The sequence below is a fragment of the Macrosteles quadrilineatus genome, unplaced genomic scaffold (genome assembly GCF_028750875.1).
Source record: "Macrosteles quadrilineatus isolate MER2022 unplaced genomic scaffold, UCM_ALF_1.0 Scaffold_2__2_contigs__length_208266976, whole genome shotgun sequence".
Taxonomy (NCBI): Eukaryota; Metazoa; Arthropoda; class Insecta; order Hemiptera; family Cicadellidae; genus Macrosteles; species Macrosteles quadrilineatus.
The window spans coordinates 144,311,513-144,443,202 of NW_026542595.1; the positions used below are offsets into that span (position 1 = coordinate 144,311,513).

General features: G+C 32.3%; 1 protein-coding gene across 2 annotated transcripts; it reads left to right on the plus strand.

The window, feature by feature from the left end:
• The first annotated feature begins 12,573 nt into the window (after nucleotides 1–12,573).
• Nucleotides 12,574–53,075, plus strand: LOC128986717 (tachykinin-like peptides receptor 86C). 2 transcript variants are annotated; one of them, XM_054407211.1, is made up of 10 exons: nucleotides 12,574–12,729; nucleotides 24,044–24,182; nucleotides 31,209–31,428; nucleotides 36,476–36,689; nucleotides 41,374–41,508; nucleotides 43,101–43,181; nucleotides 44,450–44,600; nucleotides 46,586–46,782; nucleotides 49,191–49,334; nucleotides 52,693–53,075. In XM_054407211.1, the coding sequence occupies exons 2-10, from the start codon at nucleotides 24,078–24,080 to the stop codon at nucleotides 52,901–52,903; spliced, it is 1,458 nt and encodes a 485-aa protein (XP_054263186.1). In that variant the 5' UTR covers nucleotides 12,574–12,729; nucleotides 24,044–24,077; the 3' UTR covers nucleotides 52,904–53,075. The 2 variants fall into 2 exon arrangements, with proteins under 2 accessions (XP_054263186.1, XP_054263187.1); XM_054407212.1 differs by having other exon boundaries at nucleotides 49,191–49,321; nucleotides 52,693–52,952.
• The last annotated feature ends 78,615 nt before the right edge of the window (nucleotides 53,076–131,690 follow it).

Consider the following 131,690-nt stretch of genomic DNA (forward strand, 5'->3'; position numbering starts at 1 on the left):
CAAGTCTGGTATTACATTTTTGAAAATTAAATATACCATTGTTATAGGTAAAGTTAAATTTTATTTATATAAAGCAATATTGTTTTTAATTGTCAGAGGTGAGTATGGAATATGTTACTTCACCAATAACATACAATCTTACAAAAACTATGTATTTTACTTTTAAAACATTGTACCCAAACAATCTTAATAACTTCTAATGATATTGGCTAGTGCATTATGATTAGACTAACTTAAGTTATACCCAAGTTACAGTGAGTGTAAATATGCTGTAAAATCAACGTCATAATAGACAAAAGTGGAGTGCAATTTACGTCAACGAAACATTGAGTGTAAAGTAAATGTGGTGTAATGTTTGCGCTACTGTGATGCGAGTGTGCACTATGATTTAGCGTCCACATCACAGAGTTATGTGTCAAATGAAAGTTGTAATGTCCTCAACAGTGGACAGTGAGAGTAAAATGTGATTTAGTGTCATCGTCACTGTCACTGGTGTAAAATGAACGCAGCGATGTCTGCATTATTTTGACTGCGAATGTAAACTAGATGCAACGTCATGGGGATGTTAAACTGTCTGCAAAAGTACCTACGGAAATCGGTTAATGTGTGAAAAATGTGGGGTAATCATTGATTGTAAAATTATTGCGGTAAAATATTTAGAGAAATGACCACCAAGTGGTGGAACCCTGGTGTGAGATCTATAAAATCGTACATTTTAAGTCACACTTCACGAAAGTCACCTCATATTACAATTTTACGTCTTGTTTACTGTTTGTTTAGTTTGGAATATGCGTTAGGACCAAATTTCATTATTGTGGAAACATTTTTTAGTGGATTAGCACAAAATTATTTTTGATTGTTAAACTATTTTATGCTCCTCTAGGTTCAAATAAGGCTTTATGGTACATCTCTGAATAAGTTACTTGAAAATTAAGTTTTGTAAGTATATGCTCGTTGTTTTTACTTCAATACATAGTCTCATTTACATATCAATATTATCATGTGTTATACGCTTTCCCAAAATACTTTCTACTACTCTCTTCGCAGCAAACATAAGTACTCATTTATTACTAATATATTGTGATTGAGAATTTTAATTAAAGCATTTGATTTTGTCACTATGTACAAAACAATTAAAATAATTAGTTTCTCTGACAGTTTTATTTGATCCTTTACATTATTACAATGTAGTTCTAAAAGGTTATGAAGTCTGTATATAGTTTTTCATTTATATGTGTATTAAGACAGGACGAGTACTATAAAAGCTTAAGATAAGTAAAGATAGAACCTTGGCCAGTAATAGTAATTGTGTTGTCAAACGATGGTTTATTGCATTGTACTGCAGATAAATGGTAAATGGAGAGTCACAAATACTCGTAATTTATTAATACAAATTTCAGTTAATGTTTTAACATTTTACGTGTTCTGAAAAAAAATTTTAACAATTAAAAAACATAATTATATAGATTATTTTAGTACTCACAGTAGTCACTTATTATATAGTAGATAATTTAGCTGGATAATGCGTCAATTTTTAGCCTAGTTAGGCTTGTAAAAATCTATCTTTTACTTTTATACAATTTAAAATTTTTGTTTGTATGGTTGTCTTAATTTTAAATGAGAAGTTTAGTTGAAAAATGAAAAGACAGCATGTACTCAGGAATGCCATTATTGTTACTGCAATTTTTCTCCAGTATTTATAAATCAAAACTACATCATCCTCAACCAATACAATGGATTGGACCCGTGTACTTGTATATCGTATATCTGTATGTAGTGTAGTTTCACTATGGCTCCATCATGGTTTCAGGTTACACAAAATTTAGGTAAAGTAATTCTCTTTATTTTTTATTCTCATCTCTATGCGAAATACTGTGAATACTACAGAACTTAGTCGTTAATCTGTTAATCATCATAGGTTTTAGATTGGTCTTATCTCACATATAAAGTTTAACCTGTCATGTCACTTTTAATATTAATTGTTAATTAATCAATGTGAGTGTTTAAGGTTATTACCGATTAATCAATTGCGAAGACTGGTTAGCCGAGTACTGTAGTTACAGTGCTCGACTTCACATCTGGATGTCACTCGTTAGAATCAAACGAGACTGATTGTGAATCCCACTGACACAAAAACCAATTTTAGGTATTAAAAAGACCGGGATTTGGACCGTTACTTTACTAAAGCACGTAAAAACTCAATTTAATGGTAAAGCAAAAACACGAAACAAAACACTGGGATTCGACCATATAGATCATTAACTATTTGATTAGTAGTATCCCAAAAACATATTCTTGTTGCTTAAAATATCAGACAACATTATTGGTAAACTCCGTGTAATAAGAATAAACCAAAATCTATGAAGAAGAGTACTGAAACAAGAAGTAGTGCTATTCCTCAAGCCCAAAACATCTGCCCTCTCCGCTACAATACTTGTATTCTCGTTACTTTCGATTTGAACAATGTTTCATGTTGTATTCGGAAAATATATACAATTTTATTCAGATAAACATATAATTCTGTGTATAAGTTTGTAAAATTAAATACTTGAGAAGGGATAACTATAAATACTGATAATTGTGAGACAAAATTATTTTGAAAATATACCAAATTCATCCGTATAATGATTAATCTTTAAGTTGTTTCTAATTGGAATAGGTGATTGTTTTATCATACAACATTTGATACGCATTAACCAAGTCCACGTTTTCCTCAACTAACTTTTCTCATACAAAAAAGGAAATAAAAACATCTTGCTGCTGATTTATGAAAATAATAATGACCATTAAATATTTAATTTCAGTTTTTGTATTACCACCTTAAATTATGATCTAGCCGTACAGTACGCACAACCCTTAAACAACTGAAACGGTTTAAATAAGCTGTACAAGTAAAATTAAACAATTGACCAGGCTTATTAATGCTAACGTCATTCATGAGTACAATACTTTACTTAAGAGCAAGTAAAATCATGAAAACACAATGACACTTGTATTTTATTGCAAATACTTACGTGTGCCAATACAATACATTTATCTTCGTCCCAACAACAAAGGGTCCATTGTTGTAAGACGTCTGAACAATCGCTACCACAGAGTACCTACAGCTGTTATTCTTATTGATTAACTGAAACTGAACATGACAGGCAAAGTTTCATGGAAAGTGAAAAGCAAAACTTAAAAACTGTACGTTTTAAGCACAAATTTATCTTGAAATAGTATTATATACTTTTAAATTTTAAAATACTCAACGCATTACAACACAGATTCAATTGTTTTAATTCAATGTCATTGCAAAAAAGGTAATAGACTCAAAGGTAATACAACTATGTATGTTAACGTTACTCAAAATCAAACATCCAAATTGTAGTCAGCAACTTCCAGTAGTTTACGTGAGTCAATTGTATATTCATATTGCATTTTCCTTCATTGGTAGCGACCTACCTTGCAAATATTCAGGTTGATCTTTGCATATTTCAGTATTTTATGGTAGAATTGTCGTTCCTGTAGCGTCAAAAAACAGTAATATAATCTTTATACAGGGTGTCCCACTAGAGGGTTGCTATTTTTAGTTAATATACCAGACGCATTAAACACACACAAGTTTGAAACTCTGCGGTAATAATAAACACATATGTACAACAAAAATGCATCTAATTTTTGCGTCTCATTTGATTCTTATTTATCAGAACATCATGGTGATGCATAAAATAAAAACAAAATTAAGAAATAAAGTGGTAAAAAATGTGTACAAAGCTATATATTGTTATCAGGCTCAATGGAGAGATTTGAATGGATTTAATTTATTTGATTGGGTGGTGGTAAATCCAATGTCAACTACTTAATTTTCGTCAATTCAAGTATACTTGAAAAGAATCTAGAATAAATGTTTAGTGGTTTCCAAATGACTTAAAACGCAACACTATTTTGAACTTCAGCCATTTTTTTTTTATATATTTTATTGTAATATTGTTGATAGGTTGAAATCAAGTGGGACTTGAAGGTGGATTAAAAATAAGTGTATCTTGCTGCTGTGGAGTTTCAAGTTTGTAGCAACCATTGACTATACACGTAATAATGACTACTTAATACTACATACTCTACATGACTTTAAAGTCTATAAAGTTTTTGTCATATTTATGTATTGGTTTGACCGTTGGTATGAATAAATAAATAAATAAATTACTTCCCATGTAGAGTAAAACTTTGAAGCAAAAAAAAAAAAAAACGTGGTGCAATCCCTTGAGATTGTCTACCAACTAATGCCACTATTCTGTGTCAAGTGATAAATCAATCAGCTGTTTGTAATGATACTGCATTGATTTTGATTAATAGTTATCCCAACTTGCTGTCACCCACGGGCTCACCCCGTTTGACTTCACAAGTATTAATAAAACTATTGATTGGTTATGTTAAGCTGAAATAAACCAAACAGAATACAGTAATGTTGTACAAACAAATAATCACACCTGATTTTAATAAGGTAATAAATAGCAAGAATAACATACAAATAAGTACAGCTGAGGTATTAACATTAGGTATATGGAAAGTTCTCTTTAGAAAGGAATTACGACCTTAAAGAGCAATTTATAAAATAATGGAGTTTTGCGCAAGGTTTCTCGTCATGACGAACATTTTATGTATATGGTTTATGGTGGTATGACTTGTAGTTTTCTCAAAAGTGCATGGGTACTTTGGGATTTATATATGGATACACTATTTTCTTGGCTTCAAATGTTTACATACTGTAATGGGAAGTCTTTTCTGTGTATAGTCAATGTAGCAACTCATAGTGGTAAATGCGTCTGGTATATCAATAAAAAACAGCCTCTTCCTGGGACACCCTATACAACATGAATATGTAGTAAGTTACGTTACCACTCTACATTAACCCACAGGTATTACCAATGACTTATGTACGAAAGACTACACTCAACCGTGGCAAGTTCTGTGTAAACTTGGTCTCCATGGCAACACTGAGCATGACGTCACAAGTAAATACACGTGCGAAGTATAAAATATGCTTTGGTTACTGATAAACTTAAGATTCTAAAGCTTTCTAGCATTTAAAATTTCACTGTTAAAATTGAAAATTTCCGTTTAGAATTTCAGTGACTGCCTACATTTTCATGAAACTTTTAATTTGTTAATACACTTTAATGGTTTAACCAATCACAAGGTGTATTTAGACCTATGCAATAAATGAACCAATCGAAAAATACTTACCCAAATGTTCATGTCTTGTGTCAGTCATCCTGTATCCAACAGTGAGTGTAAACATGTAGTGCAAGACCCATTAAACTGATATAGTATATACGGTGTTAAAGTCCATATAACTGGGATAGGATTACTAGGTGTACAATACAGATGTCTGCTTGCAATATTGAGAGGAGCAAGCATATTAAACAAATCATATTTAGTAATGTGCTACCATAGACTAATTTTGAAAAGTGTTTTCGAGTAGGGAAACACCCTGTTGTCCGATTTTTACCATTTCAGATTTATACCTCCTTATAGTTGGTTTCTATGTCCGTGCTAAATTCCGTGCTGATTGCTTTAGCCGTTCACGAGGAGTATTTGTAAAAAAAAAGTGAGAGTGTAGTATAAGAGCTTCACTCGCTTCACTTACTCCGCTCAATAATGGACAGTAATGTTAAATATGGTGTAAAGACTAGGCCATTGAGACACAGTGTAAGATGTGGTATAAATCCCACGTAACTGAGAGTTGGCCATTGTTAAGATTGTCCCGTGAGACGAACGCGTGTTACGTCACAACAAGTGTTGCCAAGGCAACATTATTCATGCGAGACTTGCCCAGCTTACGTATGATTATTCACAATTAAGACACTGTCACAGCTTCATACATATCTGAAATCTACGTCTCACATTGATGCTCATTTGGAAGTTTTAAACTCAGTTTCGTACTTTATCTTGGTCTCTATGTAATCAATCATATCAAGACCATTTACAGTTTCTTGCCCATGGAGATGGCCATGAAAAAGTATTGACACATGTTTAAGAGGTATTATTTTTACCTAGGAAGGGCTTTGAGAAATATGGGGTACATGAGTGAGAGGTTATGTTCGTTCGGTCAAACGAAACGACTAAAGTTTCAGGTTTTTTGTTCTTCTTCTTTTTTTTCAGTCAGCTCAGCTCGGCCGGCACTGCCAGTCTGCTGTGCATACAAACAAACAGTTCAAACATGGTCTACGAACCATGAAAAACAAAGAGGACCAAATATGAGCAATCCAAAAAGAATTCCGTAGATTATAAAGCAATATTTATGTCACTACATTTTAGATTTTTTAGTGTGCTGCCAACTACTTTGTTTGAAGTTAAAGTACCTGCCACAAACCGCCGTAGAAATATAGTATATCAAGAAAACTTTGTTCAAAAAAAGAAAAAGAAAAAAATGTAAACTATTTGTTTGTTCGCCTTATATTGTATCAATTGGACCTCACCGACAAGTTTTTTAAACTTGGCGAGGCCAAGCTGTTGTAATTTCCATAATAAATATATTTGAATTTATTTGAATTTGAATTAAAGTAATTCAAACAGTTGTATCGTCATAATTACAAGTATTAATAATGTTTTAATTAGTTTTAAAATATCCTGGCAGAGAAATCACACCAAAATAGTATTTACTTATGTGCTTCAGCACAATTAACTAAAGTTTTTAAAAATGTGAAAAGGCTTTAATGGTAGTTAATATTTTAAAACATAAGATATAATTACAACGCAAACTAATAGGCATACACGAATGCATTATTAGCAAGCCAGAGTAAAAACGAAGGTATACAAGCATATTACAAAATTTGCCCACATTATCCCTTATGTTACAAAAAGCACTCCATTATATTTCCATTAGAGGACAGATAGAAGGCTCACGGTGACAAGACCATATTTTCTCGCAGTACAAAAACCCGGCTCTGGCGCTCCGTCTAAAATATCATCTTTGCTCAGTCCAACCTTTGCATAGGATGAAACGACATTATGTATATTTCAGGATAAGGAATAATGTAAATATTTCATACATTCTCCTTTTCTATGAACCATTCACACATGTTTCTTTGTATTCATACCAGCTTCGCGATTTAAGGGGGTTTTGCAATAAAACAAAAAATTGAAACGTTTTTTGTGGAAAATAATGCTAACTATTTCAGTCACTATAAAAATACAATACAGGAAAGGTTAGTGTGAAATTTCCAGCTACATTTAAACTAAGCAGCTTAAAAGCTTAAATTTGTAGATAATTATGACAATCGTATTATTTAACTAAGTTTTATAATTTGTTGTTATAAATTAGCTCTACTTCATATATGAATTTCCAGGGTTTTAGAAAAAAAAAATTAACTATTTTAATTGTTCCACAGATGTGCTGTTCTTAAATACTTTTTATTTCCTACAAATACATTTTGAAACCAGGCAATATTGAAAGAACACCATATTGGAAATATAAAATGTATTAGACAGTATATACACCCGTGAAATACAAAATAAACTATATCATAAATCTGACACAAACTTTCTCCCATTAGCTTGCCAGCAATCTTAATGAGTAAGTGACGAGAGTAACTATAACTATGATATTTAATACCGTAGGTAAAATGACGAAAGTTGCATTAAACTTTGAATCGTATTTTTTTACATGAATGGGGGTTGCACTATTTTGCTTAGAACTATAAGAGCCATAACAGACAAATTTAAATCAGAATCGGTAAACAAAAATCCATTTTCCGTTTTTTTGTGGGTTTTATGGGAAAACAACGTAAGTTACAATAAATTTTGTACCTTAATTTTTACAGCAGTGGGGGGTTGCACTATGATGTTAAGAATTATAAGGACATCGAATAGACTACTAATTTTAATCAAAACGGCTTTTTTGAAAATGCGATTTTCTCTTATTTAATGGTTTTTAATGGGAAAATAACACAATTTACAATAACTTTTGGACAGTTATTTTTACAGGAATGGGAGTTCTACTATTTTGTTTTGAATTTAAAGGGCTAAACATACTAAATCTTTATCAAAATCGTTCGGGAATTTTTTTTTTTTTGAGAAATCAGATTTTTCATTATTTTATCGGTTGTTATGGGGAAATCACCGTTAAAAATAATAATAAAAAATGACTGAAGATACCATAGATAAGTACATAATTACAAGTAAATTAAGTAATTACAAACTTAATCAAAATCGGACTATATTTGTAGTCTGTAGCTCTGTACACATCCACACATACTTTGAAACACACACGCAGATATCACTTTGATACCCATATTTTTGGGTCCAGAGGGTCCTAAAACGGACATGTCTGCTCAAAATTCAAACTCGAAAATTTTGATGAAAACAATACTCTCTCCATATACAATGTATAGGGGAAGAATGTAAAAATAATTAAAATTAAGGTCGAAGTTCAAAAATGTAGGTAAGTATACGAGAAGAATATTCAACTTTGTTTTATCTTCCAGTAAAGGAACTGCAGCTGGTCAAAACAGATGGGTTGCCTGCCCCTAGATCGACACCTAATGAAGTTGCATTAAAAAATTAGATTTTCATTAGAAAACAATCTACTAAAATTTTAATTCACTTCTTTGTTAAGTCAAACTTTGCCAAATACGAAATAGAACACGGAAGGTGTTTGAAAAAGATAAGGTAAAATATTGATTCAAATATGTCAGGACATAAATCAAAGGCTGACACGTTACAAGGTAAGCTTAAATTTAGCTAGAACACTTCTCTCCAACCTCCTCAGTCGAACTAAAGCTCTGTAATACCTTTGAAACGATCAACTATCATATTGGAATGTTAGCAAGTTATAACGAAATATAAACAGCATTAAGCTTCCAAATAGACGTATGTATAAGTTTATAATACAGCTGTAAATTTTATTTCTAAGTTGGTTTTAGCGATTACAGTAGAGAAGTATTTGAAAATATTTGAAAAAGTTAAAATTGTATCATGCACGCTTTGTGTACACTGGACTTTGAAATTATTTATAATAATGTTAAACAAGTGGAAAGATAAAATTATGTTTTAGAAGGTTTCAACACTATAGGATAAAGGTTTTTATGATTGTATAATGTATAATATTGAAAGTCCATACTTAAGTAGGGAATAGAGGTTACGAAAAGATTACGAGTTAATGTGCAAATGTTACACAAGATTTTTGTTAATATTCAAACATAGAACCACGAAATAGTTTATAACAATAACATATTTTAGTTTACCATGTGATTTTTATATGAGAAAGCTGGTCCATATTATTGTACCATGATTATAAAACAATATATTTGAAATACAAGTTTTAACTAGGATGCATTAATTACAACAAGAGGTCCTCCAATGGTCGTAAATTCGACCAAAAATATGTAATGCACAGACTTCTCGATATGCTGATCTGTATATAAAACATGTGATTGGAGTTTATTCCATTTGTTTTCATTTTCTGTTTATATTTTGTTATATCGTCACCAGCATGGCAACCCATAATGCCCATGTAATTTTTAAAATTTGAAATTCATTTTTGTGCTTTTTTTGGGCCTATTTATACCTATTTATAAAGGGATTCTGCACATCTACAGAAAAATATCTTTCTAACACGTGTACGTGTGGATTTTCCCTGCGATGCACACGAGTTGAGGAAAAATGTTTTCGAGAAACGTGCTTGCCTAGTAATAAATAAAAAAAATATGTATTACTAGTAACAGTTTGATACTACTTTTACAACCATCTAACCTTATAATTAATTACTACATTTATAACTAAGTAATAAAACGGCAAAAGAACATAAATGTGATCACAGAGGATTTGAGTGTAAAAAGAAGAAAGAACTAAGTGCTCTGTTTTACTGGATATCATCAGCATGGTTAAACACACACGGTTCGTACTAAGCACTCTTGCTTTACAGTGACATTCAAATATTGTTACAGTTTCACTTTACACATTATGCTCCTTAAAAAAGTAATAATCGGCGGTTAAGTATCAATTAATAGTGTTTAATTACGTATAGTTAAACATTTGTGATGTTCGTTCCTATTAACACCTTCTTAATCATTGGTTCTTTTATGTTCGGCCAAAACCATAGTTTCAATTGTAGTCTTTTTTACATATGAAAATGTGTGTAATAACATGATTATAGCCAATATAACAAGAACTAGGAAATTTCCCGCTTTTTATGGTCACTAAACTTAATTTGTATGTACGAATTTATGATACTAATATGATACTAATAATCGTGAATAATATATGTATACGAGTAATAACCATAAAAAATACACACAATGAATTGTATAAACTATTTTAAGTTTTTAGACATACCAATTAAACAGTATAAATTATTTATTTTCTTTTGAGGTTTTTTGTCAGATAAAAAATACATGATTAATACGTGATTGTTTAGTAATGCATTGGCGTAGGTTTTTTGCATCAATAGTCAAGTATCTCCTAATGCCCTCCCACTATTTCAATTATCGATCAGGGACAGTAAAGGAATTTTAATGGAAAAGCCAGACTCCGTAATGTTAATCACTTACAGACTTCTAGGAACACTGATTTGATTAAAATAAAATTTGTTTTATAGACATTTACACCACAATACTTGTATAACTTAAACATAAATGAAATCAAAACTTAATAACCAAAATAATTGAAACTTATTTGAGATAGTTGAATATCACTTTAAAAATCACATATAACTAAAAACAATAACGATGATGAGTATTCTCAATATTTTCTTGTATACAGTATAGTGATGGCGTGGTATTTGTTAACCAGAGCTGTCTAAACAAGTAAACATTTTGCGAAATATCACAATAGTTAATTATTTTGATCCGACCACATTACGCCCAAACAATTAATTAAACCTTATAATCTTTTAAATTGATTTTTACTACGATATAGTAGTAAGATTTTTGTATAAAAAGGGGCCCAGTGATAATATTCAAAGTCTTTCTCTTCGTTGTATTGCCTTACACTTTAAAATATGAGTACATAATTAATAGATTATATTCGCTAACAGAGACATACATGAATTAATTCAAGTATTTTCCATATATACTATGTTGCGTTCCTCTCAAATCTTGCAAGTCAAATGGCATGAAAAATAATGTGGGTGTTAGAAAAAATACATTTATCTACGTTATTGTATTATTTTTACTAATATTTAATACAATACTGTCTTACACACCATAGTTCGCGCGAATTCATATATGTGTATTTAATATGTCTTTGAAATGTAACTTGTAGCATCGAGAAACATAAAACGTGATTTAATACGTAGCAAAACAAATTCACGATCAGAAAGAAATACTTATTTTAGAGTGTTTCTTCTACAGCTTGACATATGGTGCCATAAACTTTACACATGTGACTGTGAAACGAAGATGAACTCCCTCTTTAACTTCTGATAGAAAGTGGCAAAATGTATGCCATCTGATGTTGGTTTTATTTTTTTATTTTTGAAACGTTATAAAACCGTTGATGGAGTTTTTGGTTAACTAACTGCTAAATATTGGTCGGTGATACGTCCTTTTTCATGATACAGTGTGTCAAAAGGTATACAACCAATTAACGCAATCCATTTAATACTTAAAATAATGAAATTAGCTACTCTAATAACTTAAACATTTGAAGAAGACAGTTAACAACTAATATACAGCTAAACTTTATTTTTTTTTTTAGCTAAAAGTCAAATTGCATGAGTTTTTGAAAATGAATTACGGTATTAGTGAAATTACGTTTTACATCAGAGATCTAACTATTGAGTCACGTAGTTTTATTTAAAGTGGAACAGCTTTTACAAACGTTGTTAAATCAAATAAGAGTAACTTATTGGCACGTAAATAGGTCACATTTTTGCATCAAATTGTAAAATTGTCCTTTTTCATCAGTTACAAAGGCAAACAACTACTTGTTGTGCTGACGAATCTTTCGAATTTGTAAAAAGATTTAATTACATTGTTAAAGAATGAAACTTTTTTCTATACTTAGTTATACTACACTTTATGTTCAATTTGTATCAAATACATGTCTGTGGGTGATTAAATGACGGCAAAATATATTTAAAAAAATTCTAACGTAGAAATTATATTCTTTCTGCCTCTAGGGAAATTTATGAATAAATAACTGTAGCGAGCCTTAGACGTTCAGTTTGTTTATCACAAGAACATTAATCGCCTGAGAATACTTTTCCAAATATTTACCAAAACTATATGGTTCTGTAACTGATTGAATGACAAGAAACTTACGTCCGTCATTTTACAAATGGGTATAAAATTATACTTATCTTAAATACACTAACGTAAACTCACAAGCAAATTCTAACCACAAACAAAACTCGAGTTTACACGTTTGCATTCACAAGGGTGCGGTTAATAAATCCTTATAATCCCATAGTCCAATGTAGTGGGCCGTGTTACTGTAGCCATTCTGGGAATGTGCGGGAAGGGATGACGCGCCGGACGGTAGGAACGCTGGGGTTGGCGGGTTGGCGGGAAGTGGGAAGATACGCTAGTCTGTGCGGCGGGGCGCGCATGGATGGACGCAACAACGTACAATTCAGTGCGATGGGGCGCTTCTAGTGAAACAGTCTTAACAAGTGAAAAACGTTGCGATGGAAAAATGACATTTTATATATTTTTAGCTGTTTTTGTTTCAGTTTTTCACAGTGTTTAGAAATGTTTAAGTGATCGATGTTCTCGATGAGTTTTAAAGTGATTATATCTCGTTTGAGTAAGTAATGCAGCTGTTAAATATATATATTTGTACCAATTTCGTTCCTAATAGACATTTTTCATCGATAAAACTTTTGTTGAATATAGGTAATATTAAGCACATTTTACTACAGTTTTAGCCGTATTTGTTTTCTGGGGCTGTCTTAAGTGCGCAGTTTTGTGACCATTTCACTCCTTGATGAGTTTCAAAGTGATTGGCAAAATTCTCCTTTCAGTTAGTAAAATAATGTGTCTTATTTAATTCGATATTGAGAAAATTACATGTTTTAGTAAATACAATTTAGTTTTTTGTTAAATATTTTGACTGCATTTTAAAACATGCAAAACCAACAATGTGATAACACGGACATTTTTATATTACAAAAAGTTTTTCAATGCCAAAGATAGCAGTAAAATTAAATATATATATTTTTTTTAACTCTATTTGAATGAAAAGAAAATGTATTGATTAGAACATTACATTTGATGTATTTTTAATGTACATGTTATTTTATTGTGTTAGAAAAAATGGCCAAGCAAAAATGTTTTTATTTCTTTTTAAAATTGTAAATTCTGATACGGATATTTTTACTAAATTAATTTAAATATGTTTTAGCAAACATTCAGGAAAAAAACTAGGTATTGTATTTGGAAACAGATTTTCATTAATTAAATATAATACGTTACAAGAAACAATTTTTTGACACTTTCACTTCTGCACAACGTGTAAATGAAAGATTTCCCACGCTAAAACATTAAAATTAAATCCTACTCTTTTTGTAGTTTTAATTTTTTACTATGCGGACGTATGTGGGATCCTCTGTAGCCTAAAGTCTTTAAATATTATAAGGATTAGTTGTTTTTTGGCAGCCATGTGGGGCGTGGCTGAAGCTGAAGGTCAATGATATGGGAACTTTATAAAGTTCATACAGTTTTACATTCTTCCTATTATTGTTTTTGTGGAAAATACATACTCGTGTTTTAATTGGTAGACAGGAATATTCTGTGGCTAAGTTGTCAGTAAAAAAATACACACTCTTAAAAATAATTTCATAAAAACTCCTAATCGCATTGTTAATCACACTAATGTTTGTTTTACTTATATAAATTAACCAAGAAGAACAAAAAATTAAATTGTTCTATGTGTTTAAGCTTTATAAACTACTGTAATAATGAAACCCATTTCTATTAACGTAATTTAAAATAGTAAAAGTTAAAATAGCACAGAAGTAAAAAATAATATTTTGTAAATAGATATTGTTTGATATGAACGAATTGATTTATCTAGTGCATTTCCAGAAGGCTTCATCTACATATTCTCGGTAGTACGTATAGTAAACGAAAGGTTTATAAAACGAATAAAACAAATATGATATGTATGGAAATTAAATTTGTACAAAAACGAGTAATGGCATGGATGGAGAGAATATGTAGAGGAACATATATATTCATAGGACAATATACGAAGAGATGCAAAGGTTATTTTGTCTAATCAATAAGCACACAAATATTTACAAATGTATCATATTGGGAGTTGGAATAACAACCTAAACCAATATCCGGTTCTTGGTACTTAATTAGTAAAATGATTTTATATGTATGTTAAGTCTTGCTGCCAAAATACTCTTGTTACAAATAAGTGCCTGCCACAAACCACCTTAGAACTAATTTCATATTTTTTTGCATTAAAAAAAACTTAAGGAAACAAATCTGTAAACTTTGTTTGTCATTTTTTGAATTTATTGGTCCCCGCCAAAAAAACTTTTAAACTCGGCGGGGCCATGCTTGTAATGAAATATCTTAAATAAATATATTTTAATTTTAATTTGAACGTATGCTTACTGTAAAATACGCTTTTTTATACCGTTCAAATTTCCGCACTTTATGTGATGCAGCTCTGTTAAAAAAATACTAAACCAAAATAACTATTGTGCTGTATAAACAAACAATCTATGAAAATAATTAGACATCCTACTTGATAGTTGAAATATTTATGAAATGAAATGAACAGAAAACGATAAAACATGTCTCTGTTTTATTGAGATGAACTTAGGACCTCGCTGGCTATTGTACTAAATTGTAAAATTTTACAAAACATGTTAAAGATAATCTTTTTTTAATTATCTTCATAAAAATAAGATGATTAACCTAAACCTATATCATAGTAAGATCTTATATAGTAAACTCAAAAAGAGCTAACTGTTTGAAACCTAACTTAATCGAAACACAAGATTAGTACAGGTTTCCATTGCTGCTTATGTCTTTGAACTATATTAAGTAGTGATGAATCGACTATAATTTTTTTCATATATTTTATTAAAAAGCTGTAATGAATACTTAGGGCTAATCAATGTGTACAACTAAAATTAAAATTACTTTAAGATCGTATAAATTTCCGGTAAAATTGTAAATGTTAAAATGCTTTATAATTATATTGGTTTAACGTCCGCACTAGTGAGTACTACGACTATCCGCAGTACTATCCTGATAGTTAGACTATTCGTAAATACCATTGACTTTATATCTATAAAGTCAATGTTAATACCAAGGCAAAAATGTGGTTCGGATTCCATTCTAAAATGTAAGTCCTAATAATTAACAGCTGTTTCTAAGGAATATGTTGGCCTTAGTCACTAACAAGACTGAAAGATCGCGCCACTCATCCTACACTCATCCCCATTCATACTTGGCTTAAAATACCTACTTTGTATGGTCACCATTTTATTGAAAAGTATAAAAAATGAAGTACTTGCATTAATTTTATAAACATACTAACAAAGACAATGGTTTTCTTACGATCCTAGTTTTTATTTTAAGGCGACAAACATAAACTTAAACATAAACATAAACATAAAATAACAAATTAGACTGATCTTAGTTTCAAAAAGGTAAACCATATCTAGACCACTTACAAGAAGGAACTTGAAAACCAAACAAAATATAATAACTACAGTTGACATAATAACTAAAGTACTGTATTAAATTATGTTAACACTTAGCACGAGCCCGGAATTGTTTTTTCACATCACTTCAGGCTAGACCCAGGGGTTGCAACATTATCACAAAGATAAAATCCGTTGGTGATTTGGTGGGATTTGAACTCATGACCTCAGGGACCAAAGTCCCGCGCTCTAACCACGAGACCAGCTCGTTCCCGCAGATGTCACACATTTAATCACGCCACAATCGAAAGGACACATCAGCTCGCTCCCCACTTTTAACCTAATAATAAACTATGAAGTGAAAGCCTTTTTAAATTTGTATATATACACTAAATTAAATAAAACAAGTTTAATAAAAAGGTATCAAAGCGTATTTTTTATGAGGGCTACACAATTAATACCTGCATATTAACACCAACATTTTGTCACATTAAAAGTAAACAATTATCAGTTAGTTTACCAAAACATCAAAATTTTTAAACATAGTTTTTTCTCACCATAGCTTTAGTAAAATAGTTTAACTTTCTTTATATAAAAAGTATTTATTGACTTCGACATAAACTCAACTGTTATAAAGCTTATCATATGAATTATACAATTACAAAACCTTTCAATCATCATTGGTTACAGTTGCAACCAAAGAGTGCAACAGTAGCTCGTATCAGAAAGCAAAAGCGATGTTTTGAAGTGAGACCAAGCTGAGTTTTAAGATCCATACTGAGACGAGAGACTAAAGGAAATATGGACGATATTTTTATCATGGGACATAAAGTAAACATTGACTTTCAAAACTAAACAAATGAAAAAGAGCTCTAAACGAGTAATAAGAATATATACAGCATAATTTATCATTATTTGAGTTTATAGTTGGATGGCAACAACAAACAATACATATTATTAAGTTTCCTCTGTTGTGTGGTTTCAATAAATTGAATATGTTTATATTTTACTAACCATAACGATCAAAGTTCAACTATAGGAAAAAGTAGTGGTTTTGGTCCCAGCCATTAAAATTAGATTTCAAATCATCAAATTACGTTTCGAATGCAATTGATCACGAGCTACCGCGAACCCGAGAGAGAGACAAAATAATTACATCCCTGGAATGTTCAGGCATCCATTTTGAACTGTGTAAAGTTTAAATACTGTTATATAATAATATAATTTATCTGTACATAACATTTTACATTTTGTTGTACTTAATCCATGCCGTATACAATCCCTTTGATTTAATTATGCGGTATTATGAATTGAATGTTTATGATTAATGACATTTCAAAAAAAGGCTGAGAACTTATAATTACCCTCATAATACTTACAAGGTTATTATGAAGCTAATCATATTCAAAATGGGTACTAATTAGTCATTTTCTTTGATAAACCGTCATGTATAATCACTTACTTTATGTTAGGAGTCACTTAAAAGCTACAGTTACCACAACTTCTATTTTTTTCACATTATGCCTAGAAATAAAACCATCTATCGCACACACGTACAGTGTAATTAGGAAAGTAGTTAATGTTATCTTTAAAAGGGGTGGACACTTCATTTTGTACAAGGTTTTTGGGGTGATTTAAGCGGATAAATATGCTAATCTAGGGTTGATCTAGTTTAATTTAGCTAATTTAGTTTAGTTTCCCTAATTTAGTTTAGTTTCCCTAATTTAGAGGTAAAATCAAGTAATAAATTATTTAAGTTTATTATAAAAATACGATATTTTCTAAACGCAGGGAACAACTATAACAAACATCTGTTTTGTGTGTAAATCTCCAACGAAAAAATAAAGTTTTTTCTTCATAGAACTTCTTCCCAAGGGGAACTTCTTCAGGCTGTAAAGGACATCAAATTGCATTCCAGAGGAAGTAGTCAAAGTTAAAATACACACATTTAATCACATCACAAACGAAAGTACGAAAACAAGTAAATATCATTATTACAAAAACCATTTTCTTTTTAATTGTTACCTTATACGCTAGGCCAATCTGTAACTTAAACACTGAAATATATTCTGTTCAAAAACTTATTATTAATTGAAATTTGTTAAATCGAAGAAAGAACACGACACTAATAATTGTTCATTAAGATAACTCGTTTATCACATCACAAGTATAAGTTTTTCATTTAGGTCACAATTTGATGTAAAAAGTTTTGTTTCTTCCCATTGTCTGGCTTTACTTCCAACCCCCTTTTCCATGCTTTGCATATAATGCTGAAACATAAATTGTAACTTTTATCTAGAGCAATGCTGTCTCAAGTTATATTGTGAATATTCACAATTTGTATACATTAGAGTTTTATTGTGCCTTAAACTTATTGAATAAGTCAGCGTGGTTGCTCTGCACCAGACGTGGCTCGCTGACACTCCAGTTGAATATTGAATGATGTATCACGTTACGTTTACTCAAAACCCCTCCTTCAATATTTAAGGAAAACTCACGTGGGCGGATTATTCAGGATATAAATGATATTTTTTTAGGGGGTTTGTCAAGGGATGGTTGAAAAATTAGTTATATCCACATATATTTCAATATTTGGCATGTTTGTTGTCAAGGTTTTGGAAATTTAACAGTTGGAACGAAATAATTGAAAAAAAAATAGTTGGTCTATACCTCCGGCCTCCTTAATTACAAGTATCTTAGCGAATAGCATTTACTTAAATATCATCTTCAGTTTTCTTTCAGCACAACAACATAATTTAATTATGATCTGTGCTACAAACTATGAGCATTTTATATAAATCAAATAAAATAGTAGGTTTACTACACAATCTATACGTTACATCAATAATGTAGTTTACTAGTACTGTAGTAAATATTATCTGTACCGGTAGTCCGATTTCACAATAATTTTTGTCACAAACTATTTTAGCACGATAAATATCACGTATTAGTTATTTTAAACTATTTTCTCAATAACATCTAATCAATCTTCACAAAGTGTTCTGGGAGTTCTGAAGCTCTGTAGGGAACGCCACTGAGAGCAGATGTTATACATCTTGGATCAGTTTCGAATCCAATTAAATTACATCTGGTTTCTCTAGTTCGATAGTCTTCTTGGTCTGTTTTTGCATTTAGTTTTTTCAATCAGCTAAGTTTATTTGTTTCTTATTGATTGGTACAAATGTCAAAGTGTGTTTTGCAAATATTACGAAAAATACTGAAAATAATGAAAATGTTTGATATTAAATATTGTTTTATATATATAATATTCACATGTATATTCAATGATAATATAAAAAAGTATAGGAGATATTTACAGAAAATTAAGTAATGTACGTTACCGTATTCCAAATTCTATGGATAAATCACCAATAAAACATTACAATTAATTGTCTTATATCAAACCTTACATTTCTGTTCCTATCAACGTTTTCTTCCAAAGTCTTACTTGTGTTACTAAGTACAAATAGAAATTGGAAAATCATTGTTAAAAATATAAAACATCCTGAATTTTACCAAATTTGTTAGGTTTATTTGCACCAACGAGTTTTATTTTTTTGTTCTGTTTTCCAATGTCAAGTTAAATGCCTCTAAAGTTCGCACACATATTCTTATAACATGCACGGCAGGCTTTGAAGAATTCTTTCTATCTCAAAGCAATAAAAAACCTTCTCTCTAAAGAGTTTCTAATGACTACCATCGGAACTTCAGTTTGTTTGTGGCCCTATTTGAGAGAGTGTATTTTTTAAAGTTACTGTGAATATATAAATGAATCTGTATCACAAATAACAAGTTGAAAATTTTCTAAAACCACAACAATCAGGGATTGCATATTTTCCACACCAAGGTTAAAAAAATCTGCATAATAGTTTGTTACAGCCTCTCTAAAAAATATGCCTTTCCTGAACATACAGATCAATTTAAAGCTGTTGGACTCATAACTGAATTCACTCTGCGTGCACACGGTAGAGTATTAATTTTTCGTTCCGCTAAAACCTTAAAAGGTGTCACACTTTTGCGAAGAAAGTAGGACAACGAATATCGAGTTTCCCTTTTTCTCTGTTCTTTCCTTTTAGAGGTACAAGCTGAAGCTCTTATTGAAAATAGCTCTATAAAAGAAGAGTTAAATTTATAAACGCTAAATCTGTTATCCCACTTATTAATAAAAATGGTTTGTTAATGCTATGTCACATTTTTATTGTGTAAATGCTTAATAAAAATCAGTACTTAGCCACTACGAAGGTAGTCTTAAAAGTCACTTAGATATTTTGGTAACCAGTTCGAACTTTTGACCTTATAGATTGAACTGCTCAAACTATTTGCTTATTAATAGTTATAACTAGCTTCAAAGTTTTGGCTTAACTATTCTATTGTTGGTTTATAATCATAAATCGTTTATATTGTTACCAGTGCATAACCTTTGTAAAGCAAGTTTTTAAAAACGTCATAAATGTGTATATGTGTATAATAAAAAAGTATTATAAACGATAATCATAAATTTTGCTCGTGAGTTTAAATACGATATAACTTAGGTGCCTGTTTTAACTTCTTTACGTACGTGCAATATTAAATACCATCCTTTAACTTTTATGATTTAATTACTTCAAAACTAAATTATTGTAAAACCTTAATTTATTAGAATTTATTCATGGTTTTTGGTAGCGTTTTATTATTACTTACTTTAATAAGTTTTAAGTGGGCTACATTTTTTATTAAAAAAAGCTTAATTTACATCATACATGCACATGAATCAAAATTTATTATTGGTGCGACGAGAACAAGTGCAAAGCTAACCATAATTTTTGTCTTTTGATCTGGCATGTATTAAACTATCCAGATCTAGTAAGTACAACCACAAAAGGGCCAATGAAGATAAGGCATACTTAAAAACGGTTAACTTAAATTTAAAATTTACAGTATGAAAAAGGTCTTTTAATTATTCCTTATATAAATAAATAAAATATACACAGTTAGTCTGGAAAAAATAGTTCATATGACGTTTAGGAAAGATTAAACTTTCATATGAATTTTTATGTTATTTCCTAAAGCAATAAACTCTGCAGAAATTTCAAGGAATCGCTGGACCACAATGTTGTTTGTGTTGTGTTGGAGACACACACACACATACACACATATTAAATCATCTACCCACTAACATGTATTTGGCATTGTTGGGATTTTACCTTCTATAGAGAGTGGCGGTCACAGACCTATACATATTACTCAGTCGAGTACATTGTGAGCTTTCGCCGCATGAAACTCCAAATCCAGATATTCGGATCATCAAATAAATACGAATATGTGCTTGCGTTTATTCAAGTTTTATGAACACGAGCACTCTATTGAATTCTTGAAATTTATAAAATATTGTTAGATAATATATTTGGTCTGATGATGGGAACAAAGATTGACGAAATAAATTGCCTTCTCTGCAATAATTATTATATATACAGGATGAATCATACCACCCGTCCACAACGGTTTGAACCAACAAGCGATAATAAAATGAATTTTTTATTGAAAATCCACCATTAAAATCTTTTAATGGTTTACAATTTAAAAAGCCACTTTAGGCACTTTTCTTTCAATGTAGGGGCCATTAAAAAGTACAAATATATATCCGAAAAGTAATTTTAAAAATTAAAAACACGTCTAAAATCTAAAAATTTTTAAATTTTTTTTAAATAGGGCGTTTTTTGTAGGTGAAGGAGTACGAAAAACGCCGAAGAGTGTCTTGTAGAAAATTTAAATCCTAACCATGAAAATTCTCTCAAATCTTTGCTCTTACCGTTATCGAGCCATAGCCATAAAAAACGTGTTTATCTAAAAAAGATTTAAGTGAATTTTCTTTTTTTTGGGGGTGGGGGGGGGGGTTGTAATTTGAAAATGTAACTTTTTAGGATTTTCTGGGTGGCTTGGGACCAAGATGGACCTCCACAAAAAAATGCAAATCCTAGCTATTCTAAAAGTGGGTAAACATTTGTATACCTGATCGTTAAATTATGTGCACGGGTGGTCTGATTCACCCTGTATAATCATTGACTATACACAAAGAAGACTCTCCATCCAATTAAACAAATAGAAGCCAAAAAACTTGGTGCAATCTGTTGATATAGATTAACAACTCATGGCAATTTTCTATGTCAAGTGATAAATCAATCAGTTGCTGGCATGGATTTTAATTATTAATATTTAACCCAATATACTAGTACCCTCTGGTTAGATGGTACTAAACCATCTATTTTTATTTCTTTCTTTTTCTTTTTATTTAATTTTCTTCTTCTATTTTATTGGATTCACATTTTTACATTAGAAGATAAGTCTACTCTGTGTATGTTTAGTCAATGATATAATAAAGAGTTGTTTGACACAGCAATTATATTTTTAACGAATAAATAATGAAAAAGTTATATTTTGCTACGTAATACTTATGGATGTGAGGGCTATTTGATTATATCATGACCATGTTTACATTCTTAGTGAGTGTGTTTCCAGCCTAGTACTTATCGTCTCGGACTTTGGGTTGGGTAACGAGCTGGTCATCAGTGGTAGAGTGCGGGACTTCGGTCCCCGTGGCCCCCGGTTCAAATCCCGCCAATCACCAATTGAATTTTTTCCATGTGATAATAACCCGAACATCTAGGACTTGCCTGAAGTAATGTGTAGAACAGTTCCGGGCTGGAACCTAGCCCACTATAGGATGTGAAAGTGGGACATTAAAAAATCGGTTATTTGGGACGAGAGGAACGAGCTCAATCCCGGGCATATAAATAAAAATGGAGACGTTAAAACCAATTTTATCTAAACGTGTTCCCCTACACACGTGTGTGTCCCTAAACGTGTGTTGTGTGTTTAACAAGATCTTCTTCCATAAAAATGCCACTAGCGTGGATAAAAACAATCAATACAAACAGATAAAGGATTGATTTTAAAATTTATATAGCTTTCATAAAGACGTTCATAGTTTATCCGACATTATAAGATGTAGCATATATCGAAGTATACAAAGTAGTATTTAGAGCATGTAACTGTGTATCACCACACAACGATATTGAACCAATTTACTCGTTGAGGTACTAAAGCTACAACGATTAATTAGGTCAACATGTTATACGCTATCTTAGTTACCTTAGGTGATATTTAAGGATCGTTATAGAATATATGGAACATACCCTTGGATGCTGGTTGATTGAATTGTTGATCGAAGCTATCCATGTCAATAACCTATTAGAACATTTTGCACCATTCCAAGGAGATTCCCTATTGAAAATGCTAAATATGTTAATATTATTCTTTTTGGTTCTGAATAAGGTTTTCTAGTTTGTTCTTGTTGGTCGACATTTTAAATTTGCAGTTTTATGTATTTTGGTGGTATTCTTAAAATAACGGTTGTAAAAATTTATCTATCTCAGATTCTATTAGCTAGAATTTCATGATCGAAGTGTCATTTTTAGGGGTTTTAGTCTTCTAAAAAGTGTTGTAAAATTATGTTAGCATCTATTTAGAATAAAATGTTACTAAGAGAAAATAACAAAAACTATTTTTTATTTATATAAATAATTTGGATTTAATTTATAATTGTGTCACATGGATAATTCTACCTAACTTTTATTATGCTAATAAGGAATATTGGGTAAAAATGTCAACCGTGTGCCACAAGTGATCATTGAGATGTATCATTTTAGTATTGAAAAACCCGTAAAATCCATACTTCCGGGAACCGGGGGCTGGCTAGCGTTATCAGGCAACCTGGATAGGCAGTTTCCATTGGGACGGAGGCATGCAGTGCCCCCTATACTCTTTAGTCGTATACAAATTAAAATAATAAATACTTATTTTGGTTTTCAAACAGCCCCTTAGTGTTAAAAACCCCTGTGTTTCTTCAGAAACATTTTTATTCTCAATAACCTAACTAAAGAAACATCAGATTTGAGGTTGCACTACCTTTGTTAACTTGGGTGACGTAAGTTACGAATTAGTAATATCGTGCTCTCTAGTGTACGACTGCATTACACATATGCATGCCGTTTCGGCCTATTTTCCCAGTCTATCTTCAGAGCAGCGAAAGGGTTACTGGTCATCTGAAACGAAGCCGAAACATCAGTACAACATGTCGTGATGTATTACTATTTTTGTCTGAATACCAGAACAATGTTATTTTATTATTGACTACATCTAGCTATTATTGTCGCGAAAATTTATATATTAAAAGAACTTTAAAAGCAAAGTGTTTTATACCCATCATGACTTTGTGTATAACAGGAATTGAACCCTGACCCCTCTCCCACCGAAGCTAAACACTCTAACTACAAGGCTAGCAACACAACAACTCACACTCAAACTCTTTACGCTCTCCTCTCTCCTCTCTTCTCTCTTCTCTTTTTCAAATTGTGTTTAATTTTTAATACCCATTGGATGAATACTAATGTTGCGTATTTTGCCATGTTTTAGAGAGCCGACATCGTTAGGATGGGTGGCTGGCAGAATGGGAGACATTGACTTTGCCAAGCTCTACAACTGCACGGCTCTGCTGCTGGACAAAGACCCGTTCGTCAACGTATCTTCCGTGTGGGCTCTGAACCGCACTCAGGTACTGTATGAATATATAGTGTAATATATATATTATTTATATATGTAACAATTACTGTCGGTATTATCAAAACCGTCTCCTGACCTTCAGTCAACTTGGGACTGGCCTGGGCCTCAAAACTCTGAAACACCCTCGACGCAGCTTTACTAAAAACATTTTTTTTTTATTTATGAAGAACCAAGCGGTTTATATGGTGGAAGAGCGAGCTGGTGTAGTAGTTAGAGCGCGGGAATTCGGTCTGTGAGGTCCCGGGTTCAAATCCTGCCAAATCACCAACGGATTTTATCTAGCGATAATGCCGCAACCCGTCTATTCTGAAGTAATGCGAAAAACAATCCCGGGCTCGTGCCTAGCGTCCTAGGAAAAAACAACAACAACAAAAAAACTGTTTATATGGTAGTATGGATTTTTATTACCTCTATATTTAATTTAATCTCTGTATAAATTGTTAAAAGATCAAAGAATTATAAGGAAAAGACAAAGTATCTCGTATTCTCAAGATAGAGCAAACTCTGAATAGCAATCTGACAGTTGGTGAGGTAAAATACTTTAGAGAACGACAACTTTAATACTTAGGAGTAAAATTTTCTCAAGATACAATGAAAAAGTAGAAGAAGAAAGCAGACTTTAGCAGCAAGGATAAGTTTCTTCTCTGTATAAAAATTGCTAAGCTCCAAACAACTTTCAAAAACAACAAAACAAAAACGTACCATCCAATTATACTACCAGTTCTCCTTAATAGAAAGGAAAATTTAGACCATAGCAAAAATTCTGAGAAACGATTTATATTATAGTTTTTGGAGGAATATATTTTAAGGAAAATAAATGGAAAATACCTGAGAAAGCTGAGTTTCCTGGAAACTGAGGACCGGGTAGACTGGAGGCAAATTGTTGTGGAGGCCAAAAACCTACTTCTGTTTAAATTACCACAGTGGTAAGATAAATATATTGTTGTCTCATGATCAAACTCACCATTGCTTAGTACTGACAATCTGTGACTTGAAACAATCACAGAATTTTCTGGAAAAGCCATAAGGGTGAGGGGTGCAATAACACCTAATTTAACCTTGAATTTGCACATAGACCTCAGCCTGTGCGTGGAACATATCCAGCCTAGTAAGGGGTGAGCCGGTAGATAAGAGAGAAATGTACTGGTGGGCAACATGATCTAAACCCATGACATGGATCTTCAGTCTGTCACAGTAACTTTTTGGTTGCTTTTTACTGGTCATGTAAAACAAGTTGTGATACAAGAACTTTCAATAATTTGAAATACAATGTAACTCACCTTGCCACTGATTACATTCTTCTTTAAATAACAACTTTTACACATTTGTTAGCAGAATCCAATCCACAATGACATCGATTTTGGACTCAATTTGGATGCCATTTATTATTGGACTGACAATTGATCATGCTACCTAATAAAATTATCCTTAACTATATCAATCTACTATGACATAACAGTAACAGTTGTAACGTGTAAGTAATTCACTACATGTCAAGAATTTGCCCTTTGTTAACAATATAATTTCCTTAATGCCTTAGGAAGGTATATGGTATGCTTTAATTACAGTGCAATAGGATATTTGCAAGTCCAGAAAAAGATTATTTTAATGACATCTTGTGTTTCCAATCGTTTTATGACGCAAAAATAAATTAGCTTAAAACATTGAAACTACTTGCACTTTCTGGTTAGGTTTTGTTATGATAAAAAAAACAGTCAAACAAAGTGTAGATTGATTACTTTACAGTTGAAGAAAGTAGCTGTCGAAAAATGTATAAATTGTAATGGATTTTTGCAAGTAATTCAATTATTATGAACTAATTATAACAAAAAAGCAACGAAGGTTATTAGAGAAAGGAAAATTTGAATTTGAAGTTAGATAGATATATTTAAGATAATATATTTAATATACAACTTAAATATCCAAAAGAAGATATATATAAAGTCATAAATTGACTATATTTAATTTTTGTAACCTTTCTTCAAGAAAAACATATATGTAACCTCAAGTAATATAGGTGCGTGATGGTAAACAGACCGTCCACAGTTTTGGGCGTATCCAAAACAGATTTACGAGACGGAGATAAGTTTGGGTCCAACTCTAATGCTACGTTTAGTCCTATACTTTACGTCATTTATCTTCGTTCCTTGATTAAAGCTTCAAACCAATACTTTTTGCAGACAGAGCTTCGCAAATGAAAACGTTACAAATAGGTAAAAAGTTACTTAACCAAACAATATTACAAGTCGGTTTACAGTAGTTAGTTTGTAACCATGTATGATGTTTCAATAATTTAAGGTCACATGACGATTAATTTGTTTGGATTCGTCTTTTACAGAGGCGTCTCAGAATTTTAACAGGAATTGAACGTTGAATCTAATCATCAAATCAAGAGTATTATATTCCCCGTATTTGTATTCAAAAGTATGATCATTTTTGTCATTACGAAAAATTACATCTCAAGAATATCAGAAAAAAAATTCCTTGAAAACTATTAATTTACTTTCTTCAATGAGTCAAAATGAACGAAATTTCTTATTATAAAGGAGTATTAAAAAACTCAGATAGCTTGTTTGCAATGAAGAAACTGTTTTAGCTTGTGCTAAATTGCTAAATATTTTTCGAAGGTTATTCGTGAATAAATCATTGTCAAACTAATATTGTCCAACCAATGCATTATTCTGGGTTAGCCTGAAGAAAACTTAGGAAATGGACCCTTTTGTCAAAACAATACAAGTTTACATGTCTACGATTGTTTTAAGAGACATTTCTTGTAAGTGACATGATTCTGGAACAATAAAAATAAGTTACGATTGCATTGTAGTGCCTGAAGTAATTTTACTCAATGCGAGGTCCTATCTAAAAAAGCCATCGATAGGGGTTCAGTCTTAAATCATTCAGTAAACTAAAAAAGTCGCTGTCTTGAAGCAGGTTTTAATTTTTTGTTGAATTAATAAAGGTATTAAAAAGGTACACCAAGAAAATATTTTAAATTCGTTTTAAACTTATTTCCCACCAAGACTTATAGTACGAGTATAATATATGTTCGCACCTTTGTCCGTCTTCAGCCTTAAAAACAGTAGTCTTGATATTACAAATTTTGGATATTAAGACCAATTCTCAAATGTTTTCCAATGTGAACTCGTCGACGTGTGTTAATTCATTGATGAAGACTTTTATCCTGTTTCATGTTGATGTTGGTAACTTGGTTGGTTGATGTTGGTTTCTTGTTGATTTTGGTTGATGTGTAACTTAATGTTGGGTTTGAGAATTGGTTCTTACAATCTGAAACTTGTAATCCTCAGACTACTGTTTGTTAGACTGAACACGGATAAAGGTACGTAACCTATTATATTTATCTCATATCATTGAGCGGAGCGAGCGTAGCGAGCGAAGCTCTTATACGTCGACTTTTATGCATTTCGTAATACGCAAACTCCTCCTAGACGGCTGAATCAATCGTTTTCAAATTTTGCATGGCGATAAAGACCATATCGGTGAGTGCCAACATCTATATGGCGTAAAAAAAGTCTCTCAGGAATCCGCCCCACTGGGTCTCAAAGTTTCACTGTAATCCTTATGGAAGCAGTATTTGACAAATAAACAAAGACATATGATCAGCTGTTGACTTTTGAATGCAGTAGATAAATAAATAGCTGATAGGATTATTCCACAGATATTAGAACATAAACGGTGGTATGGATCATAAATATAATCAAATGACGACACTAGCTTGAGGTCCGTGACGTAGGAAGTGGTGAAGGAAGTAGTAAAAGTGAGCAGTCTGGAGTGTGGAAACTGTTTAAGACGATTAGATTTAGGTTGGTATCTGCATTCCTAAAAATCTATGGGAAGGGAGGAAAACGGGTCCGTGACGTAGGAAGTGGTGAAGGAAGTAGTCAAGGCGAGCTGTCCGGAGTGTGGGAACTGTTTATGACGATTAGATTAAGGTTTCTGCATTCCTAAAATTCTAAGGGAAGGGAGGAAAACGGGTCCGCGACGTAGGAAGTGGTGAAGGAAGTAGTCAAGGTGAGGTGTCCGGAATGTGGAAACTGTTTATGACGATTAGATTTAGGTATCTGCTATCCTAAAATTCTATCGGAAGGGAGGAAAACGGGTCCGCGACGTAGGAGGTGGTGATGGAAGTAGCCAAGGCGAGCTGTCCGGATTGTGGGATCTGTTTATGACAATTAGATTAAGGTATCTGCAATCTTAAAATGCTATTGGAAGGGAAGGAAACAGGTCCGCGATGTACGAAGTGGTGAAGGAAGTAGTCAAGGCGAGCTGTCCGGAGTGTGGGATCTGTTTATGACCAATAGATTGAAGTATTTGCATTCCAATAATGCTAAGGGAAGGGAGGTAAACAGGTCCGTGACGTAGGAAGTGATAAAGGAAGCAGTAAAGGCGAGTTTTTCGGAGTGTGAAATCATAATTATGATTATAATCAATGACGACACTAGCTTGAGGTCCGTGACGTATAAAGTGGTGAAGGAAGTATTAAAGGTGAGCAGTCTGGAGTGTGGGAACTGTTTATGACGATTAGATTAAGGTATCTGCATTCCTAAAATTCTATAGGAAGGAAGGAAAACAGGTCCGCGACGTAGGAAGTGGTGAAGGAAGTAGTAAAGGCGAGCAGTCTGGAGTGTGGAAACTGTTTATGACGATTACATTAAGGTATCTGCATTCCTAAAATGCTATGGGAAGGGAGGAAAACAGGTCCGCGACGTAGGAAGTGGTGAACGAAGTAGTCAAGACGAGAAGTCCGGAGTATGGGAACTGTTTATGACAATTAGACTAAGGTATCTGCAATCCTAAAATGCTATGGGAATGGAGGAAAACAGGTCCACGACGTAGGAAGTGGTGAAGGAAGTAGTAAAGGCGAGCAGACTGGAGTATGGAAACTGTTTATGACGATAAGATTAAGGTATCTGCATTCCTATAATGCTATGGGAAGGGAGGAAAACAGGTCCGCGACGTAGAAAGTGGTGAAGGAAGTAGTAAAGGCTAGCAGTCTGGAGTGTGGAAACTGTTTATGCAATTAGATTAAGGTATCTGTATTCATAAAATGCTATGGGAAGGGAGGAAAACAGGTCCGTGACGTAGGAAGTGGTGAAGGAAGTAGTAAAGGCAAGCAGTCTGGAGTGTGGAAACTGTTTATGACGATTAGATTAAGGTATCTGCATTCCTAAAATTCTATGGGAAGGGGGGAAAACAGGTCCGCGACGTAGAAAGTGGTGAAGGAAGTAGTAAAGGCGAGCAGTCTGGAGTGTGGAAACTGTTTATGACGATTAGATTAAGGTATTAGCATTCCTAAAATGCTATGGGAAGGGAGGAAAACAGGTCCGCGACGTAGGAAGTGGTGAAGGAAGTAGTCAAGGCGAGATGTCCGGAGTGTGGGAACTGTTTATGACAATTAGATTAAGGTATCTGCATTCCTAAAATTCTATGGGAAGGGGGGAAAACAGGTCCGCGACGTAGAAAGTGGTGAAGGAAGTAGTAAAGGCGAGCAGTCTGGAGTGTGGAAACTGTTTATGACGATTAGATTAAGGTATCAGCATTCCTAAAATGCTATGGGAAGGAAGGAAAACAGGTCCGCGACGTAGGAAGTGGTGAAGGAAGTAGTCAAGGCGAGATGTCCGGAGTGTGGGAACTGTTTATGACAATTAGATAAAGGTATCTACAATCCTAATATGCTAGGGGAAGGGAGGAAAACAGGTCCGCGACGTAGGAAGTGGCAAAGGAAGTAGTAAAGGCTAGCTGCTTGGGGTGTGGGATATGTTTGTGACGATTAGATTAAGGTATCTGCAATCCTAAAATGCAATTGGAAGGGAAGGAAACAGGTCCGTGACGTAGGAAGTGGCGAAGGAAGTAGTAAAGGCGAGCTGCTCGGGGTGTGGGATCTGTTTGTGACCATTAGATTGAGATATTTGCAATCCTAAAATGCTAGGGGAAGGGAGGAAAACAGGTCCGTGACGTAGGAAGAGGTGAAGGAAGTAGTCATGGCGAGCTGTCCGGAGCGTGGGAACTGGAAACCGTTTGCAGCAGTTTTAATGTATCTGCAATGCTGAAATGCTATGAGAAGGGATGGAAGCATGCTCACGACATGGGAAATGGTGAAAGAAGTAGTAAAGGCTAGCAGTACGGAGTGTGAGAATGTTTGTGGCAATTAGATTAAGGTATCTTAAAATACTAAAATGCTATGGAAAGTGATGAATACAGGTCCACGACATAGGAAGTGGCTTAAGAAGTAGTAAAGTATGAACATCAGTATAGTGTGAGATTCGTCTGTGGCAGTTAGATTAATATATCTTCAATACTAAAATGAAAATGCTATGAAAAGGGAAGGAAACAGGAAAACAGGCCCAACGACGTAGGAAGTGGTAAAGGCTGGCAGTGCAGAGTGGGGGAACCGTTTGGGCAGTTAGATAAATGAATATGTAATACTTAAATGCTATGAGAAAGGAAGGAAACAGGTCTGTGACGTAGTAAATGGTAGTAAGGCTAGCAGTGCAGAGTGTGGGAACAGTCTTTGGCAATTACATCAATGTATCTGCAATCCTAAAATGCTATGGGAAGAGAGGAAACAGGTCCACGACGTAGGGTGTGGTGAAGGAAGTAGTAAAGGTGAGCAGTGTCGAGTTTGGGAATGGATTAATGTATCTGCAATGCTAAAATGCTACATGAAGAGCCTGTAGACTGTATGTTAAAATGATTACGAAGCACGAATCGATACATATTTTCGTTACATGCAATCGTTTACAATCTAAATTTACAAACTGAGTTGACAACAGCTGATTTTTACTAAATAGAGGCTAAAAACGATTTTTACTCTCTAAATAAAAAAAATGCTACTTTAGTTAGACCCGCAACGCATGCATTAAAAACTACTGTTTTTACTGCAGTATGACAAAAACAATATAATATGAACCCTTGATGACTCCGCTCAATTTTGTGGATGCCTCTGCGAACGCCACCTAGTATATTTTTCTCATATTATCTAATTTTTCTGTTCCTGTAGGTTTTGAGTGTGTTGGGCCCTGTTTTCGACGACCAAGACGACACCCTCACCTCTGGACGACGAAGTGGACTCAAGGACTTCCTCACTGACTGTGTCTACCCTCCTCTGCAGCGCCCCACCGACCTCCTCTGGTGGCAGAAGGTGGTCTGGTCCTCGGTGTTTGCAATCATGCTTCTGGTCGCTACTGGAGGCAACTCTATCGTTATGTGGATTGTCCTAGGTAAGTACCAGTCGTAAATGCTAATTAATTGTATGGTTATAGTGCTCACCTTCAAATCTGAAGGTCACTGGTTCGATTCCAAGCGAGATAGTTTTCAGACCTAGATGTCATTTGGGCAATGAATAAATGATATACTACAAAAAGGTTGACGTTAGATATAAACAAGACAAGCGGTTGGAACGTTCCCTTTCAAACATAAAAATGCCATTGACGTAGAAAACGCACAAAGTAAAATAAAATAAATTCTTCTTTATTAGAAGCTGGATTTTTGGTGATTATGAGTTTATTATTAAAGGGTTATTGGGGACAGTTTCCATAAAATATGTTTTTCGATTGTAGTCTACGGATTGCATCGAATATTGAAATATGTATAAAAACTGCTTCTGTTAGTTCACTGGTCGCATCAGTGGACGCTGTTAGTGGATGCGACCAGTGAACTCCTAGCAGTGGCCAATGTTAGAAGTGGGGAATGACCAAACAATTTGGCGATTTTGCAGACCTTTTTTTGAAAATTCGTAAAAATTCAACCGTAGGCCTACAAGTAAACCTAGCCAACCCCATATTCATTTTGTTCGGAAAGAACAGGAGAATCTAGAAATAGTAATAATTAGGGCCTATAATAATGATTTAGACGGTGTATTTTTTCGGTAAAGTGAAAAATATAAAAAAATTCGATTTTTTTTAAAATTTCAAAAGCGGCCTTGCTATTTTTTTCTACGGATTTTTTATGGGAAATTCATTATGTTATATAAGCTACGTTTTGTACGTGGATGCGACCAGTGAACTCCTAGCAGTGGCCAATGTTAGAAGTGGGGAATGACCAAACAATTTGGCGATTTTGCAGACCTTTTTTTGAAAATTCGTAAAAATTCAACCGTAGGCCTACAAGTAAACCTAGCCAACCCCATATTCATTTTGTTCGGAAAGAACAGGAGAATCTAGAAATAGTAATAATTAGGGCCTATAATAATGATTTAGACGGTGTATTTTTTCGGTAAAGTGAAAAATATAAAAAAATTCGATTTTTTTTTTAATTTCAAAAGCGGCCTTGCTATTTTTTTCTACGGATTTTTTATGGGAAATTCATTATGTTATATAGGCTACGTTTTGTAGACAATCCAATTCCCTACATAGAAATATACAGGCCCTAACATGTTAGGAAAATATATTTTTTTTACCTATAAGTTTTTAGGGCGAAATATAATATCAAACAGAGAACAGAAAAAATTGAAAACCGTACAGTGTTAGTTTGTGTTGTAAAAATTTATATAGTATATATGTGTATACTAATAATGATATAGGCCTATACAATATACATGTTTGTAAAGCTAATGAAGTACCTACGGTAAGAAATCAAAAAAGTCAAAGTTTAGGCCTATGGTAAAAATATTTTTTTATTTATAAATAAAATACCCTAATGTTTTTGTATTTTAAGTTGATTTTGTGAGAAAAAAAATTCATTGTAATTTAGTATAAAACTTTTGTACCATATATGTTTTTACTTCAACCAACATAAACATATTGTAGTGTATTCAATTACCTACATATTAAAAATGTATAACACGTTGGGTAACAATTTTTGTTTTTAGGTGCTAGGGGTATAATAATATAAATAAACGGGAGACCGCAAAATACAACGGCATGAAAAATACAACCTTTTATACACACAATTTTTTACACACTAGGCCTATTCAATAAATATTCATGCATAATAAAATGCATGAAGGTAACTGTTATATAGGCCCTACACATACACATTTCTCTAAAAATACGAAATAATAACGAATTTAGTAATCAATTGCGGATAAAACGAGAGCGAAAACTCACCGGCAACAACACGCAATGACGAATACAAGGCACTTTGTGTATGAGACCTTGACAGTAGTGACACACTTTCGTCGTCTTAGTGAGATAAAACGTAAATAACCCTGAGCGCATGGCTGCCACTATCACAAGCTACATTTCTTCCTCTTCAAAATGACAAATTATATGACTAGTAATAATAACTTGGGCCTACACTGTATGTAATTCGTATTTTTCATACCGTCACCTTGTGACGGTTGGCCATTTGTTATAAAATTCGAAAACAGCTGTTTTCATAAAATCGTACCGGTTGTCCAATCAATATTTAGCTCTAAAATATCACTACCACAATGAAGATAAAATCAATGGCTATCCAGTGGTACCACCCGCAACATCCCAAGACGAAAATTACCTGAGCAGGGTAATGCCGGTTCCCAAGTGTCGGCTTCAAAAGATTTCTAATCGTCGTGTCATTGTTATATACTGCTACAGGGTTTGTTTATATGTAATAAAATGAAAGTTCAGAATGTGATCTTTCGATTGGCTCATCTGAGTTTATTATACAGTGGGACCTCGATGAGAAGACCCTCGATAACAAGTCACCCTTAATAACAAGTGTCATTTTAAAATCCCCTTCAATTTATTTTACCTCAAATCACATGTTATTGCAAACCTCAATAAGGAGTCAACCTTGATAACAAGTCTCATTATTTAATCACCTTGAGAGTCTTGTTATCAAGGTTCTACTGTAAGTGTTTTTTTTTTTACCGTTATAATAATTTTGGCTCATACCGTTACCCGGGGACGGTGGCCATTCTTAAGCATCAACGGCAAACCGTCACCCGGTGACGGTTGGCCACTGCTAGGGTTAAGACAACTTGTTTCAACTTGGCGTAAATCCTCTTCAGGCGTTGAAGTATGTCATAATTGCTTCATCGTAAGGTAAAACAGACACATCAGACCCGAACATTAACACCACGGACATTAAAATGATTAAATTACAGAAAATAAGGTGTTGGGAAATGAGGACACGACTGAATGCATAGGCCTATCGAGTAAAGACTGGAAGAAAAGGTTTTGACAAAATTTCGGTGTTTGGAATCTGACCATTTCCTCTGGCAAGAAAGTACTTAAAACATAACAAGATTGGTCCACAAATCCAGCCAGAGCTGAAAAACTAAGGCACTAAGAACTGTATAGTATAAAAAAAGAAATCTCAATGGTTGGTTAATTAAAAATTGTAATAGAATTAGGGTTCGTTGAATATTTCTGGTAACTCAAAGATATTATACTTCCAATTTCAAACGTAAACTAGTTTGTTTATATTAATCTTTGCTGATGATCCCTGAACTCCACTTCACGGTTGCTTCATCCCTAACTTCGCACAAGGGATGTTTTCCCACGCAGACTTTATGTCAAATGTTTATAAGGTAACAATATTTTTAGAAGTAGAAACAATATAATAAGCTTTATAATTTATAGATGTTAAACAAAACTATAACTAATCATTACATTGTATTAGAAAAAATAGGGGGTTTAAATCTACGATTGTGCAGTATTAGGTTGTAGGAAAAATCAAGAATGCATTGGAGTTTTTATTTTTATAAGTTAATTCGTGGAACTTTTATTGTATAAAGCAATTGTACACAGATTGCGCATGTAAAACACTGGCAATGGTTCTTTTGTAGGTTGCTGTAACAATATGTAAACACGATGAATGGGTTTCGGGGTTTTCCTGTGTGGATTGAAACAATATATCTAGTTTAGTTCGCTCTCAACGATCTCAATATCAATGATCCAACAAAATATAATACGTCCACACATTTTCATGTTTGATTTGTTATATTAATTAGTTTGAATCTGTTAGATTATTTATTATATTCATTTGTGTATACTAGTGGTCAAAAACACGAACAAACTAATATGTAATGTACAGCCTTCTATAATTTCACCCCACGTTGAAAATAAAACATTAAATTGGTATATCTTCTATTTGTTTAGATTCTTTCTTTACATTTCTTCACTATCATTGCAACCCATAAGGCCCATGTTAATTTATAAAAATTTTGAATTCATTTTTATGCTTATTTTGTAAGCCTATTTTAATTTCTAAAGGGATTCTGCACATCTACAGACTTATTTCTAACAGCATGCGTAGATTTTCCTTGCGATTCACACGAGCTGAGAAAAAAGGTGTTAAAGAAACATGCTTGCTTATAAATATACTGTAGATTGAACCATAAGGCAACAAATGCGAAGACATGATTTAATATAAAGAAAATATCATAGACCAAACGAAAAACTTTAATAGCGTGAACGTGTATGTTATCTTAGAGACATATAACATATACTCGAAGCTACATAGCCAGTGAGTATCAAGTTATTAACACAGGATGTTTGTGGGCGGACGATGTAATGGAGGAAGTCTGTAGGCGATCCGAGCCGGAATCCGAGTCTATAATTTTCGATGGTTTGGAATAAGACTAACTGAAGTGCTTTTAGTTTCAACGAATTAATTGGGGCTAAACGTTAATGGGATACACATCCCCATTGAAGTTGAATATTTTATAACTATTCTTGAATAAACTAGTAAACATTTCACCTACATGAAAACAAACTAGTATTCAGGAGGAATAAATTTAGCGTTTTATAGTGATTGAACGTTTTACTGATGTGGTATATTAAGTCAATTCTAAAGGATTGATTAAATGATTTTGGTTAGTCACGTGAATTATATTAAATTGATTTTACGATCCTCAAGGGGTTGTTGTGAATCTAAATTATCTTAGTATCTATTCTTCTGTAATTTACAAATAATATTTTGATTTACTTAAGAAGTTTTAGTATTCTAGTTTGGTAGTTAGAAGAGACGAAACGGAATGCATACATTTGATATTTATTACTTGAAAAAATTTTAATGAAGAAATTGACATTGTCAGATGTTTGGTGTTATTTAAAATTACATTTTTTAAGGATCGGTGGTCACTTTTAATAATGCAATTCCCTATATCTTCCTCAAAAGTCCGTGGACCATTTCAAGCAAAGAAATGGGCGAGCCAGTATAGTGCAAATAATTAACTATAGAGATAAATTCAAAGTGGTGACAACAGGACTTGAATCCACGTTATTTCTGCCTTAGTTATCTAAGTCTGCTGTGCTCCTTACTGAGTTCTGGACCCTCATAAAGACAATTTTTAAGTTCGTGAGAAACACTATATACTTAATGTGTAATTCCGTTTTTTAGCTCATCGCCGCATGAGGACTGTCACTAACTACTTCCTCGTCAACCTGAGTGTGTCGGATCTGATGATGGCTCTTCTCAACTGCATCTTCAACTTCATCTTCATGCTGAACTCTCACTGGCCTTTCGGATCTTTCTACTGCACCGTCAACAACTTCGTTGCCAACGTCACGGTGGCAGCCTCTGTCTTTACGTTGGTGGCCATCTCTATAGACAGGTAGGCCCTACAGATTATTTTGTTTACCATCGGTGTTTATGAGAACGAAATTTAATTTGATTATTAGAGAAATCTTACAAAAGTTTCGGAACTGTATTGCTCTGAGGATATGCACAGTAATATTGAATTCAATTCTGTGTGGAAATCAGTATTACAAGGTTTCATAAATCTTTGGTAGAGAGTTCCCAAGACAAAAAAAAACGTTCTTCGAGTGCTTGCTTCTTGAGATACCTGATGTATCATACATGAAACAAGGTAGACGATATAAATATAATTTTAATTTATTGGCTGTAAAAAATGAAAAAAATATAAATAATTTCTATACAAATGATAGAATACTTTACTGTCCTTGCAAACCTGATTTTTTATAGCACTAAAACCGTTTCGGAGATTTTTAATCGTCGGTTGCGTAGTCATACACTAAACTCAATGACTGTATTAATTTTTTTACGAAAATTCTTCATCTTCATTGCGTCAACGGTTAATACATATACATCACAAGACACGACACGAAAACATTAAAGCACGTGCACAGCTAAAAAACTGACGACCTTACGATCAACTGCTTGATTAAACAAGGAATCTTAAATTGAATGAGAAGTAGCTTACCTAAACCAAACTCTGAAATGATAGCTTGATAAATAATAATCAAGCTGAAATATAATTAAAAAATAGTACTGTATCTTCGAATAAAATAAAACACACCAGAATATTTTGGTGTGATTCAAAATAGACATGGGAACATATAAACAGCAAAGAATCGTATTTTTATCTCCTGGTTACAATCCAAGATGTTGTAGCCACTTTCTGATGGTAACATTAATTCTGTAGAGACTTTTAACTTTGTTTTGAGAACTCGAGCTAGGAACGTCACGTCCGAGCGGAAGTGAACAGTGACGTGTTTGCTGTCCGTGTTTTGTATTGGCTTGTTACTTCCTGTCCGTTGAACTTCTGACAGAGCAAGTAAACATTAGCTAGAGGCCTTTTAAGATTGTCTTCAACATTTCCTATTGTACAGGACTTGTTGGATAAAGTTTTCTGGTTTTAGGGCAACAATAGGGGTTTTATTAGGTACAGGTTTATTAAAAATTATTCGTGATTTGTTTTCAACTTCCTTCAATAGTCGGTTGAAAAAATAATTTACAAAGACTGATACAATGTAAGTGTATTAAGGAAATCATGGTAGGCCTTATTGCTTAAATTTATTCCCTGCATTTTCCAACCCTAAACAATAGCACACCAAGAAGTCGGTTCCAAATAAATGATTCTGTCTTATATTTCGGAGTTGTTTATTAAATCAACTGTCTGAAATGTTGGAGGCTGCCAGAAACAAAAGAAACAATTTACTTATCAAAATAAATATTTTGTTTAATTAGTCTAAAAAATCTTGGTTTCTCAAAAATAAACAACATTATCATGATATGGCAACACAGAGGTTAAAATGTTTTGAATGTGAAACACTTTAGTTAATATTTTATTATAAAAGTATATTTTTAAATACAGAAAATAATCCAAACAGGAAAAAATATATTCAGTCTCATGTTCATTCCACTTTTTAATTTATCTCTTTGATACAAAATCTTACAAATATCAGTTTATTTTTTTAAGGTACAAGTGAATACAACAGTTAAGTAATATGATGTACCTAACAAAGTTATAAACCTTGAAATGGTTTCTTTCGAAGTGGATACGTTTCTTGTTTCCTGGGCCATTGGGTTCTTAGTGCTAGTAATTCCCTCCGTTGTATTCTAGGATAGTTTTCCAAATGACCTTAACTTTACGGTATAAAACATCAAAAGGAAGTTCGATGTGCTTTTTACAAAAACTGTAAAAGGCTTACTTACGTCTCTAAACTTCCTAGTTATCAAGTTCAGTAAAATTAATGTTGTTTTCTTTTGTGGACAATATTTTTATAATGACTTACGCATTTTGGGCAGAAAGGGCGTTTAAAATACTGTAATTAGCTTATTTATTTACTAAGAATTCTTTAAAATTATTAAAAATTCAGAAAACTTAAAATATAAGTAAGGATTGTTTGTTAAATGTTGATTGAGTAATATACAACTCTACACAAGTTTATGATTATTTTTTAAGTAGTTTTATAAATACAGCAAATGTGTTTAGCCCTCTATCTAAAAATGGAAACGAATATGTTATTAAGAAGCTGCACGCTTAAAATTTGGAGGAATTTAAAACCTTAATAATTCTTGTTGTTTGTTGCACGATAGAAGTTAAATAATTACACAATTCGTTTACCACTATATATGAATTATTAGTAAGCTCGAAACCTTATAAAACCCAAAGTGTTTTCAATATACTTTACAAAATTTGCTAGTAAGTGAAAGTTTCTGTGACCGAGGGAGATATATTCAATGTAGTCCATCCCGCTTGTCCCTGGTATCCTCTGGGGACGAGATATGAGGAAGGTCTACCCTTGCCTTCCTTTCCCTCTTGGTTGATTTAACACTCAACAAAATACGATAGAGATAAGAAAATAACTGTATTTCATATTCAGACCATAGGTGTTTAAAATATGTATAGCATATTCGACAAACGCCTGAACGCTTACAATAATAATGTACATACTGAAATTGTCTCAAATTGTGTTTATTGACGTATACAAATTCCAAGCGAGAAGTGATATCACAAACACATTTAGCCAAAACCATAACATTGATAAAGTCATTTGAATGTGGAATCTTCAAGACTGACTGTGTGTTTGTATAATCATTATAAAATTAAATTTCAATCTATAATTAAGTCCTTAAGTGATTTAATCCACATTGAAAGACATTATCTTACATTTTAAAAATCACTACCTATAAGACCCATTTGAACAACATTTAAAATGAGATAACTGACCACATATTTTATTTTCCTCGTCTGTATTTAATATTTGTGTTCAAGCAGTGCTCATTTACCACCTATAAAAAGAACAGATTAGTTTTAAGACCAATAAAGGGTAGCCAATTTTTTTTATATATAAATGAAATTACATTTGTTTGTTGATAAATAATGTTGTGTCTTGAATCTTGAAATTATACTGCAATAAATTATTCGGATTTTCAGATCTAATTACTCAGATACACATTTCATTGTTGTTGTACCACTATAATTTATATAATATTAATATTAAATATTATGCTAATATTATATTAATATTATATACTGCAATATACTGCATTATACTGCAATAAATTAATCGGATTTTCAGATCTAATTACTCAGATACACATTTCATTGTTGTTGTACCACTATAATTTATAGAATATTAATATTAATATTATGCTAATATTAAAACTGTTATTTCCTTGGCCAATCACAAACAAAATGGTCAGTTAGTCAAACCCGTAATTCCTGGGTTAACTTTGGCGTTCACAAAAGGCTGAGGTCCAATTGATTACTCAAAGCTTTGTTGGAATCTATAAATAATTGAGGGTTTTCCAATCCAAATAATGAAAAGTCAAACCTCGGTAGCTTAACGACATATTGTTTAATGTACATGCCGATGGTTTAGGCTAGGTGATCGCTGTTTTCCTGTCAGCGTGTGTTGAAGATTATAAAATTACTTTAGTCGTCTTGTCAAACGGTAAAGTGAAATGATATAAATGAAATGTAATAATATTTTATTTCCCATAAATTATAGACATATAAGTACATTGTATTTTTTTTATATAATACAGCAAACATTACTAACTAGATAACAAAACAAAAATTATATGCTGTAGAAATAAAGCGAAAAAGTGCAAAAAAAATACCTTCTATAACAATGGAAAATGGAAAAAGTCTACATAGGCAGGGCCTGTGCGACGTGCGTAGACTCGAGTTGCGAAAAGGTTAATTTAGATGGGAGGTAAAAAATGAATAGGGAAACAAAAAATAATTCGTTGGGCAATCTTGTTGCATTGCTTTGACATAGAAAAGCAATCTTGAATCGAAATTACTAATCGAGCCAAATCGTCTTTCAAGTCTATATAATATTTATTTACTCAATTTATGTATGAAAAAACTTAACTATTTTTCAGTTGTCAACATATATGGGAAATTTCATATACCTATTTTAAATAAAGTTTGGGAATATTTTACAACTTGATGTCAGTATCATTAGCGCTATCCAAAAATGTTAAAAACCATTTTAACTTTGACTATGGATCTTGGGTATATCCCAATATGACATTATCAAAATTGGAAACGCCGCAGCCCCGGTCTATCAAATCAGCTGCTTCACCAACAGCTCATAGCGGAGCGTCTGCTCAATTTTTAAGTTTACACGTTTGCTATTACAGTTATCACCATGGCAATTAGGCTGGCCGTGCGACGTTGCCACACACCAACGCCTCAGAGAAGGCTAGGTACTGTGGTATGTAATACCATTGTGTATCAGTTTTACGAAACAATAATGTAATTAATTGTGTAAGCCGATAAAAGTGTGTGCTGTAGTCCAAAAAAGTTGGTATTTATGACAGAAATCAGCAATTGGAACAGAGGGCATCCACGAGACGTCTCCAGTCCTGTGTTTCTCCGTCCAGTCTCGAAGCTCCCGCCAGGTCTTTCCCTAGCTATTCATAACCAAAGCTAATGGTTATAATATAATATAATAATATAATATAATATAATAATTGGTTATAATACCAAATAAATGGTAATATATAGTGGTTTTAATACTCCAATTATATACCCCTAGATACATGGCCATAGTACGTCCTCTCCAGCACAGAATGTCCAGGTGTACAGCTAGGGCCGCAATAGCAGTGATATGGATAGCCAGCGCACTCTTGGCGTTCCCTTGCCTCCTTTACTCCAGTACCATGGTCAAGAGGTAAGTTTGTATCTAAAATTATAATAAAATGTATCGGTTGATCTTCGGAAGACGACCGTGTTGTTCAACCAACAATAGTCGTTCAACTAAAACAACCGTTCGAATGTATTGCCATATTTGGGTACAATCATAGATAATATAACCGTGGTACAATTCAACTGGACATTTTGTATGCGTTATAGCAAACTATCCTCGGTGTAAGGTAAACTTCTTCAGCAGGATCGCGCAATACTGTTAACTGCTTCGAATATAATTGATTGCTGCAATGCTTAGAAAAAGTTCACTAGTAATAATTTCCGAGGTCGTCTCGCAAAGACTATGATTCGAAATTTTACATAGACTGTGGAAACCTATCTTCTATTTTTAAAAACCTAATAGTTTTATTCTGTCAAAATTTTGATCTCTGCTTAAAAGAGGGTTATTCTAAAAAACATACAAACATTTTATGTTTATGATATCTTTTAAAACATATGTTACATATACACTGTATAAAGCTAGTGATCAATCCCAATTTGGTTATATTAGATTTGAGAAACACAATAGCGCTATCCGAAGTCAATAGTTATATGCTTCAGGTGTTCACTATCTAGGATCTTATGTTAAACAGGCCATATCGTCTTTGTACGGGAGATGGAGCTTATCTTTACCTTCGACTGGTCTATAACAATAGACAACGCTATGCTCTTGGCTTTACTAGAAATAAACTTCACCATTTATTACCCATGTAAGATAATACAAATAATACATAATATCTCACTGTGTATATGTAAAGACTATGTTTATAGTCAAATTTGATATTAACAACAACGTTCTTTATAGTGCTCTTTCCTAAATGAAATGAAAATAATTGATTTAAACCGGCAGGGCCACATGCTCCAGTCCGCAAATAGCATTTATACAATCCGTTTAGTGCAATCTCTTACGAAATGACACTGGCGTCAAATGAAAAATAACGTATATAAAACGTAAAATAATGTGTATAAAAATAAAATGAAATTGATAAGGGTTAAGGATAAAATTATCCTTGTAACATTAAAAACTGCTTTGTTAATCCTTCTACCAACATTAATTGGTTTCAAATTATTTTAGAGAATTTCAATCTATTTTGGTGGACCTATTGCAACACACAGTACAGGCTTTGTTGAAATACAACAAAAATCAGGTAGCAATTTAAATGCCAAACTTACTACCTGGAAAATTAACTTGAAGATGTAGAAAGAAAACAGTAAGAGCGGATTCAATTTCTACATATGTTTCCTACAATTTGTCAAAATTTATTACATTATCTTACTTGTCTTGTATGTTAGTAGTATAAGATTGTATAATGGATTATATGGTTCCTCAATACAATATCTCATTACATCAATACATCAATACAATGGTTCCTCAATATCTCAATACATTTGAAGTTTCCTCAATACAATATCTCTCAAGTAAAAAAATAAAAACAATTAAATAGTCCATAACGATGCTATAATTTTAACAGACTAAAATAATTAACCATTCACACCTTATATATACCTCATATTGTTGTTGTTGTTGTTATTGTTGTGTTGTTGCTTCATATTGTTTACCTTGATATTCATTTACAGATACAGGAACGGCCAGACAAGGACTGTCTGCTATATGATGTGGCCTGATGGAAGATACCCGTTTTCTATGGCTGAATATGTGTAAGTTGTAGGCATAGAGATATGTTATTTTTTTACTGAAATTCATGTGTTAAATTAAATGTTATCTAATTTCTTGTCTATTATTAAATTCCACAGGGGAATTTGACACACTTAAAACTACTAACTAACAAACTAACTACTAACTAACTTTAATAAGATGAACAAGACTTACGAGAAACCCTGGCTTTTAATTAGAAGAAATTTAACCTCTATACTGTGGTGATAGGGGGAGAGAGAGAGTGGGACTTTAACACATGGGAGGTTGGGAAAACTCAACCCGCATTGAAATAAATTAAAACATTTGATTAGAGATTTGTGATGGTAACCAATCGGTTTTATTACTATTTATTATGGGTGTACTAAAGTCGTTTAACAATAAAGGTTTCATTTTAAATATTAAGATTGTTTAATAATAATAGCTATTTTTTTATTAAGAGCGCAACGCCAGTGCTCGTAAAACACATGTGATTTTTCCTATCACCATAATTAACTTATAATAAGACACAAATTAACTTTTTAGATGTGTGTAAAATATAATTAAGGATGTACGGTTACGCCCTGATTCTGACAATGATAGTTTTTTCCCACGCAAAACGTTGGAAACCCCTGGAAAAGCGGAAAAAACGAGATATTCGCGGAAATATGTCATAAGGGTACTCAAATTAACCGGTAAAGCGAGCCAAACAAGAATATGAAGAATGTGCATCAAGAAGATCCGATAAACATTAACGGAGATAAAAGCTTTGGTTAGGTTGGGTTGTTACGTTAGGTTAGATTAGGTTGGCTTAGGTTAGGTTATCCATAACATTGGTATTGTTAGTAACCTAACCCAACCTAACCTAACCATAAGTAACCAAACCCAACCTAACCCAACCTAACCCAACCCAACCGAATTTAACCTATCCTAACCCAACGTAACATATAACAACCGCTTTTCCGGTCGTAACTTAGTTTTTTTTTTCGTATTCCGATGCTTTTCCAGCCATATCTCAGTTGACATCTTTCGGACCTTAAAACTTCTTGCATATTCTTGTTCAGCTCTTTTTATTACCATTTGATTGGAGTAGCCACATGACCATTTTCGGCGTAAATATATTTTTTAACATTTCCGTGGCTTTCCGACGTTTTGCGCGGAAAACTATCATTTTCAGAATCAGAGCGTTATTTCTTACATTTTTAAAAAAGAAAATTTTTTTCCCAGGGTGCACTAAGAAGGTAAGAATTACCAAAAATCCACCCGTGACAGCTATCAAAATATGCTTCCACAGGTACAACCTGGTGTTCCTGAGTCTCACATACCTAGTTCCTGTGGTAGCGATGGCGGTGTGCTACACCCTCATGGGCAGAGAACTCTGGGGTAGCAAGTCCATCGGCGAGCAAACCCAGAGGCAGCTAGATGCCATCAAGTCCAAAAGAAAGGTTGGCTATTGCTTTAGGTATCTCATTCGAAAAATAAACTTTTCGTTAAATATGTCAAATGGATCCTTATAAACATTTTGTCAACCATTTTTTACAACACTGGATGAAACAGGGCACTAACCATTGGGTCCATTGTTTGTTGCAAAAATATAAAGGTCAATAACTATTTTTATAAGCATAATTTCCTTGAATATCCATAAGCCTGATAGCCAACGCAACAGTTATAGTCTGTATGATGGAACATGTCTCCTGTCTACCTGGAGCTGTTCCGGATCTTAAACCTACTTCATGCAAAATATAGCAATTGGATAGTTGGATAGTCAGTTTCGTAAATTATTGAATCATAAACTTACAACTTTATATACAGTAATTGCGTTTGTTAACATACGAATGTAAATAGTATCCACAGGAGTAGTGCAATATGTCAAATTTACACTGATAATTTTGCGATCGGAATTAAATAAATATGTGTAATATTGAAAAATATTGAGCGTAATGCAATATCATTATACTTTCTTTAATTTTAAAATGTTTTATTTTCGATGTATTTATTCTGGTGCTTTTAACGTTAGTAATCAACTTTCGTTGTATTAGGGAAAAAACTATCCTTAATTTTAATCATGATGGAAATATCCGCGACAATCCCTCAAATAAGATAAACTCACTAATTTTTACAAAACATGAACTTGAAATGAAGTAAATAAAAACACAGTTTTCCTCAATATTACCAATAAATATCATTGTATATTCTTATGAAAATAACATTTCCTTCAAATATATATTGAGCCCATCATCCTCATGTCTCTCTTATCAAGGAACGTTTGATATTTATAAATACGATTCCTCCTGTAAAATTGAATTTAAAGATGAAAGACCCAAAAGTCTTATCACTTCAAGGATTATAAGTCTCACAGAAGTGCCTGAATATGCAGAGTCAGCCTTGCTCTCTACAAGAAATTCTTGACAAAAGAAGCATTTGAGTTGAATACTTTTCTGTTTCCGATCCTTGAATACCAAGCAGTATGGAAACTGATAACGAAAACATGACTGTCGAAAACAGCACATTCAGTTGTGGCGTGCAGAATTTGTAAAACATCACTTGTTTACTTGAAAACCCACAATTCTGAACCAATTTTCTACTTACACCAGATGGGTTTTAAGTTCGTATTCGTGTTTGTGATGTTAGTCTATATTTCTTTATATAATATAGTTAAACACTTTTCGCTCATATATAATGTTTTAACGTTGAAGTTTGGTACGAAATTGTTTTTCTAAATAGTTTTAATTTTATTTAGACCTATTTCACAATGTTTACAATATAACTATATATGGGACGTGTTTAATCCATCTTTATGAATGGCCTTTTTACCAAACAATTGTTATTAGTTAATAAAACGTTGTTAATAATGAACGAATTTACTTACAAGAGAGAAAATATCAACGTATTTGACCATAAATAAAGCCGTTGAACATAAGAGCAAACATAAGAGTTTATCTTGATTGAGTGTTATGTTTTGTTTTACTTTGTTTATATATTTTCTGCATGTTTGTATGAAGTACATTACTGACATATACATTACCTCAATCTAAGGCATATATTTCCATGTAGTTTCTTCATCTTAATGAATCAAGTTTGTCGAAATTTATTTTTTTTAGCTTCGTATTTGTAATGTTGTGAGCCATTAGTTATTTGCTTTTTGTTGACGTTAAGTTTAAAATATTGTATTTTACCGTATAAAACTATCCAACTATAACAATGACTTATCCTTTTGTTTCAAGGCCAAACAGAAAAGCAACACTTGTAAAATCTACACAATGATAAGAAGAGAAATATTTAGGCAACATCGGTGCACTATAAAAGTTACCAACGAGAAGTACACATAAACAGTCTGCAGTAAAAATATTCAGGGGATCTTAAGTCTACACACTTTTACTCTATCTATAACTCTTCATAACTTTAATTTCTTCATTTTCTCCTCTCTCAGGTAGTAAGGATGTTCATCATCGTAGTGACCATCTTCGCCCTGTGCTGGCTGCCCTACCACGGCTACTTCATCTACGCCTATCACAATAACTCCGTGGCGGCCAGCAAGTATGTACAGCACATCTACTTGTTCTTCTACTGGCTGGCTATGAGTAACGCCATGGTCAACCCTCTCATCTACTACTGGATGAACAACAGGTAAGAAATCTCCACTAGGTGAGCAAGAGCTACTCTAGTGGTAGATTGGGGGCTTTGGTGTCGAGGTCCCGGGTTCAAATCCTGCCAGTCACCAATGGATTTTATCCGTGTGATGATGCCGCAACCCACTAGGACTAGCCTTAAGTAATGTGCAAAACGGTGCTTGGGTAGAACTAGGATGTGAAGGTGAAACATAAAAAAATAAATAACGTAATATCCAAAGTCATTGATTGAATTTAATTCACAATTTCTTGTTATAATCGATGAATGTAAAAGTTAAACAATGGTATATCTTATAAACAGAGTCTTAATTTACTATTTTTTACTAAATACCTGTTTAACAACTGAGACGATACGATACTTTTCATACATGGTTTACTTTTATACGTTAGCTGTTTTCCTTATTGTTTGCTGAATACAAACAGCTGTTACCATTACTATTTGAATGCAGCTTGTATTACTCCATCAACTCAATAATAATATACTTCTGTAGTTGATGAAATGTGTTTCATTAAATCGGTCCAAAATCTACGAAGGGATACATGGTAGTTAAATTTGAATGTGACATTATAATAAACCAAATTTTCTTATAGTGCCACAACTCTTGTATTGAAAACAATAACTTTTCGAAGAAGTGTTTTGTTACTTAAAGTAAAATTCTAGCACAAGATTAAACTTGGCACTTAGTCATCGATCGCAAATATCTCAGAAGTTTGAGAAGTGAATTCCAGACAATGACTTCCAGTTCCATTATGTCATGGCCTTCAGCAGTTTTAAAGTTTGTTTATGGCTCTGTTAAATATTTAATGCATTAATTTCTAGCTTCAAATGAGGATGGAGAAATTCTAACCAGGGTAAATTAAATAAACAGTCCCAGATAAAAAATAGCCAAAATAAAATATAATAATGTTTATAATAATCGAGGGATTTTACTCTTGTAATCAAAGGAAAACAATCTGTATCTTTAAAAGCTTCTAGATCTCGGTTTCAACGTATACATAATGAATGCACGTAGCCTAAGCAGATTACATCAACCCACTCGCCTCTCTTATGTGTTATAAATTTTACTATAATATATTACTATTATAATTTAGGTACTGTAATATTTCTTTCGTACCTGTAACTATCTAATACAGTAAACAACAATAAACATTTTTATTTAAAATATTTTTTTTGTGTCTATGCCAATGACAATTCACGCAGGAGCATAACAAACGCTTCATTCGTAAAAAAATATTATTGTAATTTTTAATAATCACAATATTAAAATGTGGATAATATTGATAGGTAGGCTACTTTACATCTTTTACTTCTAGGTAATCCCTGTGTTAAGATCACAATCACTCGATTGCATATTATTAAAGTTTTTGCAGCGTTAATGTATGCATTTACATACAACTTAAAATCTACTTTTCTGTTACCGTTATAGCCACCATTATTATATTATATTATATTAACCGAAACTTGGAGTTTGTTCAGACGTTAAGACGTTTATAACGTAATATTTACGTGTTTAGCGTTTTACATCGCTTTTAAGGTAATTGGATAAGCCAGGATACATCTTGGGGTACCGAACCCATCCCCCTGTACTTAAAGCTACGGTGTAGCTAAGATATAAAATGTTGAACGTTGCAAAAGTTTGTAATTCAATCATACAAAACACACTCAATTTATTTGAACCAAATTTCTTTTTATAACTGGTTTTGTTCCTGTAATCTATGGTTGGGTTAGATTTTGTACAGTATATTTAATAAACCGTATTATCCTCACTCTATTGCGAATCACGGGTAGAACCAGTATTATTAGCAATTAAGGATGGACCGATGCATCTAGGTGTAGATATATACCTAACTTCGGAAAAATAAAAAAATAACCAACCAGTTAACATGTGCGCATAAACGAAATATAAATGATAAATCAAATGAAAATCAAGTGCGAAACGCACGGTGGCTCAAATACTGATTATTTCACTTAAACAAGAAATTTGAGTATAAGATCGTAATATTAATTAACTAATATTTTCCATAATAGTGAGCCAGAGCCCGAGATTTATCACAGTAATTTTTACGATTAAAGGTTGATTCACACATATCAGTCCAGTCACAGTTCCGTTACAGTCCAGTTACATACAATCCAGTCACAGTTGCATCCGCAATTTTTCAGTCAAACTGTCAGTCATTTGGTTTCAGTTACTCTTCCGTTAAAGAATTTCAATTTCATTAAATAATTTTTTGTTAACTGTGACGTGCCTGAAGTGACTGGACTGTGACGTGCCGTAACTGATTGTTGAAGGCCGGTCTCAACTACAAACCATAAAAATTAACTCACATTGTACTTAAGTTTATCACTACCTATTTTACAGGAATAAAACTAACTTTTTACCTATATTCTATCCATGTTCTGTACAGGTTCCGCGTATACTTCCGCCAGATCATCTGCCAGTGCTTCTGCTTCAGGCCCAGTCTGAAGCACGAGCTGGAACTGCCCACAGTGAAGCACGGAGGCAGCCAGAGCGACGTAGTGGGTCGGTCAAGATCTGGTAAGGGTCGCTGGTAATTATCTGCTTCACTTGTATACTTGCTCGGTATACTCGTCGCATGCAAAAGTATAATGCAATATCATGAGATGAAGCTTGAATTTATCGGAATCTCTTGGTAAAATGGACAAAAAATAATGTTTTTAGCGAATATAAGCTATTACCGTAGTACTCATGGTAAGACCTGGACCCGGGACCGATTTACTTTTCCGTTTTGAGGTCCCTAGAGACCAAAAACACCATCCGTTCAAATTCATATATATATATATATATATATATATATATATATATATATATATATATATATTATATATATATGTGTCCGTCATATATATTTATATATGTGTCCGTTAGCGCGATAACTCTAGCAAAAATCATCCGATTTTGATGAAATTTGGTACAAACGTGTAAATCTACGTTTATTCGAGCGAGTTCGCGAACCAGCATGATCGGACCATGGGAACAGGGGATGATGGGAAGTTTTATGGGGTAAAAATTGGTTTTTACCATTTTCGACCCAAAAAACTTAGCAATTTCTTTCTAAACCATTTTGTAGAGCTAAAAAAAATAATTTAGTGTATTGAAGCGTTATTATGCGCCTAATGGTTCAGAGAAAATTCAAAAATCTGTAAATTTAAATTTCGCATGTTATTCTTATGGATAAAGTAAACTGTTGTAGTTTTTGCTTGTTTATGAGCATATTTTGATTAAATTTAGAAAATGCATTCATTTCATACTAAACCATTAAATACAAAAATAAAAAAAACTAACAAAAAAACACCTTTTTACCCTCCTTGTTGCAGCAAACCTAAGTACTCGTGAAACTAATGTATTTAAATAGGGAATAAATGTGACATTTTTAAGGAGACATTTAAGTTTAAATCTAATCAGGCAAATGGAAATTCGCTTAGTCTGCAGGTTTGCTGTGGAGGGGGTATTTGTTACTTGTGCTGCAGTCGGAACGGTCCGTTGTAGTTTAAATCAAGTGCAGCTGTTTTGTGGAGTTCGAACACATCTTCAGGTCATAATCTTTATGGTAGGCTACAAAGGCCCAAGAAAACTAACTAGCCTTGGATGCAAAGGGAGTGGCTAATTAAACAACTCGATAATCTCCCGGGAACCGAGATTAAAGTCAAAATCATCCACGATTCAAATTATGGGTCTGTAGGTTCTGTATGGTATCTTAAATAGATTCCATTTTTTTAGTAATTCCCTACTATGTGAAACGACTGTAGTTTATTTAATTGATCTACACAACTAACTCATATACTCTAACATTTTTTGCAGAACATTCTTTTTGAATAAGAAACTACAATGCTGTATTGTTATAGTACAACCGATCTTCCGACACTAACATAAACTTTAATTTGTTATATTTATAGTTATAACATGATATTCCCGTACGTTATCAATTTTAAGCTATTGTGTTTTGTTGCTAAATCATGGAGATACTGGCTTTCTACAAATAGCAAAATTCCATAATCGGTCTTGATTCTTAAAAAATACATTTTAACTACCGGTATGTCATAATTTTCCATTTAATAAAAATTGCAACTCGGGAGTGGTTGCGTTTTTAAGTTATAAAAGATAAGGGAATCATGGAAGGAATAATGCAGGATCCTTTTGTTTGTCAATAAGATTAGACTTTTTCAGTTTTGGCCATGGCTGTTTATTAATTATACGCCGTATGATCAAGGAACACATGGTTTTTACGATAATTAAAAAGGCTTAACACATGTTTTAAAATGTTATTGTGTGCTGTAGTCAGCCTCTCAAAAGCGCATGTCATTTATGAGAATAAAAATTAATACTGTATAATAATGTGTGGATTGTGAACACAGTCATTGATTCAAAAAGAAATTGCGACTTATCACTCTTTCATATTCGTAATTATAACATTTTATACCACCAAAAAGAGTATCCGGATTTAAAGTCATGTTACTTGTAAAGTAATGTAAAGTATGTTAAAACTCACAAAAAAGCCTGTATTGTTAATATTTAACTTGCACTACTTGTTAAAAACTTAAGCTCTCATGCTTACTTTTTCATTCTGCTTAAGCTTTACTGTTGCTGGAAAATTCAATAGCAGCTTATCACAAATGTGCAGGCATCCAGGTTATATTACTCGGATGTTTCACAGTATATTATCCACAGTTTCCTACTTACGACGTGGTATTATTAGGAAAATCGTATGGAGAAATATGGTTATGGATGTTGCATTTGCTGTCAAGCTTAATTGTTCACAGACTATACCGTTTACGGTTATATGTATATCGCTTACGTTATATCTATATATTAATAGGCAAGTATGTTTCTTTTAAAAACAATTTTCTCAGCTCGTGTGCATCGAATTAAAAACCTACGCATACTGTTATATATACTTTCCTCTAGGGCGTAGAATCCCTTTAAATTAAAATAGGCAAAAAGTAAGCAAAAGAAATTAGTTAAAAATGTAAAAAAATACATGGGCCTTATGGGTTGCCAATCTGGTGATGAAATAACAACGAAATATAAACATAAAATCCAAACAAATGGAAGAAATTCCAATCAAATGTTTTCGTAAATTTTCAGAGTGGCGAAAATAGAGAAATACATTACATATTTTCGTTGAGTTTTTTTTTTAGTAAATTTGTCTAATGATAACATATCGTCATAGCATGTACAAACGAATTAAATTGTGTTTTAGGAACTGCTAGTGTCGTTAGGTTATGATTTAACACTTTATATATTTTGTTGTCTAAGAGACAAACTTTTCGTTTATCACAGAAAGATACCTAAAGTCTGCAATATCCTCTCGGCCGTTTTACTTCAAACTTTTCGCCTCCTACTAGCGTCAGTAACTTTTACACCCAAGTCATGATTTCCAAATGCCATTTTATATTGACATAAAAAATATAAGATCACTGATACTGAACAAGAGTGAATTAGATTGAGAAATAGCAATATAGAGGTGAATATAAATACAGTAAAGAAACATATATACTATACATGGTTTGTTTCTTAATCAATTTCGCCCTTATCAATGTAGTTATACCTTCATGTACTTCCCAAATCTTTGATGACAATTGGAAATTATGTCTTGGGTAAAAATAGCTACTGAAGATAGTTGGAAAGGTGGTGGGTCAAAAGACAGTTTCGATCCAACAACCGATATGTTGTTGAATGTTGGTTTTAGGAAATTACTGCGACTATATATAATAATTGCCGAAAATACTGGCTGATGTTAAGGATGGACTGCTTCAACCAATCCGTTAGTATTTCCGCTTGGTTCACAACATGTTTATACCAAGATTAGACTGCCTACCACCAATCCTTGACCTTGAGATTACCTTCTTGACATTGTTACCGTTGTTGTTGACTGATTGCCTTTGCAGGTCGTCTACAGAGATCCATGTCTACACAATGGCGACGGACCACTCAGGAGATGCGTCTCCGACACCTGGGAGCGAAGTCTCATCTGATCCTGCATACAACCATGTTGCGCACCCCAGTCTGCCCAGATCCCCGTGCAAATGGCAACTCAGTCTGCAGTTAGCACGGGCCCAGCCTGCCGCCCCTCCTAGAGCGACCAGTTTCAAGTACTAGTTTATAGGCGGCAGCACCTACAGTACTCGACCGTGCCGAATATAGGTCAAATGTGTCGTAGATTTAGGAAATTAGTGGAGATATGGTGAAGCTTTTGATTTCGTCTTGGGACTTTATTCGATGAACTGTTTCAGATGGAATAGTACGTGAACAGGAGGAATGTAAAAGATGTTGTGTTACTTTAATTGATTTCATTCGGGTGACCCAAATTTATTAAACCAATATAATTGAATTGTGTTTGCGCCTTTCGGCAATTCTTAACGTAAAAATGTTAAGAAAGCGAAGTTTCAAAGTGTTACGCTTTATTAGTAACACGAGGAAAGAATAAGCAACTTTTTACAACAATCCATTTTAATATCCCCTGGAGTCCTTTTTAGGTAAAATAGGCTTCGTCTGTTGTCCAAATCATGGTTAAAAACCTGTCCTCTCTTGATGCGTATCATGCTTTGAAAATGTTGAACATTGCAACTAGGCAAAAGAAATACTTTCTCTGTGTAAACTTCTATTCGGACTATAGACGAAAGTAATTTGCCTATTTTGTCTACTTTTAATGTGGAAATCGGAGTTTTCAATTGTTGAGTCCGCTCATGCATTTTACTAAGACAATTAGAAAAAAGAAAATTTTACATTATTTTACCTCGTATTTTCCACCCAACGTTTTAATTCAATGTATATTCGCTTTTAAACGTAATAGTTTAGCTAGTCTACTTGCAGTCTTTTGTTATTAGCGGACCAATAATAACTATGTACAACTCTACAATCCCAAGATTTTTACAATGTTTACATCACACAGTTGTTATTTTTATACCTGAACAGTAATAATGGGTGTTGTTTTATTAATTATTATTATGTACATGTATTATTAAGTAAACAATTTTATTTGTTATTTGACGTAAATAATGATTTTATATACATCAACTAATAGGTAGGCATACATAGAAGATTATAAAGGGTCATTCAAGTTTAAAAGGCTTGATTAATTTAACTGTAAACAATTTGAAAACTTTTATGCTGTTTGATTAATAACATCGAAAATTATAAATGCTCAACAGTGCTGCCTTTTCTTACCTGGAAAATGTAAATCGAGGCGTTGAATCAAATTATGATGAATCTTATTTCTTTGGTGGTTAAATATTCTTTTAGACTTATAGTTCACTATCATTTAAAAAATCTCATTTATAAGCTAATTTAAAATTCGGTATTGTTAAGAGATGTTTTATGTTAACAGTATAATAGGTTTATTTCAAACACAATGCTTACAGTGAAAACTATTGCAATTTAGTTGCATCGTGTTTTGAACTATCTCAAACACAATGAACCCCTATTACTATTTATATTTTTTTAATTATTATGAATTCAGAGATTCATGACAATCTAAAAATCAAAACAACCATCGTTTTATCAAATATTAAAAATATTTTGTTATTATTCAATAAGTCGATTAAATTGGTATTTACTGATTTTTAATGTATCCATGTAAAATAAACTAGGGTTTTGAAGCAAGTGTTATTTGGTTAGATATATTGTTTACTTGGTGAATTAGTAATTTTATTATATACTACATTCCACGAAAAGGTCGTTTTTATTCAGATGGTCATGGTGTATTATTATTGTTAGTATTAGCTAGATGGTCTGTCAAAATATTATTGTTTTTTATCCCAAATGATATGTTTTGTTCAGATACTAAAAACCTTGTTATATGAACTAAAAAAAAAAAAATTAAAATTGTGTCTCCCGAATATTGTTGTGTTGTTGATCCACAAGTTTGACACTACAATCCGACCACTGCAGAAGTTAAACAAAATAAAAATTAGTTGTATTCTAAAAAGTATGTATATTTTAAAGCTTAAAGAGCATAGATCAAATATGTTTATTGTTTATAATAATTCATTTTAGAATTACGAGTAGGCCTACTACTAATTGAATAATTATAAACATAGGGTACAATTTAAATGACACTACCTAAGTTTTCCCAAATACTTCAATTCTGTTTATAAAGCCCTATTTGTTACGTGTTGTTGATACTTTTTAATGCATTTTTATTTATAAGGTATAACACTATTGATACAAATCCGAACAAAACATGGTGTAACATCTCAAAACTTAAACCTATCAAACTTTAAAATTAGTTATATCTCGCATCAGAACGGTACAAAAAAGTAAAATTATAAAATATTGTCTAGTTACGTAGTTCCTTAAAGCAATCTTTAGCTTAATATTTTGGCTATCCTGGTTTAATCTAACGAATAACCTTGAGATCGGAGGCTGTATTATGGGCAAAGACTTTAATTGAATTATTTTGCAACAATGTAAATCTATATTTGCTGACTGTGATATTGTAAAAACGTAAGTATTTAATGTTAAACGTAGTTTTCTTAGAGCGTCTTCCTCGGTATGTGGATAACTTAAACCTGTTGAATGGTCAAACATTCTAATGTGGGAGGAGAGGATTATTATTATATTTTAGTTAGATATTATATAGTTATATACTATATTTTACATAAAGAATATAGCTTCCACCACAAAATAATCTTAGTTCATGTTTAGTTAGTTTTTTACTGCGCATTAACAAGCTGCCCAATAATTGTCTTCCTTTGGAAATAGAAAGTGTTGATTTTAATTTGAGGGGGTACAGATACTTACTAATATTGTTAAAAATTTAAATTTTATCTTAAGAAATATTTGGTAATGTCAATAAAATAGTATTATATTTCTTGAGTAATGTTTAATCCTTCCTATCACAATCCCACTTGCCAAAAAATAAATGAAACAATAAACCCTGAATTATTTTAGTACTCGTTAGTATTTTTATTTTGTGTAATCTAGAGATGAATGATTTTGTGAGTACAGGTAAAATAGCATTTGGTAAAAAATTGTCTTTTAAAAACATCCTTTGGCTTTTGGCTTATCGTGATACTAAGACCAATTCAGTGGTTCTACTGTTTTCTTTGGATTTATTTATTTATAGTTTGTTATATTATTTAATTGGACTTTTCCAACGTGTCTTGTGTTTTAAACTACACAACGATTCTGGAGGTGGATAAACTCTTCCCGTTATCAAATGAAAATATACTAATCCTACATTAAATTACTTTAAGTTTATATGTAAGGTTGTAAGTATAGCAATATATCAGCAGTTGTTCGTTTCAGCGGGTTTATATTTCTCAAACGTTGCTTCATTATTTACTTCATCTTTTTATTGCTGTATATATGTTGTAAATAGTTCTTTTTTCAGCAAAAAGTTTTTGTGACTCGCCACCTTTGAGGGTCAATTTAGCTTAACGTAGCATTAGTATATTTCACTTGATGACGGGAGGAGTTTATCCACATCCAGAAACGTAGTGTAGTTTAAAACGCAAGACACATTGGAAAAGTCCAATAAAAAATATAACATATTAAAAACCAACGTCATAATGCATTTTTAAAACTCTGGATTTCTATTCATACAAATATGTGAATTTCTGTTGCTTTATGTATTTCACCATTATACGTTCAACTAATTTTGTTTGGCCTATTAATTAAATTGATTTAGCAATTGTAGTAGACCAGGACCCGGACTTTTACGACTTTACAAAGACAATATTGACTGTCGATTTCTACAAAACAATCACGTTTCTCTAAACGAAGCAATTAGTAGAAGCAATAATGCCAAGCTGCAATTAAGTGGGGACAATTTGTAAGTTCAAAATTGATGTCTCTTGCTTACTCAAGCCTCTCAGTCTTTCAGTTCATCAAACACAGTTCTCCCTCTCAAAGAGTTGTTCTTTTGTGAGGAGTCATTACTGTTTCACAAAAAGTAAAATGACTCAAACATCTATAGTTTGTTTAAAAGATCTTGATAGATTCATGAAAGCTAAGTTTATTTCTACTTTTGTTTGGCAACGACGAACTTTGATACAGATCCTGTGAAAGCTACATTATTAACATTTCCATTCATATTAATGAATATGAATACCTTTTTACTGGCCATATTTTCCCAAACTATACTATACTATACAAACTATAATATAAAGTTCATTTCACTGGTATTGAATTTATGACATTTAAAAGATTATTGTGCACTTTGGTGCATTATGGTTAGTTTATAACACAAATTATTCACAACGGAAGTATCTTCACATTACTACGCCTGTAAACAGTACGCAAAATACAGTAGTTAATTTATGCTTCATTCAATCCCACTCACTAAATCAGCTGATTTCACTGTTGGAGCTTCTATAAAACACTAACATCAGGTACGGAAATGACATAACCTAAAAAAGCAAACAAAACCTACGAGTAAATGCCAATTTACATACAACTCAAACACATTAACTTTTTACTAAAAAGGTAATGTGTTTGTTTTAATAAGTAAATTATGGTGATAGGAAACTCATGTTTATTAAAAGGACAGCAATTGTGGCTCTCGAAATGCCGTAAGTGGCAATGACGTACTTTGCGCTCCAGCTACTAATATAACAGTAATAATACAGGAACCCACCTAAAGCTGGGGAAAACACAACATAAAAACCACATAGAGAACTTAACAGTTCTAAAAAAGATGCATTAGCAGTAAAACAAAAAAGTATCTATCCCGAAATTCTGTGAATATTCCTTGTAGATTCCTTATTTTGTACTATATGTAAAAAAGGGCTTCTTAAAAAAGAAAACAAGAAAACATTACCATAAATAACTAAACAAAGTAATTTAAATAGGAAAAAATACAACAGTATACACATTTTGAAATATAAATTCAAATTATCCATTTAGCTTAGAAATCCATCCGATCTTTATGTTATGTTATTTGTAAAGGTATTTAAAAGTTGATACATTTTATATTGTAACGAGGGTTGTTTGTGTCAAGGGTTGCTAGGGATATTCGATACCCAAAGGAGATTTTCAGTTCGTCCTTGTGCAGCTTGTTAGTCTTTGAGAAACAAGAAACTCGAGTCCCGAAATTGACCATTGATCACAGAACATGTCTTTTGACCTCGTAAAATTTTGTGCCGGGAATTTTCAGGTTGATTACTAACAATGCATAAAATAATATAGCATTAAAGTTTGTTAGTGTTGTAATGACAAAATATGGAACGTTGACACGTTTAAAAATAAGTTCAAATTTATATCTTCAACAATTATTAAAATCGTATATGAGTTGTTTATTGAAAATGGTTATTTTGGAACTTATGAGTTGTTTTGACGGACTATAACCACGAACTATATTTCTGTTGCCGTAGACAAAACATACCCACAAACATGTTTTAAAACACATTTCTGTAAAATAAATGATATTTTTTAAATTTTGTCTGGGTTAATTTGATTGGCATATATCCAGTAACAAGCAAACTAGAACAGTTTTCATTTCCTCTATAAAAATAACATGGGAATTTTAAATGTATTAGTTTTCCTTGAATTTTCTCCACAACCTTTAACTGTACAACGCCTCTTCAATATACTAAATATTTTTCTTTTTTCCTCTACAAGATGCTCTTGATGAAAAATTGGCATTTGTACATTTTTAGGTACATATTTGAAAAACTAGTGTTTTCTAACGTGTCAAACCCCACATTAGGCTACCCCGTTTCTATGGCTTGATCGTGCTGGAACGAATGGTGTTTTTGTCCACTCGGGACATGAAAATATAAATGTTAAAATAAAAAAAAAAATAAATACGGTTATAGCTACTACCCTTTATGAGGGAAATTCGCTAAAAAGATAATACGATGTAATTTTGTGTCAATGTATTTAGATTAGGTAATTTTTAATTCATATCATAATTAACGAAGGAAAATGTCAAGCATAATGTCAAATAAATTACTTGAGAGGAACATTTAAATGTCACTCTGTTCAATAAAAAGGAAATAATCTTACTGTGATCGTAACAAATACAGGGATTGAATAACTTTTGATGAAAATAACAAAATTACTGTTATTCTTTATAAAAATTACAGTAAAACTGTATTCTACTTTAAATATGAAAATTGAGTGAATATGCAGCTATATTTATGTTACTACTTTCATAACTGTTTGGGTTCATTCGATCTTTAAGGAGCATCACAGGTGATTTGTTTTTTCTAATTCATAACTTAAAATCACTTTGTTTGGATAAAAAATGAAATTTTAAAACATATTGACATAGAAAGAACAATATGCACATGTATATTGTCGTTACACATGGACGATGATTTATAGTGCATTCCCTTGCAACTAACTAATAAAATAAGACCAGAAAAAGGTTTAAACTCATGCATAATGTTCTTAATGGCCCTTATAAATGTTTCGAATTACTTTGTGTTATCTTGTTCAAAATATTTGAAACCTGATATTTAATGAATGTAATTCTGGAACTTATCGATATCGAGTAGCATATTCTACTTCAGATAAGTTATTCCCGAATCCATTTTTTGCACTGTAACAGTTCTACATAGCCTTTTACATATTATATAAAGCTTTGTCATGTTTATGGGTACTGATGAGAGTAAGGCCTTTTAAATAAAATACTTATAAAAGTGCATAAGCATTTTGTGGAAATGTTTTAATTTAAATCCATTTATTGCTTTATTTTGTTGTCCATTTAACATTTACAAACACTAATTTCGTTAGACATTTATAGGAAATAATTGATCATACTAAAGGTCTTTCCAGAAAATTAACACTATTACTTCATATAACCTCTTGATCAGCATTGTACGTATTATCAAGTTAGCTAAAAAACTAAAAATTCATCTAATAACACTTGTATTTACACTTATACTCTTGACTCATAAGACGGCAAGTGGTGATATACGATTGGAAGCTCAACAGACCGAATAGGGCAATAGGAGATTGGAGTGTCCAATCGAAATCCATCACCACTTGCCATCTATTATATAGACCATTAGACCTTTTTTTTTGTTTTCAAATTATAAATATTTTCTCGCGCCTAGTTAGTCATAGATATATAAACAAAGCGTTATCCTTGCTACTATAAATTGCGTATAAAATCCGTGTTTTAAACACAATATTACTCTATGGTATACATTGATGTACAATATTGCATGGGCTGTAAGTACTATTTAGGATGATAATTTCTTTAAAGAGGTACACAAAATTACACTAATAACATAAGCATTACAAAAACTCATTGAAATACACGCAGAATATGAGTTTTAGGGTATGAAGATATAATGCAATAATATTAAGAATAAAAATGAGGTGTAGGAGGAGAGACGGGAAGACGCGAAGAGACCACGGCGCCGCACCGGTCGCGTCCCTAAACTGCCTCTTTTTGCTCAACCGACTGCTCCCCCAGCTATTTGTGCTCGCAATACCACGTAATACACACAAGATTTTCTTACAACCACAATTAACAATCATAGCACACGGATGAACTTTTTAGTTGTATATAAAATGTCATTTAGATTTAGGTTATGTTTGACTTTTTAGGTAATGTTATTTGCTTTGTCAAACGGTTGTTACTGTACCTGATCCGCGGGTGTTATTAATGTAATAATCAACAGTGAAATCAGCTGATTAGCGAGCGGGAACGATCCATTCCCACTCGAGAGCGTAAACGAGCTATTTTGTGTGCTGTTTACAGCTGTGGCAATGCGATAATATCCATGCAGTGGTAGGAAAAAGAAATAACCTGATAGCATTCATACAATGTGCGGCAGCCAGTATCGCTTTGTTACAGAAGGACGAGGGTGCGCTCTTTCCACCTACCCCAACCACCCTCCACCAATATTATAATACCCCCGCCGCAGCAAACCTGCCGACTAAGCGAATTTCCATTCGTCTGAATTGATTTTCAGTTAAATATATTTTAATAACATTAGGTTTAACGAGTACCTAGGTTTGCTGCTACAAGGAAACTAATAAATTGTCTTTTTGAGTAAAATAATGATAGCTTAGTACAAAATAAATAAATTTGCTAAGTTTGATCAAAATATATCCAGCAAACTACAACATTTGACAATATTCTCCATAAGAATAACATGGGAATTTTAAATTTACATTTTTTTTATTTTCTCCGTTACTAACAACCGAACAAAAATACTTTTACATACTAAATTATTTGTTTTTTTAAGCTCTTTAAAAAGGTCTAAAGAGAAATTAAAGAAATTTAGTGTTTTGAGAGTCAAAAGTGAGAAAAACCAATTTTTACCCCATAAAACCCACCGTAAAGCCCCGTTCCCATGGTCCGATCATGCTGGTTCGCGAACTCATTCAAGTTTATCCCGCTTTACACCTTTAAACAAAATTTCATCAAAATCGGACCAAAATTACTCAAGTTATCGCGTTCACGGACGTATATATATATATATATATATATATAAATTTGAACGAATGGTGTTTTTGGCCTCTGGGGGACATCAAAATGAAAAAGTAAATCGGTCCCGAGTCTAAATCTTACCGTGCCACCTACGGTAATAGCTACTTCCCTATAGGGAAATTCGCTAAAATGTTTATATTTTATTACCTATTATATATTTTATAATTTATTACCTATTATATTGCCCTCCCAGTTACTCACCATGGATGTTTTAAAATTATATAACTACAAAACATGTTTTATCTAATACAATTTATCGAATCACAAATCGCATGCATTGTTGTAAAGCAAACACTGTTAAACAGAATTGGATATCAACACAGTCAACAAACCTAATGAGAACAACCATTAACATCCTGCATGGTTGAACAGAAGTGGTTATTAAACTTGGTAAACTTTCTCAGTTTAGTTTTAATGTGGGTAACAATTAAGTGGTAATTTCGTCATGAACCTACGAGGATATTTTTTTTAAATTTTAGAACGTAAAGGCTGAAATGTTTAAAATGATTTATTCCAACACACGATTCACATACAATATCCTTTTATACTTATACCAGAACTAATACCTCATACTAAATAACCCTAATTTTAAATTATGGATTATTATGGATTTTTTTAAGGATTGTGTTTCTGGTATTTATTTTTAAACTATTGATATGCTATAATATTTTTTACGAGTAAGATATTTAAAATTCATGTTTATTTTTTCAAGTGTTAATGGTTGATATACCCTTTTCACTAGAGTTATAACACTACATATTTGTCATTTTATAATTTCTTCTGTAGACAGAAGCCTCTCGAGATATTTGAAAGAAAATTCGTATAGGATAACTGAAACCAATAAGATTGAACAAACGTCTGATTTGTTTTTCTACAAAACCCACACTAGAAAATGAATTCTTTGTGGCATCCCTTCTATCTGCTTGTAACGTCAAAGAGATTCTAAAACATTCAATAAAGTTGTCTAATTGTTTTTACTAACTGAAAATAGATTCATAGTTATTATTTTTATAGAGATACAAAGAGTGTATTTTATTGCATCACTGTAAGATGGATAATAGTTATAAATTATTTAAACTTTACTGACATGAGGCTATTTATGGTTTACTCTATTGAATTATTTGACTTGTATTAAAATAAGTCTGTTGTTGTCATGGAGAGTGTGGTTTTCAGTAATTTTTTAAAGCAATACAAGTCATCTACGTTTGGATGGTAGTGGTAGTGTGCACCGGAAGTAGTTCCTACCAGTCAACCGTTTACTTTACATAACATACGAGACCTATTCCTTCAAACAAACTCATTTTACGTATTAAGTATTATTTACGTATTATTTAAGTATTAAGAGGCAACCCACTATCAACCATTGTAAAGATCCCCTTGTAGTACCTAAAGAGTATTTTATGATTTTATTTAAAACAATCATATTTTAACTGGAAAATTTAAAGTAAATAATAATAAACTTTACTTTGCTGGATAAAAGTGATATCAACAATCTTCATTTGTACAATTTTAATGTATTTTTCAAGGCTTAAGATGTAGAAAAAGCGAAAGTCAAGAATCAAAAATTGAACTCGGGTTGGATTCCATCTCTATCAACGTTTAAGCCATCGATTGGTTGTAAGGCGAGAACAATAAGTCTTTGTGTCTCCAATTGAGCAAATCACAGTGATGTAACCCCGCTTGAGAACAACACTTTTATAACTAATAGTTATACTTCTGAACAATTGGGACACTAAAGCCCGTTTTTTTTTGTATTTTCTGGTATTCATATAAAAAAATTTGCTTATAAACAATATTAAAACACGGTTTACGAAGAGATTAAATTTTGTCTTATTGTACCATTCTCAACCTGGTTTTTGGGGGTTCTCTTTTGCTAAGTTGTATTTTACAGTATTCTTTTCATTTATTTGTCTTAGCACCCCTGGAGAAGCAGTAGCTTAAATGGATTTTTATACTCGGCATCATTTATTAGAAAAAATCTGAAAAACAACTGCAATGAAATAGTCAATTATGCATGCAAGCGTATTCGATCACATTCATTCATAAAATTTTATTTGGAGGATGAATATGGATAGTCAATCTTAAAAATATAATCAAGACACACACGGTGATCTTTAATTATTAATTTTTGTTAATTGTCATGAATATTTGTTCTTCAGAGATATGAGGATATTTACAAGTTATTTTAAATAACATGTGCTCTAGGTTTTGATGACATTGCAATGTTCAAAGCAACACTTTTAATATCAGTGCTGATGAGAAAAGTTTTCATCAGCTTTGGAACCACTGGTGTTTCAAAGCCGTCTAAACATAACTAAAACTTTAACTCTCAGAGCAAGGCTTAGCATACAGAACAATCATGACGTTTACAGTCTACAGGTGTAGTTTGTACAGAACGACATATATTTGTGCCAGCAAATTATTGGTGATTAAAATTATTGTATTTTGTTCATTAAAGTCAATGAATTCACTAGTCCAGTTTAATAGTTGCATTATCAATGTTGAAATTATTACTAATAAAGAATTTGTGTATATCACTGAGACATTTCTCTTAGAAATATAATGGCTTAATCAACTGAGTAGGCATTGATTACGTTATTCCCTTGTAATTATCAGGCCAAAAGAGACGTAGTCATCGTGGTGGGAGTTGAAAGACTAGACCTAGTTCTGAGGAAGTGCGACAAGTATTCCTAGGCTAGTGTCCGAAGAAGAAAGGAGATTTTAGTGTGCTCGTCTATGGGTCAAACCCATAGAATACAAACATCCACACAAGGAAACAATACTCAAAAATATCAATATAAAAATACTTGGCTTAAAATGTTATTCATGGTATTTTACTGAACTATCGTTAAACGTCCTAGCTATCGTGTCACTTATAAAATCTTCCTAAGTGATATTTTCTGATATTCAGTGAGTAATATTCAAAAGGGATAAATATATAGCATCACTAAACATATTTGAATATGTATTAAAAACCTAGGGTGTAATAAGGAAGTATACATTATGGCTAGATACCTATTTTCATGATGATCTTTTACAAAGTTGTATACAATCTATTGAGTTTGTTTACGAAGAGATAAAATGTCGTCTTATTGTAACATACTGAACTTCGTTTTTGGGGGTTTTCATTCCCGGAAACTCTTTGAAGCGTTGATGTCAACTTAATGTTTCTCTGTTACCAACTTGAATTTTACAGTGTTCTTTTTATTTATTTGTCAACGTTATAATTGACGACATTTTCTGTCGACGTTCTATAGTAAGTGCTCGACGATATTTTATACAGTTAAATTTGATGTCGCAGTTTGTGACAGATGCAAATCTAACAACTTTAGTCTTAACAATTTGTATTCAATTCAAACTGACAATAAGCTGATTTAATTTACCGTCTGACACTTTTTAATACTTCTTTTTTTATAGCATGATGCATTGTGTCCATTTGATTAATGGCATAGTTTCTTTCTTGATATTCACTACTTATTTTAGCATTCTATCAATCTGTTGCAAACGCTTTATTATTCGGTGCGATATAAGTTATGATTCGAAACGCTTAAAAAATCATCGAACAAGCTAAATTTCTAACAAGTAATTACTCTTAGTTTTCTTATTTAATGTTAAACATGCATTTATTGTTGACTTACGTTAGCTGTGTGTTGTCACTTTTCTCATTCTTATGTGGTCAAATTTTGAAAACCTAATAGAGTAAAATAAATTCTCACAATAATAATAAAACATTAAGGAGAACAAATAATAGAAGACTAAGTGTATTAAATCGAAATAAACATAATCTATTAATTCTTACACACAGAGTACGATGTAATTGTTGTTATATATTATGTTGTATTTTATAAACCTTCAAAGAATATAATTGGGCTAAGTACCTGTCTAGGCATATGTGACATATAACTATATGGCTAATACAGGGCTATACAGGGTGAATAACAAGTCAAGACCCCCCCATCTAATATTTTTCCAAGTAAAAATACAGAGATATCCTTTTGGTGGTCGTGCAATCTTGGCAGGAAGTTTCATTTTATGATTTTGAAATTTTTGAGTGTCCCCCCAAAAGGGGGGATTTGGGGGGCAACTCAAATATTTTAAATTTGAACCCCCTGCATATGAGACCTCATTTTGAAGAGTTTACAAAAACTTAAAGAATGGTGAAAACTAGAGGTCGCTATCTCTTCTCTATCTAAAATGGTAGCCCATCAAATGTTGTAGAAAATCAATGGTAAAATTGGGTTGTAATGGTAATATTGGCTACCATTTTGGATAGAGAAGAGATAGCGAACTCTGGTTTTCACCATTCTTCCATTCTTTAGGCTTTTGTAAACACTTCAAAATAAGGTGTCACTTGATGGGGGTTTACATTGAAAAAAATTTAGTTGCCCCCAAATCCCCCTTTTGGGGGGGGGGAGGGCACTCAAAACCTGTAAATGTAAATTCCCATTTAGTAACACTTCGTTTTGCAGTGTTTACAAAAACTCAAAGAATGGTGAAAACCAGAGTTCACTATATCTTCTCTATCCAAAATGGTAGCCAATATTACCATTACACAACCCAATTTTACCATTGATTTTCCACAACATTTGATGGGCTACCATTTTAGATAGAGAAGAGATAGCGACCTCTAGTTTTCACCATTCTTTAAGTTTTTGTAAATCCTTCAAAATGAGGTGTCATTTGTATGGGGTTTACATTTAAACTATTTGAGTTGCCCCCCAAATTCCCCCCCCCTGGGGGGGATACTCAAAAATTTCAAAATCATAAAAATGAAACTTCCTGCTAAGATTGCACGACCACCAAAAGGATATCTCTATATATTAATTTGGAAAAATATTAGATGGGGGGGTCTTGACTTTTTATTCACCCTGTATGGCTAATTTTCATGTCAAATTCGCATTTGGTGTAGGTTTGATACTAACTGGACTTTACTAGTTAAGTTAATATAGTGACTCAATGGGGAAAGTTAAATCACATTGTCACATGTTCCACCCTGGAGACGAGACTAACTCTCAGTACTGGCCGAGCTCTGTATGAATAAGTCAATACTTTATGTGGCTTTTAACTCATTCCATTCAAGTCTTTTACATATTTTTATGTTTATTATTTCTTAACTTACGTTTAAACTAGTTTACCCCTTACACTATTCGATGTATTTGATTATATCACTGTAAATACTTTTTAGCACGCAGTTGTCTTGATAATAAAATTAATTATAATTACCGCTTACAATACATGTGTATTTGAAAACCTTAGCTAGGCGATATATGTGTGACATATCTATTCCTAGAAAAGTGTTTTATGGTATACATTTTGATCCTTTTTACGTCCCTGAATCTTACTGGATTGAATGAATTCCAAATACATCATATTTCTTTGAGTGAATCATAGATTTTAAATTAAAAAGATATCAAAGCTTATAAAGCACTGTCTGCAAATAAGGATACTACGTGCAATATAAGTGGATATTGTGATAGGTGACAATAATAAAAAGTCATAAGCTATTCTTATGTAATTCTTTTATTGGAAAATATTATTTAACTCATTTTACTCATCTGAATATTATTATCCCTTTCGGGTACAGTTTCGCAGAAACCCTGCGATATATTTTCGGGTGAAATATGAGTTCAATATTTATCGTATCGGATATATTAGTTAAATGTACATATCGATTGTATGTTTTTTAAGAGTGACATTTTGTGCTGCGGTGGTTAGGTTAGTTTAGTCCAGTTTCGCTTGGATTTGTTTTGATAGTAACAAACAAGGTAACAATTAATTATAAAAACTCATAGTTTATTTATTGTGTAAGTTGTTAAGGAGATAAATTTACGAAGATATTCATTCATTCTCATTTGTAGTCATTTCATAACATAAGTGATACTCACTTTTTTCACCAGTTTCATAAAAAAACTGAACTAAACCAATCGAAACTAAACACCGCAGACAAGCAATGTAGACCTATCGGGTGGTGGGCAGTAGGCTATTGTACTTGAAAATTTAAATATCCATGACTGAAAAATCAATATTTACTAGAACAATCAATTTTCATGTCGATTAAAATATTTAAATCGATATTTATACTGAACTAATAGTTCTTCCTGTTTAACATCGTAGGTTCTCTGTGGAACTGTACTCTACATTTAACACAATCTCCTCATAATCAACTAACGAAACACTGAACTTTTGCGTTAGCTTCCTACTAAATAGTTTTATACATTTAACCAAAATTATTATTTGTATTTTCGCGTACACTGCAAAATTGCAAGTGCAAAGTAATATTATAAAACAATATTAGCGAAGATACCAAATCTTGGTAACAAACTATTGCTTGACCCGACGTTGGTAGTTACTGCATTGCAACACGTAGTAACTTTTGATAATAACATTTAAGCCACCTACTTTGAATAAATGTTTAACTACAGTATTTCCAACCTTATACTGCGAAAAAGGCTCTTTATGATATTAATAAATCAAATTATAGTAGTAAATAAAGTACAACTGAGCACCATGAATATTATATTTTTAGTAGAAGTTACAAGTTTCTATAAATTATTTGTATAATCTAAATTATATTCATTTGTATACAAATAAACAATGTAAACAAAAGTTAAGTATTTAATGTTATTTAAAGTTTGATAATGTACTTATGTCCGAAACATGTAACTTATACTAAAAATATAATACTCAGGGAGCTCAGTTGTACTTTATTTACTTCTATAATTTAATATATCAGCAGCCCTATTACGTGAAAACCTAAATTAAAAAATTATAAATGAAAGTTGAACGAGCTATTATATGTAAACAATTTAAACTCAATCAAGTTAGAACCATAAAATTAAATAAAAACAAGGTATCTATTACATAATGTTAACTATAGTGTAACAAGAACAGCCTGGCCACTATAAGCGCAAGTTAAAAATATTTAAATTACCAAAATAATGATATAATAATTTATTTTGGTACCATTAAACCCTTGATGTGGTAAATTCTTAAAATGAAATGCAATTTTCAATGCTCGCCACACTGCCTGAATGTTTGATACAAAATTATATTTAATCAGAAATGTTGTGATCGTAAGAATCCGTTATAGCCTCTCATAATGCATATTATTAATGACAAAATTAACTATGAAAAGGTGACCAGCCATCATTAGTCATATTTCTGTTTATTTTAAATTATTGTCTCAGTAAACCTGTTTTTTACATTCAAACAATACCACACACAAACAATCAAATACATTTTTTCTAAAAAAAATTCGTTAGGCCTAATGTGATGGAAATACTAAAGATAACCGAGTCAATTAAAAAAAATCTAGTTTGTAGTGATGCTTGAAGTCTTTGATATGATGCATTTTATATTGTTATTAAACCAAACTCCCTGTCATTAGTGAATGACAAAGCCAACAAAGTGTTGTTTATGATGTAAAGTTTCAAGCGGATTTTCCTATGACATAATGAGGCTTGTAACTAATACTTCTAAAGATGAAACACACTTTTAAGTTGGTTCTGAAAATATTCTTTGATCGTATTGGCTGCATCTGGTTACTTTTATTCATTTCACAATCAAAGACCTAAAATGGGAAAAGTGTATAATCAATCGTGTACAACCATTTGGTTGGGTTCTAGTTTAAAATCAACTTGTTTGAGAGATATTTTGGATTTGGTTTTCATCAAGATTACGACCTTTTGTTACTAGAAAATCGTAATAGTAGATATTGAGAAAAAACAAGGAAACATAGGAACAAGGAAAGGAAACAACACGACTTGTGTAAAAATGAACCAACGATGTGAAAACACACAACAAATGTTGCAAAAAATGGTAAATGCAACTTAAATATTTAGACGTAACTTTAATATGACGTTTTGATTAAAGTGTTTAAACGTAAGGACCTATTGCAATAGATAAATTTATGAAATTGGTATGAATAAAAAGTTTTTATTTTATGAAAATTTGGGTCTTTATTTTTTTTGTATAAAAAATATCTATTTGATTAATTTTCTGTGAGAAAAAAAAACTGCTTAAGACAATCACTAAATCACGTTAGAATAAATAAAGAAATCACTTATAGTTGGTAGTTTTTTTTTTTCAAACAACATGATATATAAATTGATTTTGTGTGGTTGATTTTTATGTTTTTACCTTAATTTAATAGACTCAAACTTTACCTCATGGATCATTTTTTACATTTGCTGCATTTTGTACCTTCTTACTTGACGTCCATTGTTGGTAGTGTTTTTTCACCATGTGTTCTTTAAGATTTTTTTATGTGTTTTTGATTTTTTGATTGTTGGACAATAGTATCATCGGAAACCTTAGATTTGTTTTTAGCTGGTTTCATTTAAATGATACTTTTTTTTTTTTTTTTTTTTTTTTTTTTTTTAAGGGAGAGGAGGTAAAAATGCTTTTACGCACACAGGTAGCCAGCCTGTAGTGTGAGACTCCTGAATCTATCGCAGACTACTCACTAAAAAACCCCCTCTACTCTGTTGGACACAGACCTGGAATTGTTTGTCACATTACTTCAAGTCAGGCCAACATGTTACCTAAGCCCTCAGGGCTCTCACCGTTTATGGCATTTGGATACTTTAAGACCTACACCGCATCCCGGTCAAGGTCGAGCTTCTTGGCGCGGAGAATACCCTGGATGTAATGTGACACACAGGTCCAATTGTCCTCACCCTCCGTCATCATCGGTATGACCGTGTCCACCGACAGCAGTCCTACTAACTGTTGAGCCTCCAGGCGGGGCCTTTCCCAACGCTGGCAGTGGAAAAATGTATGTTCCACGTCATCGGGAATGCCTGGGCAGTATATGCAATCGGGTGACACGGCTTTGCCCATCCTGAACAGGTACGACCGGAAAAAGCCGTGACCCGTCAGAAATTGGGTGAGGTAGAAGTCCACCTCTCCGCACCGCCGATTAACCCAAGGTTGGACTTGCTTTATCAGTCGCCTGGTCCAGCGTCCCCGAGTCTCCTGTTCCCAGCTCTCTTGCCACAGCTGGTAGGTGCGGGTGCGTTCCTCTGTTCGTGCCTGGTCCTCCCCACGGCGCTGATAAATTGCTTTTCTCTCCGCCGCCAAAAGTTTGACGGGGATGACTCCAGCAACCACCAGGACGGCGGGTTCGGACACTGTTCGGTAGGCGGATGCAACTCTTAGTGCTGCCTGACGCTGCACTCGGGCAAGCCGCATCCTATATACCTCCTTATTTAGAGCGTCTGCCCACACCTCAGCACCGTACAAGAGTACGGACTGGACAGAAGACATTAACAGCCTTCTACGGCTGGACCGAGGCCCTCCGACATTGGCCATCAACCGGCTAAGAGAGGAGACCACCCTAGCGGCCTTGTCCGCCGTACGGAAAATCTGATCCCGCCAGCTAAGCTTGCTGTCCACCATAATCCCAAGGTACTTGGCAGAACGAACGGTCTGGACTTCAACGGCCCCTACCCTCAACGGCACGATGGTGTCAATCCGTTTTTTTGTTAATATCACGATCTCAGTTTTGCTCAAAGCAAGCGAGAGACCGTGGTCTGTCATCCATGCGTTTATAGTACGCATAACTCGGTTCAGCTTTAGCTGAGCCAGCTCAACGCTACGTGCAGCTATCAAAACTGCAACGTCGTCCGCGTACCCAACCAAAACAGTTTCCTCAGGCATTTCAGACCTCAGGAGGCTGTCATACGCGACATTCCAGAGGTCCGGGCCGAGTATGGAACCTTGGGCAGCACCGGAAGTGACACTCATCGTCCGTGGGCCCTCTGTAGTGTCATACAAGAGGAGGCGGAACCGGAGATAATCCTCTATGATACGCATGAGGTATGCCGGGACGTGAAAGGTGTTCTCCAGAGCATCCAGCATATCGCACCACCTCGCCGAATTAAATGCGTTTCGCACATCGAGAGTGACGAGCAGCACAACCCTTCGAGAGTAGTGGTTAAAATCCTCAGCTCTCATCACGGCTTGCTTCACCTCTTCAACAGCGTCAACCGTAGATCGCCCCATCCTAAATCCATACTGCCGAGGGGACAGGTCCCCCGCAGCGACTACGGCTGAATTCAGTCGGGAACGTATCAACTTCTCGAGGACTTTTCCAGCCGTATCCAACATACACAGAGGTCTGTAAGAGGATGGCAGGTCTGGATCTCCCTTCCCCTTCCCAACAAGCACAAGCCTAGCTGTTTTCCAGCACGAAGGGAAAACTCCTTCGACTAGGCAGGCATTGTACATGCGTAAAAGGATCAAGGGGTTAATAGTCAAAACCTTTTTGAGAACTTCGCCGGGTACCCCATCGGGTCCAGGAGCCTTATTGTTCTTCAGGGATAGGACGGCCGCCTCCACCTCTCCAAGACTGAAAAGTGGTACGTCATCCACCCTTCCGAAATCCCGCAGTGGGCGCAACGTGTGAGCCGGGAAAAGGGACTCGACTATCCTCTCCATAGTGGCCCCATCCATGACGGAAGGTGGAGAGCGGGTGCCAAGTTTCTTGGTTACCAGTTTGTAACCCAAGCCCCACGGATTGGAATCGATATCGTCCCTTAATGTCTCCCAGCAACTACGTTTACTCCGGTTGATGGCTCGACGAAGAGACCTCCTAGCCACTCTGTAAGCATCCGACTTACGACGTCTGTCTACAGGTTCTCTGGCCCTGGTAGCAAGTCTTCTGGCTCTCAATGCTGACCGACGCAATTCCGCAATCTCGGCAGTCCACCAGTACACAGGTCGCTTATTGCACCGGGATCTTCCGCGAGGCATAGACTCATCGCAAGCGGAGACGATTAGTCCCATCATGGATGTAACTAACACCTCTGCATGAGCCACACTAGTTGCGGGGGGAACCACCGGTGTTCCTCGTAAGATGGCTTCATTGAATTTTGCCACGTCCAATTTTTTAATATTCCATCGAACGGGCACTTGACGAAACGCGGCTACTTGTCTCTGATGACCATCCAGGACATCAAAAATAATGTACTGGTGGTCACTGCCCGTGTAATCCTCCAGAACTCTCCAGGCTCTGATCCTTGGCAAAAGGGACTCAGATGCAAGGGTTATGTCTGGGATCGTTCCCCGCATCCCGGGGCGCCGGAAAGTTGGCGTGTTTCCCTCGTTGACGACAACGAGTCCGGCTCTGGCAGCAAAGTCCAGAATGTACTTGCCCCGGGAATTGGTGAGGGTCATTCCCCACTCGACAGCCCTAGCATTAAAATCCCCACCCACGACGACGTGTCCTGTGGTATTGCGCACGCTCTCTTCCAGGCGGTCTATCTTCTCACGAAATTCACGGATGGCCTCGTTGGGAGTGAGGTAGACACTAAAGTAAGTGACATCCCGGCACCGAACCCAAACGAAACCTCGGCCCTTCGCGTGACCCCGTACTTGTACTTTCGCTGCATTACGCGCCCAGAATGCAGCAGTACCAAGACTATCAGGGAACCAAAAAGATGGGTCCCTATCACGGTACTGGTACTGTTCGCTGACTAAGAGCGCGTCGACATCGTGTTCTAGGGCAAGCTGACATAGAAGTGCGTCAGCCGACCTGGATCGCTCAAGATTGCACTGAAGGATTCTTATCTTCGTGAAAGGACTTTCGCTTGCTGTAGTGCAGATTTGAATACACTACACTGTCCAGACCCAGCTATATGCTTCAAGTGTTTGTCAGCGAGCCCATTTTCTTTGCAAAGGAAACAGGACTCGACTTGGCAGTCCTTACGGACGTGGCCGACCTCCCCGCACCGAAGGCAGTTCTTGCTTCGGTCGGGTCCCTTGCAGTTTCGGGAGGAATGGCCGAAACAGAGGCATTTAAAACACCTCTTCACTTCCACTCTCCGTCTGAGCCTGCAGTTGACCCAGCCGACTCTCAGATGCTGGAGTCCCAGCACTTTCGTGGCATGTGCGTCTGCCATTTCGGCGACCGCCATCCGCTGCTGACTCCTGTTCGGTTTTGTGAGCCACACCTTAAATAAAGCCGTTTGCCCGCCAAGCTCGGGGACAGCTTTCTTCAGGGCCTCAACAACATCAACCTCCGTCGACACACAATCAATGTCTCGAACCTCGACTGATGTCTTTGGTTCAAGAGCACGGACGGTGCCCTGGCCTTCAACAGCTGCCTTCAGTTCGGCAGTAAAGGCTGCTTTGTCTTTCGACTTACCCAGTTCAAGGAGAACGTCCCCGTCCCGGGTTCGTCTAATCGACCGTACAACCGTATCGGTCTGCTCTGGCTTAGCCTTGGCCTTAATTGCACCCAAGACCTCGGCGAAAGATCTCCCCCCTGAGGGCTTGACCAGGATTGCCTCCGTCCTGGGCTTTTTTGGCCGGGACTTTTTCGGAGCAGAGACCGAGCCGGGCCCAGTTTGGGCCACGCCGGTCGGCTGTGCCTTCACTGCCACATTCTTTATAGAGGCGACCTCCGCCCGCCTCAACTGCCTCTTCTCCTTTCGGGAACGACGTTTTTCCCACGCAGCCCCAGGTGTCTCTACGACTGACCCCTTTCGGGAACTTCCCTGAAGGGGGGTCGTAGGTAGCTGTGGTTGTTGGCTCTTTGCAGGAGCTGCAGCTATGTCCGAAAAGGATCTGGGCACAGCAGACAATAGATCAGTCTGAGTTGCCTTGGCCTTTACCGTGGTCCTTTTGGTTTGGACGCCTTCTTCTCTTTTTTGAGGACTGTCCGATGTGGAAGGCCTTTTACGTTTCTTAGAAGGCAGTGTTCTTTCGTCAGACAGAGACACAACCTTCTCGGCAATCTTCTCCATGGCTGCCTTACTCACCACCCGGCAGGCAAAAACGAAGCCAAGGTCATCCTCCAGTTTGGCCATGCCGTTTTTGACCACTTGATTTACGGCTTTCTGGGTCCGGAAGGTGTCCAGCATAGCCTTGATCGTAGCTTCCATGTCTTGGAGCCGGGTTTCAATGTCACTCTCTGCGTCAAGATATTCCTGACGCAGAAGCACCATCTCAGAGCCTTCCGACCTCAGCGGTGCTTTGAATGGCTCCTCCGGCATCCCTACAGCAGAACTGGCAGAGTGGGGGAGAGTTGCTGGCAACACCAGCTCGACACCTACATCTCCGACGCTTTCCGCACCGTTCCCAGCTCCACTTTCCGAAGGAGCTCCTAAATGGGGGAACTCCTTGGTGCATTTGAAGGTGGCAGGTGGGGGAGATGTTCTCACGTTTTTCGGTGGTGGCGACCGCTGCACCTTGGAGCTACGGACAAAAGCGTTCCGCTCCACTTCCAACGTCTTTTCTGGCTCATTTGAGCTCTTAATCAAAAATGTGTTATGAGGGGTTTTATTTAAATCCATCGTGTTTATTCCAGCGCATCGTGCGGCAAGGAGCGGCCCGGAATCAGTCAGGAACGGGTATACCCTCGGGGACAAAGACCCCTACCCCAGTTCCCCGGGGCCTGACCTCCGTTTGCCCAGCACCGGATACCTGACGTGCCGGGGGTCGCCCGTCACAATGCAGAGCCCGACCTCTACATCCATGCCGCACTCCCTGACCAAGGACCGAAGTGGCTGGCTTCTCACGACCCACTAAGAATACCCATCGGCAGTGCAGAGCACACATCAACCCCTGCAACACAACAGGGGCACTCCCAGGGACTCCCAGTGAGTTCGTCGGTCACCCTTTTAGTCGCCTCTTACGACAAGCCCGAGAAGGCTGCGGTGCTATTCTAACCCGGTACCGCACGGGAGATTTAAATGATACTGCTAGCATTAACAGTAATGATAATATCGATATCTAGTATTCTTAGGGCTGTAAATTGTATATAATAACAAAGTAATAGTACATTGTAGGCTAATATCAAATGAGATTCTTAAATATTGGGATTGAATCAAAACTGAAACTGTAATAGAACATAAAAATTGGTTTTGAATGTCACAACGACTAACTTGAATTACTTAATTAATACGTGATGTGCCCTTTAAACTACAAATTTATTTCCTATAAGTGTAATTTATTGTATCCATACTTTTCTGATTAGGTCAGGTATATTTCTCGGAATTCACGTAGTAATACATTACTTTAGAAGGAGTTAGCTTAATGCAATTTCTTGCTTGACAGATAAAACTGTCTAGTCAGAGATGATGATATTTAAATGCTCAAACTATGTGATGTTGATTAGAAGACCAAAGCTATTATTAGGCCAACATCAAGGCTATTCACTAACTAAAGTGTAGTTTGGTTGAATTTATAAACATAACTGTTATCAGTATATGAATAACGTCCAACTAGGAAGTCTGGCGATTCGTTTTGAAATCGTATGTACTTCATCATACTTGACATTAATTGGATGTAAGAATTCAATATTTAAGCTAAGTATTGATAAAAGAATCAAAAATTTATAGAGGAATTAAATATAAATATAATATTCAAATATTTAATTAAATACAATGAACTCCAATACATTTTAAATGTGGATTTAACCTTTAACTAGCAAAGTGTGTTAAAGAAATACGAAACGATACGCAAACACTCTTTCAATATCGCAACAATATATTAGATTGCATATCATCTTACTTTTACCCTTAACTTCCGTTTATTGTGGTACAGAATACTTACACACTCAACCAGTTGAAGTTAGATATCTTGTCAAACTAATTCATATTTGTGTCTTAAAGTAATTAACTAACAAAAGTTTAAGTGCCTGTAGTTGTAAAAAGGAATGACGAAAAACATAAAAAATAGGTAGGTTAAATATCATAGACTGGCTTAAAAATATTTCTTACGTTTAGAAGATTTTGGGCTCTTCTCTAGGTAATATTACTTCAATTTGCCCACCCACCACACATATGGCTTAAAATATTTGTACAATAAAATAGTTCATGGACTAAGTTAAGTGACAGTAAAATATAAAATTGTTATTCTTCTTGAAAAAATAACAATAAGTAATTGACAAAAACGTGGGTCAAAATTTAGTTATTGAGTTTATCAAGATTAAGGTAATAGAAACAACTTCACATTTTGTTTTTAGATAGAGTTATTTTTGAATATTTCCTTGTAATATTGGGGAAAATAGTTTGACTATATTAAGAAAATCTTATATGATCATTTACAACAGATAATGACTACAAGTAGTAGTTACGAACTGTATACACTTAATAATACTGTAACGTGCAAATATTAAAAGTGTCTTCATTTGATATGAGTGTGTTAATGTATGTCAAAAATGTGTTGTGTTTTTTTAACTAATAATTATTGCGAAAATATTTTAAATGTAGTAGAAAAATCCTAAATAAAACGTCATTCATCCCGTTTGTTGGTTTAAAGTTTCTTCAATATAAGCTAGACAGTTCTTAAAAAAAATTTAAGTACCTGTCACCTGGAAAGAGGATATTCCTGAACCTCATATGATAACAAAGCCAATCAAGTCTGAAATAATTGAACTGTCAGTCCTGGAAGTAAAGGTGAATAAAAACGTAACAATTTCAATATTTAGCATTTGACATCCCACGCACCACTCTGGTAAACCAATATTTGAACGGAGAAGACTAATAACGATATTAGGTCTCAGTTATAGGAATGAAACGGCTTGTCTAAATTTAACCACAAAATTTAATATTGTCTTCGGAAGAGTTTAGTATTTCCAATATTTCCAAGAATATCACACTCAAACATATTGTGTCATTTTGTGATGATTTGTGTATGTACTACTAAAAGTTTAGGAATAGACAGGAAACGAATCTTAGCTTTATAATAACTCGTAGAAAATCTTCACTTTAGGATTTAGTACGTTTTGATTTTAGTAGTTAAATATTAATGTAAAACATTTATGATATCAACTCGGTGGATGAGTTTATAGTAGATTAGTGTTTGCCTCATAGCCAGAAGGTCACCAGTTCGATTCAGAGATAAGTCAGTAGCTTTTTGATAGGAACAGGTCTCAGCTATTCCTGATCGTTTGGCTATTTATGATCCTGACTAGAAAAACAGATCTTAGTAAGTAATTAAGCTAAACAGATAATGTCACTCCATTCTACACTCACCTTGCTATAATAAAAGCTTAAAATAAATATTTAGGTGTGCGTCGCTGTCTCAACAATTTGAAATTGATAATATATCAATAGATTGAATCATAATGTTATCAATTTCAAATTGTTGAGACAGCGACGCACAACATATCAATATATATATATACAATATCAATATATTGTTAAAAGACTTAAAATATAATTTAGCAAAAATAAAAAAAATAAACATTTTTATGGTACAAACATATAACATCAGTTCTGTGTAAATTACAAAAAAACAAATACAGTATTGCTAAAATAATTAAGGCAAGGTTTAGAAACATTTAGTGCTATTTTAACCTAAAGTAGCGTTGCTCATAAAATATTCTAAACGAGTTTATTATTATTTTTATAACACCACATTAAACTATTCTTATAATCATTTTACCACTAAAATTTTCAGAGTTTTGCAAACGTGTAGGAGCATGAAAGGGGTATAGCGATTATAAAATTAAATTTGCGTTGGTAAATGGTTAACGAATTATGAACAACAATAACGTATGTTCTTTTAAACTATATTAGTGCACGGTTTTACAAAACAAAAATATCAAGTCAATACATCCATACATGCCATACAAGTTAATATTGCTTAAAATACTCGTCACTACGTCAAATTGTAAAAATTAAATGATGAAACAATTATATGATTAAACTTCGTATTTGATGTAAACAAACGGAACTGAACCACGACTTAGCTTAAATATATATTTTGTTAGCATTGAAAACTTTTCATCAATTTTCACAAGAAAAAGTTTATCCATTCATATGTTTTTAAATGCCAATGCATAAAATGTATTGTATTTTCAATTACAAAGCTTTATAACTGCCAATGACTGAAAATTAAAAAATATAAATTTTATGGAAATTATGTACTTAACCATAATTCATATGCTGCGCTTGGTGTTGATTTGAATGTCCATACGAGAGAATCTTAAAAATTTTATATCACTTTGGTAATAAAACTTTATGATTATACAGAGAAGTGATGATAATAGGTTTGATTTTAGTGTTAATTATCCATGCAATATCTAAATGACATGTGCTCTATGTAAACTAAATGCAGTGGTTAAACAAATGTTAACACAGTCAACTTTACTGCTAATGTGTTGAATTTGCTTACATACAAATTGTATGCCATACAAGAAACCTCTCACACATCCGGCGTTTTCAAGGAGGTCGTATTTAAAGTTGTAGGCTACTAACAATGGTGCATAGTAACACACAGCGAAGCAACAGTCGCATACTAAGTTCTTTAGCTTACTTTAACTTATCTCTGTACATTTTTCAAAATCTCAACTGTGTCAAGTAAAACATTGAAACCAAAGAATTTACTTTCCCACATAATATCTGTTCTCTGTAGGCAATTACTCAGTTTAACGTAACAATATTGTCAACTTGTCAGTTGCAGCTTAACCCTCCATTAGTCAACTAACAGCCATTTGTACAAACGTTATTTGTTGGCTTTGCAAAGAATATTTAGCTGAATAATCGACGCACAAATGTGCACTATGTTTTAGAATAACATCTTACCTCTTAAAAAAAATCTTTGAGCGTAAACTAGGAGGGATGTTGTAGTTATAGTTAACTACTTAGAGCAAAGTAACTTAGATGTATGGTTTTAGGAAGTAAATATAAAGTCTCAAAATACAGGGTAAGGAAATGAAAGCGTCCCAATTCTCAGTGTTAATCCTCAGACACAATGTTTTCTAAAATGACATAGTTTGAATGATTTTATAAGCACATCTGTTTATTTATTGTTGCTTTACTTATAATGTGACGACGAAAGAAAATCGGGGTGCTTTCACTGCCTCACCCTATGTTTAGACTGTGAAACCAATATATTTGGAAACTTAATATTTGCTTACTGAAAAGATCATTGAAAAGCAAGAGGGTATCTCACGATAAACCCGTCAATTTAGTTGAACTACTCATGCTTTTCTTTTAAACATAACTACAAAACCAGACGAATAGTTGATTAGAGTAATAATTTACTTTTTCAATAAATCCATTTTCTTAAAAATAAAGGAAATGGTAATAAAACTTCATATCTTGCTGATTAGACATGTTTAGAGTATCCGATACGTAGCTCGCCAAGTTGGCACCAGTTACCTACCGAGTATCAAACAACGGGTTGGAAATTAAATCTTAAGTAAATGATTTAAACATGATCTAAACAATGAAAAATGGTATTAACAGTTTAAATGTAGGAATTTTCTTCTGACCATATTTTCAAGTTATTTATTTTTAATAATTGAAATTTCACAAGAGATAAAGTTAGAATTGTTGATCTTAAAAATATTCTTACACATTTAATCATTATCCTACACATTTTTATACAAATACAACCTTTAAGATAGAATGAACTATTCCAAAGGCATAGGCTAAAGCATTAATATTTTTACTGCATAAATAATAAAGTTCTTTTACCAAATTTATATAACATGAATGTAATACTCAAATATCAGATGAAAATGTCCTTTGATGTGTCGGACAAAAGGACCCTTTGTCGCCTCGTCGTTTTATACTTTTCATAGCTACGAGTGTAACATATGGTTAATTATTTAATCAAATACACTTTCCTCATCCTGGATTGTTTAGAGTAACAGAAGTTTTTGTAATATAGAAATATTTTGTACATTTGTAATACTTTCGAAAAAGTGTAGGCTACACCAGTTGCAGAATTATTATATACTTTTAGTACAATATCATTAACATTACCATAAGTTAATTGAGTATGTATAGCCTCTACCAAAAACCCAAAACACTTTCACTGATGTTTAAGTAAAATTTATTAAGATAACATAAAACCAGGTATACGAGTGCATAGACATTAACGACGAATAATAATAAAAAATATATAGGTCAGTTTAATGTCATTTAATTAGTATGAATGCATTTTAATACTAAGTATAAATACGTACAACTTGAAAAAATTGAACCAAAATAAAAAAGAAAGGAATAAAAATATAACCCACTGTATTTACATCCAACAGTATGCATTAATGTATGGGACAATTCGCGCAAATCGGTATTTGGCCTAAATACAGAGTTGTATCAACACGTATACAAGCTTTGATTGATATTTTTGTCAATTTCCATTTGGACAATAGGCGTTAAAACATATTAAATAAAGATTTAATATGACACGTAAATACATGTTTGACCCAAATATGTCTCCGTCCTTAGTCTACCGAGCAGATAAATCGGTCTGCAAAGTCGTTTCCAAAAACATTTAAAGCCATCGAACAAAATAAATTATCAGCTAATAATGCATCTGAGCAGGTCCTGAGTTGAAGCGCAAGACTATCAATATCACTTGCATTGTCAGGTCAGCTGTCAGTTGTCATACTGTAGCTTGTCACAACGTGGTCAGAATACAATAGAACAGAGATGTTAATGTTTTTAGATGTCTGTCACTGGATTGTCTTTGGGATTAAAGACGCATCAGGGATCCCATACAGCAATAATTTCAACAACATATATTTACACTTCTTATGTTACAGATATAGTTATACTTTATTATATAACTCATGAGAAAGATTTGCCTTGGTAATGTCATTTAACCACATAATTCCCTCTCATAATCAAGTATTGGACAAGGATGACAAGTATTAAGAGTAAATATGACAGGGAAAATCATATTATCAAAAATTAAAAAGGTTCAAAACAACTTACATTTGTAATCCTACTTTTTATTTGTAATTATTAATATGATTTTGTTTATGTGAAAGCATCCCAGTGGAAATTTAACTATAGCATAACATTTCAATGTCGATGTAAATGTTAGTTAATTCTTCATCTTATTTTATTATGTTTAAATAGTTTTTGTACAGGTTAACACATTAAATATAACGCTATTAAATGAGCTTCCAGAATATATTTTTCTGGAATATGACAAAAGTAAATAGATAGTTGTGGTAAGATAACATCAAAGAAAATCTAAAATACCACAAACTTTTGCATACAATTAAAAATTGTATTTAGTATGATTTTTCGGTCGAGTATGGTAAAACTGTGGTAAAAGCTAACTTTAGAAAGCATGATGAAACAAAATTTAAGCCTATCTTAGTCATGAGCATTTCTAAAATTGCACCAGAGACGTAAGTCTACTTTACCCAAGATGTGTGGAGTACCTGCTAGGTGAAGTTTGTTGTTGACTAGGTTGGTAGAGTCAAAGTTACAGAATTTTCTTTGTTTAGTTTTTAGTAGTATTTAAGCTTAATTGCTTTAAACCTTTCCTAGGGACATACCAGAAAATCCTACTTTCTGATCAATACTTATTCAGAATAATAATAAATATTGTAATACGTGTCTGTGATTATAAAAATACAAAGAAACAATTATTATGGATTACATAACAATGCCACAATTAAAATAATAATATTATTAATTCATACAAACTGTCAGCTTATAGAGTGTAAATGTAAGTGTGGCGTCACATAAGACAATGATCAACATTTGTAATCATAATTTTTATGTTACAATTATTGCTGTCATTTATTATAATTAGACGTACTAGGTCATAGGTACGTTTTTACGTAGGTATAGGTTTCATTTTTTATACTTTTTACAAATAAAATATTATTAATAAAAAAAAACCAGTTATAACTTCGTGTCCTCCTAATTGGGATTGATAACTATTTAACTTAATGAAAAAAAAAACGGATTGCGGCATTGAGTTCAGTATAAAAAAATAGTTCAAAATGATGGGTCACAACACCACCTTCATTTTTAAATTAATTGATCACATTTCAAAATGGTGGATCCAAGATGGCGGCCGAAAACATTACATCTGTCATAACCAAGTGAAAATAGGTCGACAATGAATGGTGGTGTATACTTATCGTTATCTAGCACTATTTTGAGATTATGGTCTTAGTTTGTAGATGCACAATGTTAAAATGGGCTAAAAATAAAGTGTTAAAAAGTCCTCATAACTTTAGAACGGATCAAGATTTTTAAAAACTAATTGCGGCATTGTAATCAGCGTAAAACTTTATTTTAAAATAATGGGTCACAACCCTACCTTTACATTTGAAAAAAAAACTTTGTATCCAATATGGCGGATCCAAGATGGCGGCCAAAAATGTATACCCAGTAAAAATGAAGTACTTACTACTCTACAATGATCTGATGTGGTCCGGAGTTAATATCTTAAGAAATGTAGAAAAAGTAGGGGGGAACTCATTTAAAACTTAAACTGTATGTATTTAGCTCTATAGTATAATAATTGCTTGAGCCAAAATTTAACTATACAAGCAATATGCAATATCAGGGAAATGTCATAGCTTCGCACACAAGTTCACGGCAAGTTGGGTAGTTTCAACTGTCAGCCTTATGTGATTTATGTTATCTTATTGTTCATCGCTTATCCAACTTGTAAGGTTTTTAATATAATCCTCATCTTCATACTACAGGTATCATGGGACTTAATTTTGTACAAGCGGATGAATCACGCCTTCAGTAAACTTTTGTGCCTTATATTGACAAATATTATCCATATTTACTTAGAATAAGGTAAGGTGAAATGGTGTTCCTAATTACCAATTTGTACAGTATATTAATTTGTTTGTCATTACTGTTTGAATTTCGGGAAAGGTAATTCAAAATACCACTGATTATATTTCATAGAAAACAGCTTTTATTCTGTTGCGGATTCAAAAACATTTATAGTCCTTAAATAGTAAAATGTTATGTTTATCACTTCACAAATCATTAAAAGCTCGACTGGCGTTTCTTATTGTAATGAGCTAAAATAAGTAAATGGAACAGACTAAAAAAGACGAATGTACGTGAAAAATAATCAATGTAAATTTTTTCACTGAAAGAATTCGCAGAAAATAAACGTATCTACAGATCCCTTTATAAAAATTGCGTTTCCGTTATTGCTTTTATCACAATGTTCTTTAAATATCCGTCATTCCCTACTTATAATACAAAATTATTTTGACCCGACCAGGGTAAAACTCAATGTTATATTTTATCTAAGCTATTCCTTTTATTACTATTTAGCTTACTTCACTTTATTTTCTTCAATTACAAACTTATGTTTAAATCTCATACTTACGTTAACAGACATAAATGGTATTCCCATGTGCTATCTAAACACTGCTAAAGTTAATTGGTTGTTACCACAGTTAGTTAACAAACCTAATAATATTAACGATGAAAATCCTGCATGGTTGGATGGAGGTAATTACATTTACTTTAGGAATTTATAGATTGTTGTTCTAGTATTAAGTAAAAAGTGTTTGACTGTTGGTGTTATGAGGCGTTCCGTTTTCAACAGATGGACTTTTTTATTCAATACTAAGTAGATTATATCATATACTATTTCGCAGGTGAAATATTACCATGTTTTTTTATTACATTGATCGCATTTTAATTTAATACATATATAAATACAGTTGAGAAATTAAAAGACAAAAAAATATAGAATAACCAATAAGATTGGACAAACGTCTGATTTGTGATCCCTAAAATCCTACAATATAAAACGAATGCTCCGTGGCTTTCGGTTGGATATTCTATCCGCTTGCAACATTAAAGCTGCGCTGACTAAACTGCTTCATTAGAAAAATACTAAGCATGGTATTTATTGCTTTTAGTATCATCGATGAATAACTCATAACTAAACAAAGTACTTAATCCGATATCATAATTATATTCTTATAGGATTGCTGGTTAGAAAGGAAGCCTTACTTTCGTTTTGGATGTGTGTTTTATATACATTTAGCTTTAATTCGTTTACGTCAACTAAGTGCCCCAGTCTTGTAGCAAACTACGACTTTCTCATATCCATATGCACTCATTTATCTTCATTTAGCATATGCTATACTTGTATTGGGCCATGACAGTAGTAGCATCCAATTGTACAATGCCACTCCTCTTCCGGTAAAATTGGAATCAAACCACTCCAAATTTAAAAGATGCCTAGATAAACAACTAATCGATTCTCCTGTTGTAACATCCAAGTTTTTAAACAAGAGGAACTGTAATCTAGTAACCCCTTAAATGTATTATCTTTGTTAGTCTAGCTTTAGAACTCCTAAAAAATTGTATTTTTGATTTAGTATTTTTATGACAATGGTAATGCAATTTCTTGTTAAATTTGCCTAAATAATTATTTGATTTGTAAAGGGTGTTACAAATGTGAAATAAATGTGTATAATATCAAATTGCCGAAACAAGTGTCTCAATAAGGTCTAATATAAGTAGTGTTGTTGAGTTCACTTAAGGGTGTTCTATTTTGACATATAGATTTAATATTAGTAAATCAAGGTGTAAAATAAAGAATATACTACTTGAGAGCGATTCAAGTATTACCCAAAAATGAAATCTAAAAGGTTATCAATACTTTTTATAATGAGGATGTTAAAACTAGATAAAGGTATACGTTACTACAATATCATACCAATATGTATGAAAATATCTTTGACTTACATACACGATTACAAGATATTTAATATTCGCGCATCATCATAACAAAATCGTTGGCAAATTCTTTTAATTATTTCAATAACATGCCTATGGTTTTGATGACATTGCAATGTTGAAAGTAACACTTTTAATATCAAAGCTGATGAAAAAAGTTTTCATCAGCTTTGGAAACACTGGTGTTTCAAAGCCGTCTAAACATAACGAAAACGTTACCTCTCGGAGCAAGTTTTGGCTTACACAACAATCGTACAATACTGACGTTAACAGTCTGCAGGTGTTGTTTGTATCAGTACAAAATCACGAACTGTTTATAAATATACTTGTGTACAATTTTGTATTTACTTGGACTAGTTTGCTTCTAAATGGTGTAAAATTATAGTTTTCATGAAAAATATAATATATAGATTTAGGTATTTTCCTTATTTGTTATATAGTTAGACCAATAATTTTAATAAAAACTTTTTGAATCTTTGATTATAGTTGCTTGAATAATGGTCGAAAAACATTCCAGGTATTATACAATTTGAGTATCATAATATGTGCTAACATATTTCTATAATAAGTATAACATCTAAACTAACTAAATTACAGAGTTAATGAAGTGCATGACTAAGTTGCACGCAACTAAATTTGATATTGCATGTAGTCTTTATTAGCGTTGTAATTGGTACTAGTTATAATAAACTAGCATATTATCAGTCCTTTGTACAGGGTTGGTTGGGTTGGCGTTAAAGTGTAAAATGCTTATTGCAGTTATACTCGTGTTTTGCGTTTGCAATGGGAGAGGACACGGTTTAAGACAATTTGGTTCTTTTAATTTACGGTATGCTATATAGTATATCACATCTACCATAGCCATGATGTTCTGCCACTGCACCTAAACAATAAAAAATGTAAATTCTCATTTTCACAGCTTTTTGTTGCTAGTATGTTTAAATTAGATGTAGTCTTAAATGAAAAAAAAAATAATAGTGCTGAAAAATGTTGGTAAGCCTTAATAACTTTTTAATGCTATTTAATATCATAGAACCAACTTGTGTATTTGAAACAGCTGCTGACAAAATTGTTTTATTCCTTTTAAATATGAATACTCATAAGGTTAACATAGGAAACTCTAGAGCCACTGAGGCGGAGCCCACAAGGACTTTTAAATATGGATGCATCTATATGTTAATCGGGAATGTGTGCTATCATCACACAAAATTTAAGCCCAATCAGACCAGTATTTTTTGCGTTTACTTGTCACAAACATATATCCATCTATCGATCCATCCACGTTATTTCACGTTATTTTATTGATATTGAAAAACAAATTAAATTATATGTGAGTACACAACAACTTTAACTCATGGAGAGGAAGAAATAAATGAGAAGAGTATGGAATCACAATTAACCTAGTTGTATATCTTAAAAAATAACATTTACAATTGCGATTTGTTTTTGATATTGACATGTTTTCGAAAAACAAATCCCTACTATTGGTTGTTTACAATTGTTAGAAAATTACAAAAAAATATAATTGAATTTGGGACACAGTTATTGAAAGAAATGAAATCGTAGTTTATCAAGATAACACACAACATATGAATATAATACTAAAATATTACCGGATGAATCTCTTTGATGCTGGAATATAATACGGCTCTTTGTAATTCATATTAGTCTAGCTATTTATTACTACAACTTCATACTTAAAATACTTAGTAAAATACTTTGGTTAATTTCATTTTGCAAAAATCCATCCAAGGCACTAAGAGGTGTAAACTTATAAGATGCACCTAAGCATGCTAAGCAAAATTCATTTAAACAAATAAATCAAAAAGATAGATTTCCCTCTATTGTTTTGAGCTACAAGTCATTACTTAGGTTTTCGAAAATACATTTAAATATCAATTAGTGTAAACAAATTAAACATATCCTTTGTAAAGCCATACAAAACACGTCAGTACCAATATGTCTTGTATTGTTAGGTCTGTCAGTTGTCAAATTGCAGCTTGACACAATGAGGATTTAAGAGTACAATGGACCAGAAATGTAAATGATGTAGATGTCTATCAACGGATTGTTTTAGGAAGTAATGAGACATCAGCGATCCATTCAAGTAGCGGAGACTCCAGTAATTTACTGTTTTTTACCTTCAAAAACAAAATGGACAAACATCACAAAACAATTTGCTTCAAAAATATATTAATTCCTTTCCTTTTGCTTAAATCTTCATCGTATGCGTATGATTGGTGAAATAAGAAAGATTTTTTGTAATTTTCCTATTTATTTCAACTCCTATTTCCTATTTATTTGATTTTCCTATTTTTGGTTGGTTTTATGGGAAATGCAAGTCAAATGATATAACATTAAAAAAACACTGTAAATTTATATACGATTGAGTACTAATCTAATCACCTTATCATCACCTCAAATACTTTTTCTAGTTGGGAATAATTTAAATATATAAAATAATTATGCAACTATTAACTTACTAAAGTAAATCAGTTAGGCATGTGTATATTTTAAACAATTTTTAATTATGTTATATGTAAAAAACCATCATCTTACAAAAACTACAAATTTAATGTCTTTCGTTAAAAAAATGATTGCTAATATTTAAAGGTGAAAATCACACTTTAAACCTACAATATTATAAAGTTTAAAATAAGTAATTGTGCTTTTTGCTAGTCTAGTTATCTGTTATCATCATTTCTTTAAATACTTAATCAAATAAATTAAATTTAATAAAATAAGATTAAAGTGAGGTCATATGCGCAGTTAGGTTATTTTGTTGGTATTATGATCCCCGATCATAAAGATCTACGAATGATCATTGAAGCCATCAGGACAGATCTGCCGCCAAATTGCTCCCTTTCTTTCATTACCACCAATCAGAAATTTCCCGAGGTTTTGTTCCAAGATATTGCTTGGCAAGCTCTCCAGGTTGAAAACTAAAATAAACAGAAAATCAAGGTCATAGCTAGGATAGCTAAAGATCTCTTGTAGCGTATCATTAAAAATACGGGAAAATATGTAAGTTATATGTATTGTGTTGTATTAACTTAACATAAAGCCCGTTTCCTTCTACGTTTTTGGGCTGAACTGAATTGTTTAGCTACTTGAATTGTTTAGCTAAAAAGTAGCAGCTCACATTATTACTTATAAAATTTAATTTGCTTGGGTAAGAAAATATAATCTTCTGGGAAACATAACATAAACACTGCAGCGGATCATAATCACACTGTCAAGTGCTTTATTCATCTTTTTCATGATTGATCAAGCTTTATGACAGTTTTTCTTTTTCTTTTCGTCATTTAAAGTGGACAAAGCATACTCTAGTGCTATGTGAAAGTGTTAAAAGAATATGAGTGAATTTACTACTAGATTTTATTTATTAAGTTTGAGCCTTTAGCAAATATTTTTTTTCAATTTTGGTATAAGAACAAAATGTTTCAGTTAGAAGGATAAAAGCTTTTTACTGAAAAAAGTAATGGTTCGGTAAATTGCTCATAAAGACCCATTGGATGGATTCGTCAAAAAAGTAGAAAAAAGTAATTTTTCTAATTCTGTTCCTGGTAGTAAAAGAAGTTTGGTGTTAATTCTTAGAGCCCAAGTTCAATCCCCACAAGCCCTACACGCCAGATTGCTCTATTTGCTTAAAACCAGTTTTGATTGATGCTGTTTTACAAGGACAGAAAATAAAAAGTCAGAACCTGGAAACGCCTGTTTGTAAACTATCCTACCTTTAAAGTTTAAATGAACTTTTTCGCTTTAAACAATGTAAGTAGCGTATAAGTAATTAAACAAGGCAAGCCACTTAAAACCTTTTAAACACACATAGTACCTTTAGTGCAATAAACCGCAGTACAATACAAGAAAATAAACCAAAATACAACTATAGGTTGGGTGTGTTTGATTAATGAATATAAACCCTTGCGAAGGCCTCACAATATTACTATATTGAAACTGCAGAATTGAGGGCAATATATTCAAGCAAACACTGAATAGGCGGTTTTATCTTTCATTCATGTGTTTGGTCGGTTCATTAATCTTTCATTGTTTGTGGCTACTTCCAAACGATGTATCGGAATATTGAGTTTATAAAACTAATTTTTGAATATTGTTATTCAGAATAGTGGATGGAGATAATCAATACCATACACGTATTTTGTATGGTTTACCATGTTTTATCTTGTATATATGGCAACTTTTGTACAGTCAAAAACCACAGGAAACTACATGATGTGACCTCAACCACAAAATTCTAGTAAATATTATTATGCACAACAACCCTTTAGAACCCATGGTTATTCTACATTTATTGCGCATTTGCTTATTTATTAGTCGTATTTATAATTTATCGGTTTGTTGACCAGTGTATGGTTAAAAGGAGGTATTAGGTTTTATGAAGTTTTATTAAATTGTAAGTATTTTACATTAGATTTAACCTATAAATAATTTAAATAAGTGTTCATAATAATTTATTAGACTACTATAGTTGAATTATATTCAAAATAACCCCCTTGAGACTATCACTATAAACGTATGATAGAATAGGTGAAAAGGAGTGTTTATTTACTTTACACCAAACAATAATTTTGGAATTAATTTCAAATCTCATTATAGTCAGTAAAATTAGTACTTAACGTGTATAAAATTCAAGTACAAAATAAACAAGATATAAATCCATTTTGTGTTTCGTAACACTTAACTGTTATCGTCAACTTTGTTCTGTTTTACAGTTTATTATTTTCTTGATTGTATTAGTATTTTATGGTGTTTACTCAGATAAATGCCATGGAGAAAGTTAAAAGATATAAAGTAACAACATGATGTTGAAGCTGACCTACATTGCTGAGAAGCTGACGGTCCAATATGTTTAGAGGCAAAAAATATCATGTAACCAGTTTGCTTAAAAACACATTCTGCGATACAAATAGTTCATCAAAGACAACACCCAAGCCACTCTATAAAAAATAAAATCTTAGGAAGATTTGTAGAAATGGTGGCTGTAAAAGTAAAGGGAAGCTGCATATTCGATGATAAAAAACATTAAAAGTAGTCCGACATATTTAGGATAATATTTAGGACATCGAGTCCTAAACATTATTCAGATAAGGAACTATACAACACCTATCAGAGTAAAAGTACTAACACAAATTTAATAAAGTTATAGGAGTTAGAGCTAAATGAAATATTAGATTGAATTAGATTCGGGCAACGACATTCCTATCTCACAATATAAATTGGTATGCATTATAAAATACGTAATAAGGAGAAACTTTAAAGTTTCAAATAAAATAATTTTTAAATCGCCTCAAAGCATTTGTCAGTATTGAAAGATTTTGACATGATCATTTAATTTTCAACCTAAGAATTAATGTAAGTACAACTCAACATGTGAGAATAATCGTTTTGAGCCAAATTTAGAGAACAAATTGTAATGTGACGTATGTAGTAGGACTATTCGATGAATTTAGCTAGTAAACAAATCAAGTCAGTATAAATGAAGTGCTTTAACAGAGGACTGTCTAGACTAATTAAGTCTATTCCTGCAGTACAGTATGTGGTGTACAGCCTAATGTTACAAGACCTATAATGATGCGTTACATGAGATTCATGAAATTGGGCTGAGTAGCCTAATACCTAAAAAATCCTGTTTAATGTAGAATACTTAAACACATTGATAAGACAATCTATGGTAAGCCTAGTTTTAACATTCCTTCTACAATAGTTGTTAAAGTAATGCTATCGAACAGTATTAAAAAATGCATTTTAATTTAGCTAGTCATTTTTGTAATGATACAAATCCAAATTGTCCAAACCACATGAAATAAATTAAAGTAATGAAAGTAAATATATATTTTCCTACAGTTACCTAACAATGTACATGTTCTCTCACTGATTTGAGAAAGCAAAGTGGCCAATTCGCTCATCAGTGAGACAATGTTAACATTGTCTCACTCTAATTACTTTGTCTCACTCCAGATTTGCAACGTGAAGGCACGAAATAGTGAGCGCGTAACATGCAGGCAACGTCGTATGCGCACGAAATACGTTGGCAGCACTGGCTGTAAATCAGCTGGTCAGCTGTTGTACTGTTGTATTTGTCACTTCACATTAAACGTTATATTATATTATATTAAAAGTTCACTTCTGTGTAAAAATAGGTTATGTTTCTTCACCAATTTATTAGTTTTATGGTAACTGTAGGAAAATTATAATGTGCAACTCGAGTTTAAAGTACAATTGCCTCACTCGAAAAACCATTCCTCACTCGCCTATGGCTTGTGAGTAAGGATTTCTCTCGAGTGAGTCAATTGCTCACTTTTCTCACTAGTTGCACAAATAACTATTTCCTTATTAGTTTTTAATTACTTTATGTTTCTTCCTCTCCTTACTATAAATCTATATAACTATAGCTTAGGGTCTTAAACATTTAATTGGTTTGGTATCACTATATTACGAATTTTATTTACACTAATTATGACTATTAGAATAATTGTTGGTAGTTTAATAACCACCCATTTTCCTTCACTATGGAATCTGTTCTATGGAACTCCTCTTCCGAAAATACAAATTATGACTAATGAGAGTTTTAAAATGTGCAATTAGGTCTAACCCTCTCCTTACCTACTTAATTATTAAACCTTCTTTCAAAAGAAAGTCCCATAAATTCCGGTAAAACACCATTAATGTTCTGTTGTTAAAAACTTTATTTTTATGGAATGTGAACTATCCTCCAGAAGGTAGAACCTCCTGATACCTTGCATCAGGTGTTATATGAAATAAACCGTAAAAACAACACTCATAAATTTAAAGAAATAGGTTTTAGTTATGCTACGTTAGATATACAATGTATATAGTTTAATATACTGTTTTTTAACATATAAATTTAAATTTAATATTGATTTGTATTGCATTTTATATTACGGTTGCTTGCATCAGGCGTTATATGAAATAAACCGTAAAAACAACACTCATAAATTTAAAGAAATAGGTTTTAGTTATGCTACGTTAGATATACAATGTATATAGTTTAATATACTGTTTTTTAACATATAAATTTAAATTTAATATTGATTTGTATTGCATTTTATATTACGGTTGCTGGATCCCAGAGTAACCCTCAATGAACACAAGTTGATGTGATGTTCGCATGTTGCATTGCATGTAACGGGAATGATGCCAAGTTTTTTAGTAACCCACAAGGGTGATGTGCTTCTGTTTGTCGTTGCATACTTACCCTATTTAAATTATTGTAATTTTACGCATATTTATATGCAGTACCTCAGATCTTAATTCGGATATAAGTTCATAAACATGGTTAAGCGACTAATATATGCATCTGTCTAGTTGTATATAATTGATCCTATATGTTAATTTACTAAATTAACATTTAATGTTAGAGAATAAACTGTTTAGTGGTTTCTTTTGTTTTAGCTAAATAACAAAGAACGATTGCGTTAACACTATTTCTGCGAGTTGCGTACACTAGTTTACCTACGACAGTGTTTTAATTACTAAAAATCACTACTCATAACTTCTAGAGAGGTTATGTTTTCGTTTATAACCTCTCACTGCCAATGACAGTGATGCAACGAAACATTCACTAATTGCACCACTCAACAATAAAATCGGCCTAAACAGCTCATTAGTTGAAGTTCGATTCATTACAAATTTACTTCTTCTCTCTCAATCCTTGGACCTCATTAGTACATTACCCGTGCTTTATGAGTAAAACTATGCTGTTATGAGAGTAAATGATGATGTTATGTGAAACCTTTCAATTCTAAGAACAGAACTGAAACGGCTACTTAAAAAATGTCGTAGGTAAAATTATTTAAACTACGAAAAAGTTTTGGAAAGTTGCAAGACGTTAATACCAATAACTCTAACACTGCTTATCGAGCAGGAATACAAGTCGTAACAATCAAGTAAACAGTGCCCTGGAGTCCTTCCATTCTGAGCTGTTCCTTGCTTCCTTAGCACAGAATATCAGTGAGTAATGGTATATTATCAAGAGAAAAGCTATAACGATTTTCACTGACAAATATATAACTTTGTACTAATAAAATTTTATTATTAAAAGTCACGAGTTCAAAAAGAAAATGAGTAGTCTATTAATGATCATTAAAATATAACTTTTGTTATAATACCAGAATAATTATACTGTAACACTTTCTTCGTGGTGAATTCTAAGCCTTTGGTAAATGGGACATTGTTCCCCATTATCTCGTTGCTCTCCCACTGACCTATTCAAAAGGTCTTTATGAGTTAAAACTCATACGTTGGTCCGCTTGTTTCTCTTATAAAAGTATACAATTGAATTACTGGTACATTAGCGTGTAAGGTAAGGAATTAATTTTGAATTCAATGACAACAGAGCAATTGAACTATGTTATTTGTCTCTAATAGCACCAATGATGTATGGTTGCACCCAATGTCTACGGCAGATATCAGTATGGTTACTAACCATATAATACTCGCCTGCGGCTAGTGCGTAAACATTGCTCTCGTGTGCAGCAAAGTGCCACTTTGCTCACTAGTTACACAAATAACTATTTATTTTAATATATTTTATTGAACTGCATTTTTTTGTGAAATTAAATATTTTATAACCGATAGTTTTTATAATACAGCTCACTTTATGGGAACACTTTATTTTTAAACACAACATTATTCTAAACCTGAATGTATTGTGCCCATTGGAAGCAATTCGTGAATATGATAAACATGTAGTGCCAATTAATATAACCATTAACAACTCTTTAGTATTTTTTTTTTATTTACGCTAAAGTTAAATGAGTTATTCGTAGTACTTATAACACTAAGAAGGAAATTGTAATTTATGATATAAGTTCATGATACATGATGAAACAGTGACAAAACCCTTCTTATGAAAATATGACGAAACAAAACATCTAAGCCTATCTTAGTGGTCTTCAGCCAGGTAAAGAGAGAACGCAAGTTGTGAGCTTCTCTGAGATTGCACCTGAGACTTAAGCCTTATCTACCTGCTTGGAAAAGTTTGTTAACGTTTGGAAGCAAAACTTCAGAAAAAGTCTTTTTCAGATTTTATGAGTATTATAATATAAATATATTATATATATTTTCATTTCGAGATGCCCTATAAACTTTTCAAGAATATGTACCTTAACTTTGCATACCTTGTTATGTTAAGTGATATATTTTTTTATACACTATTTTAATATCAATTAATCCAATTATCCCTGGTGAATTTCATGTATTCTAAAGAGGAAGGAATGTTTTTATAGTTATAATATCATTTAGTTATAAAAACAACAAAAAATGGGTTTTCGTTTCCCGCCAATCAATTTGTAAATATTATGTTAAGCCCAAATTAAGATTTAAATACATTTTTTTAATTAAGTGCAATGACGTATCGATATAACCATGACATAAGTCTAATCCTGCCTTTATGTTACTCATAATATCTAGAAATTCGGTTTCTCTTTCCATTTTAAATAAATTACTATACAAATATACAAATTACAGACCAAACAATAAATATCAACATTAAAGTGAAATAAACTCGTCCGATTACAAGAAACTCAGTAATCACACACCTATTACACAATATCTACAGCTTCGCGCGCAAGTTCTCAGTAAGTTTGGTAGTTAAACTTGTCAACCTAAATCTGATTTATGTTATCAAATTGTTCATCGCTAATTCAACTCGGATGGATTTAATTGAAGTTTCTTGCTCATATGGTTGAACAAAGGAAATATTTCAGCAAATAAAAAAAAAACTCATGCAGTTTAATATTACTTTTCTCAAACCGATATACTATTTTGAATATCTATGTGTATACATATATGTTATGTATTGATGTTTAGATGTAATGTGTTGTGTATGTAATTGCATCCTCTTGAGAAGGGCTCTTTTGAAATGCAGTGTAGTTATGCAATTCAGTATACAATAGACCTAATAGCAAAGAATAATTCAAACATAAAAAAACACAAACATGAAAATATAAATGATCAGTAAATATATGGCTATTCCCCTTAAGATTAATAGTTCGATTATTTAACTTTTAACTATGTACTTTGAATGAAGTTTTTATGTTTTTAGGGTTTTTTCAGATAACATTACTCTTACCTTATCCTTTCTTCTTATCTTTCTATCAAAATAACATTATGAGCATTTGAACTAAGTTTGTTTATCTTATACTGAAAATCGCTTACACATTTGAAAAACTACTGTAGTAAATATATTGCATATTTTTTTTCGAAATTTGTCTCATTACAAACGTATAATATTAAATTTAACTTAAAATAACTCATACTAATGAAAAAAGTAGCCTTTTAACTGAATATCATTTACACATTTATTGGGGTAGAGAACAATTTTGAAAAACTATTTTACCTTACATTTGATATTTTATAACATTATAAGAAGTAATACAAATCAAGCTTTTAATATAAAATAATCAATGATATCAATATTTTTGGAATACTTTTACAATGGTAACAGATTAATATTTTGAATAAGTTGATATTCAGCATATAAATGTGCATTTAGGGTAGTATGTCTTACATTTTCAACAGGTAAAATTTATTGTTTTTCAGTTTAACAGTGTAAGTTTTTTGTCACATTTGTGTATAAAAGAAAACAATACAGAGGAAACATCTAAAAACTTTTAACTGAAAGCACTAAAAATTGCGTTATCTATTACATGAAAATCATAGACAAAAAATACAACTCTTGACAATTCTATTACTAGAAGTGCCGAAACACATTTTAACGAATGCACTACTACAAATAAACAGCCAACTTCCTCTCAAGCACTCACATACAAAGTCAAAGGTTCTCAGAATCTATAATCTCTTAAGCTCTACTCTAAATCCGTTTTGATCGTGTTTCCGATTTATTCGCAGTGGAATTTCAAAAAGGAAACTTAAACGCCTAATTATTATTTTAACTACTTTTTTAAAAGCCATGCCAGCCTGTGTGGAGCAAAATACAGGGTGGCTAAAAAGTAGCTTGCAACCCCCCCCCCCCCTCCTAAACGTTTCAACCACGTAATTGAATTACCACTAATAACATAATCGCAGGTGAAAATTACTTTTAATAGCCAACGCCTTGAACATTTTTAGCTGCCATTTTGTTAAAAATGGTCCGATTTTTATTTTCTTTATGTCAATTGTTTATTTTCGTCAATACCTCTAAAATTATATGAGAGTCGATTACTTCTTATTTTAAGATCTTTAGCTACCATCTACCCCTAGGGGCACAATTTTCAAACTTACCCATCATTACTGTAGCCTCTCATAACTAAGAAGGTTGCTGCAAACTTATTTCAAATATCTCAAGTAGTCAAAAGGTTTACGGGGTGGGCAATATTCTTCCTAGCCACCTTCATGGTTAATTGGATTAGAACCGTTTTAGGGCACCATTTTGTTATTAGTGGTCCGATTTTCATTTTCTGTATGTAAATTGTTTGGTTTCGTCAAGGCCTATAAAATTATGCCAAAGTCGACTATACTTCCGATTTGAAAATTTTGAGCTACCCCCACCTACCTTTAAGTCCAAAATTTTCAAAATTAACCATCATTATTGTAGCTCCTTATATCTAAAAAGGTTGCCACAAACAGATTTAAAATATCTCAAATGGTTGAATAGGTGAGAGGAGGGGGTGCAAGTTATCTTTCCACCATCCTGTATATTGTGTCAATCCATAAAAAGGCGAAATATTTTATTAGTTATCCAATCGTCGTTTTGTTTTCTTATCACAGCACACATATTTTGCTATGTCGTTTTTTCTGATATTATACAATATAACTGTTGTAAATTAGCATTGTGACATGTAAATTATTTAAATTGCAGATAAACACAACCTTTTGTGCATATTGGTATGCAAAGTAAAAATTGTGCAGGATTACCCAAATATAACCCTTACTTCTTTGTTAATACTCGTATAAACAATTAATAATATTTTTAATATACCATGATTTTTTCTTTATAATTTAACAACAACAACAACAATAATAATAATAATAATAAAAATAAATGTAGGTGATTTTACATATAGTTGTTCTTTATTAGCACAACTAATTTCTACTGAACATAGCTGAGATTCACGGCAAGTTACCAATATAATAAAACTTATATGATGTTTTTAAAGTGAATTAACATTTCTATTATAGCTGCATGTTTTTAAAGTTATATGGAAAATAATGTTCTTTTTCACAATTTCTTGTATCGTCACCTTTAATTTCATATTTTAGAAAATACACTATAGTCGTATTTGAAGTAAACCTCTTAAATAGTTTAGAAGAGAGGGACGAGCAAGGGAAACAATATCTCATTTACTAAAACGCTTTTATTATTCATGAGGGAAGTCTTACAGTAAATCTAGTTTTGTATCATCTTATAAATTATTATTAAACTTTCATATACCAAGGACAAATTTCAATCCATTAGTATGGCAGTTACCTGTCAATTATTTACACCACACATATTATTCATATGCTGTTTGCATGCATTTTACAAACATAATACATTCTTATTTTCTCCAAATTGTATTTTGTTAAATAAAGAACGCGCCAATACTTACTTGCTTTATACTAAAGAAAAAAGAAAGAATTCTGATTGGAATGACTCTAGGGTACACTGTTTAGTTGATTGTTATAAGTTGTTTTCTGCAAAAAAGTTTAAAGTTCTTGGCACTTACAATCTTGCAATATTTCAAAACTACTTCGTAGTCGAACTCATTTAAACTTGAAAATATTTAGAACTAGAATAGTACATTTAAGCTTAATTTAATTATAGATTTAACCTCTATAAAAAGAAGAAAATTTAAAGTTTTACACTTTTAATATTAATATATGTTGTAAGTAACATTTTAAATGTCTGTTTAATTGTTGTTTAATTTAACTTATAAGCCAAAAAATACAACTCACAATACAAATAAAAAAATCTTTGTTATGTATTTTTTTAAATTTAATTTTTAACATGATAAAAAAATGTAGAGAAGAATTAAAATAGATGGATAAATCAAAGTTGTTTGTGTATTAGTTAATAAAGTTAAAATAAATATCAATATAAATTGCACAAAATTCAATGATGTTAAACTGTTAAATGCCGAACTAAGGCACATCACCCTTGTTCTAAAAACCTCGGCATAATTTCCGTTACATGCAAGATGCGAGCATCAGATCAACCTGTTGTTCACTCTAAGTGTGTCTGTGACCTAAAATTAATAATTATTATTTTCAAAACTATTATTGTAATTGTAACGTGATTTCCTCTATGGTAGTTTAAGACCACCAATTGATGCTTGAATTGAAAAGAGAACAACTTAAAAAATATCCGAACCAAATCCTTTGTTTACTAACTGGGAATTAAGAAGATGACCAGTATTTGAGATACAGATGCAAACTATTTTAACAATTTTCTTCCAATCTATTTCTATGTTTCAAAAGACAAAATTTCCAAAAAAGCGCGTTTTTATAAATAAAATATGAGTTAGTGAAAGACCTCGTTAGTCTACAGTAAAACAACCAAAACAAATTCTATAAATTATTTTTGTCGAGTCACATCTTCCAGGAAAGTCTACGGCCAAGGAAAGATTCCCTGAATACATTACCAATAAAAAGCAAGTTTATATCAGTAGGTCCATAATGGAAAATGCCAGACTTTAAGGACTTATAAGGATTGTTATAATTCAGTAGCTGAGGTTACCAGGACATTACTGCAATATTTCATCCTCATATTATACATTGTGTAGGTCTTTAAAGTAGGAGCTATAGGAGCTATATATAGCATAGATATAACTCATGTGACCATATTTTTTGGTGTAAATGAAATTTGTGAAATCGCTGTTACAACTAACATTAAATTTTCGATAATGTAATATTGACATTGAGTAGTAATACAAAGTGGCCATTAAAGGCCAAATTGATATAAACAAAAACTTACTTTAATTTTGATATAATTTATTTTGCAGATGTTTACAAACTGTCTAGTGGATCATCCTAAAAATGTTCAGAAATACGAGGTTACACCTAGCTAATAACATAAATTACATGATATTTATCCTAATATTTTCTAAATCAATCATTATTGAGAGAACAAACATTTTACAACAAATGTTTAAATTAGACCAAAAATAGATTGTCATTGGTCTTACAAGCGTTTTCAAGGGTTCTACGTTAAACCACAGAAAACGTACTACAGTACGTTTTCTGTGGTTAAACTTTGTAGTGGAGTTAAAGGAGAATATTTAAACTCAATTTCATGTTTCTTGTATAACGCATCATTGTAGGCCTTGTAACATGCCATAGCAGCTGAACACCACATATTTCACTTCAAGGACCATATAAATTGATGTCTAGACTGTCCTTTGTTACAAATCTTAATTTATAATGACCAAAAACTTCAAAGCAAAACATGAGTATACTTTACACAAAGATTAAACCCTACGAATCACATAGGACAATTATTTTTAAAATTCGTACGTTTATAACTATTTTCAGTTCTGGTAGAACATTTATTAGACCATGTTAGTATTTTATTATTATTTTATTTACAGTTTTTTTGCTTATAGAAAAATATTTAAAATTATTTCAAAAGTCCTCTAAATTTTATTAATTATGGCTCTTGTACTTAGCATAGTTTGATGTTACCTTCAGTATTGAATAAATTGGCCCGATCATGAACAAGTTATGTAATTTGGAATAAATTAATTTTGTGCATGATTTAGTGAATAAAGCTTCGAAATATTTCGATTATAATGAAACATCTTATGTCTTTATTACTATATTGACTAAATAATATTCAACCAACCAGTAAAAAAAGTATCTCAATATCTCATAGAACTGTTTTTGCATTTTAAAAATGTTTACATAATGTTGCTTTTCTCTGAGCATATTGGAACGTCAGCCTCCCAACAATGTAGGTCAGTTTCAACATCATGTTGTTACTTTACATCTTTTAATTTTCTCCCTGTTTTTATTTGTATGAACACCATAAACTACTAACAACAGTAACAGTAGCTTACTAAATTCTTAAATATGTATCTTATTTGGCTTTTAAACCATTTCCTTACTAAACTGCAAATTTCTTACCACAACTAGATAGGACTTCTAAACTTTAAATTGGTTGTTTAATTTCACAGGGTACATTAATTTAGTAGATTGGATTTTTCTTCTAACCCCTCTGTGATCTTCAAAAAGTGTTTGGAAACATAATTTAACGATGCAAGTATTAATATATCTTGCACAATGTGAAATGAAACGCATCGTATTTAATCCAATTTATTTATATTTTTTATTGAAACTCATTCAAACTATTTATGTTCAGTAAAAAATATTAAAAACACCGTATTATCTTGTGAATATTGTTTTGATATAGATTAATACGTGTATGCAAATATACTCAACAATGCATTCCAAGTGATGAACATGCAACACACGTAGCATCACCTGGTCTCTAACAGAATTATTTTAAATAATGAAACTATACTTATATAGCTACCATTTTGGGTCACGGAAAATCGCTATCTTTTTACATGAAAGGCTTAATTATAGTTAAAAGATATTCAAAATTAGTTTGTATATTTTTTATTTACAATATGACTGAACGTTGTAATAAATTCACAATCCCGACTCATCGTTTGGAAGTAGCCACAAACAATGAAAGATTAATAAACCGACCAAACACATGAATGAAAGATAAAACCGCCTATTCAGTGTTTGCTTGAATATATTGCCCTCGATTCTTCAGTTTCAATATGCAGTGACATCCGATGGTCTTTGAGAGGCTTCTTGGTTTGATAAAGGATATCCTAATATAGTAAATCTATTTTTTTCTTTTATATTAAATCCATGTAATATGCATTTCCAGTTTGCAGATTCCTTGTTCAATTTCAAAAACTTAAGCTTGTGTTAAAATGAGTCGTTTTAGGTTCTAGTGGTGATTTGTACTATTTCATACCAATGTTTAAACATGTTTTTTATTGAGATATTCTAGGCTAAAATGTTTTATAAAACAATTAATTTCTAGAGACTTGTGTGCTTGGATTTTATTTATTTATTAGAAATCAAAAATATGCCACGGACAAATCTACAAGATGCGTCTTGTAAATATAAAGTAGGCTAATAAAAAACTAGAAGAAACTGAGCTGTTGTCAAATACAGACTCAACCACCATATTGGTATTGTCAAATATAGACTCTACAATGTACAATGTACATGTCATGTAAAAAAAACTGTTGTTGAAAAAATATTCATACTATTAAACTTGTAGTTTAGTTCTGTCATCCGAAAATGAACCACGATTTACAAAGCTTTACTCAATAGGTACACATTTATTTCACCGTTGAAAAGTTTACAAAAGACAAGGGTGGGGAAACAGCTACTAAATTGATAAGAACCAGAGTGATGACGATAATATTTTAACTGAATATCCAAATAAAACTAACATTCACACATGTGGTGCTGTTTCAGTATTGTGTTTATGTTATTTCCGTTTTATCCGTAAAGAAAACCAACATCGAATACAGAATAATAAACCATCCAATGTGATAAACCAGTAAAGTCGATATTTACTAGCCGTGTTGTTTTCCGTTGTTTGAAATAGAGCTACATTGCACTTCTAAGTAAAATCCTTCCAATTTTGTATTAATAGGACTATCATTTTATTTTTACCTATTTAAACTATATAATACTTAATACTTCAATCCTGATTTGAGACAAAATACATTAAGTTTTGGTCAAGAGCAATACGCTATACGTAGCACACAAACAATTTAGCCATTCCGACCATACAATCCTGTTTAATGCTACCCTAATAAAATGCTCTTTGGCAATTCCAGTATTATTCTAAATTTTGTATTTTTTTACTACGAGACTGAGGATATCCGAGCAATGGACCCTCACAAAACCTCGGATATCAATTATTGGCGGCGATGAAAGCGAGGGAGCAATTTGGCGGCGTTTCTGCCCTAATGACTTCAATGATCATTCGCAGATCTTCATGATCATTGATCAGATGGCAAATATATTTACTAAATTACCTTTTTGACATTTTTTTTTGCTTCACTGCTTAGGTTTTTACATATAAAAACCATAAAAAAGTTATTAAAAAAAGCTGTCGTCAACTCAAAATTTGTAATCAAGTGTTCATTTAAGATATTTATAAAAAAGTTAACTACTAAACATATAACTGACTGAAATTTATAGGATTAATAGGATGACTGACCTCATGATTATGTAAATTTGGTTTGTATTAGCTTAGAAGTAGAATAATAAGATGTAAAACAAGATTGACAAAAGTTCGTAGCACTTGTTGTCTAAATTCCTAAGGTTATTTTTCTCTCTCATTGCATACACACATGTCTCATTTATCTAATTTTATTCTAGTTTTTTACCAATATAGTAGTAAAAAAAATTTCAGTAAAATAAAAAAAAATTCAGTTTGAGTAAAATAAGTTAAATAATATTTTTCAATAAAAGAATTACATAAGAACACCTTATGACTTATTTTTATTATTGTCGCCTGTCATCATATCCAAACACATGAACTACAATACATATCCTAAGATAACATTGAGAGGCATATTGCACGTAATTTCCTTATTCGCAGACAAGTGCAGATAAGCATTGATATCTTTTTAATTTAAAATCCACGATTCACTCAAAAAATATGAGGTATTTGGAATTCATTCAGTCCAGTATGATTCAGGGACGTAAAAAGGATCAATTTGTATTCCATACAACACTTTTCTAGGAATTAATTAAAAAAAGGTAAATGCAACTTAAATACTTAGTTATGACGTTTTGATCAAGTTTTTGAACTTAAGAACAAATTACAATAGATTAATTTATGAAATCGGTATGAATAAACAGTTTTTATTTCATGAAAATGACAGTCGTTATTCTTTTATCTCTGAATATAATTTTTATTAACATATATTTGATTTACTTTCTGTGAACAAACAAAAATGCTTGAAACAACATGAAATGGTTACAGATTTTGTGTAGTTGATTATATATTTTTATTTTAATTTAATATACGTAACTTTTCTTTATAGATTTTTTTCCCATATTGGCTGCATTTTGTATCTTCTTACTTAAAGTCTATTGTTGGTAGCTGTTTTTCACCATGTGTTCTTTAAGATTTTTTTATTTGGGTCATTATTGGACAATAGTGTCCTAGGAAACCTTAGATTTGATTTTAGCAGGTTTAATTTTAATTATACTGCTTGCATCAACAGTAATGCTAATATTTATATCTACTATTGTATATAGTAACAAAGTAAAAGTAAATTGTAGGCTGATCTTAAACTTTTGTTAGTTAATTACTTGTCATATAGTAAATGTGAATTAGTTTGACAAGATCTAACTTCACCCGGTTGAGTGCTGAAGTATTTTCATACCACAGTAAACTAAAGTTAAGGATACAATTAAGATGATATGCAATTAAATATAGTGTTGGGATATCAAAAGGTATTTCTTAAACACACTTTGCCAGTTAAAAGTTGAATCTACATTTATATCGTACTAGCTTTACCCGCGGGCTTTGCCCCGTTTTACTTCATAAGTGAGCTCGTTCGCATGGCTCAATCACGTCCTGGTTGAACTTCGTTCGCTACGCTCACTCACCTTTAGGTTGGAGCTCGTTCGCTTCGCTCACTTGCCTTTGGGTTAGCTCGTTCGCTACGCTAACTCGCCTCCAGGTTGAAGTTCGTTCGCTACGCTCACTCACCTTTTGGTTGCAAATTAGCTGTTGTCATAAATTAAAAAAAATAATAGTGCTGCACCCTGTTGGTAATCCTTGTAACTTTAATGCTATTGAACATGATAGAACAGAACCAACTTGTTTAATTGAAACAGCTGTTAAGATTCATTAATTCCATTTAAATATGAGTACTCATAAGGTTAACATGGTAAACTCCAGAGCTACTGGGGCGGAGCCCGAGAGTCCGATCAGAATAAAAACAACTTAGTTTTCCTATTTAATGCCTAAAGAATCAGTGTTCTAAATTTCAGCCTCCTAGGTAAATGGGAAGTGGGAGAATTAGTGATGAGTGAGTGAGTCAGTCAGTCAGTCAGTGAGGGCTCTGCCTTATATATATATATAGACTAGCTGTACCCGCGGGCTTTGCCCCGTTTTACTTCATATGTGAGCTCGTTCGCATGGCTCAATCACGTCCTGGTTGAAGTTCGTTCGCTACGCTCACTCACCTTTTGGTTGCAAATTAGCTGTTGTCATAAATCATAAATAAAAAAAAAAATAATAGTGCTGCACTCTGTTGGTAATCCTTGTAACTTTAATGCTATTGAATATCACAGAACAGAACCAACTTGTTAAATTGAAACAGCTGTTATGATTCATTAATTCCATTTAAATATGAGTACTCATTAGGTTAACATGGGAAACTCCAGAGCCACTGGGGCGGAGCCCGAGAGTCCGATCAGAATAAAAACCACTTAGTTTTCCTATTTAATGCCTAAAGAATCAGTGTACCAAATTTCAGCCTCCTAGGTAAGTGGGAAGTGGGAGAATTAGTGATGAGTGAGTGAGTCAGTCAGTCAGTCAGTCAGTCAGTCAGGGCTTTGCCTTTTATATATATAGATAGATTGCAGTTCATTGTATTAATTTAAATATATGAATATTATGTTTACATCTAATATTCCTCTATAAATTGTTGATTCTTACGTCAATACTTAGCTTAAATATAGATTTTTTACATCTAATTAATGTCAAGTATGATGAAGTACATACGATTTCAAAACGGATCACACGACTTCCTCGTGGAACTTTATTCATGCAACAGTTATGTTTATAAATTAAAACAAACTACACTTTAGTTAGTGAATAGTCGTTTGGTATTCTTTATATTCAAAACCAACTTTTATGTTCTATTAGAGTTTCGGTTTTGGTTCAATCCCAATATTAAAAAATCTCATTATAAAAAGAATGATGAAAACACAAACAATTATTAGTTAAATATCATAGACCGGCTTAACAAAAATGTCATACGATTAGATGATTTTGTGACAGCTCTTGTCTTAGTAACATTACTTGAGTTTGCCCACCACATATATGGCTTAAAATGTTTTCAGAATAAAATAGTTCATGGACTAAGTTAAGTGTGACAGTAAACTATTAAATTTTTATTCATCTTGAAAAAAAAATACAACACGTAATTGGCTAAAAGCTTGGGCCAAAGGGTTAATTATTGAGTTTATCAAGACAAAGGCAATACAAACAACTTTCTTTGTAGCTTCAATTAGACTGTTAAACGGAAGAAAAACTAATTTTTTTTAGATAGAGTTGTTTTTGAATATTACCTTGTAATATTAGGGAAAATAGTCTGATTATATTAAGGAAATTTATCTGAGCATTTACAACAGTTAATGACTATAGGTAGTACTTATGAACTGTATATCTATATATTAATAATCAAGCATGTTTCTTTAAAACCTTTTTATTTAGCTCATGTGCATCTGTAAAAAATATATGCATATATGCTGTGGAAAATATATGCATACTGTTAGACAAATATTTTTCTGTAGGTTTGCAGAGCCTCTTTATAAATTAAAATAGGCACAAAAATAAACAAAACAAAATGAATTAAAGATAACAAAAAATAACATGGGCCTTATGGGTTGCTATGCTGGTGAAGAAATAACAACGAATTATGAACAGAAAATCAAAACAAATTAATGGAAGAAAGTCCAATCATATATTTTATATACAGCTTTCTGTGAAAATAGAGAAGTCTGTACGTTACAAACTTTTGGTCGGGTTTTCGACTACTGGACGACTTCTAGTACTTAATAATACTGTACCTGTTTAAAGTGTCTTTATTTAACATGAGTGTGTTTATGTTTGTCAAATTGTGTTGTCTTTCTATGCCTAGTAATCCTTAAGAAAATACTTTTAATGAAGTATAAAAAATACGAAATAAAACGTTATGTTCTCCTTTTTTTGGTTAAAGTATCACCAATATAAGCTAGACAGTTCTCAACAAAATTAAGTACCTGTCACCTGAAGAGAGGATATCCTGAAACTCGTAAGATAACAAAGCCAATCAAGGCTGAAATAATTGAACTGTCAGTCTTGGAAGTAAAGGTGAATAAAACCTTAAAAATTTCAATTTTTAGCATTTGACATCCCACGCACCACTCTGGTTAACCAATATTTGAACGGAAAAGACTAATAACGTTATTAGGTCTGAGTTATTTGAATGAAACGGCTTGTCTAAATTTAACCACAAAATGTAATATTGTCTTCGGAATTGTATAGTAATGTTGAATAATAAATACAAATGTAAACGTCAAAAATCTTTAAATATTTCCAAGAATATCACACACAATCATATTGTGTCATTTTGTGATGATTTGTGTATCAGGTGGAGCTACTAAAAGTTTAGGAATGGACAGGAAACGAATCTTAACTTCTATAATTACTTTTCACTCGTAGAAAAGTTTCACTTTAGGGGTTAGTACGTAATTACTTTAGTAGTTTAATATCTATGTAAGACATTTATAATATTGTTAATAATGTTATGAATACTTTTTACATGTGGGTTTTGCAAATTATTTCAACCTAGAGTAGAGTGGCTCAAATCATACTGTAATCGAGCTTATTGTTATTTTTATTACACCGCATAAAACTATTATTTTAATTATTTTGACACTTAAATTTTCAGAGTTTTGCAAATGTGTAGGAGTATGAAAGAGGTACAGCGATTATAAACTTAAATTCTTAATTACGTTGGAAAATGGCTAACGACTTATGAACAACATTATTTTATGTTCTTTTAAACTTTATTAGTGCGCGGTTTTGCTTAAAAAAAGTTCAAATCCATACATCCCTTTAATAATGCTTAAAACAGTCATAGACTAATTTGGTGATTTTTGAAATACATCATACTGTAATAAATTAAACGATGAAATAATTATTTGATTTTACTCCGTATTTGATGTAAACGAACAGCACTGAACCACGACTTAGCTTAGATATATATTTTGTATGCTATACTTGAGAAATTATCCTAAATTTTCAGAAGAAAATGTATATACATTCTTATGTTTTTAAAGGCCTATGCATAAAATGTATTGTAGTTTTCATTACTACTGTGTTTTTTCCCTTTTCAATTCCTGCTGTAACTTATTTTCTTTCAACACAATTGACCTAATCCATAGAAAGTTTGTATTTATTTTGACGTTGTCTATTGTACTTTTGTTTGTATTTAATGACAATAAAGATATTCTTATTCTTATTCTTATTCTTAAAGCTTTAACTATTATTGCCAATGACTTAAAAATCAAAATGTATATTATTTTATGGAATATTATGTACTTCACCATTATTCATATGCGGCGCTTGGTGTTGTCCTAAATGTCCATACGAGAGAATATTTACTTTGATTTTAGTGTGTAAAGTTATCTAGCTATATTTAAATGTCCTGTGTTTTATGTAAGCTAGAGGCAGTTAACTTGTTGGAACAGTTAACTTGACTGATAATGTGTTGAATTTGCTTATATACAAATATACCATACAAGAAACCTCTCACACATCCAGCCTTTTCAAGGAGGTTGTATTTAAAGTTGTAAGCTACTAACAATGGTGCATAGTAACACACAACGAAGCAACAGTCGCATACACAGTTTTTTTAGCTCACTTAAAATTATCTCTGTACATTTTTAAAAATCTTGACTGTGTCAAGTAAAACATTGAAACAGTAACAACCAAAGAATTTACTTTCCCACATAATATCTGTTCTCGGTGGGCAATTACTCAGTTTAACGTAACAATATTGTCAACTTGTCTGTAGCAGCTTAACCCTCCATTAGTCAACTCTGGCGATTTGTTGACTTCTGTACAGACGTTATTGGTTGGCTTTGCAAAGAATATTTAGCTGAATGATCGATAACCATAGTATCAATCATCTCAAATATTATTTTTATCAAAGTTTTGTTATTCTCATGATTGACGTAAATCAAGCTGGGATATTTGTTATATATTTAACTATTTAGAACACACATTTAACAAATCCCTCATGAATAATTAATTGGATTGATGTATTCCTTTTATATATAGCAGTCACCTAAAAACAAAGGAAATAGTATTAATACTTCATTTCCTGCTGATAAGACATGTTTAGAGTGTCCAGTATGTGGCTCGCCAAGTTGGCACCAGTTACCTACCGAGTAACAAACAACGGGTTGGAAACTAAATCCAAAGCAAATTATTTAAACATGATCTAAACAATGAAAAATGGTATCAACAGGTTAAATGTAAGAATTTACTTCAGACCTTGTTTCCAAGTTATCTATATTATTAATACGCTAAACGAAACTTTGTGAACAATAAGGCTTTTTTGTTTTAATATTCAACCCCACATATTATATACCAAAATGTTCGTCTAGGTGTTTAGATTTGCAAACTGATCTTACATAAAAGGCTCCTGGACTCTGCCCCAGTGGCTTTTAAAGTTCCCATGTTATCCTTATGAAGAACACATTTTTTTACATTATGATCAGCTGGATGATTTAGTTGTTGTTAATATTTTAGTGCGATTTAAGGAAACGTGTTCGACAAAAAAATACTCACCTTTGAAAGAGCCGATTGCAACCTATGGAAACATAGGAAAGTCCTAGAACACCACCAAGTAGAAGAAATAAAAATAATGTGTTTTTTTATTCATAATCGTAATTATAGACAACCCATTGTAGCTATGAGTGGGAAATATTTGTAGAAAACACTAAAAAACAAAGCTTTTGAAAAATGATAAGATATTTACAAGAAATGTTGATTATATGGAACCGTTATATACAGTATTTCCATAATCTTTGAGAAAACTCTTTTAAAGTCATCGGAAATTATGACTGTTGTTCGTTTTAAAATAACGCTTTTAATACTTCGCAATTGCTCGAGTTCGAGCAACAGGTACACTAGTTTGTATTTAATCATAGACATTTCTCAAGAGATGGTTCAATTTTATCTTGGAAAGTTAGAAATGTTGATCTTAAAAATATTCGTACACATTTAATCATTATCCTCCAAATGTTTATACAAATACTACCTATGAGATAGAAAAACTATTCCAAGGGCCTAGACTACAGCATTATTATTTTTAATGCATAAATAATAAAATAGTTCTTTTACCAAATTCATATAACATGAATGTAATACTCAAATATCAGATGAAAATGTTCTTTGATGAGTCGGACAAAAGGGCTCTTTGTCGCCTCGTCCTTTTATACTTTTATAGCTACGAGTGCAACATAATATGGTTGATTATTTAGTCAAATACTCTTTTTTCTTACTGGTTCTTACAGTAACAGAAGTTTTACGTAATATAGAAATAGTTTGTAAATGTTTAATACTTTGGAAAAGTGTACGCCAGTTACAGATGAGTACATTACCATTATCATTACCAAAAGTTAATCGAGAAAGTAAAGCCTCCGCCAGAACAAACCAAACCCCTTTCACTGATGTTCGAGTGCAATATTTTAAGATAACATAAAACCAAGTATTCTAGTACATGGACATTAACGACGAATAATAATAAACATCAAAATATATAGGTCAGTTTAATGTAATTTAATTAGTATGAATGTGTTTTAATACTGAGCATAAATACGTACAACTTAAAAGAATTGAACCCGAATGAAAAGAAAGGAATAAAAATAGAACCCACTGTATTGACATACAACAGTATGCATTAATGTATAGGACAATTCCCGCAAATCGGTAGTTGGCCTAAATACAGAGTGCTATCAACACGTATACAAGCTTTGATTGATATTTATTGTAAATTCCCATCAGGACAGGCTGTAAAACATATTAAATAAAGATTTAATATGACACCTAAATAAATGTTTGACCCAAATAAATTGGTCTACAGCCCTAGTCTACCGAGAATAAAAATCGGTCTACAAAGTCGTTTCCAAAAACAGTCAAAGCCATAATAAATTATCAGTTAGTAATGCTTCTGAGCAGGTCCTGAGTTGAAGCGCAAGACTATCAATATCACTTGCATTGTCAGGTCAGCTGTCAGTTGTCATACTGTAGCTTGTCACAACGAGGTTAGAATACAATAGAACAGAGATGTTAATGTACTTAGATGTCTGTCACTGGATTGTCTTTGGGATTAATGACGCATCAGGGATCCCATACAGCAATAATTTCAACAACATATATTTACACTTCTTATGTTACAGATATAGTTTTACTTTATTATATAACTCATGAGAAAGATTCGCGTTGGTAATGTATTATAAAAAAAACCTTTCCTAAATTTCTGCCAGAAGCCACTTTCTAGCCAAAGACTACGATTGTACATAGTCATAATTCCGTGTGCTACTTGGGATCGATACCTATACAACTTAATAAAATCATTATCTCGTAAAAAACTATTTGTACTTAGCTCTATTAGTTTAATAATTGCTTGAGCAAGAATTTAACTTATCAAGCAATATGCAATATCAGGGCATTTCACAGCTTCCCACACAAGTTCAAGGCAAGTTGGGTAGTTTCAACTGTCAGCCTTATGTGATTTATGCTGTCTTATTGTTCATTGCTTATTCAACTTGAGTGGATTTAATTTAATCCCATCGATATATAACTACGATATAACTGTAGTATATATCGATGTTTAATCCACCTCCTCAATCCTCATACTATAGGTTTCATGGGAATTTGTTCAAACGGAAGAAAACAATTGTTTACAGTGTATTAAATTGTTTGTCATTACTGTTTGAATTTCGGGAAAGGTAATTCAAAATACCATTTATGATAATTCATAGAAAACAGCTTTTATTCTGTTGCGGATTCAAAAACATTTCTAGTCCTTAAAAAGTAAAATGTTTTGTTTATCACTTCACAAATCATTAAAAGCTCGACTGACGTTTCTTATTGTAATGAGCTAAAATAAATACCCCCGCCGCAGCAAACCTGCCGAGTAAGCGAATTTCCATGTGTCTGAATTGATTTTCAATTAAATATATTTTAATAACATTAGGTTTAACGAGTACCTAGGTTTGCTGCTACAAGGAAACTAATAAAGTGTGTTAGTACAAAATAAATAAATTTGCCAAGTTTGACCAAATTATATCCATAAACAAGCAAACTACAACATTTGACAATATTCTCCATATGAATAACATAGAAAATTTAATTTTTTTTTTTAATTTTCTCCGTTAAAAATACTTTTATATACTAAATTATTTGTTTTTTAAGCTCTTTAAAAAGGTCTAAAGAGAAATTGGTAAATTTTGTATTCTGAGGGTCAAAAGTGAGAAAAACCAATTTTTACCCCATAAAAAAGCCCCGTTCCCATTGTTCAAACATGCTGGTTCGCGAACTCATTCAAGTTTATCCCGCTTTACACCTTTTAACCAAATTTCATCAAAATCGGACAAAAAATACTCAAGTTATCGTGTTCACGGACGTATATATATATATATATGTAGGCCAACCCTTAACTTAAATCCCTATAGGGAAATTCGCTAAAATGGAACATACTAAAAAAGGACCAATGTACGTGAAAAATAATCAATGCACATTTTTTCACTGAAGTAATTCGCAGAAAATAATCGTATCTAAAGACCTCTTTATAAAAAGTGCGTTTCCTTTATTGTTTTACCATATTGTGTTTTATAAAATTATTTTGACCCGGACAGGGTAAACTGATTGTTATATTTTATCTAAGTTATTCGTTTTATTACTATTTAGCTTACTTAACTTTTTTGTTCTTCATCCAATTACAAACTTATGTTTACATCTTTTCCTTACGTTAACAGACATAAGTGGTATTCCCAGGTGCTATCTAAACACTGCTAAAGTTAATTGGTTGTTACCACAGTTAGTTAACAAACCTAATAAGATTAACGATGAAAATCCTGCATGAATGGACGGAGGTAATTACATTTACTTTAGGAAATTCTTGATTGTTGTTCTAGTATTAAGTAAAAAATGTTTGACTGTTGGTGTTATGAGGCGTTCCGTTTTCAACAGATGGACTTTTTTATTCAATACTAAGTAGATTATATCATATACTATTTGGCAGGTGAAATATTACTATGTTTTTTATTATATTGATCGCATTTTAATTTAATACATATATAAATGCAGTTGAGGAATTGAAAGGCAAACAAATATAGAATAACCAATAAGATTGGACAAACGTCTTATTTGTGATCCCCAAAATCCTACAATACAAAACGAATTCTCCGTGGGTTTCGGTTGGGTATTCCTTCTAAAGCTGCGCTGCCTGAACGGCTTCTTACAGGATGAAAAAAGTTCTCATGACCTTTTTTCCTTTTGGTATCTTCAATGAATTGATAAACAAATAAAAAAAATTCAAAACGAATTAGAAAATGTTCTAGCTTAATACTTCATTCTTGACTATAAAATAACCTACTGCAACGTTAACTTTTTATAATGATCAATTGTGAAGAGTTGAATTTTAGCCTAAATGATTGCTTATTTATTTATTTGGTTTCCGTAATGCTAATAGCTTTAAGGAAATCAAAATTGTTCGCACCTTTCAATAATATATTTACTAAATGCCTAACGACTATTGTTGTAAATATAAATTCTAAACGGCTTATTCCTTTTAATTGTTTTAGTTATTGTTAAATAGTTAAATAATATTTTTGTGATTTTTGTACCTTATTTTATTATTATTGAAAAGAGAATTAAACTATATATGGGTACAACAACTTAAACTCATGTGTGGAAGAAATAAATGAGACGCTCAAAAGTATGGAATCACAATTAACCTAATTGTATATCATCTTAAATAATAACATTCACAAAAGTGATTTGTTTATAATATTGATATGTGTTTCGAAAAACAAATCCCTGCAATTGGCTATTGATTTTACCCCGTTATGAAAATTACCAAAAATAACATCGAATTTGGGAAACAGTTATTGTAAGAAATGAAATCGTAGTTTATCAAGATAACACACAACATATGAATATAATACTAAAATATTACCGGATAAATCTTTTTGATGTTGGAATATAATACGGCTCTTTGTCACTCACTGCGTCTTTGATACCTTTCAGAGTATAAACAATTTTTTTTATTCATGCAGTTTTATTAATCCTGGCTTATTGTTGTTTGATATACATTATTGAGACTTCATTCGTATGACATTTCTGATATTTTGGAAATTTTTACAATGAATACAAAGATATAAACACATTTGGGTAGGTTTTATTGTATGACAAACAATATATGTATACTGTAAATATATTATAATAAAAATCTTTTTTTCTTACAATTGTAGATAAGTGAGGTACGTATTTTTTTGATTTAGCTAATATTGTACATTAATTCATGTTAGTCTAGCTATTTGTTAGTTCAACTTCATATCAACTTAATTTCAAAATGCATTTAAATATAACTTTAGTGAAAAAATTAAACATGTCCTTTGTAATGCCATACAAAACACGACCGCACCAATATGACTTGTATTGTTAGGTCTGTCAGTTGTCAAATTGCAGCTTGACACAATGAGGATGTCAGAGTACAATGGACCAGAAATGTAAATGATGTAGATGTCAATCAACGGATCGTTTTAGGAAGTAATGAGGCATCAGTGATCCATTCAAGTAGCGGAGACTCCAGTAATTTGCTGTTTTTTACCTTCGAAAACAAAAAGGAATAACATCACAAAAAAGATTGCTTCAAAAATATATTAATTCCTTTCCAATTACTCAAATCTTCATCGTATGCGTATGATTGGTGAAATATGAACGATTTTTGAAATTTTCCTATTTATTTGAACTCCTATTTCCTATTTATTTGATTTTCCTTTTTTCGGTCGGTTTTATGGGAAATGCAAGTCAAATCATATAACATAAAAACACTGTAACTTTATATACGATTAAGTACTAATCTTACCTTATCATCACCTCAAATACTTTTTTCTAGTTGGGAATAATTTAAATATGTAAAATAATTATGCAACTATTAACTTACTAAATTAAATCAGTTAGGCAAGTGTATATTTTAAAATATTTTTAAACATGTTATATGTAAAAAACAATCATCTTACAAAAAACTACAAATTTAATAGCTTTCATTAAAAAAATGATTGCTAATATTTAAAGGTGAAAATCACACTTTAAACCTACAATATTATAATGTTTAAAATAAGTAATTGTGCTTCTTGTAATTCTAGTTATCTGCTATCATTATTATTTTTTATTCTTAATCAAATAAATTAAAATCAATAAAATAAGATGAAAGTGAGGTCTTATGCGCAGTTAGGTTATTTTGTTGGTCTTATGATCCCCGATCATAAAGATCTGCGAATGATTATTGAAGCCATCAGGACAGATCTGCCGACAAATTGCTCCCTTTCTTTCATTACCACCAATCAGAAATTTTCCGTCGTTTTGTTCTAGGATATTGCTTGCTAAGCTCTCCAGGTTTAAAACTAAAATTAACAGAAAATCAAGGTCATAGCTAGGATATCTCTTTGTGGTTTAGCGTTAGACTTCTTAATACTTGAAAATATGCAAGTTATATGGATTGTGTTGCATTAACTTAACACAAAGTCGGGTTTCTTCTACGTTTTTGGGTTGTTTAGCTAAGAAAGTGAGACATAAAAATGAAAAAGTAAATCGTTCCCGGGTCTAAGTCTTACCGTTCCACCTACGGGTAATAGCTACTTCCCTTTAGAGAAATTAGCAAAAAAATTGAGCTAATGATTTTAGATAAAGTAGTTTTTAATTCAAATCCTAAGTAACGAAGGAAAAAGTCAAGCATAATGTCAAAAAATTACTTGAGAGAAACGTTTAAATGTCACTCTGTTCAATAAAAGAAAGGCATCTACAGTGATCGTAACAAATACAGCGATTGAATAACTTTTTGATAAAAATGGCAAAATTACTGTTATTTTTGATAAACATGACAGTAACACTTAACACTGTATTGAATTTTAAATATATAAAAAAATGAATATGCAGCTATATTTATATTACTACTTTCATAACTGTTTTGGTTCATTAGCTTGTTGTGGAGTGTTACAGATTATTTTATTTCATTTTTAAATTGCTGACTTAAAATCACTTTGTATGTATAAAAAATAAAAGCATATTAACAAAGAAAATACCATCAAAAGAATTATGATTTATAGTGTATTCCTTCCAAACAAATATAATAGGACCAAACAAAAGTTAAACCAATCCATAGTTTTTTTTCATGGCCTCTATAATATTTTTGTTAAAACAATTATTGTTTTGTTGGCATTTATAAACGTTGAAGCCAGTTATTCAATTAATGTAATTTTGAAACTTATCGATATAAAGTAGCGTATTATAAATTAGATAAGTTATTCACGAATCCATTTCTTGAACTGTAACAGTTCGCCATAGCTATTCACATATCATATAAAGATTTAACATGTTTATATGTACTGATGGGAGTAAGGCCTTTTAATAAAGCAAAAATCAAATACAGTAGTTATAAAATTGCATAGGCCTACGCATTTTGAAAAGTTTATCAAACCACAAATCGCATGCACTGTTGTAAAGCAAACACTGTTAAACAGAATTGGATATCAACACAGTCAACAAACCTAATGAGAACAACCATTAACATCCTGCATGGTTGAACAGAAGTGGTTATTAAACTTTGTAAACGTTCTCAGTTCAGTTTTAATGTGGGTACAATTTAGAGGTAATTTCATCATGAACCTACGAGGATATATATTTTTTTATTTTGGAACGTAAAGGCTGAAATGTTTCAAATGATTTATTCCAAAACACGATTCACGTACAATATCCTTTTACACTTATACCAAAGCCATATACCTCATACGAAATAACCCTAATTTTAAATTAACGGATTATTATGGTTTGATAGAACGGATTGTGTTTCTGGTATTTATTTTAAAACTATTGATATTGACTATATAACATATTTTACAAGTAAGACATTTAAAATTTGTTTCTTTTTTTCAAGTGTTAATGGTTGATATATCATTTTCAATAGAGTCATAACACTACATATTTGTCATTTTATAATTTATTCTGTAGATAGAATCCAATCGAGAAATTGGAAACCGAAGACGTATAGGATGACTGGAAACAATAAGATTGAACAAACGTCTGATTTGTCTCTCTACAAAACCCACACTAGAAAATGAATTCTTTGTGGTATCCCTTCTATCTGCTAGTAGCATCAAAGAGATTCTAAAACTGCGACGCTGCTTTCTGCACTGGAAAAAAAATATTAAAAGTGCAGTCGCAACCGTTTGCCGGGGATAGCTCAGCCTACGATGGCTGGGTAAAGTTCCAGGGTCTGCGATAAGGTCAGGGAAACCACTAGGCCAATAGCCGGGTCTAACCGGTATAGGGCTCATACACGGGCACTGTGAACAAGTAAAAACAAGTCACCAAAACAAACGTGCAATAATCACTACCAGGCCTACGCCGATTCTCCACACTCCTAGGGGGTCGTTGCTGACTACGCAACTCGGGCTTCGTCCTAACTATCCAATAGTTAAGCCCAGAGTGCCTTAAACACAGTGAGTTACACGACGACTTGCCAATAAAAACCACAACGCGAGTTATCACCAGGCGGGGTCTACTAGGCCACTATAATCCAATACACAACTCTAATGCCCAAGCTAAGAATCAAACAGTTCACTCAATAATCGTACCACATAATAATATACAAGTACACTATAGGTAGAGTGACTACACCACTAGTAGCTGGTCTCAATAAATACCAAGCCAAACAAGCAAAGCTAAATGGCAATTGCACTATTAAAATATTGAGCTACTTAGTAGCAGATAAATAAATATTAAATACGTTCCAAACACTAGATAAATATATTATCTGATAGCCGGTACTCCGCTATCCAAGCTACCAAGCTAACGTGTTGGATTACTAAGCAAGCTGTTCAGGTTAAATTAAAATAATTAAATGAATAAACAATGACAACCCTACTACTGCTACTGCTACTACCAACTTTATGTTACTTAGCTGGGCTTCTGTTAATAGGCTAATAATATTAGCTATTAGCCTACTGGCCACGTGCTTCCAACTACGCACGCTAAATCGTGCAGCCTAGGTTTGTCGGGCCTCAGAGTTATTAGTAATATAACTAAATCTTGGTACAACGCAAAATAATAACTACTACAGTCAATAAATTATATTATTTGCGCTCTAGCACCTGCCCAGAACCGTCAGGAATATACTTTTTATTCCTGACACCCGTAAATAAATCCTAACTACCGTCAGGCTTTGACCAGCACGGTTACAACTCTAACTCTCGCAATAAAACCAGATATTAATATTATCAAACTAATAATATCAAGTCGTCCACTCACCACAAGTGGGTCAGTACCCAACTTAACACCAACACTGTTCACCGGTATCACCACACTCCGATGTACCACCAACGTACGCCAGCCGTCTCCACAGGCACAGGACACCAACACTCACTACTTGACTGTCCGAGATCCACCACTAGAATGTCCTTCTCGGCTATCCAGTAGTCCCAGGATACCCAAGCTTATCCGAACTGATAAGCCGGGTCAAAGGGCGCTAGCTAGGTTCGCTGCCGCCGCTTGCTTACCTCTACAATCGGTGCGCGGCCAAATAGCGAAAATATACCCCCCTAGGAAAAATAACTCGTTACAAAACATTCAATAAACTTGTCTAATTGTTATTACTAACAAAAACAGATTCATAGTTATTTTGATAGAGATACAAATAGTGTATTTTATTGCATCACTGTAAGATGGATAAAAGTTATAAATTATTTATAACATGATTTACTCTATTGAATTAAATTTGACTTGTATTAAAATAAGTCTGTTGTTGTCATGGAGAGTGTGGTTTTCAGTAATTTTTTAAAGCAATACCAGTCATCTACGTTTGGATGCTGGTGGCATTGTGCACCGGAAGTAGTTCCTTCCAGTCAACCGTTTACTTTACAAAACATACGATACCTCGTCCTTAAAAACATTATCATTTAACGGTTTTACGTATGAAAAGAAAACCCACCATCAACCTTTGTAAAGAAACCCTTGTAGTCCCTAAAGAGAACTTAAACTATTATGTTTTTATTTTAAAACAATAATATTTTAGCTGGAAAGTTGAAAGTAAAGAACCATGGTCAAACCTATACATATAGAGGTATTTGATGTTTAATAGACTAAATAATTAGGACTTCTATTTGTTGAAGAAAGAGACATTACAAGTCATACGTCTAAAAACAAAATTGGATGAGGTAACATAAAAAAAATTAGTCGTTGATTTCACAGTGCATAGTGAATCAATCTATATATTTAAGAAACGGAGATGACAGTTGAAAACATTCAAATATTTAACTTAATTTTGGCACTTGTCAAGTTAGTCTGATTGAATTCAAACAGGCTCTCAAGCCAAACATAATGAAATTTCTTAAGTTACATTTACTCAAACCTACCAAGAAAGAACTTCAAACAAACAATAGCAGATTTAGACCGAAAAGAAAACCAAACTACTGTGTAATAAAGTTTATTCAAGCGTAGTCACAAAGCATGATGAACAAACAACACTATTACTCATGGTTATCTTTGATCAATTCATCATTTCCCACCAGACATCTGTGAAGAAATATTATTTTGAGAGTTATTTTTACAAAATATTCCCTGTGTTACAGTGTTTAAAAAATATCTGTAAATAACAATTAAAACATATATAGAAAATAATTGCATCAAATAATAAACTTTACTTTGCTTGATAAAAGTGATATCAACAATCTTCATTTGTACAATTTTAATGTATCGTTCAAGGCTTATAATGTAGAAAAAGCGAAAGTCAAGAATAAAAAAAAATTGAACTCGGATTGAATTTCATCTCTATCAACGTTTAAGCCATCGATTGGTAGTAAGGCGAGAACAATAAGTCTTTGTATCTCCTATAGAAGAAATCACAGTGATGTAACCCCGCTTGAGAACAACACTTTCATAACTAATAGTTATACTTCTGAACAATTGGGACACTAAAGCCAGTTTTTTTTTGTATTTTCTGGTATTCATATAAACAAATTTGCTTGTAAACAATATTAAAACACGGTTTACGAAGAGATGAAATTTTGTCTTATTGTAACATTCTGAACCTGGTTTTTGGGTGTCTTCTCGGAAACTCCACACTGAAGCGTTGATGTCAACTTAATGTTTCTCTGTTGCTAAGTTGAATTTTACAGTGTTCTTTTCATTTATTTGTCTTAGCACCCCTAAAGAAGCAGTAGCCTAAAATGGATTTTTATACTCGGCATCATTTATTAGAAAAAATCTGAAAAACAACTGCAATGAAATAGTCAATTAGACCTATGCATGCAAGCGTATTCGATCACATTCATTCATTAAATTTTATTTGGTGGATGAATATGGATAGTCAATCTTAAAAATATAATCAAGACACAAACGGTGGTCTTTAATTATTAATTTTTGTTAATTGTGTATATACTTTTACCATCATGAATATTTGTTCTTCAGAGATATGAGGATATTTACAAGTTATTTTAAATAACATGTGCTCTAGGTTTTGATGACATTGCAATGTTCAAAGCAACACTTTTAATATCAGCGCTGATGAGAAAAGTTTTCATCAGCTTTGGAACCACTGGTGTTTCAAAGCCGTCTAAACATAACTAAAACTTTAACTCTTAGAGCAAGGCTTAGCATACAGAACAATCATGACGTTTACAGTCTACAGGTGTAGTTTGTACAGAACGACATATATTTGAGCCAGTAAATTATTTGTGATTAAAATTGTATTTTGTTGATTGAAGTCAACGAGTTTACTAGCTCAGTTTTATATTTGCATTATCAAAGTTGAAATTATTACTAATAAAGAATTTGTGTATATCACTGAGACACTTCTCTTAGACATATAATGGCTAAATAAACTGAGTAGGCATTGATTACGTTATTCCCCTGTAATAATCAGGCCAAAAGAGACGTAGTCAGCGTGGTGGGAGTTGAAAGACTAGACCTAGTTCTGAGGAAGTGCGACAAGTATTCCTAGGCTAGTGTCCGAAGAAGAAAGGAGATTTTAGTGTGCTCGTCTATGGGTCTTAAACCCATAGAATACAAACAACCACACAAGGCAACAATAATACTAGGCTTAAAATGGTATTCGTGGTATTTTACTGAACTATTGTTAAACGTCCTAGCTATCGTGTCACTTATAAAATCTTCCTAAGTGATATTCTTTGATATTCAGTGGGTAATATTCAAAAGGGATAAATATATAGCATCCCTAAACATATTTGGATATATATTAAAAACCTAGGGTGTAATAAGGAAGTATACATTATGGCTAGATACCTATTTTCATGATGATCTTTTACAAAGCAATCTATTGAGTTTGTTTACGAAGAGATAAAATGTCGTCTTATTGTAACATTCTGAACTTTGTTTTTGGGGGTTTTCATTCCCGGAAACTCTTTGAAGCGTTGATGTCAACTTAATGTTTCTCTGTTACCAACTGGAATTTTACAGTGTTCTTTTTATTTATTTGTCAACGTTATAATTGTTGAAATTTTCTGTCGACGTTCTGTAGTAAGTGCTCGACGATATTTTATACAGTTAAATTTGATGTCGCAGTTTGTGACAGATGCAAATCTAACAACATTAGTCTTAACAATTTGTATTCAATTCAAACTGACAATAAGCTGATTTAATTTACCGTCAGACACTTTTTAATACTTCTTTTTTATAGAATGATGCATTGTGTCCATTTGATTAATGGCATAGTTTCTTTCTTGATATTCACTACTTATTTTAGCATTCTATTAATGTGTTGTAAATGCTTTATTATTCAGTGCGATATAAGTTATGATTACGAAACGCTTAAAAAATCATCGAACAAGCTAAATTTCTAACAAGTAATTAATTACTCTTAGTTTACTTATTTAATGTTTAACATACATTCTCTGATGTCTTACGTTAGTTGTGTGTTGTCACTTTTCTCATTTCTATGTGGTCAAATTTTGAAAACCCAATAGAGTAAAATAAATGCCCACATTAATAATAAAACATTAAAGAGAACAAATAATAGAAGACTAAGTGAATACAATCGCAATAAACATAATCTATTAATTCTTACACACAGAGTACGATGTAATTGTTGTAATATGTTATGTTGTATTTTATAAACCTTCAAAGAATATAATTGGGCTAAGTACCTGTCTAGGCATATATGACATATATGACATATGGCTAATATATATATGGCTAATTTTCATGTCAAATTCGCATTTGGTGTAGATTTGATAATAACTGGACTTTACTAGTTAAGTTAATATAGTGACTCAATGGGGAAAGTTAAATCACATTGTCACATGTTCCACCCTGGAGACGAGACTAACTCTCAGTACTGGCCGAGCTCTGTATGAATAAGACAATACGTTATGTGACTTAACTCATTCCATTCAAGTCTTTTACATATTTTTATGTTTAATTTCTTAACTTACGTTTAAACTAATTTATCCCTTACACTATTAGATGTCTTTGATTAGATCATTTTAAATACTTTTTAGCAACTTAGTTGTCTTGATAATAAAATTAATTATAATTACCGCTTACAATTAATACATGTGTATTTTAAAACCTTAGCTAGGCGATATATGTGTGACATATCTATTCCTAGAAGAGTGTAGTATGGAATACAAATTGATCCTTTTTACGTCCATGAATCTTTCTGGATTGAATACATCATATTTCTTTGAGTGAATAATAAATGTTAAATTAAAAAGTTATTAAAGCTTATAAAGCACTTGTCTGCGAATAAGGAAATTACGTGCAATATATGATGCAGGATATGATGACAGGCGACAATAATAAAAAGTCATAAGCTATTCTTATGTAATTCTTTTATTGGAAAATATTATTTAACTCATTTTACTCAACTGAATATTATTATCCCTTTCGGGTACAGTTCCGCAGAAACCCTGCGATATATTATCGGGTGAAATATGAGTTCAATATTTATCGTATCGGATATATTTGTTAAATATAAATATCGAGTGTTTGTTTTTAAGAGTGACACTTTGCGCTGCGGTGGTTAGTATAATTTAGTTCAGTTTCGCTGAGGTTTGTTTTTAATAGTAACAAACAAGGTAACAATTAGATATAAAAACTCCTAGTTTATTTATATATTTTGTAAGTTGTTAAGGAGATAAATGTACGAAGACAAACATTCTTATTCGTAGTCCTTTCATAACAAAAGCGAAACTCGTTTTTTTCACGAGTTTCATAAAAAAAAACTGAACTAAACCTACAGAACCTAAACACCACAGCAACGCAATGTAAACGAGTGGTGGGCAGTAGGCTACTGTACTTGAAAATTAAAACAACCATAAGGGAAAAACCAATATTTACTATTACAATAAATTTTTATAAAGATTAAAATATTTCAATCGATATTTATAGTGAACAAATAGTTCGTCCTATGAAAATATCTAAGTTCTCTAGGGAACTGTACCCTACCGTTTACAAAATTTACTTTTAATTAACACTAACGAAACACTAATTTTTTTGTTAACTTCCTACTTGATAGTTTTTTAAATTTAACCAAAACTATGATTGGCAAATTCGCGCATAATAAAAAAATTGCAAGTGCAAAGTTGTATTTTGAAATAATATTAGGGAAGATACCAAATCTTGGTAACAAACTATTGCTTGACCCGACGTTGGTAGTTACTGCATTGCAACACGTAGTAACTTTTGATAATAACATTTAAGCCACCTACTTTGAATAAATGTTTAACTACAGTATTTCCAACCTTATACTGCGAAAAAGGCTCTTTATGATATTAATAAATCAATGTTTGACATGCTATTATCTGCGAACAATTTAAATTCAATCCAGTTAGAAGAAATATTAAAAAACAAGGCAGTTATTACATAATATTTTTCTATAGGCCTACTGTAACAAGAACAGCCTGACTATTTATATAAGCACAAGTTAGAAATATTTAAATTACCAAAATAATAATTTATAAATAGTACAGTAATTATAATTAAAATAATAATTTAGAAATATAATTCATTTTGGTATCGTTAAACCCTTGATGCGGCCAATTCTTAAAATGAAATGAAATTTTCAATGCTCGTCACACTGCCTGAATGTTTGACATAAAATTGAACTTAATCAGAAATGTTCTGATCGTAAGAATCCGTTATAGCCTCTCATAATGAATATTATAGATGACAAAATTAACTATCAAAAGGTAACTAGCCATCATTAGTCATATTTCCATTTATTGAAAAACATTTTCTCTGTAAACTACTTTTTTTGCATTCAAACAATACCACACACAAACAATCAAATACTTTTTTCATAAAAAATCCTTTCGTCAGATGTTATAGAATGGTTACTAAAGACAACCAATTCAGTTTTTTTTAAAATTTTAGCTTAAATTGAAGCATGCAGTCTTTGATGTAATGCATGTTATATTGTTTATAAACCAAACTCCCTGTCATTAGTGAATGACAAAGCCAACAACATGTTTTTATGATGTAAAGTTTCAAGCGGATTTTCATATGACATAATGAGGCTTGTAACCAATACCTCTATAGATGAAACGCACTTTCAAGTTAGTTCTGAAAATATTCTTTGATCGTATTTGCTGCATCTGGTTACTTTTATTCCTTTCACAATCAAAGAACTAAAATGGGCAAAGAGTATAATCAATCGTGTACAAACTTAAAAATATGTCTTACGTTTAGAAGATTTTGGGCTCTTCTCTAGGTAACATTACTTCAATTTGCCCACCACACATATGGCTTAAAATGTTTTTACATTAAAGTAGTTCATGGACTAAGTTAAGTGACAGTAAAATATAAATTTGTAATTCTTCTTGAAAAAATAACAATAAGTAATTGACAAAAACGTGGGTCAAAATTTAGTTATTGAGTTTATCAAGATTAAGGTAATAGAAACAACTTCACATTTTGTTTTTAGATAGAGTTATTTTTGAATATTTCCTTGTAATATTGGGGAAAATAGTTTGATTATATTAAGAAAATCTTATATGATCATTTACAACGGATAATGACTATAAGTAGTAGTTACGAACTGTATACACTTAATAATACTGTAACGTGCAAATATTAAAAGTGTCTTTATTTGACATGAGTGTGTTAATGTATGTCAAAAATGTGTTGTGTTTTTGTAACTAATAATCATTGAGAAAATATTTTAAATGTAGTAGAAAAAATCCTAAACAAAACGTCATTTTCCCCGTTTGTTGGTTTAAAGTTTCTTCAATATAAGCTAGACAGTTCTTAAAAAAATTAAATACCTGTCACCTGAAGAGAGGATATCCTGAACCTCGTAAGATAACAAAGCCAATCAAGTCTGAAATAATTGAACTGTCAGTCCTGGAAGTAAAGGTGAATAAAACCTTAAAAATGCCAATTTTTAGCATTTGACACGCACCAATAATGAACCAATATTTGAACGGAGAAGACTAATATTAACGATATTAGGTCTCAGTTATTGGAATGAAACAGCTTGTCTAAATATAACCACAAAATGTAATATTGTCTTCAGAAGAGTTTAGTATTTCCAATATTTCCAAGAAAATCACACACAAACATATTGTGTCATTTTGTGATGATTTGTGTATCAGGTGGAGCTACTAAAAGTATAGGAATAGACAGGAAACGAATCTTAGCTTTATAATTACATTTCATTCGTAAAAAATCTTCACTTTAGGATTTAGTACGTAATGATTTTAGTAGTTAAATATCAATGTAAAACATTTATGATATCAACTAGGTGGATGAGTTTATAGTAGATTAGTGTTTGCCTCATAGCCAGAAGGTCACCAGTTCGATTCAGAGAAGTCAGTAGCTTTTTGATAGTTAGGAACAGGCCTCAGCTGTTCCTGATCGTTTGGCTATTTATGATCCTGACTAAAAAAACAGATCTTAGTAAGTAATGAAACTAAACAGGTAATCTCACTCCATTCTACAATCACCTTGCTATATATTCAGCTTAAAATAAGTATTTAGGTGTGCGTCGCTGTCTCAACAATTTGAAATTGATAACATTATGATTCAATCTATTGATATTGTTAAAAGACTTAAAATATAATTTTGCAAAAATAAAAAAAAAATTTATGGTACAAACATAAAACATAATTTCTGTGTAAATTACAAATAAAAATGATTAAGACAAGGTTTAGAAACATTTTGTGCTAAGAGAATAATAGTTTGTTTTAGGTGTAAAATTAAATCGTCATGTACATTAAGAATGATGATAACAGCTCTGAAGGCCTTTTCGATCCAATTTCGCTAAGACGTGAGAAGAGTCTGTTACTGGAAAGTTAAAAGTATTACTTTAGTGTCTTCTGTAATCCTGTGTGTGTTACTGCACTTGTACTTATGTGCAGTGTGTAAATTACTTACTATTTGTATAAGTAAATTAATATCATATGTTTTAAATAACTGTATATAAAACAGCTAACGGTCAAATGCACTTTCCCTGATTGCGTATCGGATTGTTGTATAAACCACACTCTGTTGGCCAGATTTTAACATGCAATGAAGAAAACATTAATAATTTGATGAATATTTTTTACATGCTGGTTTTTGAAATTATTTTAACCTTAAGTAGCGTTGCTCATAAAATATTCTAAACGAGTTTATTATTATTTTTATAACACCGCATTAAATTATTCTTATAATCATTTTACCACTAAAATTTTCAGAGTTTTGCAAACGTGTAGGAGCATGAAAGGGGTATAGCGAAAAATTTTACGTTAAATTTACGTTGGTAAATGGTTAACGAATTATGAACAACAATAACGTATGTTCTTTTAAACTATATTAGTGCACGGTTTTACAAAACAAAAAGATCAAGTCAATACATCCCTTTAATAATGCTTAAAACAGTCGTCGACTAATTTGGTGATTTTTGAAATACGTAAAATTGTAAAAATTAAATGATGAATCAATTATATGATTATACTTCGTATTTGATGTAAACGAACGGAACTGAACCACGACTTAGCTTAAATATATATTTCGTTAGCACTGAAAACTTTTCATCAATTTTCACAAGAAAAAGTTTATCCATTCATATGTTTTTAAATGCCTATGCATAAAATGTATTGTATTTTCGATTACAAAGCTTTATAACTGCCAATGACTGAAAACGAAAAAATACAAATTTTATGGAAATTATGTACTTAACCATTATTCATATGCTGCGCTTGGTGTTGATTTGAATGTCCATACGAGAGGATCTTAACAATTTTATATCACTTTGGTAATAAAATTTTATGATTATACAGAGAAGTGATGATAATAGGTTTGATTTTAGTGTTAAATATCCATACAATATCTGAATGACATGTGCTCTATGTAAACTAGTTGCAGTGGTTAAACAAATGTTAACATATGTACAGTCAACTTTACTGTTAATGTGTTGAATTTGCTTACATACAAATATGCCATACAAGAAACCTCTCACACATCCGGCCATTTCAAGGAGGTCGTATTTAAAGTTGTAAGCTACTAACAACGGTGCATAGTAACACACAACGAAGCAACAGTCGCATACACAGTATTTTTAGCTCACTTAAACTTATCCCTGTACATTTTTCAAAATCTCGACTGTGTCAAGTAAAACATTGAAACAAAGAATTTACTTTCCCACATAATATCTGTTCTCGGTGGGCAATTACTCAGTTTAACGTAACAATATTGTCAACTTGTCTGTTGCAGCTTAACCCTCCATTAGTCAACTCTGGTGATTTGTTGACTTCTGTACAAACGCTATTGGTTGGCTTTGCAAAGAATATTTAGCTGAATAATCGACGCACAAATGTGCGCTATGTTTTAGAATAACATCTTACCTCTTAAAAAAAATCTTTGAGCGTAAAGTAGGAGGGATGTTGTAGTTATAGTTAACTACTTAGAGCAAAGTAACTTAGATGTATGGTTTTAGGAAGTAAATATAAAGTCTCAAAATACAGGGTAAGGCAATGAAAGCGTCCCAATTCTCAGTGTTAAGCCTCAGACACAATGTTTTCTAAAATGACATAGTTTGACTGATTTTATAAGCACATCTGTTTATTTATTGTTGCTTTACTTATAATGTGACGACGAAAGAAAATCGGGGTGCTTTCACTGCCTTACCCTATGTTTAGGCTGTGAAACCTATATATTTTGAAACTTAATATTTGCTTACTGAAAAGATCATTGAAAAGCAAGAGGGTATCTCACGATAAACCCGTCCATTTAGTTGAAGTACTCTTGCTTTTCTTTTAAACATAACTACAAAACCAGACGAATAGTTGATTAGAGTAATAATTTACTTTTTAAATAAATCAATTTTCTTAAAAATAAAGGAAATGGTAATAAAACTTCATAACTTGCTGATTAGACATGTTTTGAGTATCCGATACGTAGCTCGCCAAGTTGGCACCAGTTACCTACAGAGTATCAAACAACGGGTTGGAAATTAAATCTTAAGTAAATGATTTAAACATGATCCAAACAATGAAAAATGGTATTAACAGGTTAAATGTAGGAATTTTCTTCTGACCATCTTTTCAAGTTATTTATTTTTAATCATTGAAATTTCACAAGAGATAGTTAAATTTTAACTTTGAAAGTTAGAAATGTTGATCTTAAAAATATTCTTACACATTTAATCATTATCCTACACATTTTTATACAAATACAACCTTTAAGTTAGAATGAACTATTCCAAAGGCATAGGCTAAAGCATTAATATTTTTACTGCATAAATAATAAAATAGTTCTTTTACCAAATCCACATTGCATGAATGTAATACTCAAATATCAGATGAAAATGTCCTTTGATGTGTCGGACAAAGGACCCTTTGTCGCCTCGTCCTTTTATACATTTCATAGCTACGAGTGTAACATATGGTTAATTATTTAATCAAATTCACTTTCTTCATACTGGTTTGTGTAGAGTAACAGAAGTTATACTTAATATAGAAATAGTTTGTAAATTTTTAATACTTTGGAAAAGTGCACGCCTGTTACTTAATCATTATAGGATTTTAGTACACTATCATTATCATTACCAAAAGGTAATCGAGTAAGTATAGCCTCTACCAGAAACAAACCAAAACATTTTACTGATGTTCGAATACTATTATCAAGATAACATTCAGGTACATGGACTTTAACGACGAGTAATAATAAAAAAAAATATATAGGTCAGTTTAATGTAATTTATTTAGTATGAATGTGTTCAGTAGTAGTGAATGTTTTATGTACAGTAACAGTATTTATACGTATTATGGAAATAGTTTGTACATTTTTAATTCATCGGAAAGTTTACGCTAGTAACAGAATCAATATTTGATTTTAGTACATTATTATTACTAAAAGTTAATCGAGTAAGTATAGCCTCTACCAGAAACACACCAAAACACTTTCAATGATGTTTGAGTACAATATTTTAAGATAACAACACCAGGTTTACGAGTACATGGACTTTAACGACGAATAATAATAATTAAAAAATTTATTTGTATATATAGGTCGGTTAATTTTTTTCATTATTATTAATTTATTTTAACATAGAGCATAACCATATGAAAACAACAACTTGAAAAAAATGAACCAGAATGAAAAGAAAGGAATGAAAATAGAGCCCACTGTATTGACATACAACAGTATGCATTAATGTATGGGACAATTCGCGCAAATCGGTAGTTGGCCTAAATACAGAGTGATATCACCACGTATGAAAGCTTTGATTGATATTTATTGTCAATTTCCATCAGGACAATAGGGGTTAAAACATTAAATAATGATTCAATATGACACCTAAATACATGTTTGACCCAAATATATTTGTCTCCGTCCTTAGTCTACCGAGCAGATAAATCGGTCTGCAAAGTCGTTTCCAAAAACATTTAAAGCCATCGAACAAAATAAATTATCAGCTAATAATGCTTCTGAGCAGGCCCTGAGTTGAAGCGCAAGACTCAATATCACTTGCATTGTCAGGTCAACTGTCAGTTGTCATACTGTAGCTTGTCACAACGTGGTCAGAATACAATAGAAAATAGATGTTAATGTTTTTAGATGTCTGTCACTGGATTGTCTTTGGGATTAAAGACGCATCAGGGATCCCATACAGCAATAATTTCAACAACATATATTTACACTTCTTATGTTACAAATATAGTTTTGCTTTATTATATAACTCATGAGAAAGATTCGCGTTGGTAATGTCATTTGACCACATAATTCCCTCTCATAATCAAGTATTGGACAAGAATGACAAGTATTAAGAGTAAATATGACAGGGAAAATCATATTATAAAAAATTCAAAAGGTTCAAAACAACTTACATTTGTAATCCTACTTTTTATTTGTAATTATTAATATGATTTTGTTTATGTGAAAGCATCCGAGTGGAAATTTAACTATAGCATAACATTTCAATGCCGATGTAAATTTAGTTAATTCTTCATCTTATTTGATTATGTTTATATTGTTTTTTGTACGGGTTATCACATTAAATATAACGCTATTAAATGAGCTTCCAGAATATATTTTTCTGGAATATGACAAAAGAAAATAGATGGTTGTGGTAAGATAACATAAAAGAAAATCTAAAATACCAAAACATTTTTGGATACAATTAACAATAGTATTTAGTATGATTTGTCGGTTGAGTATGGTAAAACTGTGGTAAAAGCTAACTTTAGAAAGCATGATGAAACAAAATTTAAGCCTATCTTAGTCATGAGCATTTCTAAAATTGCAACAGAGACGGAAGTCTACTTTACCCAAGATGTGTGGAGTACCTGCTAGGTGAAGTTTGTTGTTGACTACGTTGGTAGAGTTAAATTTACAGAATTTTCCTTGTTTAGTTTTTAATCTTAATAATTCGTATTTAAGCTTAATTGCTTTAAACTTTTCCTAGGGACATACCAGAAAATCCTACTTTCTGATCAATACTTATTCAGAGTAATAATAAATATTGTAATACGTGTCTGTGATTATAAAAATACAAAGAAACAATCGTTATGGATTACATAACTATGCCATAATTAAAATAATAATATTATTAATTCATATAAACTGTCAGCTTATAGAGTGTAAATGTAAGTGTAGCGTCACATAAGACAATGATCAACATTTGTAAACATAATTTTTATGTTACAATTATTGCTGCCATTTATGATAGTTAGACGTACTAGGTCATTTAGGTATAGGTTTCATTTTTTATACTTTTACAAATAAAATATTATTAATAAAAGAAAAGTTATAACTTCGTGTACTTCTAATTGGGATTGATAACTTTTTAACTTACTTAACATCTTTATCTCGTATAAACTATATGTATTTAGCTCTATAGTATAATAACTGCTTGAGCAAAAATTTAGCTATAAAAGCATTTCACAGCTTTAGACACAAGTTCAAGGCAAGTTGGGTAGTTTCAACTGTCAGCCTTATGTGATTTATGTTATCTTATTGTTCATCGCTTATTCAACTTGAGTGGATTTAATTTAATCCACCTCCTCAATCCTCATACTACAGGTATCATGGGACTTAAGTTTGTACAAGCGGATGAATCATGCCTTCAGTAAACTTATGTGCCTAAAATTTAAAAATACTCGTATTGTTGATATTTACTTAGAATAAGGTTAGGTAAAATGGTGTTCCTAATTACCAATTTGTACAGTATATTATTTTGTTTGTCATAACTGTTTGAATTTTTGTAAAGGTAATTAAAAATACCATTAATGATAATTCATAGAAAACATTTTAATTTTATTTTGCTGCGGATTCAAAAACATTTCTAGTCCTTAAAAAGAAAATTTTATGTTTACCGCTTCACTGTCATTAAAGGCTAGAATGACGTTCCTCATTGTAAAGAGCTAAAATAAATAAATGGAACAGACTAAAAAGGACCGATGTACGTGAAAAATAATCAATGCACATTTTTTCACTGAAGTAATTCGCAGAAAATAATCGTATCCAAAGACCCCTTTATAAATAATTGCGTTTTTTTTATTGTTTTTATCATAATGTTCTTAAGACATCCGTCATTCCCTAATCAAAATATAAAATTATTTTGGCCCGGTCAGGGTAAACTGAATGTTATGTCCAAGCTATTCCTTTTATTACTATCTAGCTTACTTCACTTTATATTCTTCAATTACAATCTTATGTTTACATCTTTTCCTTACGTTAACAGACATAAGTGGTATTCCCAGGTGCTATCTAAACACTGCTAAAGTTAATTGGTTATTACCACAGTTAGTTAACAAACCTAATAAAATTAACGATGAAAATCCTGCATGGTTGGACGGAGGTAATTACATTTACTTTAGGGAAATGCTTGATTGTCGTTCTCGTATTAAGTAAAAAAGTGTTTGACTGTGTTATGAGGCGTTCCGTTTTCAACAGATGGCCTTTTTTATTTAATACTAAGTAGATTATATCATATACTATTTCGCAGGCGAAATATTACTATTAGCGAATTTCCCATATAGGGAATAAGCTATTACCGTAGTACTCATGGTAAGACCTGGACGCGGGAACGATTTTTTTCATTTTGAGGTCCCTAGAGGCCAAAAACACCATCCGTTCAAATTCATATATATATATATATATATTTATATATATATATACATATATGTGTCCGTTACCGCAATAACTCGAGCAAAAATGATCCAATTTTGATGGAATTTGGTACAAACGTGTAAACCTATGTTTATTCGAACGAGTTCGCGATCCAGCATAATCGGACCATGGGAACAGGGGTTTATGGGGGGTTTTATGGGGTAAAAATGTGTTTTCCCATTTTCTTTACCCTAACAACAGAAAAATTTGCAATTTTTTTCTAAACCGTTTTGTAGAGCTTAAAAAATAAATAATTTAGTATATTTAAGCCCTGTTGTATGCCTAACGGTCACGGAGAAAATTCAAAAATAGTTTAATTTAAAATTCCCATGTTATTCTTATGGAGAAAATAAAAACTGTTGTAGTTTACTTGTTTATGGATTTATGTTGATAAAATTTGGCAAATTTATTTATTTCATT

Excerpts from the sequence above, each read along its gene's own strand:
- LOC128986717 (XM_054407211.1), top strand. The coding sequence starts at position 24,078 with ATGGGAGACATTGACTTTGCCAAGCTCTACAACTGCACGGCTCTGCTG. Across the intron at positions 41,509-43,100 it reads TCCAGTACCATGGTCAAGAG|ATACAGGAACGGCCAGACAA; the intron begins GTAAGTTTGTAT and ends ATTCATTTACAG. Across the intron at positions 49,335-52,692 it reads AGATCTGGTAAGGGTCGCTG|GTCGTCTACAGAGATCCATG; the intron begins GTAATTATCTGC and ends TTGCCTTTGCAG.